Genomic DNA, 144179 nt, shown 5'->3' with positions numbered 1-144179 from the left:
AAGGATGTCAAAAGGATTAGACATTTATATTTATATGGGTAATGAGAACCTCCAGAGCTACATTAGACAATAGAAATGGGTTTTTTTTAAATTGTTTGCATGTTTTGTGTGTGTTTGCTCTTTAAAAAGACAGAACCTCACATGCTTCAAGGCATAAGTGAACCACTAACTGACAGGCTAGAAAGAAACTGCCCTATGGGCAAGTTATTTCATAATTGACTATTTCGTTCTTTGACAATTAGCAGTAAATATGCCCAATGGCCTGTGATGGGATGTTAGATGAGGTGGGATCTAAGTTACTACAGGGAATTCATTCCTGGGTGTCTGGCTGGTGAGTCTTGTCCAAATGCTCAGGTTTTAGTTGATCGCCATATTTGGGGTAGGGAAGGAATTTTCCTCCTGGGCAGATTGGCAGAGGCTCTGGGTTTTTTTTGCCTTCCTTTGCAGCATGGGGCATGGGTCACTTGCTGGAGGATTCTCTGCATCTTGAAGTCTTTAAACCATGATTCGAGGACTTCAATAGCTCAGACATAGGTTAGGGATTTGTTACAGGAGTGGGTGGGTGAGATTCTGTGGCCTGTGTTGTGCAGAAGGCCAGACTAGACGATTGTAATGGTCTCTTCTGACCTTCAAGTCTGTGATTCTATGAGATGAACCACTGGTCTAATCTAGTATGAACATTTTTATGTTCCCACATTTGCATAATTACTCTTCCCAGAGGAACCTAGAGAGTGGTGATGGAAAGCTATTTTTCCTTCTCAAAATTCCTCATCCGTGAAGTCCCACAAGGATCTATCCTCCCTTACTACTTCCCAAACTTTCATTATTTACATAAGACCTTTTGAAGAGGTGGTGAGATGTCACTGGTTCTTCCACCACCACCAGATAGATGACACTTAGCTACATATTTCTGTTTCAGCATGATTTCATCAGAATGTCACAGTGCCTACAAGGGGATCAGCATCTGGATAAAGAGCAGATGACTTAAGCCAAACCCACTCAAGAATAAAATAATACTTGTTGGGAGTGGGAAGCACTCTGAAGGAACTAGGTGGGACACTGCCCTCCACTCCCATTAAAGGCTGTCCCTCATTTCATCACTATGGTATGAAGCCTTGATTCCTACTGGAGTATTACTAACGTCAGATGACTAGGTAGAACCATTGACAAAAAAATGTCCATTTATACCTTCAATTTTCAAGGACCCCTTCTCAGAAAATGTTGATGCATATGACACCTCCACACTGGATTAATGTAATTTACTGTATTTTGAACTGAAGATGTAAGCAATGCAGATGCTTCATCTTCAGCAGCATGTGAGGTCTACTGTCTCAAGAGAATAGTCTATTGTGAGCACATCATCCCTATGCTTTTCATCCTCCACAAGTTCTCAATCTGCTTCTGTTGCTAACTCAAGGCTCTGGTTCTAATATTCAAAACCATCAGAGGGTCAGGACTCATGTACATCAGTGATTGCATATCCAACCATGGTCTCCATACAGTTGCACTCTGCTAGGACAATGAAGGTCACAATACCTAAGATGACATGAGTGAAGACCAGAGACAAAGTGTTTTCTCTGGAAAGGGCTCTGCTATCAGGTGAGCTATCAGAGGAGATTAAACTAGCTCAAAATCTGATTACCTTCAGAACATACTGCAAAACCCATCTTTCTGATAAAGTTCTCTTATCATAACTGGAAGATGAAGAAAATGGCAAAAAATGCAGCACAAAGAGTAAAGGAGTACTTGTGGCACCTTAGAGACTAACCAATTTATTTAGTCTCTAAGGTGCCACAAGTACTCCTTTTCTTTTTGCGAATACAGACTAACACGGCTGCTACTCTGAGCACAAAAAGTGTTCTCCAGGAAAACCTTTTTAGAATGTTGTGAGGAAAAGAAAAAGATACTCTGGAAGTCCACTATGGGCCTTCCATTGCTGATCTAAATTACCCATGCAATGCTTAGTCACTTGTTATAATATACTTATGACTTGTTATAATGTCCATATTTAATAATGAATACTTTCACAGGATTTCCTTTAACATAAAATTGTTGTACAAAAAAACTTAGGGCATGTCTACGCTGGCAGAGTTACAGTGCCAGGAGTTACAACGCCACTCAGAGAATGTTGAAGGGAAACTGCTGTTGTGTGTTCACACTGTCAGCTGCCTGCACAATAGCGTGTTCACACTTGCAGCACTTTTAGTGGTATTTGGAGTGGTGCACTCTGGACAGCTATCCCACAGAGCACTTCTTTCTCTTCTGCTGCTAAGAGTTGTGGGAAGGCATTGGGTCCTGTCCCAATGCTCCATGATGCATTGCTTCACATCTCAGCAATCCCTGTGCTTCCATCCACATTTGGCGCCATCTTTCAACCATTTGTGTACTGACACCCTGCCTCTTCAGGCTGCAGGAATGGATCCCGAACTGTTGATCAGTATGCTGCTCACTCTGACCAACATGTCATGAGTGGCAGTGGAGTTATTCTTTAAACTACAAAGGCAAGAGGAGTGCGACATTGATCTTGCCACGCATAGTAGTTACGACACGAGATTGCTTGTGGCATTCACTGAGGTCCTGACCACAGTGGAATGCTACTTTTGGGCTTGGGAAACAAGCACTGAGTGCTGGGATCACATTATGATGCAAGTCTGGGATGACGAGCACTGGCTGCAGAACTTTCGGATGAGGAAAGCCAGATTCACAGGACTGTGTGATGAGCTTGTCCCAGCCCCATGGTGCAAGGACACAAGAATGAGAGCTGCCTTGTCTCTGGAGAAGCGCGTGGCAATTGCACTGTGGAAGCTGGCCCTTCCAGACTGCTCCCGATCGGGCGCTAACCAGTTCGGAGTGGGAAAGTCTATTGTTGGACTCGTGTTGACGGAAGTCTGCAGGGCCATTAATCGCATCCTGCTCCAAAAGACCATGACTCTGGGAAACATGCATGACATTGTAGATGGCTTTGCACAAATGGGCTTCCCTAACTGTGGAGGGGCGATAGATGGCATGCAAATTCCAATTCTGGCACCAGACCACCTAGCCACCAAGTACATTAATTGCAAGGGGTATTTCTCAATGGTTTTCCAGGCACTTGTGGATCACTGTGAGCATTTCAGACATTAACGCAGGCTGGTCTGGAAAGGTGCATGACGCACACATCTTTCGGAACACTGGCCTGTTCAGGAAGCTGCAAGCAGGCACTTTCTTCCTGGACCAGAAGATCACCGTAGGGGAAGTCGAAATGCCCACTGTGATCCTGGGAGACCCCACCTACCCCTTAATGCCATGGCTTATGAAGCCGTACACAGGGCAACTTGACAGCAGCAAGGGGTGGTTCAACAACAGGCTGAACAAGTGCAGAATGACTGTTGAGTGTGCTTTTGGCCGTTTAAAAGCCCACTGGCACTGCCTCTGTGGGAAGCTGTACCTGGCCAACAACAATATTCCTATACTTATAGCCGCGTGCTGTACGCTCCATAATATTTGTGAAGGGAAGGGTGAAAGCTTCACTCAGGGCTGGACCGCAGAGGCTCAGTGCCTGGAGGATGAGTTTGAACAGCCAGAGACCAGGGCTATTAGAGGGGTGCAGTGCTGGGCCATAAGGATCAGGGATGCCTTGAGGCAGCAATTTGAAGCTGAAAGCCACTAATATTTGTTGCTATGTTCGGGAGTGCAGTGCTTGTAATGCTAGGAGGTGATTTTGATTGATGCAGACAATGGGTTTAACATAATTGTATGTTGCATTGCAGGACTCTTTTTGCTTTCAATTTATAGAATAAAGATTGCTTTCAAACCAACACAATTTTTTTATTAAAAAACAACAACCGGAGGAGAGAGTCAAACCAAAAAAAAACCCATCAGCACGGAGGGAGATGGGGGAACGGAAGGTCCCAGGAGGAGGAGGGGTCCCGGGACGGCTAAAGATTTGTGTACGTCCAGGGATCATATCCATCCTTCTCTTTTGGAGTACAATGCAGTGGGTACTGTACTTCAGCAGGGCCAAACTGCAGCGGGAGGGTATTGAGTGCAGTGGGTGAGGGAATCCACAGTGCTGGACCGTGAGGGGGGAGGAGTGGAATGCCGCAGGTATAGACTGGAGGCAGGAAGTTGATAAGAGTGTGTTGGCAGTGTCTGGGGTTTGCTTGCGAAAGAGTTTTGCGACAGCGGCTGTAGGGGAGGGCGGGCGCAGAACTGCTCGGTTTGAAGAGCTAGTATCTCCTGGAGCATGTTTGCTTGGAGCTTCATAACCTTTAAGAGCCGCTCTGTGGCTTCATTCTGGCATGCCGCATTTTCCTTTTGATTCCTCTTCTCGCTGTCCCACCACTACAATTCCTGTTTCTCGGCGGCAGAGTGCATCATAACATCACACAGAAAGTCCTCCTTAGTTCTTGGCCACTTTCTAGTTCTGCGCAGCCATTCAGCTGCCGATAACAAAGAGGGAGGCTGGGCTCCCAAGGTCATCTCTGTGACATTTAAACACCACATTTTACAGAAGCAGTATTGTTTGCAACACAGAAAACACTGATTCACTGATTTAAAACACAGCCAGTACTCACACACCTGTCACTAACTGGCTGACCGCAGCCAAGCACACTTGAGCCACAAGACCCCCAAAATGGTGAGTAGCCGCAGGGGCAGGGTAAATCACTCTTCCCAGACCCTGCTGTACACTGGGCATGTGGATCTTGGGGAGAGCCAGCACTGTAGGGGAAGCCTGATAATCATTCCTGTCCCCACACTTTCCCCAGGATGTGATCATTATGGAAGATATCTCTCTGCTGAGGGTGAGCAGGGAATCAAGGGAGGCTTCCACCCTAGCCCCTATGTGGCTCACCTGTGTGCAGCAATCAGGGCCGGTGCAACCACTAGATGAACTAGGCGGTCACCTAGGGTGCCAAGTGGTCGGGGGCGGCGGTGGAGCGGAGGTAAGCTGGGGCAGGAGGGCGCAGGGAGGGCCGCCTGCAGCAAGTAATGGGGGGGGGGGCAGGGTGGCACACAGGAGAACCGCTCCCCGCCCCAGCTCACCTCCGCTCTGCCTCCTCCCCTGAGCACCGCCCCGCTCTGCTTCTCTTCCTCCCAGACTTACACGCCAAACAGCTGATTGGTGCCACAAGCCTGGGAGGCGGGAGAAGCGGTGGCGTGCTCGGGGAGGAGGCGGAGCAGAGGTGAGCTGGGGCAGGGAGCTGCTGCACATGGCTCCCCGGGCTGAGGGGAGGGAAGGAGGGAGGGAGGGGCCGGTGAGGAGCTGCTGCATGGTGGGGCTCCCCGGGCTGAGGGGAGGGAAGGAGGGAGGGGGGAGAGGTGGGGAGCTGTCGCAGGGGGGGGCTCCCCGGGCCGAGGGGGGGGCGGCAGCAGGGAGCTGCTGCGGGGGGCCCTCAGGACAGGGGGGGCAGACGGGGAGTTGCCGCGGGGGTGGGGGGCGGCGCAAGGTGGAAGTTTCGCCTAGGGCGTGAAACCTCCTTGCACCAGCCCTGGCAGCAATGGTCCGCTCCAGGCCCTCTCACCCCCCCACCCCCGTGACGGCACAGTGGCTTGGGAAAGTTACCCTTAATGGGGCAAGAAACAAAGCAGCTCTGCTGAAGAACTCCACAAGAGTATCTCCACGAGAGTTTCCTGGAGTTCTCTGAGGGAGATTCCCGTGAAGTGAAGGAGTCAATCAACAGCCTGTTCCGCCACTCAGACTACACATGCAGTGGGAGACAAGCCTGTTTCCTGCAACCCTCCTGCCCAAAACAACTCTCTTCAACAATTCCCCAAATCAAATCCTCTTACCAGGGGCCTCCTCTCCTGTTTGCGCTTCGCCAACATCTGACAGCTGTGACTAGCTAGCCTCCTCCGGGGTAGAAAAGAGCTCCTGGCTGCATGCATCTCTGACCTCCGAGTCATCCTCTGCCTTTGGGTCCCCCTCCACATCCTCATCCAAGATTTCCTCCTCCTGGCTCGGTCCCCTTTCGGCTGGCACACGAGCCACCAAAGTATCCACAGTGGTTTTCGCAGTGGAGGTGGGGTTGCCGCCGAGTATCGTGTCCAGCTCTTTGTAGAACCGGCAGCTCGTGAGCGCAGCGCCGGTGGTAGGCATTCCACAGCTCCTTCACTTTGACCCTACATTGCAGTGTGTCCCGGTCATGGCTCCTTTCTGTCATGCATCATGAAATCTGTCTGTAGGTATCATAATTCCTATGGTTGGAGCGCAGCTGGGACTGGACAGCCTTCTCTCTCCAAATGCTGATGAGGTCCAGCAGCTTGGCATTGCTCCAAGCAGGGGATCGCCTGGTGCGTGAAGCAGGCATGACCACCTGGAAAGATGCGCTGAGACTACTGCATGCATCACCGAGCAAACAGAAAGGGGGCTTTCAAAATTCCAAAGGAATTTACGGGGTGGGGATGACTGTTAGTCACCTGAGGGCAGGGCAGTAGAGTTCAAACCAGTGACCAGAGAGGCGAGAACAGGCATTGTAGGACACTTCCCGGAGGCCAGTTGCAGCACTGTAATCAACCACGGTGTCTACACTGGCACCGCAGCGCTGTAGCCCTGGTGGAGAAAGCTCTAGGCCTCTCGTTGGGATGGGTATTTTTAAGCGCTACAACTGCGTAGTTTCTGAGCACTAAGTGTCTTGGCAGTGTGTACACCTCAGGAGTTACAGTGCAGAAAGCTGCTTTACTGCACAGAAACTTGCCAGTGTAGACAGGGCCTTAGTTTCAAACAATGTAAATTTTCAAGTCAGTAGCTTAGCAGGGTTTACTAGATCCAAAAAAGTTCCTTAAACATCAATCTAATTTAGTTTCTCTTAGTCCTTGCTTTTGTTTTTTCTCCCTTTTTGCAGGTTTTTAAAAATGGAAATAATTACCTAAATAACAGATCATGTGTCTCTAAAGGGCAACGAGAAAAATTGCAAGTAATAAATTAAGTGTATGGAAATCAGAAAACAAGATTTACAATATATGTGTGAGAAGTTATAGTTGATGTTTGTTAATTGCAATCTGAAAAGTTTTGATGCAAATTCTGGAAATAATACAAATCATAGCATATACGGTGTCATGAGGAGAAAAGGTTGAAAATTGAGATAGTATTTAAAAAGGTTTCAGAAACTTCTTAGCACTATCATAGTTATTTCTATAAAATTACTTCAAATATTTCTTCAAGGAGGAAACGATTTAGAGTTCAAGTTGAGCAGCAAAATAATAACTGAAAATGGATATCAGTGCTGTTCTTCCCATCACTAAACTGTAGATTAGGGTCTTTGTCAGTGTTGCCATTATAAATCCCTATTCCCAGGGGTTTGTAACAATCATAAAGATTTGCTCAGGGCAAAGCTTTGAGGTATGTTCTCCAAGTGATGCATAGGGGATTGGTTTACAACTCCCACTTGTGTTAATAGGAGAGATCTGGGTAAATCTCTTATGCACTGATAGGAGAATAAACCCCAGAGCATAAACGTCTCAGTCTGAGGCTTTTTTTTTTATTTAATATACATTTTCACAAAAAATGTTTTTTTAAAAATAGAACATAGAAGAGAAACCTGGAAGCTAATGATCTCAGATATTTGTTGAATTAGCTAATGTTCAGAAGGCTTTATTGAAATTCCAGTGACCAAGTTCACAATATAAACGATTGTCTAAGCATTTATACTGCAGTATTTTCAAGTCATTAAATATTTCTAATTCACTATGTGGAAAATTCTCTAAAGTATCTGATACAGGCTACTGTCAAATTCAGAATACTGGTGTAAACGGACTACTGGTCTGACATTTTCTCTATTCCTGTGGGGGTAGAGACATTGGCAGGGTTTGTGGATCTGCAACTAGGTGGCTCCATTGGTGCACTCCCCACTCTCCCCCTGCTACATACAGGTGTGCAGCATGCAGCAGTTGAGTAGTGGTGGCAAACCAGTTTACCTGCTCTTCATCATCCAGTGAGAATTTCATTCCCCTGACTCCAACATCTCAAATTTCATTTACTCATTCAGTGGATCAGCTCAAGAATTTTAACCTCAGTGCATGTGCTGAATTACCACCTTGACAAACTAGACAATAAAAAATCCGGCTCATTTACACAAGTATGTCATGGCAATCAGGGCCACCAACTTGACTCCTGCCTTCCCTGGGTGGAAAAACAGTAAAGCATAGCTGAGGCCACCACTGCAAAGCAAGTGCTTCTCTGATGATAGGAAACTACCACCCAATCTTTACTATACAACAGTCTGATCTGTTCTAAAGAAACCATTGCTCAGTGGTATCAAGCTCACAAACAAGCATTTTACTTCTGTTTCCTAAACAAACTAATCCAAAAGCTGGGTATGTACTCCACAGGGAGCTTGGCTGAAGATACCTGAGGAAGGCCTGAACTGAGACGGATATTGCAGGAAGTAGCCATGTGGAGCAGGGTATTCTTGGGTTGGTTGCAGATCACTTCCTCATGATCTATGACCCCAGGCTTCCCATAGTAGAGCCAGCTAACAACCTCCTCCTCTCCTCACTTGACACTTTCTGGAGAGATACCTCTGCACTAAGGGATAAAGGACTGTAAGTCCAGGGAGGATAAAGGACAAGTGAGCATTACAATTGGGACTGCAGGAAAAGAGGAACCCATGTGTCAAGGTCTGAAGAAACTGTTTGAGGAAATAAAGCCACAAACCCTGAACAAAACAACCCATACTGGTTTAGCAATGTAGATTACTGTGAATACATCACCTCAGTACTCCATTCTCAACATATTTAAGGCTTCTACAGAACTTTCATACAAGTTAGATTGTGGAACTGACTCCCACAAGACACAAGAATGACCACAGACCTCACAAAACTTACTTATTTAACTTAACTCTTGTTCAGTAAGTTCTTCTTATACAACACACACACAAGCAAACAAAAACCCTATCTATTTCTCAATCAAGCTATTGCTCCTGCTGGCTGGATAAGAAGATAGAGATTTATTTCTAGTTTTAAATACCTGGGAGACACTCAGATAGTCTAATCATGGAGGCTTTAATACTCTTAACTTTATAAAATTTACAAAAAAAATTAGTAGCTTTAAAAATTAACACTTAAACATTTTAAATATTTACACAGCCTAATTGAACCGTATAAACAAAATAAAGTGCAGTAGATAATATCTGGGAAAATTACAATGCCTAGTAATTAAATTGTTAAAGATATGACACAAATCAATAACGTTCAGAATGAAATTTGACAGTGCACGTAAGTTCAATGAGCCTGTTCATGTGCAAAATGTCTGCAGGACTGAGGCCTAGGTGTGTTAAAAAAGTTAGAAATAGAACGTAAGTTTTAACTTTGCATTACCTTGCTTTGCTGGTTTTTACAATGAGTTTTAGGTTTGGGGTTTTTTTACAAATGATACTAAATTTCTATGAGAAAAAGAGTTCTGATATTACATGAAATTAAGACAAAGTTTAAGATTAAATGTTAGTAGTAGTCAGGGGGAAAACTTTTCAATAATCAGGAGAAAATTATAATGTTGCTAGCCTCTGGTTTGCAGTGGATAGCATTTAACAAAATAAATAAATAAAGGAATTGTGAACATTTGTCAGACATATGCTTTGAATATAGTCTATCAAATTTTAATGAGACCATGGATTAAAACTACAATTTAAAAGCTTAAAACTGGAGGGGCTTATTTTTAACCCTAGGACAGCCCACCATTTAAACACAACCAACTGCAAGAGGGAATGAATATGAACGCTTAATTTTATTAATCTCCTGATATTGCTGCTCATTGTTCTGAGTCACCAAAATACGCAGTTTTTGAAGAGCCTGACACTTTGCTTTTCTTTCTCTGCTATATTTTAAGAAATACATATCATGTATTGCTTGCTAATGCTTTCTGTGGGTGGAGATGAGTAATTAAAGGCTTGTGAAATCAGAGCAGCATACATTTTAATAACTGATAACATAAAGCAGTGGATTACTGCAGTTCAGCAAAGGAATTCGCTTGTGCTATTTTGTAAATAAGCACAAGAAACACCCTTAAAATTAAATTGTCAAGGTTTTCAAAAATTATTAGTGATTTTGGATGCCCAGGTTTGAAGGGTTCAGATTTTCACAGCACAGGTGCTTGGCACTTTCTGAAAATCAGGTCCTTGAAAGTGTCACAACTAGGGCATCCAAAAATCACTAATCACTTTTGAAAATCTTGGCCAGTTGTTTTGAATTAGATATATTATATCTTGGAAAGGGAGGGACTTAACTTCTATGTTTTTTAAAAAAGTGGGCTGTAATATTTATTGAAGTAACTTAGTAGTTTTCTTTTTAGTGTTAAAGTGTGTATCTGTAATAGTGTGTACATTTGGAGCTAAAGATGAGAGCCCTCCTTTTTTGTTACTACTCAGTTCCAGCTTGGCTCTGAGCATGTGTTTAAGTATGATTGACTTTCCTAAATGCTTGTGGGACATGAGACAATGTTGTTGAAGGGGAGGAAATGGTCGTGGGGAAGCAGTCTAGGGTTTATAAGTAAGCCAGTAGTGGTGCCCCCCCCCCCCCCCCCCCCCAGGCTTTAGGGACCAAAGCTCTGAATACCATGAGTAGGTAGACTGAAACATCTCTGTCTCCTCAGTGGTGACGGATCAAGGTGGAACCTGTTAGTTTTAGCCAGTTTGTCTCTGAAAACAAGGCGATTGGGAAGTATAGTTCACAATGGCAGCCATGTTAGTTACAGCTTCTGGTAAGCTGTGTAAGGGGGCTGTTGGCCCCTTAAAGTATGTGTATACTGCAATTAAACACCCACGGCTGTCCATGTCAGCTGACGTGGGCTCGCCGGGCTCAGACTAAGAGGCTGTCTAATTGCAATGCAGACATTTGGACTCAGGCTGTAGTTTGGGCTCTGGGAACCTGTGAGGTGGGAGAGCCCCAGGTTCATCTACACTGCAATTAAACAGCTCATTACCTGAGCCACAAGAGCCTGAGTGAGCTGACATGGGCAGCTTACATGGGAACGGATGTTAAATTGCAGTGTAGACATTCCCTTCCTGAAACTTAGTAGGTTTTTAGTTGGAGCTGTGAGGGCAGAACCCAGGAAAGCAGCAGCTCAGAGCAGGGGAGCTGGAGCTGCATGACCAGAGGCAAGCTACAGTGCGGAGCTGCATGACCAGGTCTGGGATAGCAGAAAGTTGGCCCAGTGGCAAGTAAACTGGAGTTGTGGGCAGCTGGGGAGAACGAGGTGAGGATCCTGGGCAGAGAGGGTGAAGCAGAGAAAGACATCACCCGACAAGAGGGCCTTGAAGGCTGGTTTTGGAAGGGGGACACAAACCCGATGGGAGGCCCGATTCCAGGGAGAAAGATCTCACCACCAGAACCTGGGGATGTGTAGACCCCAGCAGAGCAGGTGCCTTACCTGAGATATAACCTGGGCACATCCAGGTCCTGGGAAAGAGGCCTGGGATGTGTAAGGAATAGGCTGTGAATGTTCTTGCATTCCAGAGACTATTGTTTATGGTGTTCCCTGTCCTCATAGTGTGGGATTCCTTGTTCCTTTAACCTTTTCAATTTTTCCCTTATTCTTTTTACAGTTGCTGTTTAATAAATTGTATGTGGCTTAAACTCAATGGACCGATCACTGGGGAAGTGAGCACCCTGGAGTGGGGACACTCTAGCTCCTGTGTGACCCATGACGAGACTGGGGATTAAGTCCCCCTACCCAGGATCCGGGGCCCAGCCTTATCATGGGTAGGTACGAGGACTCTGCCACATAGGAGAGAGGAAGAGGAGACCTCAAGGTCAGGCAGGCATCCAGGTAAAGGGAGTTGGTGCTGACTCAGATCCTTTTGCCATCCAGTTCCACTGGGGTAGTATAGAAGGCAGGAAAATTCCCCATAGTAGCAGGACCATTCCCCTGCTTCCATGTGGAATACAGGGAGCATTGATAACACTACTCCTTTCCATTTATCGAGAGAGCAAGAAAGATCCAATCTGTGCGTATTGTCTAATCTGAAAGATTCATTCACACTTTTATTTTTGGTTTAGTTGAAATCATTTTACTGCATAATGAGTTTGAGGCAGACATCTCTAAAGAGTGTCTGTGAGCCTGTGGATATATTTTGCTAGGTATTTTTTGAAGTAAAGACCCAAGGCACTTTCCCCTTTTTCCAAATTCTGAAGTGCCATTTTTGTTTTTTATGTTTTTTGTTTAACACTATAAAAAGATGTAGGTTTTTTTTATTAGTTTCAAAGATAGAAAAATTTTATAATTGGCAATACCTATGTAGATACCTAGTAAATACCTTGATAAAACTGTAGGAGGCTGTGAAAAGATCAAGCAAATAGAGTTGAATGTAGAACCCATACCTCCTCCTCTTGAAGTTAATTGGATTTTTGCCAATGATTTCAGTTGAGAGCAGAAGCAAGCCCTTAAGTAACTTTTGTGCAGTATTCGGAAACATGTAATAAAATGATGTTTGACTGAAGTTACATGTTTTCAGGGATAAGTATGATGTTACTGGAAAAATGAAGGCATGGTTAAATCATGAAAATGAATGGGAAATTTTAAAGATCACAATTTTAAACCAAGAGTGCTAACAGAAAATCAAATAGGAGATTAGTTGAGACTAAGCCAAATGCTGCTCTTTTTGATCCCTGCTTCACTTCATTGAAAATACCCATCTGAGAGGATTTGGACCACTGAGTGCAAAAACTTTAACAAATATTTGAGCTGACATCAGAAACAGTATGGATAGTCCATTCACTGTTGTGAAGTTGCAGGGAAGTTAGAGGGAGCAGACAAAGACATTTTTATAGATAAGACAAATCTGTAAGATGTCCATAACTTTGATTATATGGAGATCTTGAATTACTTAGATGTTACTTATAGGTCACCAGTTCAAATCTTGTCCCAGGAGACTGGTAGTGGGAAGTTATTATCATTTGGCAGCTGTTCATTTGCCAGTATGAAACCAGTTGAGGCCTGATCTAGCAATCCTTGCTAGATTCCTTGGTTTTTGCACTCCAGTCAGTGCTTAGGAGTCCACATTACAAAGACCATCACCAAAATTTACAGTATTTAAGCATCAGAGAGGCAAAGAATTAAATGGGCATGAAGACTCAACCACCTCTTTCTGCTTTAGTGGCAGTCTCTCGAGAACAGAGGTGTGGTGTGGTGTGCTGAGGAAACTTGCAAGGGCTACTGCTTCTGCAATTCCTTTTCTGTGGAGGAAAGAACAAAAAGGACCTCAGACTTCAGGATTATTGCTTATGCACCTTCCAAGAGGACTAATAACTCACTTATGGTGAAATTCATCCATGGTATAGAGAATCAGTCCTCAGGCTCCATCCCACTTAAACACTGTCTGGGGGTGGAGTGGGAAGAGGAGCATGGCAGTTGAAGTAGCCACACACCAGTGCTCCCAGATCCATATTTACTTAGATTCACTAGCCTCACTGCTCATGGGAAATGAAAGAGCTGCAACTGCTATTCCAGCCATAAGATTAATAGTAGCCAAGTGGGGAGAAGGGGTTGCACAACAATGGATCGAGGCCTCATCAGCTCCTTCGCACCGCAGCCACATAGAAGTGTATATGTTGGTATATAGTAGATTTCAACATTAAAGAGATTGTAAGCTCTTCAAGCAGGGACCATCTTTTTGTTATGTGTTTGTACAGTGCCTAGCACAGTGGGTCCATGATCCTGGATTGGAATAGAAATGATTAAAAAGCATTTGTTATTTTTAATCATTTCAACAAGTTACTAAAATGTTGGTTGTGATAGTTACGCAAACTGTGTTTCTAAAGGGTAGCCTAGGACTGTTTTCTTCCACAGGTTGTTTGTCTACATAGTCAAATTAATTTCTGGGCCTGAGTCCAGAATACAGTCAAGTATTGTATGATAAGGTTGAAATTGAAGAGTATTTTGGCATTTAGTGTTCTTAACTCTGAAATGCATATGAACATATGTAGTAAAGGAAGTGAAACAACAGCTTTTATTTAACAAAGTGTCTAATGGAATTTTACTGTGAATGAGAAATCCATGAGAGAAAAAAAAAATTAAGAACAGTTGGAGACACTACAATTAAAATTCAAGTTAGGACCAGGTTGGTAAAAAGACAGAGGTCGATATCCTGATACCGTCATGTATTGAATGCCCTTAACTCCTATAGCTGAGAGCCATCAGTATCATTGATTTAAATGGGAGGTGAGAGTCCTTAGCACCTCAAGTGCAGGACCCAATATAGGGATATAAGTAAATCTTGACAGAAATAAAAAGAAAATACAGTAAAATTGACAAAATATTTCTGTTTGTGTTCAGTTTTCAATAAATTGAAGATAAATGAGAAGTTTGGTCCACTAAAAAGGAAAGTGAGGAACCTGACACAGGAGATAAAGAAATGGGGAACTTGTTAAAAAGACAGGTACAGATACTGAAAATGTTTACTCACATGAATATTCTTATTGATGTGTAAGCAGTGAATATACATCAATAAAATCTCTTCTGATGGAGGATTCGCATGATCCTATTTAACTATTTATTTTTAGATGAGAGCGATTCAGTGCAAGAACCATATTTCCTGGTATGGTAGAGAAATTAAACATATATACTCAACACTAAAAGCTAGAAATGGGTCCTATGCAGGTAACAATGAGACCAGTGAAATCAAGGTTTATTCTTTTTGAAAAATAGATGAAGTATCATGCACATTTCATATATATCACAGATTTCCTTTATGGAAAAGTCTTATAGAATCTAATAGGCATAAGCATCCAGCACCAGCTACAGTTGAGGGTGCAGGGTACTCCCTGGTATACCCAGGGCATTCCTGCACTGGGCCCAGATCTACCTGTTTTTGGAAATAAGCCCAGTACATCTCCTACACATGAAGAACACCAGTAGCAGCTGGAACCTTTCATCATCTCTTGACATCATTCACCTAACTCTGAAAGTAGTTTGTTTGCACTAAGGTGTTAGCAGGATTGGGGACTTGGACTCTGGATTTTAACCTTGTTTTGCCATTCACTATTGATCCTTCCTCAACTACAACACCCCACTCTCCTTGCCTGTTCTTCTCACAATTCCCCTCTCCTCTTTCACACCGTTTCCCTCTCCTCTTTCTCATTTAAACAATTGTTACCTCTTACTGTCTCCAGCTCTGAATGCCTGCTCTCCAAACCACTCCTCCCGCAATGTAATTAAAACAAATATCTAAAGAAAGAAGAGAGAATGATGGAACTCAGATGCATGCCTGCCATCACCCTGATCACTTTGCTGGCATATTTGATCCCTGTTTCCCACCCTTCACGTTTGTTTTTGTAAATCAGCATTTAAATGCCAATAGATCTTTAAAAATTGTCTTGTCCTCTAATGTATTTAGGTGTCTAACTCCCATGAATCAATGGGAATTAGGCATCTAAATACTTTCTGAGAATCTGGGCCAGTGTGTGTTATATGGTGTGTATCATAATGTTTTCCCAGCAACTATGACTGTCAGTCAATGAGACTATTCATAGAATAAGTTAGTATACATTTAAAGGGGGCAGAATGAGGCCCAATTCATGCATAATATTTTTTTCTATTAGGTGTGGTGAGACTAGTAGGATACATAAAATGTACCTCACATGCTTTATACTGCAGCATATTTATTTAGGCACAAAGAAAGGGGAAGAAGAAATGGGGAGCAGACATAGATTTTGCTTTGAATACTTTGTGTCTTTGCAGGCATGCATTGTGCAAGACGGCGCAACTCATCGAGAAGGGCCAAAAAGTATCCAAAAGTGGGATATGGCCAGAGGTGGATTAGGGGGCCCTGGGCCACAACAAGTGGAGGGCCCCTCCCCACCCCTTCTTAGTGGCCAGTCATTGCATGAGTATCTCATTTCCTGTCTTGTCCAGGTGTCTTTCAGCTTATAAGTAGCAACTTGCTGGAGGCACTAAGCTTCTTGTATTCAATTTTGATGGACAGTCTGTTCACTGGCCCTCTTTTCAAAATGCTGATGTGGACCAATGAGACAATTCCTACTTCACACATAGAGCTGAGATGGTCACCAGGATCTGAGTTGTATTTTATGCATCATCTCTTCATAGCACATGAGAAAATAGGGCAAATGTCTTGTAGTTTCATATTTAGAACTGCACAAAATTCCTGTGTGTTTATGTCCCAAAACTCAAGATCCATAGACTTTCAAATGCAAATCATCTCGCTTGTGCTTTCAGGGCTATATCTTCAATTTGTGTTAATTGTTGTAGCTCAGCTGAAGTCAATAGAGCTATAACAATTTATGCCAGGAGAGCACCTCAAAAATTCCGTAATTTAAGAAACCAGATGACACCTATCTGTAACATTCTATTCTCTGCAGTCTTTGCAAAGCTTCTCTTCAGGGTCATGTGACTGTGTTGCCTATCTTTGCAGTTTTGTGTTTCTTCTCAGATTCTAGTTTCTCTCTCTATTATTTTACAGAAATGCCCTTCTTGCAATGAGCTGGGGTTTAAGAATTGCTCTTGATTACTTCATGCTTTTTAATCACTCCACTGCAAAACAATAACAAAGTTACTTGATCCATCTGTTCATCAACAGTCATAGCTTAGTTAAGAATGAAGAACAAAATATCTGAATGAGTCTTCGGTATCTGAATCACTACTTTTTTATTCTTTCTTTTTAGTCTTATTTGACCTATGTTCTAGAATTACTTCATTTCTTCGTCTCATCTGTGTGTCTGTGAACTTCTACTCACACAGTTAACAAATATGTTTAGAGCTTTACCTTGGTTGGCTTTACCTTGAAGATTTTCAATTTGCATTGGCTTTTCAACATATGAATTATATTTTTCACGTAGACTTCGATAGAACATAGATGCTTTAGATACCTTTACTCATTAATCAATATTTCCTATTTAAAATAAAAATGCATTATTCTGTCACTTGTGATTATGCTCTCCTAGCAACTTTCTTGAACTGGAACTTGTCATTTCAATGGGTGTATGTCCAGAAAGCTTTAGATAGCTAAAACTGGATAGATGATTCTCTGAATAGTTTAATCCTTTCCTCTGTATGGTATAACTTAAATTTCTTACTTAAGGGGTTGATGTCTTTCATTTCAATACCCTAATGATAGAATATAACATTAAGCGTTCATTTCATATGTAAACATAAACTAGATCACAAAAAGGAAAAAGGGAAGTTCTTTTCCCACAAATTCAGGAACTTGTAATTAACAGTCTGGTTGTTTTTCAGTCCGAAAACTCTGGTGAGGCATAGAAAATGCTTCTGTTTGCTGTATCAGGGCTCAGACCTATAATCCACTGACATGTATACCATTGTTTTTATTAATTTTAAAATCCATATTTTATGGGTGTTGTCATCAGTGTCAGCTACGCATTTTCTACATATGGGCCTCATTCTCCTTCCACGTTCAATGGTGTGAATCAGAGTAACTTCAGTGAAGTAAATTGAGTAACACCAGTGTAAAATAAATGGACAAAGAGAATCCGACCTACAAATTGTATAAAGTTCAATATTGACCCTGGTCATATATTTTATTGCCTGTATTATTTCTGGGGTTGCATTAGGGGCAGGAAGTATGTCATTGTAATCCTCAGTGAGCATATTGAGGTTTATAAGTTTGCAATACGGCTAAATTTCCTTTCCATTTTTTTCCAGCTCAAAGGAAGGTAGTGTTTGATAAAAACTGGAGAATTCGTCTCCAGTTCCTTTTAACTTTCCCCTTATGTCTCTGAACACGCATCGTTACGATTCTCTTATTCCTTTGCTACTTTAATTTTATGTTGTTATACTAGCTTTGTTATACTACTAATATTAACATTGCTTAGCATAATATATATGTTTTTTCTGTTTGTCCATTAGTCAAAATTTACAGGGTTAGACATTCTCTGAAAGATCTGACTATGTATTTCATTAAACAGACATTATCCGTTTGTGTTTCTGTACTAGTTTCTTTAATTTCTTCTCTAGATTTTTTCCTGGCTTGAATCCTGAGTTTCCTTTTCACGATTTATATTCAGTTCCTCAGGCTCATCTTCAAGGCATTCAATAAAATTCATTTTCAGCCCACGGAATTTTCATGTACATAAATTATTCTAACTTACTTTTTAAGTGTAAATTAAATGCATGATATTTTATTACTTGAGTATTAATGAGACTTCATGCCTTCTATCATGCTAACCTCCCTTATCCCATCATGCTATACCTGGAAGATTCTCCCTGTCCTCATTTGCCATGTGCCCTTTTTTTCTTCAAATCCCTCCTTAAAACTTCTCTCTTCAATTATTCCCTCCTTCCTTTCATTCCTCTTTAATAATCCACAGAATCTCCTTCTCCTGGACCATAATCTTGTATTTTGTCTTGTATATATTTGGCTCATTTTATCAAAATTATGTAAGCTCTTTTGGTCCAGCAGTATTGTTTATGGTTCGTGTGGTTTTGGGAACTATATCTTTAAGTGGGTTATGTTCCAAGACAGGGCGTTTGGATGAGCGGTGCTGAAGAAGCCCCAGTTCTGTTATGCAGAGGCAGTTGAAACTGCATCACTGAACAAAGAGGATCCTTTCAAGCAGCTTGTGCCCAGAGTGATTACTCAACACTACTGCTCTGATCCTGCAATCTGGTGCACACTGACAGAGTATGACACCTGCACAGAGCCATGTTGATTATAGCTGAGCAACATCCATGTTTATGGTGCTATACCAATGTATTTAAAAATAATAATAGTTCATAACCTTCTCCGTGTATATTGTTAGAGAGTAATGAAATCTCCAGCATAATTGGTCCATCATCCAATAGATGTATACAACCCCTTTGCTTCACTTGTATGTTTAATGATTTAGGCTTAGATCCGCAAAGGTACTTGTGTGCCTAGGTCCCAATTTTAGGCACCATTGTGAGCCATAAAACCCCTGTTCAGCATTTACCTAACCCTGTAGGTGCCTAAACTCACTTGGCACCTAAATTTGGCCCTAGTCACCTAAGTTTCTGCACGTTGGCATGCACACTGTTGCCTCACTCTAGATACCTGTCTCCTATTTAAGCCCCAGTGCAATCCATGAACTGAGGTGCTCCTCCACCTATTTTCCCAATCTCACCCACAGGGCCTGATCTGATAGGCATGCTCAGAGGCTGCCTATCAGATCGGGTCCCATTCAAAATAATAGTGATGCCACTATCTATGTTATAACTTTAAGCCTGGTGGTGAGAGCACTCATTTGGGACTTGGGAAACCCAAATGCAGTTTCCCCCTCTACCTCCTCGGAGGCCTGTCTTGGTTGATGTAGAAGAAAAGGCCACCCCCATTAGACATGCACAGCATTGTCCCCCCTCTCTGCAATCTGGTGGAAGCCCCTTTGCCTAAGCTCCATATAGCTTTGGAATGTAACCACGACAGGAGGGGCCAGCTGTTCTCTGCAGCATTATACCTGCTGAAAACTTAGATTTCTGTGTGAAAATCTGATGAAGAGTCAGTACTGCCTGAAGCAGTATTAACTTCCACTGAACTTTCTCTTTTGCTGCTGCTAATGACTACAGGGGGAATCTATCCAGGAAACAAAGGAGTCAGAGAAGCAGCAATGAAAGCATGCAGTTCTCTTCATACAGAATCTAAAGATGATGGAGATGGGGCTTCACCTATGGGCTAACCACTTCTACTGAAGAGAAGATCTAACAGAAATATTAGATCAATTGAAGTCAATGGCAAACTCCCATTGACTGCAGTAGAGCTGGGATTTAACACCTCATGGCGTTTCCTAGGCCTGTTGTTACCTTCTGCGGGTATTTCCATGGTGGGGTACAACGTAGCCCTTAGAAATTATGGAGTGATCAACACAGGAATGAGTATGGTGAGATTTTGAAAATAACAAAAAAAGGTGTCCCATAGATGCAAGTATTGTTACATGTCATCTAATTTGCTATGCCACCCTGTTGAATCAAACCATTTTACACTCTGTTTAGTTACTCTGTCCATTTCTATTTATTGTTGAGACACAATTGCATTGAAAATCCTGTGGTTATAAATACAATATATGGGAAGATCGGTACCATATTAAATATATCAAAACTGAGGACATAGAAATGAGGACATATATGTTAATAAATATGGATCTGAGATGAGATCTTGGCCCCACTGAAGATCACAAAACTCCTGTTCACTTCAGTGGGGTCAGGATTTCCCCCATTACCTGTGTTGTAATAGTTACGGATCTCCTTCAGAATCTGTATCTGTATTTTCATGAACAAATTGTATATAACTTTTATATTAAATGTTGTTTTACATATGCACCTAACTTTAGCATTATTAAATGAACTCTTCCTTAGATGCAAGGTGAGTCTTGTATAGAAATTTTATTCCATAATTTTTCCCCTCCCCCCAGATACTATACATCTTGCCTTTCAGTGGGGGAATTGAGAATGTGTATATTCCAGGATACTGTTTGCAGAACTTGGGGCCACTGTGATGATGTATGTGAGTTAAGAATACTCAGATGCAGGACTGGATCCTAGATTTTGTTCCACTACTTTGTGCAAGTTTAGGGAGTTGTTCTTCCATGACAATGTATTCAGAGTGGCAGCCATAGTGAAGGCAGAGAGAAAAACAATCAAACAGCTATATATACTTACTTAATTTTGCAGCTTTTTTTTTCAAATTCTTGGAAGTGAGAATTGGACTTACTGGCAGAACCCAATAAGGGTTGATCATTTACAATACGTCTACGCTACCCGCCGGATTGGCGGGTAGTGATCAATCTATCGGGGATCGATTTATTGCGTCTAGTGTAGATGCGATAAATTGATCCCCGATCGCTCTGCCGTCGACTCCTGTACTCCACCGCGGCAAGAGGCGGAAGCGGAGTCGACAGGGGAGCAGTGGCAGTCGACCCCGCACTGTGAGGATGTGAGGTAAGTCGACCTAAGATATGTCAACTTCAGCTACGCTATTCTCGTAGCTGAAGTTGCGTATCTTAGGTCGATCCCACCCCCTAGTGTAGACCAGGCCTAAGTTGAACCTAGTAGACATAATGGATGATGAAACAATGACTTGTATTCTTTTCTTTTGCAAGCCTCTGAAAAAGTCCTGATTTATACAGAACAGAAGAGTATGAATCTATGTAAATCATCCTATGTAAAAAGAAAAGGAGTACTTGTGGCACCTTAGAGACTAACCAATTTATTTGAGCATAAGCTTTCGTGAGCTACAGCTCACTTCATCGGATTCACGAAAGCTTATGCTCAAATAAATTAGTTAGTCTCTAAGGTGCCACAAGTACTCCTTTTCTTTTTGCGGACACAGACTAACACGGCTGCTACTCTGAAGCCCATCCTATGTAAGTTGTTGGGCATTCTGTAACACTCCATAATAGTATCTTAATATCTTAAGCTCATAAGGCACAATATGATTATACATGGCTTGTGACTGAGGCTATATTTAGGCCTGCCATTGCCGTGTTCACTTTGTCAAATAACTTTGAATTTAGACCTGGTATAGCTTTAAAAATTGAATGCGCTAGCTATCTAGTTCCATCTGTCCTCTGAAATCCCTGAGATTCTTAAACATTGGTATCTAAACTTGTTCTCTAGGCCTTTACATATGTTGCAACCTTAACATTTTTAATATAGCATTTTGTATAGAACTTCAAAAATATTGAACAATTTAGTTAAAGAACAAGAAGGTAGGAGCTGAAACAAATGACTCCACTTTCATTACTGGATCCAGTTATTATTATTTATTATTGTAGCACCTAGGAGTTCTAGTCAAGTCATGAACTAGAACCTCATTGTGCGAGATGCTGGATAGCCACTGGATAAGAAGACAGTCCCTACCCCAACGAGCAAACCAGTTAAAAATTACCTACTTGTCTCTCACAATAATAAATAAATAAATAAAATAAAAACAACCTCTGTAGAATTTCTTTTGCTGACTTTATCCATGTATTCCACTACTATTAGCTTCTTCTCTGAGGGAAAAATTTAGCTCTGATGTTTGCAGACCCAAGTCTTGGAGTCATGCCTCCTGCCATCTTGAACAGTTTTCTCATATCTGCCCCAACTCCCCACACCAATTGCACCTGAAATTATCCTTTCCCTTGCCTATCTCCATTAATTTTTCTCTTCGTGTGCTATCAGACTTAACTATGTGACTGCATCACTTGATATAGAGAAGTAGTTTTACGATACATTCTATATAAAAGATACTCCACAAAATACAGTTATGTTGTATAGCTTTTGGGCACTTGACTTTGTCTTTTAGTTCTTTCTTTCTCACTGGGTGAATGTGAAATTTTGTCAGTAGTATTTGTTGTTTAGTATTTGTTTATTAAAATTAATCAGAGAATATCAATCTCTTAAAGAATGACAATGAGTAGGTGATAATTGGAAATTTCTTTATTTTGACACCTTTGTAATACTTTACTAGTGGCATTACAAACTCCCTAACTGTAGGACTGAAGAAGAACTATACAAACATGTTACTTTTTGGGTAGCCAGTGGATAATAGAGGACTTTTTCTTTCCAACTAGTTATTCACTTGCATACTTGCAAGTAAGTTGATAGCCTGCATAAGAAAGTAAAGAATGGCAGACTGATTACTTTATGGTTATTTTGCAAAACTGATGAGACAGCAAATGATATGCAATCCTATTACAAAGACTAAGCACAGCTTCCCCACTGCCTTAAAAAAAATCCTTACATTCCTTGCATTGGAATTGGGTGATATGATTCTACAGTTCAGGGAGACTGGAAATTACAGAACATCTGCAATGAAATTGGTTTTTTGTGGAAAACTGATGAATCACTTACTGCCAATGACTGGAAGGAAAAGTACTTGTTTATGCCCTTATGTAATGAATTTTTATGAGGTGAAGTTTGCTGTTTATAAAAAATACACTTTAAGCTGCCGCTGATGTACAATAATAGAATTCAGAATAATGCATCACTGCAAAGACAGTCACTAGTAGAATAATGTCTGCTTACAAAACACCAAAACAGTGCTATTACTTCTGCAATGGAATTAAAAATTTTCATCCAGCCTCTCATATTCTTATAAGAGAAAAAGTATTAATAGGGACATAGTCCACTTTGTCAGAGCCACTTACATACCTTAAAATATGACAAATTCTTTCATATTGTCTTTTGAACCCCAAAATGTTTTCTTCTGCTCCAAGAAGTAGGGCTGATATATACTGTCGGAGAAAAATTACTCCTTAGCAGTTATTCAAAAACAAACTAAAGGCAATGGCTCCCTGTAATCTCAGGCATCTAAGTACAAGTAACTATTTATATACCACTCACCACTACATATCAGTTGGCTATGTTTGTGTGTAACGTGTATTGAAATTTAAAAGACTCTTGCTTTCTTAGATTAATGTAGCTACATAAAAATTGTTCTATGGATGGTTAAAGAAAATAATTTCATTTCTTTTGAAGGCTATACAATTTCTTTGAATGAGAGCTGACATCAGTTAATGTTTTTGCTTAGTTTAGGGGGCAACGGAAAGAGACATTCCATTAAGTGATCAAATTAACCTTCTAAAACTAACAGTTGGGACTAATTAGTAACCTCAAATATGCTCAAAAGCAGCATTCTTTGCCTTACAAGGTAGGTTGTGAACGTTTTAATATGAACCCTCATTTGGTAACAGTCAGTGGCAGTAGTAGTAGTAGCTGTATTGTGAAAACTCCCACTGGTAATTTTTTGGGGAATTAAGATTGTGAGAATGTTTTGCTAATTTTGAGAAGCTAGGTGAAAATTTTTTTTCACAGTATAATTTTTGAGTTTTGGTTATGGTTGATACCAATTTTAAAAATGTTTTGTAGTAGAACAGCACGCAGCTGGAATGCTTCAATAAAAGATTGCATCTTTTGGAATTACAAAATTGCATTTGCCCAGAGGACCCCACCAAATATTTCCTGGAGAACTTATAGGCAGTAATCAGGAAGAACACTAAGGGTGAGATCCACAAAGGGGGACTTAGGTGCTGTGATAGCATTGAAATGTCTAACTTTTAAGTGCCTAGAAAATCCTGGGAAATTCGTGATCCACAATGCCAAGTTAGGCACCAAGGCTACTTATATAATGAATGGGGAGAGATAAGTACCTTAGAATCTGATCAATAAAATCAGCACACTAGGCACAAAGCCATCTAAGCTAGACTCTGGGAGATACCAATGAGAGAGGTATGCACTAAGCCTTGCCCCTATCATGGAGATAGCCTCTTAAACCCAGGCTGCAGGGAGGCACCTACTTCTCCTTGTGATCCACAAATGGGAACCTGGTGCCTGGAGTGAGGCAGCTTATGCATGTAAACCACTTCTTGCAGGAATTGCTTATGCCCCTGTCTCTTAAACCAAAACAGCCAGAGAAGGAGCTGTTGCTGCCACGACTTATAACTTATAGCTCCATGGTTAGAGAACTTGCCTGGAATGTGAGAGACCCAGTTTCAACTCCTGCCACTTTCTGCCAGAGGGGGAGCAAGGATTTGAAATGGGGTCACCTACTTCTCAGGACAGTGCTCTAACTGCTGAGCTATGGCATATTCTGACTGGGGGGAGCCCTCAATCTTTCCTGCTGAAGCTGTTCTGCTGTGCTCTACCCACTATCCTACAGGATCGTTCTCTTTCTTTCTCTCGCTGGTCTAATAACTGTTTAAATATTTATTCCCAGTGGAACAGTAGGAGGTAGGTAAGGGGAGATAGACCTGGATTTGCGCCCTGCCCCCGCTCCAATCACTCTTTCACTATTTATCTACAATGGAACAACTTCAACAGGAGAGACTGAGGGACCCTCACATCAGAATAAGGCATAGTTCAGTGGGTCCTCGCTTGAGAGACAGAAGATGGGAGACTCCTGTTCAAATCTTTTTCTACTCCTCTGGGAGAAAAGAGGAATTTGAAACAGTGTCTCCTACATACCAGACAAATGCTCTAACCACTGCTTCCTCTTCCAGCTGGATTTTGGATGGAACCCAATCTGGTAGACATGCTCAGACATCTACTGGATCAGGCCCCGCATGCAACATAGGTGACCGAATGGCTATCTTGCCCTGGTTCAAGAGTTGTTTTAGGGATTGAAGCAGGAGATAGGCATCTGGACACCGAGACTGGGGAGCAGTGTGCTTGCCGCAGGGTCTAAAACCTAGCTGCCTAGACAGCAGAATGTTATTTGCTGAGTGAGTTTAGGTGCCTACAGGGTTAGGTGGTAGCTAAGCAGGAGTTTCATGGATGACAGTGGTGTGATGCAAAGGGACTTAGGTGCCTAACTCCAGAGTTTAGCTGCCTAAATTTCCTCATGCATCATACCCTAACAACAACTAATACATTTTGCATTTTTTAAAAAAGAAGCCCTGCAACAACTTACTTATACTCCAAACATTGCTGCCTAGGTTGAAACCTTCAAGAACTGTGTTCTTTACAGCTCTTCCCTCTCTGGCCTGGCATCTCTACTAGTTTGACATTTATTGCTAGTATGTCAGAGTTTCTTAAAAAGGTATTTATAAATAGTTCTATGAATGTCATAATGCTGTCAAAATATGTGGCTTAAAACTTGAATTATGATTAAGGTTTGTAGGGTGGTTTAACACTTAGCATGGCAGTTCCACAGGGAATCAAAATTCTTTTTTCCCCAGGTTAGCAGGGAACAGGAGATGAAGTTATTTCAAAGGAGCAAGGTAAACTGACTGCAAAGGCAGCAGTATCCAGCCCTGTTGTGAGAAAAGAGTGATGCACAAGTGGTTGGGTGGGTGAAGAGGCATGGGTGTCATAGAATCTCAGTCTCTCTCAGAAGTATGGGTAGGAAGAAAGCACCACGTATACAGTGTTCTGTAATTGTGGAATGTTTGTTTCTTTGTACTTTGGATAGTAATTGCTAGAGAGAATCTTTAGCAACCTGAATATGGGAATTTATAAGAACCCAGCGAGCTAAAGGGAAGGTCAGCAGAAGTTAGTGCTACTTGAACGCTTGAGATAAATGTTAAGTTACAATTTCAGATTACTGGCTTGATAGTGTTCCTTTAAAGGAAAACATTCTTTTGGCTTTGTGATGGGATGTATCTACCTGCACTGGCCCCACAGGGGTTAACTGTGTATTGCAGGCTGAGGAAACCACACCCCTCCATCTCTGCTGGGCATTCTCAGTCTGGAGAAAGGGTATAAAGGGAAGCAGCCAACCTGAGGACAGATGCATATTGTGAGCTCCCTCCACAGACCTGCTGGAGCCTCAGTTCACAGAGGACAGTCATGCCAAATCCCAGGTGGATATCAGCCAGCCAGCCAGCGTGACCTGGGAAGGGAGTCACTGTGGACTTAACCGCCAGACTACCCCCGAGGACCCGTGGACTGCTGTACTAGGAGACCAGGTAGGAAGTATCCCAGGGGAAATAGATACCAGTCTGGTCATAGGACCGGGAGACTCGTCAGCAGGTTTTGGTACATTCAGACATGCTGACGTGCAATAAGGAGTAGAAACTAGCTAAATGGTATATAGTAATAAAGGCTGATAACTTCTAACAAAACTCAGAAGAGTTTGGTACAGGGTACTTGTAACTGGTATAAGTTCTAGGCATTGGTTCACTCCACAGCTGCACTGGTTACTCTGGCACTATAACTGTTCTAACTGTAGATGAACAACAGAACTCTACCCAAAGGTTTAGTTTAAAAAAGTTGACTGGAAAAAAAAAAATGTTAAAAATAAGGGATTCAGACTACGTTGTAATACAAAATATCAGCAGACCTTTTGTTTTAATTATATACACCTTTTAGATGAGTTTAATTAGTGATATTTTATCCATACAGTAAGTGAACAAACATAACAAAGATAGTTATCCTTTGGATAGATCACAAATTAGCTGAATTTTTCTTCTGATATCTTTAGGCAAGATATACATTTTAGGAATTTTCTTTTGTCACCTAATACAGCAACAGTTAAGATCCTATTTGAAAACATAACATATATGAAATTTAAGTGTTAAAGGGAAGCTGCCAAATACTGAAGTTTTAGCTCCAGAATTTCCTCCCTTAAAAATATTAACCCAGTGGCAACTCTTCTCAACAGGGGGAGGGTGTGGGAATCTTGGCTCCTCAATGGTTGTTTTGACTCCAATGCAGCAAAGATTTCACCTAACTACAAAGTAAAAAAATAAAAAAAAAAATAAAATCTAGTACTGCTAAGGAAAAAAACCCCACACAAAACATGTTATTTATGAGACCTTCAGAGTTTGGTGCTCTGCTATTGCAGAGCTGCAGTGATAATATCCAGTGAAATTGTGGTACAACAATTGAAATAACGAAACAAAGAGACCCATGTTCATCACTGTGGTATATGAAGGCTATACTAAAATGTTCATAAAGACAACAAAAGTACCCTATGATTTATATAATAGATTAGGGTGGTATCCACTTAGTACCCTGAAAGAATAGATACATTTGGCTGGGACAATCAGGAAACAGATTCACTGCAACGAATTTAAACTGACAATGCTGGATTAATGGTGCACAGTGGCAAAAACTGTTTAAAAAAAAAAAAAGGTACTTTTAAGCTTGTTCTCAGTAGTGAGTGAACATGAATTGTTTTTTGCTGATATATCCTGCTGTGCAGCTCTCCATTTTCTTTAGATGGTCTCACCACTTTATTATAGATGCTAATGAGTTACTTACCTCAAAAGTAGTTCACAGGGAAATGTCTTCTATGGTGATTACATAAAGCAGTTGATGAAATATGCGGATAGCTACCAACAATATAATCGCATGAATCTTTGATTATAATTGGAATAATTGCTAAATTACAATTTTATATTAGTATATGGAAACTAATGTCAATACGGACTTTACTATATCACAGACATAAGACCGAGAAAGATCAAACTGCTGTAAACAAAATGACAATATGATCAACTTAATAGTGGTTCTGAATATTATACAGTTTACTCTAAAGTATGTGCTTCAAGTGCACCACAAAAAACTCTAGAGTGTGTGAACTTCTGTCATTTCAATCTTGTATTTCAATGGCTGAAGATTGTATACCTCTGTACCACACTTAGGACAGGTAAAATACATGTCAAATAAGCAGTTGCTTTTAATACAATAGTAGCAGAAAACATGTGAGCAGCCTATGGTATGAGGCATAGTTGGCCACTCCCCACATACAGAACATTCCTTGCAATGTGCTGCTAAAGTGTTTTCGCTATTGGAAAAAACTGCAATAGGCAAAGACCAAGACGAAATTTTGAGTTTGAGCTTTTGCATGTTAATGAGTGGTAGAAGATAGATTAGAAATTCAGCAAAGCCATGCCATAAAAGTTCCCTGTTCATGTATTCAAATCCTATTTGACGAACATTCTGAGGCCTACAAAAGACAGATCTAATTCCTAAAATACGTTCGGTAAGTGTTGCAAATTTTCCCTTCTGAAGGAAAATCAGAAAGTTCAGTAGTCCACAAAGTTTTAAAAGTCCAGCTACAAAATTAATGAAATGCTTGATTCTGCAGAATGACTCTAGTTGGCGACTGCTGAATAAATCATAGCATCTTTCTTCCAACCACCTTCCACCAACAGTGCAGATAAGATACCATAACTTCTGGTGTTTGCTCAATGGCTGATATTTCTGTGTTTGAGATAAGTCATTCTTGTATTGAATATTCAGAATAGTCTGTCCCACAGTTGCATTCTTAGAATAGATGGTGAATCTCCACAAGAAAAGACATAAAAATGCTTTTACTTCTGGTTCAATGTGAGCCAACAGCCCTGGTTTAAATCCATGAAAACAGCTGGAAAACTGGGACCAAACTAGCTGCTCCAAGGCTTTGTTTAGTTCAAGAGCATCCATCTGACTTATTCTGAGCACAGGGTTCACTCTTTCTGAATTACTGCCATTGGAAGCCATGTCTTCACCACAGCTTTCTAGGAATAAATACAGATAAGCTTATAGTATAAATTTAACATTTTGCATTGTTTATACTTGTCTTTCAGTACAGTTCATATAAAAATTGTGAACAAAACTGAACAAGCAACAAAGCCATCGCTTTAGGAAATATTAACAATATTACACACTGCAACCAGCACCATTCAAGAAGTGTCATATTAATAACATAACTTTAGTCTTAAAATTACTTAAACTGCACTATTATTCCACACAGTAACACAGCTGTATCCTCTGAGCTATTCACAATACTAATCACGCATTTAGTGCTTCACTGTAAGATTTAATGCATTGCCTGATGCTAGCAGAGTGATCAAATACTAAAATGAAGCAACAGTAATTGTAAAACAGTACAGTGGTTTATGGAATTTAATGTGGCAAATAGGTATAGTAAGTAAACTCTTGGGGGAAAGTAGTGAAGACAAACCTTGCCATATCAACACATCATAAGCTGCTGATAAACTATATAATACAGAAGATATTAGGAGATCTGAGAAATAGGCATAGAAGAAATATGAAATGTAAACAAGTTGGGGATGATAAAGCCTTTAAAACAAAGACAGTGATATATTTAAAAAATGCTAAAAAGGATCAAATAAATATTCAGCACTCACACATAAATTATCTTACAATATATCAGTGATGCCTGCATGTATTTTCTAATCTCTTTTGACAGGTGCAGGGTTTTGCTACCAGTTGTATAACAATTTTTCTGGCAAGATGATTAATGTATGCTGGTAACATCAACTAATGTGTACTCTTTTCCTGCCTGAGTATTAGAATGAAAAATAAAGTTATCCTAAAAAAAAAAAAAAATAGCTTGGTGTATATGTGATCATATTAACAATTCTGTACAATGGGAAAACAGTAGTATACAGTGCAACGGCAAAGTAATCTTGTATAAAAGTCATGGCATAACGTGTCTCATATATGCAGGATTTCGCTGTGGGGTGCCTGATGTAGTGGTCCTTTACACTGAGCTACAACAAATAAAAATGAGTTGCTAGGAGGCCTAGTGATCTAATAAGTGCACAGGTTGCTCCCACAGATTTGGGGTTTTAAACTGGGTTCCTTGCAAAACAGACCAATAGGACTTAATAGCACTGTGGAGGTAGCATGTTCAGTTGCTTTAGAAAAGTGGGATAGGAACAGAATGAGTCTCTCCAGAGAGCAAAAGCCTGAAATGGAATTTACCAACTTCAGAAGGAGCTGCTTCCAGTCCTTATTTGTTAGACAGAAAGTTGCCATAACAGAGGTTTAAGAGGTGAATGAATTCTCCTTGAGTTCAAACACACACACACACCCACCCACCCCCGGGCAGGTAGGGAGAAAAATACTGGCAAAACTGTAACAGCTCCAAAAGTTTAAAAAAAAAAAAAAGTGATCTGCAATTCAAAGCCCAAATTACAAAAACTTTAGAGCAGTATTCCTTTCTGTACCTATTAGGAGACTTAGTAATATCGCAAGAAACACACTGTTGAAACAAATCTTGCAGTAGATGTGATTAGTTTTTCCATGTGTGCTCGATTAAAATAAAGGAGGAGATGGGGGGGGGGGGGAACAAAACAAAAAACACATCAAGATGTTGGCATGCAAAGCTTTTCTTGTTGCCTATGGGTATATCTAATCCTCAAGCTTGGGGTGTAATTCCTAGCTCAAGAAGACATACTTTGTATTAGCTCTGATGAAACTAGCACACTAAAAATAGATTAGTTGTGGTGGCATGAGCAACAGGAGAGGCTAGTCAGCCTGAGTATGTACTTGTCCGAGATGATGGGCACATATTTGAGGAGACTAGCCATTCCCGCTGCTTGCGCTGCCATGAAGTGTAGTCAGACTCTATGGCAGTAGCTAAGAATTCTTCCGTTAAGTCCTGGAAAAAATTATATATATAGTACTTCTAGATAATGTAAGCCATGACAGACCACATCTATTAATATGGGCTCTTATCCAGCAAACCACTTAAGCACATGCATAACTTTGACTTTAATGGGACTATTCACATGCTTAAAGTTATGCACACACTTAAGTGCTTTGTTGGATTGGGGCCATATATCACACTCATTACCATCCATCACTACAACCGTGTTGAAGAAGCCTGCACTTAACCAGGGTTATTTGGACATTTAGAATGTATATAAAAGGCAAGATTCTGAAGTTGCTGCCATTGATTTCAATGTTATCCATACGTGAACATCAAAAGGGTAGAATTTGAAATGCCTACTCCCATGTGAATGCTAAATATGTATGAGAATCACAATGGTCTTGTGGCTAACTTTTGTTGAAATAATAAGCCTCCACTCTGCATATTTCCTGTTTTGCAGCAATGGTCGTTTCTTATTTTACTGTTTTTAATACACTTATTTTTAAACAGTGCTAACATAAAAGGTCTCCTTTGATTACTTTCCCTTGCCCAACAACGAAGTTATTTCAATGCTTTGTTACACTTGTACTTCATATTGTTTTCACAGATACTGGCCCTACCATTGGAACAAATATGCAGCCTGGTGTCTGTACCAATCAATCAGTAAATAAATAAAATTATACAGCCCACAAGTACCATCTTTCAGCTTGTATTTTTTTCCCCATTGCAATTCTTCACTTCATATTCTTCTGTTTTATACAGATCTCACCAAGAAACTTGTTTTCCTCCATGGTGCCTAATTAACTTCCATTTCTCCTTGTCCCTACTGCTTGTTATTCTCTTCTCATCATCTTGCTTTAGATCATTTTAAACTAGTGAAGGGACCAGAACTGTATGCCCAATAATAATAAATAAAGACAAACACCAGTGTTTCATTTAAGTATATCACTAGGCTAGGAGTATGTGAAGGGAACACTTAAGGCAAAACAAAACAAAAACCAAGAACAGTATAGTGCGTTCTACTAAAATCAGTGTGATTAAGTTGTTACATAAATATGTTTAAGGCAAAATGATTTAAAACTAAATATTAAGGTCTCCTGCTGACATTTTATCACCACAGCCAATTGCGTTTGTTTCACAGAAAAAAACCCTTGAAAAGTCAGTTTTCCAATAATATAAAGTCTTTTCTTTCCTTAAATAAGCCCATGCTTTGCTTTCTTTAGCGTGTATATATATATATATAAAATGAATCTCTCTTGTACAGTGCATTCCAAATACAAATTGTATATCACAAAGAAAATAGGAATTTCTCCAAGTAGATTTTAATGCTGTTATTGAGTATTGTACAAATTATGAATGAATATATTTTATTTAGAAACATGTTATTGACAGAAATCTATCAATAGTAATGTGAGTATTGTCAAGGGCCTGTCAATATTAATGTAATTATGATTAAGGGGATAACATGGATTTTAGCTATAATACCAAGTAACATCTCCTACATTGCTGCTATCAATATAAGCATTATTATTGACCTGTTCTGAGACACTCAGTACTAGATGTATTACCATTAGGCATATTTGTCAATGCATGCTGCCTACAAAAATTCTACGTTTAAATTTACAGGCCTATAAACTTTGTCAGCAGAAACTCACAAATCCAAGTAATCTCTAGGGTGTCATTCCCCCTCCCAGCTATTCCATTGTAATAAACTAATTTCCACTGTTCTAAGATAAGAAAATATAAAAAGTACCCAGTGTCCAAACATTTACATTTTAATATCTTAATCATTAAATTGCAAAGGAATGCAGTCCACACCATGGTCTGTCAACTAGAACTATCAGCCCCAGATAGTACCCAATAAAACCAGAAGTGAATCACACCCCTTGCATGGAAGAAGGACCTCAAACTCACTTCAAACACTACCCATCCTGAGATTGGTGCTGGTGGAGAGGGTTGGCAGGGCTAGCAGACTCACTACTGGGCTCCAAGCAGCTTCCAGAAAGCAGCTGGCATGTCCCTGCTGCTCCAAGACCCACAGCATTTGTGCAGGTAGTGGGCCAGATTCTGCTATAAATCCAAAATATGTTCACTGTTCATCTTCTGGTCTAGCCAATGAAGCACATTGCTTTTAAAAGTACAGTACTTTCTTTTAATGTAAGTAATGCATGTCTGTCCATTTCATCTTTTTTGTTATTGAATGCATCATATTTATTTGGATAGGATATCAAAACTGCATGTGTGCCTAATTTGTGCCTGGCATCACTAGTCAGACTTAGCTGGCTACTTGTTGATATACGGAATTTGCTCACCTCACTCAATGCACACACAATTGTGCTTTTTTTTTTTAAAAAAAAAGTTTAGTCTGTTGTAGTCACTGCCAAGAGATCCTGAAATGGTCTCTGATTGAATAGTCATAATATGATATACTTATTTTGACCCAAAACTATCTACTGGTGATCTTTTGTTTCATGTTAATTAATTTCAAGTGGAAGCTTAAATTATCAATTTTTTTCTCTTAAGAGGCAGAAAGAAGGTAGAATTTAATAAAGGTAAGATCTATTTCCTCCCCTATTTTGAATATATTTTGTTGCAATACAGCATGGGTGAAAATGAGGTCCAGGCCTTGTATTTTTTCCTTGGTAAACTCATTTTAAAATAGGTAGGTACTTTGTTCATGTTTCCTTAGGTTTCTTAGCATTGATGGAGTACAGTACATAACCTTCTTGAACTTCTTCTTCCCCCCAGAATTCTCTTTCAAGATGCCAGTGGCAAAAAACAGTAGCATTTAGTAATTTTCTGAACCCCTATTTTAATCTTAGACACACTTGACCTTCCCCTGTCTTTAAAAGGCCATCTCTTGACTTGCCACCGCCATAGTTAGTGTTACTGTATAGAAGGAGGTCCAGGGATTAAAAATGGTAGTATCAACATCAGAATGCAGGAAAGTGCGTCTCCCATCCTATGCTAACAAGTCTCTGGAGGAGGCAGAATGGTGTATAGTACAAGTTTTAATTTAGGTTATCCATAGGTCCACATTTGTTTCATATGAATCTTGAATTGCAATAAATGTCATTGACCCAGTTCTCTGCACGCGACTCACTGACTCCTTTATGAAATAAAGTTACATCTGAAAAGATTATGTCCAAAGAACATTAACAGTCTCAAGAACATTCTGATTCAAGGTGAAAGCTTCCTCTTTAAACACCTTGTTGTTTTTAAGCTGCATTATCAAACTGATTGTTGACCTTATAACACTTAGCTTTTGTTCACATTAAATTCTGCCTCTTCCCTTGTCAAATAGTTTTTTGTAAATGCACCAGAAGAGAGGTTTTTTTTACTTTTAGGGTGTGACCATACAGAATTTAGAGAGTCTATTAAACAGTCAGTTCTGAATTAGAATTACCTGTACATGAAAGTGAAAATATCTGTATTTAACCCTAAATTTTAAGCCCTTTGTTTTCATGGGTTAATCATACTTTTAATATTATTCATTTTTTCTAGTTTGTATCTAAAGAGTGTACCTGAAAAATAACTCTTAAGGAATGAATATGATTATATGATAAAAAAAAGTACCAAATTAATTTAAGTTTTTGAACTCCAAAATCATGTAGGGCAAACCCATTTCTAATGCTCAATGATCGACCACTGTGAACCGTTCTGTGACATCGCATCTACCAGAAACCCCATTAATCCTTGCATAGTTTTAAAATGCATCCCAAGGTCCAGTACTTGAGAAGTGAAGCATAGCCTCTATGATCTTTAGTTTGAGCAATCTGGACATACTTTGCCATATCAAAAAAGAGTATAAAGCTTCTCAAAGTGATCTTTATTAACTACGTTGTGTTGTTCAGCTGTCTGATGCCATTTTACCATCATTAATGTAGGTGTTTGCATCCCCTGGAAAGAATAAAGGCAGCAAGTCTAAGTCCTGATTCATCCAGATGCTTACGCATATGCTTGACTTTAAGCAGGTGTGTAGTCACACCAACTTTAATTTTTGTAGATAGTCATGGTGTACACCTTATATTGGAGAATACATATTTTTCATTTGTAGTTGCTGCTCTTACACATGATCATGTGGAATTTTTTTTTTTTTTAAAAACCCTACCAGTGACAGTTTTGGGTCTTTTAAATGCCTATTTTTTTCCAAATCCCGACTAACTGGTGGACTTTATGTAGAATAAGGATTTCAAAGAACAAACCACATGCCAGAATCAGGAACTTAGGAGCTCATGCAACTCTCATGAATCTGTGAAGAGACTCATATTGACTTTAAATTTTCCAGTCTAACTTGCACTAAACAAAGTAAGGGCTGAGAGACAAAATACATATTAAACTGATAATAGATATCGAATAGGGCTGTCGATTAAGTGCAGTTAACTCACGCCATTAATTTTTCAAGTTAATCACAGTTTTAATTGCATTGTTAAACAATAGAATACCAATTGAAATTTATTAGAATATTTTTGGATGTTTTCTATCTTTTATAATATATGATTTCAATTACAACACAGAATACAAAGTGTGCACTGTACACTTTGTATTATTATAACCATATTTGCACTGTAAAAATTAACAGAATAGTATCCCTCAATTCACCTCATAAAAGTACTATAATGCAATCTCAGTTGTAAAAGTGCAACTTACAAATGTAGACTTCTGTTACATAACTGCACTCCAAAAAAAAAGTAAAATTTTAGTGCCGACAAGTCCACTCAGTCCTACTTCTTTTTCAGCCAATTGCTTAAGAAAAATAAGTTTGTTTATATTTACGGGAGATATGCTGCCTGCTTCTTATTTACAATGACCTGAAAGTGAGAACAGGTATTCGCATGGCATTTCTGTAGCCAGCATTGCAAGGTATTTACATGCCAGATATACTAAACATTTGCATGCCCCTTTTTCTTCGGCCACCACTTCAGAGGACGTGGTTCCATGCTGATGACACTCATAAAAAACACATTAAATAATTTGTGACTGAACTCCTTGTGGGATAATTGTATGTCTCCTTCTCTGTTTTACCTGCATGCTGCCATATATTTCATGTTATAGAAGTCTTGGATGATGACCCAGCACATATTGTTCATTAAGAACATTTTCCCTGCAGATTTCACAAAATGCAAAGAAGGTACCAATCTGAGATTTCTAAAGACAGCTATAGTACTCAACCCAAGGTTTAAGAATCTGAAGTGCCTTCCAAATTCTGAGAGAGACAAGGGGTAGAACATGCTTTCAGAAGTCTTAAAGCAATACTTCGATGCGGCAGCTACAGAATCCGAACCACCGAAAAAGAAAAATCAACTTTCTGCTGGTGGCATCTGACTCAGATGATGAAAATGAACATGTGGCAGGCTGCACTGCTTTGGATCATTATCAAGCAGAACTCGTCATGAGCATGGACACATGTCCTCTGGAAAGGTGGCTGAATCATGAAGGGACATATGAATCTTTAGTGCATCTGACATGTAAATATCTTGTGACACTGGCTACAAAACTACCATGCAAACATGTTCTCACTTTCAGGTGACACTGTAAACAAGAAGTGAGCAGCATTCTCCTGAAAATGTAAACAAACTTGTTTGTCTTAGCGATTGGCTGAAAAAGAAGTAGGACTAAGTGGACTTGTAGGCTCTAAAGTTTTACACTGTTTCATTTTTGAATGCAGTTATTTTTTGTATATAATTCTACATTTGTAATTCAACTTTCATTACAGAGATAGCACTACAGTTCTTGTATTAGGTGAATTGAAAAATACTATTTTTTTTTCAGTGTAAATATTTGTAATCAAAAATAAATCTAAAGTGAGCACAGTATACTTCGTATTCTGTGTTGTAATTGACATCAATATATTTGAACATGTAGAAAACATCCAAAAACATTTAAATAAATGTTATTCCATTGTTTAACAGCACGATTAATTGTGATTAATTTTTTTAAATTGCTTGACAGCCCTAATATAGAACCATCACACCTTTTAAACTTTTATTAGTGTTCCTCTCCTCTTTGATTAGTCAAAAAGTTCTCCATTAATATTTGTTCCATTTACCTTATAGCTGTTTAATAGTCACATGGACAATAAATCATCATCTATTGGAATCATAAGCTAGACAAGCAATATAATGGCTGCTTCAGCAGATCTAAATTGTGCACACAAATATAGTTAGCAAGAGCCAAACAGTGTGCACCGAGTGACATAAGCAGAATTGTTTCTAGCCAGTGCTGTTAACATTTCTGTTACCATTTTCTACACTAGCTTGAGGCAACAGAATTGTGTGGGTAAAAGAGTCTCAGTGTGCAGGATCAGAAACTATTCTAGCGGCCTCTAAAATTTGCCTCTTAATTGTAAAGGCCTTCCTTCCAAGTATTTTACCAATGCTTTTGGCACTACATCTTTTTACATGAGTAGTTCCAATTTAGTTTCATTTTAGTAATATTCAATTGATCGTTTTTACTGTTTCTTTTGTGGGGCACATAGAATGGCAGAAACGTCAGAATACTGCCTAAATTGGTAGGCAAAATGGAGGACATAAATAAGATGTTTGCAAAATACACACATTTATACAGGCAGTCCTCGACTTTATGATGTTTGACTTACGATGAATGGCACTTACGTTTCTGAATTGACCCCCTGATTTGACTTCGACAATTGGTTTAGACTTTGACGCTCGGTCCCACAATGGAGTGTATTGTGGTTCTGAGTTATGACGTTTCGACTTATGACGCAATGTTCAAGAACCAACTGTGTCGTAAGTCCAAGCACTGCCTGTATAGCTAAGAAAATACTTTAAGGGAGGTGCCATGGGCTTAGTAGAGGAAGAACATTCCTGTACACCTAGCCCTAACTCATTTTCTTATAAAAATTCCACTTGGATTAAGATGGAATATTGTGCGCTGGACAACACGCTTCAAATAGGTTGGTTCAAACTGATGTACGTGAAAGGAAATATCACTACATTTAAGTGGTCTGAAAACAAGGCTATTGTGGAGAAACTAAATGAATTCTTTGCTTTGGTCTTCATGGTTGAGGATGTGAGGGAGATTCCCAAAATTGAACCATTCTTTTTAGGTAACAAATCTGAGGAACTGTCCCAGATTGGGGTGTCAATAGAGGAGGTTTTGGAACAAAGTGATGTATTTAATAGTAATAAATCACCAGGAGGTCAAATATGAAACTGAAGAACAATTAACTGTGGTACATAACTTATTGCTTAAAATCAGCTTCTGTACTAGATAACTGCAGGATAGCTGTTGTAACACCAATTTTTTTTTTTTTTAAAAAAAGGCTGCAGAGGCTATCCTGGCAATTATAGAGCACAAAACCTAACTTGAATACCAGGAAAATTGCTTGAAACTATAGAAAAGAATTCGCAAAAAGAAAAGGAGTACTAGTGGCACCTTAGAGACTAACCAATTTATTTGAGCATAAGCTTTCGTGAGCTACAGCTCACTTCATCGGATGCATAGATTGGTGAGGCATAATCTATTGGAATTCTTTAAGGGAGTCAATAAGCATGTGAACAAGGATGATCCAATAGAAATAGTGTGTTTGGACTTTCAGAAAGCCTTTGTCAAGGTCCTTCACCAAAGCTCTTAAGTAAAGTTGGCAGTCATGGAATATAAGTGGGAAGGTCCTCATGGATCAGTAACTGGTTAAAAGATGGGAAACAAAGGGTAGGAATAAATGGTCAGTTTTCACAGCAGAGAGAAGTAAACAGCAGGGCCCCCAAAGGATCTGTTCAAGGGCCAGTGCTGTTCAACATATTCATAAATGATGTGGAAAAAGGGATAAACAGTGAGGTGGCAAAGATTGCAGACAATACAAAATTACTCAAAGCTAAGTCCAAAACTGATTGTGAAGAGTAACAAAGGGATCTCACAAAATCGGGTTACTGGGCAACAAAATGGCAGATGAAATTCAGTGATGATAAAGGCTTATTGAAAAACAATCCCAACCCCATATACAAAGTGATGGGGTCTAAATTAGCTATTATGGCTCAAGAAGGTGATCTTGGAGTTATTGTGGATAGCTCTCTGAAAACATCCACTCAACATGCAGTGGTGGTCAAAAAAACTAACAATGTTAGGAACCATTATGAAAGGGATAGATAAGAAGACAAATTTCATAATGCCACTATATAAATCCATGGTTCACCCACATCTTGAATATTGCATGCAGATCTAGTCACCCCATCTCAAAAAAACAAAAACAAAAAAACCTGGAAAAAGTACAGAGAAGGATAACAAAAATGATTAGGAGTATGGAACAACTTCAGTAGGAGAAGAGATTAAATGACTGGGATTAGTTCAGCTTGGACAATAGACAACTAAGTGGGGATATGATAGAGGTCTATAAAATCATGAACGGCGCAGAAAAAGTGAATATGGAAGGGTTATTTACTCCTTCATGTAACACAAGAACCAGGGGTCACCCAATCACATTAACAGGCAGCAGGTTTAAAACAAACAAAAGGAAGTACTTCTTCACACAATGCACAGTCAATCTGTGAAACTCGTTGCCAGGGAATTTTGTTAAGGCCAAAACTATAACAATGCTCAAAAAATAATTAGACAAGTTCACAGTGGGTAGGTCCATCAATGGCTGTTCACGAAGATGATCAGGGATACAACCCCATTCTCTGGGTGTCCCTCAGCCTCCGACTGCCAGTAGCTGGATGAAAGGGGATGATCCTTCGATAAATTTCCCTGTTCTGTTCATTCCCTCTGAAACATCAGCACCAACCACTGTCGGAAGACAGCATACTGTGCTAGATGGACTATTGGTCTGATCCAATATGGCTATTCTCATGTTCTTATTCTTTCTGAAGAAATAAGAGAAATTTAATTTTTTTGTTCCAAGATGATGCCTTTAAGATGCATATTAATAACTGTAGCGGATATTCCAATATGGATACTATTGCCTATTTCCATAAGGAGTGCTGGAGTTAAGTCATAGGTGTCGAACACTTGGTCTGCATATTGGATCTAGTGCTCCTGAAGGATCTATGTGGCCTGCATGATCTATTTAGAGTCTCCTGAAACATAATTAAAAAAAAAAATTCTAGACATCATAGTTATAAAGTTAACCCTCTAACTGCAAAGAGAGTCTGCGGACAGCCTGAAACAATAGATTTCATGTATTAATTCCTTCACCCCAATTAATCTAATTGGATTATTAATTCCAGAGACCAATGTGACACTTAAATATAAACAATTTTATTGATGATCACTTAATCAGATGAGCTGGTGAGGATGAATACTCAAATGAATGGAAACTGGGAGCTACTGCACAGGAAGGAAAATAGAAGGTAGGAAGAGGGATATAAATAGAGAAAATAGGATGGGGAAAGAAGAAAAAAAATATAGAAATTGACCTTATAAAGGGTAGAAATAATGGTGTTCCTAAATGTGAACATTTACCTACTGTGAGATGTGAGTTAATAACTAAAAGTTTAGTTTACTACAATCAGGCCATTTTCCCTGCACAAACAGTGCACCTCAACCTTTGTGCAAGTTTACCACTGGTATAAAGGGCAGAAGTGGATGGAAAGAGCAATAGGATGGCGATTGCTACAGACTGAAGGGAATGTACAGTCCTAAATTTTTTAACCCTAGACTATAAATTTAAAACAGAATTCAGCTGACTCCAAAAATAAGTTTAAACACTAGCAGGTTAAGGGATACCCAGTGAATACGGTTTTAACACTCATACCCTACTCAACTGGTCATCAAGAGCCCAAGTGCTGTCCAAGCATCAAGTGAAACCAGAAGGCAGCCATCCTCAGCAGAGAACAGCCCTAAAGCGTAAGGAGCATAGCAAAGCCTACAACCCCAGCATGTAACAACACCCCACCTTAATCCTAAAGGTCTAGTGGTCAAAGACTACAGGACCTGGCTTGCAGGGTTCCCAGAGCTGCCACTTTGGACATGGCACATTCCTGTAGTCTCTCCATAGGCCTCCATCAAAGAGGAGTGGGCGGGAGACCAAAGGCCGCAGGGAAGAGCTAGACTAAGCTTTCCTGTCACCACTAGATTGTGACCTTTGCTGCCAGCCAGTCCCCAACTGGCATAGTGGGAAGCCTATAAAAACTGATGCCAGGCCCAAGTCTTTGACTAGGCCGGGGCAGTTCTGGGGCCATTGGGGTGAACTTTTAGGGAAGTGGGGTTTCCTTCCTAGGTCTGAGAAAGAGAAACTTAAAATTCACTAAACAGCCCCCCGCAAGACACTCCCGCTCCGGTCGCCCCTTGTCCCGCCACAGCTTCCCCTCCCCCACTGCCCCGCCGCGTCCTCCGTCTCCCCCGAACGGCTGCCCCCGCTGTGCCCCAGACTGACCTCCGCTGCCGTCCTGGCTGCTGCTGCCTGGCGCTGGGGAGAGGAGAACCTGAGCGTCCCTCTCGCCGCCTGCTGCTCCCGCTCACCCGGCCGTGAGGTGCCAGGGCTGGGGCACGGTGGCCCGCCTCGCGACCAGGCCAGGCGCAGCTATTAACAGCAAGTTGCAACCCGGATCATGGAGCCCGCGCCCACTGCCTAGAACGGCCGTCACACAACGCAACAGATACCATAGATGTAGCGTCAGCCGCCTAGAGTGTCGCCAACTAAACGGGAAATGCCGTCGAGTTAGAGCAAAGCTTCTCCTCTCCTAACTTAAGGGACCCGGGATAGTAGCGGGGCTCGCGCTTCCGGGCTTGACAACGCTCGCGACTATATAACTGACAAGCCATTCAACCAATCAGAGGAAGGAGAGCGACTGGTCAATGGGGGTGAGTCTGATAGTGAGCGACTCGAGGAGGCGGAGGTGTGTGTGTTGCTTAAATGTGGGGTCTGTGTTACGTTCCTTCTCCTGCCATCTTTTTAAAACTTTGTGTTTTGTAGCAACGGCCCGCCGCCCCCCCAATCACCCCCAGTCCCCAACCCACCCCCGCCAAATCTCCCCCGGCATCAGCCCCCCCTTCCACCCCCTCGCCCCGTCCCAACTCTGTCTCCGCCCCTGGCAAAGTCCCCCTCTGGCCCGGCCCGGCCCCTTCCAACCCAAACCACCATCCTGACATTTGGGGTCTCTTACCCCTCGCTCCCCCGGTCCATCCCACATCCTGTTACCGGCAGGATAAGCAAACACGTGCATTTCGTTGCAGAAACTCTCTGTGAAGCCTAATCTGCCCCCGCCCTACCTGAGGTTAACCTGCAGCAAGAGCTGCTCTCCCACCATAAAACTCACCTGTCTCTGGATTGTATAGGTGGAAAAACCTTGGTGGGTGTGTGTGTGAAATGGCTAATCAAGGTGATGAGAATCTGTGTGGACTAAATGATCTAGGAGGGGATGGAGATAAAGTAACATGGGGAAGATATAGCACAGCAGGGGATGCAGCAGCAGATTCTTGTCCAGGACTCATCACATGAGCCGTTTACTGAAAAAGTGCATGCCGCTTCATGAGAAGCTGAGCAGACTAGAGAGGAGACATGGCAACAACCACTAAAGAGGTGCTGAAGGCAAGTATTTCAACACCAGCACCACCCCACCTACCTAACCTGTTGATAGGTTTGTTAATGGTATTACTTTACCATTCCGTGACCCAAGGCACTTGACATGCCACTGAAATGCAGCCATCACTGGGGTGAATTTTTAGTTACGGCATACAATGAATCTTATTATTATTTATATATGGTAGCACCTTTGAATTGCACTAGATTTTTGCTAGGCACTGTACAGACATGTTGCAAAGAAGGCAGTTGCCATATAAAATACTTAAAAGAGCCCACTTCCTCCCCATCAACAAACAAAACCCAAACCAGCTGTTGTGTGACAAATCAGATTTAGAATCATAGAACTGGAAGGGACCTCTAGAGGTCAACTAGTCCAGTCCCCTGCATTCATGGCAGAACTAAGTATTATCTAGACCATTCCTGACAGGTGTTTGTCTAAACTGCTCTTAAAAATTTCCAGTGATGGAGATTCTACAACCTCCCTAGGCAATTTATTCTAGTGCTTAACAACCCTGACAGTTACTAAATTTTTCCTAATCTCCAACCTAAACCTCCCTTGCTGCAATTTAAGCCCATTGCTTCTTGTTCTATCCTCAGAGGTTAAGAAAAACAATTTTTCTTCCTCCTCCTTATAACAATCTTTTAATATTTGAAAACTGTTATCATGTCCAGACTAAACAAACTCAATTTTTTTCAATCTTCCCTCATAGGTCATGTTTTCAAGACCTATAATCCTTTTTGTTACTCTTCTCTGGAATCTCTACAATTTGTACACATCCTTCCTGAAATGTGGCGCCCAGAATTGGACACAATACTCCAGCTGAGGCCTAATCAGTGGAAGAATTACTTCTTGCTGACAACACTCCTGCTAATACATCCCAGAAGGATGTTTGCTTTTTTTTTGCAACAGTGTTATACTGTTGACTCCTATTTAGCTTGTGGGCCATTATGACCCCCAGATCCCTTTCCGCAATAATCCTTCCTAGGCAGTCATTTCCCATTTTGTATGTGTGCAACTGATCGTTCCTTCCTAAATGGAGAACTTTGCATTTGTCCTTATTGAATTTTATCCTATTTACTTCAGACCATTTCTCCAGTTTGTCCAGATCATTTTGAATTGTAATCCTATCCTCCAAAGCACTTGCAACCCCTCCCAGCTTGGTATCCTTTGCAAACTTTATGAGTGTACTCTGTATGCCATTATCTAAATCACTGATGAACATATTGAACAGAACCGGACCAAGAATTGATCTCTGCAGGACCCAGTTTGTTATGCCTTCCAGCATGACTTTGAAGCACTGATAACTATTCTCTGGGAACAGTTTTCCAACCAGTTTTGCACTCATCTTATAGTAGCTAGGTTGCATTTCCCTAGTTTGTTTATGCAGTCTCACTTCAATTTTCTCCTGACACACCTAATTGCTCTTGCTATCCTTCCTGGTATGTTGGTATGTAAATCAACCTTGTAGCATGAGAAAATGTAGATCCACTGTCTAGTAATATAACTCCACTTCAGGACATAGCACGTATGAAGATGTGAACCTAACAACTCCATTCCTGAACAGACCAGTTTTACAGATTAAGTGGCTGGAACTGATTTGTACAGTTATATACAATTTAAGGGAGAGGAAGCTGTAAATTGCATTGCTGGAAACTGAAGAGTAAAGGCTTACTTCAGTTACAATACTATTCTCATCAAGAAGTAGATGGCTAATACAGTGAGATATTTTCTATTTCCAGTTTGAAAAACTTTCCACTCTGTCTTTCTTCAACCATAGTTCTTGAACTGTGGTCATCTGCTGCATTTTTGAGTGTCTTTACAGAATATGAAAATAATTAAACTCTTGACCTGTGAGATGTCCACGTAGCATATTTCCGAGATCAGTAGTGCAGTCACTTTGCTGTTAATACTCTACAAAGAAGCACAACTAAGGAACTGGAATTTGAGGGGGGATGGAGGAAAAAATTAAAGTAAGATGCATACCTTTCATGCATGCCTAGTATTCCTTGTCACATTTCCCCTTCCCACCCCCTAACGCTTGAAGGACATGATAGAAAAATGCCCCCACTCCCCATAAAAAACACCCTACAATTTTTCTACTGCTTTGAGTGCTTGGTGTTGGTTTAAAAAGCAAAGATTTTCTATAGATTTAATAGCCTGTAGATCTGTCCCAATGCTGAAGAGGCCTCTGTGCTTGCCTAGGAAGTACTCTTCATAAACACTTGTAGAATATTTGACCTTAAGCATGACCTGAAGATTAATAGGTATATATTGTATTACTTTAAGTGGGCCCATTTCCCCCCTCAGTGCACATGTGACTTCCATTAAGGCTAATGGGAGTAAGGTGTGCCTAGAGGTTAGCAGAAACTTCGAAAGGTGCTGTTAGGCTCTGTTGTATTAATGATCTCATAATTGCTGAGGTGCTGCTTCTTCATATGGAAGCAAACTAATTAAATCATCCTTTTGTATCTTGGGATAGCAACATACCTGGAATATATTATGTGTCTGTTTTTTTTGAGTTCTTTAATACTTAGATGCAGTAGGCCAAATTAAAGGTGGAGTTTGAGCCCTCACTCTGAACTTCCTTGCTTTTAAGTGTCTTTTGCAACTTTAAAGTTATGTTAAGTTTTACTTTTTCAGTGTTTATCAATTGCCTCTAGTCAAGGGGTTAGAGTTTGTTCTTTTAAAATATAAAATATATATATTGTAAAGAACATGAGATGTAAAATAAATCAATTTCAGTTTACACAAAATCAAGAGGATTTAGTGGATTTGAGCCCCAAGGAAGAGCAGTTGTTGTTTGTACATTTATACAAAACTTAAGAGAGAAGAAGCAGTAAATTGCATGCAGTGAACGTGATTTCTCCTTTCTTTTTAATGAGTTTATATAGAATACAAACTGAATACCGGTAGTAAACATATTTGGCCCTCTCAGTAGGACATTTGAGCCTTATGCGTGGCATATGACAAAACACATGTACTTTGAAAAAAAGCAATGACATGACCCTTGGGGTAAATTTGTTGTTTGTAGTGTGTGTGTTTGTGTTTGTGGAGTGCTTGCTGCTTGACTGAAATATATCGTGTGGTCTGTTTGGGGGACTGTGTGCTGAGCCTAGTGGCCTGCTAGGCAAGCCTGAGAGCTTCTTAATGAGGCTTTGATCCCTAAGCCCTTTAGCACCCATCAACCCTTAACCAGGGGCAGGGCTACTGAGGAAGACCAGGGCTTTTGGAAGGGAGTTTAGTGGGAGAGTGGGGACTAGATACACTTAACATTCTTTAAACTTAAGGCCAAATACACCCCCTAATAAAAACACAACAACAACAACAAAGGAAGGATCTGCAGGAGTAAAAAGAGAATGCAGGCAGAAGTCCAGCAACAGAGTGGGGGCTATCCACTTTATTGTACTCAATGAAGCATGTATGATTACTTGTTGTATGGGCAGGTTGCGTATGTGTGCATTAGGAGCAAGAAGCTCTTGGCTCTCACAGACCATGTACGGGCTTTGGAGATCAGTGTGTCTGAACTGGAGAAGCTAAAGGAGACAGGTACATACATGAGACTTTCTGGGACACAGTAGAATGGTCCCAGCCCCGATCTGACAGGCTAGGTGCTGTTGAGGAGGATGAAAGTCTCGGGGAAGGAGAACATCCAACTGGAGTAGAAGGAAACGATCCCATAGTTGGGATCCTCCTTCTAGATGATGATGTGGTATCCTCTCACACTGGGGATACCTCTCCAGGGGAGGGAACTCCAGTTATTGGTAAGAGACAGGTAATAGTTATGAGGGATTTGATCATTAGAAACATAGATAGCTGGGTTTGGGATGACGGGGAGAATTGCATGGTGACTTGCCTGCCTGGTACAAAGGTTGCGGATCTCTCGAGATATCTAGATAGACTTATGCGTAGTGCTGGGGAGGAGCCGGTGGTCGTGGAACACGGAGGTATCAATTGTGAGCCTACACCCCATGTTCTTCATAGAGATATGCTTCTGATATGACATAACTAAGATATGTGTTTATGCAAGATGGGTCACGTAAGGTATAATTGGAAAGGTTCTGATTTACTGAATATGATTATCCTATTTGTATGCATGTATCATTTCTGTATCCAAAGTTAAGAATATCGACCATGTAACAATTACAACTATGTTTACATTTGGGGTACGCCCCCCAGACAGTATGCAATCAGCCTGGATGGGCCATTTGGGAGAACAATAGGACTCTGAAGATGCTAATCTCCCACCTTCCTGAGGAGTTTCCTGGGATGCTGTGATCATGTCACCTGGTACTGGATTACATCTTGGATTTCTGGTATTTTTCCACTGTGTGTGTGTGTGTGAGAGGGAACCACACTGAGAGACAAAAGATTCCCACCATATGTAAATTCTGTTTAAGGCGGGGAAGTGAGGTAATCCGGGTTCTTCTCCACTTCCCTCCCACCCAAGAAGGAAGACTGCTGAAAACACGTGAAGAAACAAAGGAACTAAGCTTGAAGAGGAGGCAGGGGCTGAGCCCAGGTGAGAAAGGTCTAGCCTGTGAAAGGAATATCTGGAGATCTAAGCTGCAAGCAGTTACCTTCAAGAAACTCTACAACCTGTATGAACACTTAGGGTGAGAATTTGCTACTATTAACCAGTTAATTTAGTGTATTAAATTTAGTTTGTGTGTTTTGTTTTATTTACTCAGTAATGTGCTTTGATCTGTTTGCTATCCCTTATAATCACTTACAATTTATCCTTTGTAGTTAATAAACTCGTTTTGTTTTCTAAAACCTAGTTTGTGCAATTTATAACAGGGGTGTGGGGTAGGGGGAAAGCTGTGCATATCTTCCTTCACATTGAGGGAGGGAGCGAATTTCATGGCTTACGCTATTCAGTTTTCTGTGCAGTGCAAGACAATACAACTTTTGCTTTACGCTCCAGGGCGAATGTGCACTTGAGTGCTGGTGAACTTGAGTGCTAGCAGTGGTGATTGTAGTGTCTGTATGATTATACATCTGGGTGTGTTCCTGCCTGTGTGTGTACTGGAGGAGGCCGGAGAGCCTAGTTCAGCAAAACAGTGTAAGGGATCCCAGGCTGGTGGAAGAGGTGGGCTCTGAAACCCCAGTACATCAGGTGGCATCCCGGAAGGGGGGTCCAACCCATCACACCAGTGACATAGGGAAGGGTAGGAGAGAGGTCTTGGAGGCCAGATTTATGCTTTTAGGCAAGATATTGAAGTCCCGGACCTCCATGGTAGCTTTCTCTGAAATGGTTTCAGTTCCACATGCAGGGCCAGTTAGACAGGCAGAACTGCAGGGTCTCAATGCATGGATGAGATGATGGTGTAGGGAGGAGGGGTTTAGATTTATTAGGAACTGGGGAAACTTTTGGGAAAGGGGGAGCCTATACAGGAAAGATGGCTCTACCTAAACGAAAATGGAACCAGATTACTGGCACTTAAAATTAAAAAGTTTATAGAGCAGTTTTTAAACTAAGGGCTGGGGGAAAGTTGACAGGTGCGAAGGAGCATATGATTCAGAGAGACACATCCCTTAGGGGAGGATCTACTAATGGAGATTCCCTCCTATTTAGGAAGAGAGGATAGAAGATGATAAAATATGGGTAGGATCTGATGAGAAAGTCAAATGAAAGAGTCCCATTCAATTACCTCATGCAATGGCAGACAGGTAAAAAGTGACAAGTTCTTAAAGTGCTTATATACAAATGCTAGATGCCTAAATAATAAGGTGGGTGAACTAGAGTGCCTGGTATTAAATGAGGATATTGATATAATAGGTATCACAGAAGCTTGGTGGAATGAGGATAATCAAAGGGACACAGTAATACCAGGGTAAAAAATTATATCAGTAGGCCAGAACAGGTCGTGCTGGTGCGGGAGTGACAGTATATGTGAAAGAAAGCATAGAATCAAATGAAGTAAAAAAAATCTTCAATGAACCAAACCGTGACAGAGAATCTCTATGGATAGTGTTTCCATGCTTGAATAATAAGAATACAGCAGTCTGTATACAGCAATACTGACCATCTGTCAAGGATGGTGATTGTGACTGTGAAATGCTCGGGGAGATTAGAGAGGCTATACAAATAAAAAGCTCAATAATAATGAGGGATGTCAACTGTCCACATATTGACTGGCTACATGACACCTCAGGATGGGATGCAAAGATAAAATTTCTTGACACCTTAACTGACTACTTCTTGGAGCAGCTAGTCCTGGAATCCACAAGAATAGAGGTAATTCTTGATTTAGTCCTAAATGGAGCACAGGATCTGTTCCAAGAGGTGAATATACCTGGAGTGCTTGGTAATAGTGACCATAATATACTTAAATTTAACATCACTGTGGCGGGGAAAACACCACAGCAGCCCAACATGGTACCATTTAATTTCAGAAAGGGGAACTACACAAAAATGAGGAAGTTAGTTAAACAGAAATTAAAAGGTACAGTGACAAAAGTGAAATCTCTGCGAGCGGCGTGGAAACTTTTAAAAGACCCCATAATAGAGGCTCAACTTAAATGTATACCCCAAATTAAAAAAAACAGAACCCCAAAAGTGTTATTGTGGCTAAACAACAAAGTAAAAGAAGTAGTGAGGCAAAAAGGCATCCTTTAAAAAGTGGAAGTTAAATCTTACTGAGGAAAATAGAAAGGAGCATAAACTCTGGCAAGCAAAGTATAAAAATATAATTAGGGAGGCCAAAAAAGAATTTGAAGAACAGTTAGCCAAAGACTCAACAAGTAATAGATTTTTTTAAAATACATCAGAAGTAGGAAGCCTGCTAAACAACCAGTGGGGCCGTTGGATGATCAAGATGCTAATGGAGCACGCAAGGACGATAAGGCCATTGTGGAGAAATTAAATGAATTATTTGCTTTGATCTTCATGGCTGAGGGTGTGAGAGAGATTCCCGAACTTGAGCCATTCTTTTTAGGTGACAAATCTGAGGAACTGTCCCAGATTGAGGTGTCATTATCAATTTGTTCCAAAACCTCCTCTAAACAGCAATAAGTCACTAAGACCATATGGTATTCACCCAAGAGTGCTGAAGGAACTCAAATGTGAAATTGTAGAACTATTAACTGTGGTTTGTAACCTATCATTTAAATCAGGTTCTGTATCAAATGGCATCACATTAGCTATCCTCCAGTCAATTTTTAAAAAGGGTTCCCGGTGGTGATCCTGGCAAGTACAGGCCAATAAGCCTGACTTCAGTACCAGGGAAGTTGATTGAAACTATAGTAAAGGACAGAATTGTCAGACACATAGATAAACATAATTTGTTGGGGAGGAGTCAACATGGTTTTTGTAAAGGAAAATCATGCCTCACCAGTCTACTAGAATTCTTTGGGGGAGTTAACAAGCATATGGATTAGAGTGATCCAGTTGATATAGTGTATTTTCAGAAAGCCTTTGGCAAGGTCCCTCACTACAGGCTCTTAAGCAAATTAAGGTGTCTTGGGATAAGAAGAAAAGTCCTCTTATGGATTGGCAACTGGTTAAAAGATAGGAAACAAAGGGTAGGTATAAATGGTCAGTTTTCAGAATGGAGAGATGTAAATAGTGGTGTCCCCTAGGGGTCTGTAATGGGACCAGTGGTATTCAACATATTCATGAATGATCTGGAAAAGAGGGTAAACAGTGAGGTGGCAAAATTTGCAGATGATACAAAACTACTCAAGATAGTTAAGTCCAAAGCACACTGTGAGATACAAAGGTTTCTCACAAAACTGGATGACTGGACAACAAAATGGCTGATGAAATTCAATATTGATAAATGCAAAGTAATGCACATTGGAAAACATAATCCCAACTATATATATAAAAATGATGGGATCTAAATTAGCTGTTACCACTCAAGAGAGAGATCCTGCCATCCTTGTGGATAGTTGTCTGAAAACATCCACTCAATGTGCAGTGGCAGTCAAAAAAGCTAGCAGAATGTTGGGAATCATTAAGAAAGGGATAGTTAATAAGAGAGAAAATATCATATTGCCTCTATATAAATCCATGGTACGCCCACGTCTTGAATACTGCATGCAGATGTGGTCGCCCCATCTCAAAAAAGATTCAGAAAAGGGCAACAAAAATGATTATGGGTATGGATACCTTCCATATGAGGAGGGATTAATAAGATTGGGATTTTTCATCTTGGAAAAGAGACGACTAAAGGAGGATATGATAGAGGTTTATAAAATCATGACTGGTGTGGAAAAAGTAAATAAGGAAGTCACTTTTCTTATTTACACAAAAACTAGGGGTCATCAAGTGAAACTACTAGGCAGCAGGTTTAAAACAAAAAAAAGAAGTATTTCTTCACACCACGCACAGTCAACTGGTGGATCCCTTTGCCAGAGTATGTTGTGAAGGCCAAGACTGTAACAGGGTTCAAAAAAAGAACTAGATAAATTCATGGACGACAGGTCCATCAATGGCTATTAGCTAGGATGGGCAGGGATGTTGTCCCTAGCCTCTGTTTGCCAGAAGCTGGGAATGGGTGACGGGATGGATCACGTGATGATTACCTGTTCTGTTCATCCACTCTGGGGCACCTGGCATTGGCCACAGTCAGAAGACAGGCTATTGGGATAGATGGACCTTTGTTCTTACCCAGTATGGCCGTTCTTATGTTATCTTCTTATGTTGTCCAAAATGAAAAGCTTGCAGTTTTGTGAGCGTATCACAAGAATGTAACAACTGAATCCCTATGCTGTTAAAAACTGTGTCATTTGTATCTGACCTAAGATACCAATATGTTTTTTAACAACTCACTTGCTTTTTATCATTTAGCCTATCACAACATTTTGACTAGACCAAACCAAGCCAGTCTGAAAGTACTAAACACACTTGACTGATGATGAGTTATCTGGACAGATGTTTAAATCTTCTAAAAATGACAACAGTCTGAACAATATTTTGGATAAAAATTTCAAAAGCTCCTAAGTGACTTAACCTAAAAGCTTTTCTTCACTGACAAAAAAAAAAAAAAGTGTTTTTTTTACTGTGGGATAATTGATGTGCTGTAAAAACATAGTGGAGACAAGGCTCTCTAGTTTTACTGGGAGGTCAACTAGGTGAAGTCAATCCTAGGTGGTGGCATAGTGCTGACCTTATCTAGCCACTTCTGGTAAATACTACAAGTGCCCTGGTTCCACTTAGTTATCTCACTGTAAAATCCTCTCACATGTTTGCTATCTTGCTATAAAAGAGCACCTTTTTAAAACATGAAGAGAAATCCACAGTCCATTTTTAAAAATGATTTAGGTAGCTAGGAGCCTTCATTTCATTGACTTTTAGTGTGACCTAGGTAGCTCCTAAGTCTCTTAGGCACATTCTGAAAATTTTACCGCATAGTTTTACTTCCACAGTTTTCCACCATTTGGAAATAAACTCAGATGTAACCTTCTTCATAGAATCATAGAATATCAGGGTTGGAAGGGACCTCAGGAGGTCATCTAGTCCAACCCCCTGCTCAAAGCAGGACCAATCCCCAATTAAATCATCCCAGCCAGGGCTTTGTCAAGCCTGACCTTAAAAACTTCTAAGGAAGGAGATCCTCCCTAGGTAACGCATTCCAGTGTTTCACCACCCTCCAAATATCCAACCTAAACCTCCCCCACTGCAACTTGAGACCATTACTCCTTGTCCTGTCCTCTTCTACCACTGAGAATAGTCTAGAACCATCCTCTTTGGAACCATCTCTCAGGTAGTTGAAAGCAGCTATCAAATCCCCCCTCATTCTTCTCTTCTGCAGACTAAACAATCCCAGTTCCCTCAGCCTCTCCTCATAAGTCATGTGTTCCAGACTCCTCATCATTTTTGTTGCCCTTTGCTGGACTCTCTCCAATTTATCCACATCCTTCTTGTAGTGCGGGCCCCAAAACTGGACACAGTACTCCAGATGAGGCCTCACCAATGTCGAATAGAGGGGAATGATCACGTCCTTCGATCTGCTGGCTATGCCCTACTTATACATCCCAAAATGCCATTGGCCTTCTTGGCAACAAGGGCACACTGTTGACTCATATCCAGCTTCTCGTCCACTGTCACCCCTAGGTCCTTTTCCGCAGAACTGCTGCCTCGCCATTCAGTCCCTAGTCTGTAGCAGTGCATTGGGTTCTTCCGTCCTAAGTGCAGGACCCTGCACTTGTCCTTGTTGAATCTCATCAGATTTCTTTTGGCCCAATCCTCCAATTTGTCTAGGTCCCTCTGTATCCTATCCCTGCCCTCCAGCGTACCTACCACTCCTCCTAGTTTAGTATCATCCGCAAATTTGCTGAGAATGCAATCCATACCATCCTCCAGATCATTTATGAAGATATTGAACAAAACCGGCCCCAGGACCGACCCTTGGGGCACTCCACTTGACACCGGCTGCCAACTAGACATGGAGCCATTGATCACTACCCGTTGAGCCCAACAATCTAGCCAACTTTCTACCCACCTTATAGTGCATTCATCCAGCCCATACTTCTTTAACTTGCTGACAAGAATACTGTGGGAGACCGTGTCAAAAGCTTTGCTAAAGTCAAGAAACAATACATCCACTGCTTTCCCTTCATCCACAGAACCAGTAATCTCATCATAGAAGGCGATTAGATTAGTCAGGCATGACCTTCCCTTGGTGAATCCATGCTGACTGTTCCTGATCACTTTCCTCTTGTGTAAGTGCTTCAGGATTGATTCCTTGAGGACCTGCTCCATGATTTTCCCGGGGACTGAGGTGAGGCTGTCCGGCCTGTAGTTGCCAGGATCCTCCTCCTTCCCTTTTTTAAAGATTGGCACTACATTAGCCTTTTCCCAGTCATCCGGGACTTCCCCCGTTCGCCACGAGTTTTCAAAGATAATGGCCAATGGCTCTGCAATCACAGCCGCCAATTCCTTTAGCACTCTCGGATGCAACATGTCCGGCCCCATGGACTTGTGCACGTCCAGCTTTTCTAAATAGTCCCTAACCACCTCTTTCTCCACAGAGGGCTGGCCACCTACTCCCCGTGCTGTGATGCCCAGTGCAGCAATCTGGGAGCTGACCTTGTTCGTGAAGACAGAGGCAAAAAAAGCATTGAGTACATTAGCTTTTTCCACATCCTCTGTCACTAGGTTGCCTCCCTCATTCAGTAAGGGGCCCACACTTTCCTTGGCTTTCTTCTTGTTGCCAACATACTTGAAGAAACCCTTCTTGTTACTCTTAACATCTCTTGCTATCTGCAGCTCCAGGTGTGATTTGGCCCTCCTGATTTCATTCCTACATGCCCGAGCAATATTTTTATACTCTTCCGTGGTCATTTGTCCAATCTTCCACTTCTTGTAAGCTTCTTTTTTATGTTTAAGATCCGCAAGGATTTCGCCGTTAAGCCAAGCTGGTCGCCTGCCATATTTACTATTCTTTCGACACATCGGGATGGTTTGTCCCTGTAACCTCAATAGGGATTCCTTGAAATACAGCGAGCTCTCCTGGACTCCTTTCCCCTTCATGTTATTCCCCCAGGGGATCCTACCCATCAGTTCCCTGAGGGAGTCGAAGTCTGCTTTCCTGAAGTCCAGGATCCGTATTCTGCTGCTTACCTTTCTTCCCTGTGTCAGGATCCTGAACTCAACCAACTCATGGTCACTGCCTCCCAGATTCCCATCCACTTTTGCTTCCCCCACTAATTCTTCCCGGTTTCACAGAAATAGATTTGGAGTAGAAATCAAATTCTTAATATTTAAATTCTAGAAGTAAAGGAATAGATTTAGGACTAGATTGTGTTCCCCATATTTCAAATTTTTTTCCTGTCCTGGTTTCAGCCTCAGTATTTAGGATAAGCCATATTAACTAAGTAATGGAAAGAATCCATAGTATCTCCAAATTGTCTTTTTTATTTTGTCTTTGTGTGGTTCTAGTTCTTTGTTAACTAGATCAAACCAGATTTCCATTGAGACTGTAACAATAGTGTCATCAGCCTATAATCTGTCAAATCCCTAGGAAATCTCCTTCAATTGTTTATGTAAATGTATTCAGGGTTGGCAGTTTCCCAGGAAAAACTACATTAGGACAGGATGTTGGTAAATACGGATTTGAAGTGTGCAAGTTGGAAAATATTTTTTTATTAAAATATACTAATGAAAATCACTGACAAATATTTAGCAATTTGATAATAATTTTGCAGTAAGATGGTATGTTAATTTTAATGAAAGGAAATAAAATCAAACACTCCCCGCCCCCCAACCCCTGTATGCTGTTGCCTTGGCTATCTCAAACAGAAATGGAAACTTCTGAATCCAGGAACTCCCCTTTCCCAGATGGGGAATTCCCGGATTCAGAAGTTTCAGTTTCTGTTTGAGGTAAACTGCCAAACTAACTGTCCAGTCCAGTAGTCTGTCTCTTCATCTGGCTGGCTGCAGTGCAACTGCTGTGATTGAACTCAGTGAGTACAGTGATTCAAGACAAAATATTTCATCATTAGCTAAGATGAAAGACCACTTGACCCAATTCATGGCTATTTTGACAAGTTTCATGAAGATGGCAGAGAGCCTTAGATGCAGAAATTGTAAAGAAAAAGTAAGTGGGAAGGCAGACTGTATGAGCGAATATTTTGCAAAGTACAGTGGAAAAAACAGAGAGACTCTGGAATGGCTGACTTTGGCTAAACATACATGAGTATTAGAATCAAACTCTGAGGATGAAGGTACTGATAATACTGCATTGTCATTGCCAAATACATCAAAAGGAAACCATATACAGCTCAGCCAAAGACAAGGAGGAGGAACCACAAATGGCTATGTTTATAACAAAAACATCTCCAGAATTGAAACAAAACGTAGACTTGAAAATTGCAGATTTTTTATGAGTGTAATATTCCCTCTTCTGTTATTTAGCATCCAATTTTTCAATCAATTATCTGCTGCCTAAGGCCAAGCTACGAAGCTCCCTGTCAAAAGAAGGTACTAGATGAACTGTTAGATACAGTTACTAATGGCTTAAAGGTGGAAGCACACAACAAATTATGTGGAAAAGCAGTTACATTAATACAAGATGGCTGGAGAAATGTGCACAATGACTCAGTGATAGCTAACTTTGGCTTCTGTGTTGGTGGTTGATACTGGAAGCAATAAGAAGACTGGAAAGTATTCTGCTACATTGGCAAGAGAAGCCAAGGCATTAGCAAATGAACTGTACCATTGTGTACAGAGCTACCTGAGAGACGATGAGAAAAAGATGTAAAATATGAGAAGTGATTTGGAACAAGAGGATGACACTTTGGTTATGTATGGATTCACATCACATTGGCTAAATCTACTTGGACAAGACCTTTGATGAAACATGTTGTAGATTTACAAAAGCATTTTCGTAATTGTCATCAGCCTGAAGTCTGGTTAAAAGAATGCCAAGTTCTGTAAAACCCCAAATCCCTGGTGTTACACAATGGAACAGTCAAATAACATGCCTGGAAACATATGTTTAAAAATTGTCCTCATTATCTCAGGATTCTGACTAACCATGAGGCAGAACTGAAGATAGAGTTATCAGTATAATTAATAATTAGGGCCATGCCAAATTCCTCTACCATTTTGGTCAATTTCATGATCATAAGATTTTAAAAATAGTAAATTTCATGATTTCAGATATTTTAATATGAAATTTCACAGTGTTGTGACTGTAGGGGTCCTGACCCAAACAGAGGCTTGGGGGGAGGGGGAGGGATCACAAGACTATTGTAGGGGGGTTGTGGGATTGTCTCCTGTGCTACTGCTGGCGGTGGTGCTGCCTTCAGAGATGGGCAGCTGGAGAGCGGCAGCTGCTGGCCCTGAGCCCAGCACTGAAGGCAGCGCCACCCCCAGCAGCAGCACAGAAGTAAAGATGGCCTGGTGTGGTATTGCCACCCTCACTTCTGTGCTGCCGCCTTCAGAGCTGGGCGCCCGATGAGAAGCTGCTTCTCTCCAGTCACCCAGCTCTGAAGGCAGCACAGAAGTAAGGATAGCAATACCACGACCCCACCTACAATAACGTTGCAAACCCCCCACTGCCTCTTTTTGAGTCAGGACCCCAGTTTGAGAAATGCTAGTCTCCCCCGTGAAATCTGGTCTTTTGTGTACTTTTACCCTATACTACACAGATTTCACGGGGGGGATCAGATTTCAGTCTGTGATGCATTTTTCACGGCCATGAATTTGGTTGGGCCCTATTAATAATCAAGGGATTTACCAAGAAGCAAATAACTTGATCAGACAATTAAAATTAGTTGCTGTGAAATGGCATGCACACCAAAGGGACACATTAACAATTGTTGTAGAATGAAAAGAATGGTTGCATTTGCTGATAAATAAAGATCTTGCACCACACAAAGGAAAAGTACACAAGAGATTTTATGAGGCAATTACTCCTGTACAAATGTTGGCCAACCTTCTTCATCCAAAATACCCAGGAAAGAAATTTGTCATCTGAACAAAAAGAAATTGCAAGACCGTGGTTGCTGAGTAAAATCCTGACTTTCTCTCATACTTAGCTTGATTTAAAGTAGAAGAATTGCTGTATCCAAAATCATTGTTTTCATCTGCTATCAAGGAAAAGTTTCCCCTTCAACATGGTGGAAAGATTTGTAGAATGATGATATTCTGTCTGACTTGAGGTACAATTGCATCAGTGTCCAGCAAGTTCAGCAAGCATAGAACTAATCTTTTCAAACTTTGGATAATCCACCCGGAACTGATGAATAAATAGGCTTGGTCTATCCATTACATCAAAGTTGATCTTCTGTTACACAATTTTGAATGGCCAAGTGGACCTAGACTGGCAGTGTGCAATTCTGCATGCTTCTGATTGCTTAATGCTTCAAGCCTCAAAGTCTGGATTGTTGTTGTTTACATATAACCAAATGTTTTGACTCTTATTTGTAAAATATTGAAAACTGAAATAAGTCCTGACATATATAACTTCCTTGAAAAAATAATGAACCAAAATGTATACAGATATTTAGACAGTCAGTATTATTATAACATATATCATTGTTATGCTCACTGCAATTTTACTTTTTATTTGTAAATTAATCTTCTAGTGCTTTATGTAATCACAATTTAAATACGTAACTAAAACTATGTGTAATGTGGTAGCAATATAGTGCATCAATGACACAATTTTTAAAATAGAAAATGTCTTAAACTGGGACTAACTAGTTTTTCCTGAGTTAGTAAAAACCATGATCTAACCTGCTAAAAAACATCTCTGGTAAATACCATGCTGTCCCTGCGTTTAGTGCCTCTCTGTACAATCCCTTGTGTAAAGTGTGTGCTATGTTTTGATCAAAGTTTTCCTTGTATAAATCTTACCCATTAATTTGATTTAATTTCTGCTGTTTCCGTTTTAGCAATCTAGAACTGTCCCCTCCCCATTTAAGGAAAAAAAGTTATTTCTCTTCTGTATTATACCATAGTGGTAAGTAATTCTATTATAATCCCCTTTTTTTCTTTTTAAAATGAAAAGTGAAGGTAGCCTACTTGAGTCTAGTTAATTCCCTAATTTTATAGTTTATTTCAGTGACACTTGCTTACGTAGTCTTTTGCATAGATAAATGTGTCACCATATTCATAACAGCCTTCCAAAATTGTCATGAAAGTTGGACATAATCAGGCACAAAATTTGCTTTTTGTGGGAAATGGTCTTATGGTCAAAGTACTGGACTTGGACTCAGAAGATCTGAGTTCAAATTTCACTTTTGCCACAGATTTCCAGTGTAATCTTGGGCAGCTTACTTTATCTATCTGTGGTTTAGTTCTCCCTCTCTAAAATGGGAATAACAGTATTTCCTTTGTCTTGTTGATAGATATTATAAACTCTTTGGGGCAGGGACTGTCTCTTACTATGTGTTTATACAGGGCCAGGTGCTACTGTAATACAAATAATAACAATCCCACTCCCTTAAAATGATAAATGAAAAGGCTATATTTTAATGCCTGTCTTAAAAACAAAACAAAGAATTCCAACAAATAAAATCTGTTAACCCAAGGTGATTGGGTAAGTAGAATTTTAATGAGCTAAATTACAGAATATATATACAATGTTCTAAATCTCAAATTAGAGTGCTTTTTTGGAAATAGAAAAATAGTATATTAATACTTGTACATAAGCCTCTGTGCATAACCTATTTGTATTTTAGCCTCACATGACAGATTACTTTGCTAAATTCCATAAGATTAAAGTTGTTCAATATCATATATATTTCATCATTATGAATTGGATCCTAAATGCTCATAGTTTTTTAACATGTTAATAATGCCTGATAAGGGTTCTGTGGAGTACAGCAGGTCCATTTTACAGAGGGCTTAACTGAGTCAGAGAAGGCATAACCTAAAGGGAAATTGGTGGAGCAGGGAGTAAATCCCAGACATTGTGACTCCCATGTCTCTAATTAATAGCCTGATTTTGCAACCCTTATTTTAGTGGTGCTCTGCATGAGCTAAGGTTATAGAATCATGCCCTTAACTCAGAGGTCGTCAAACTGCGGCCCGCAGGCCACATCCAGCCAGTCAGACCATTTAATCTGGTCCTCAGCTCCCGCCAGGGAGCGGGGTTGGGGGGTAGCCCCACTCCGGCGCTCCAGCCGGGGAGTGGGGTCAGGGGCTTACCTCACTCCGCATGGCTCCCAGGAAGCAGCTGGCATGACCCTTCTCTGGCTCCTATGTAGTACACGGAGACATGGACAGGCAGCTCTGCACACTGCCCTGTCCGCAGGCACTCGGCAATAGGAGCTGCAGGGGTGGCACCTGAAGACAGGGCAGCGCGTAGAGCCACCTGGCTGTGCCTCGGAGCTGGAGGGCGCACATGCTTCCGGGAGCTGCTTGCAGTAAGCACGGCCTGAGCCCCCCCGCCCCACACACACAGTGCCCCAACCCCCTGCCACAGCCCTGATCCCCCCCCGCCCTCCAAACCCCTCGATCCCAGCCCAGAGCCCCCTCTTGTACTCCAAGCCCCTCATCCCCAGCCCCACCCCAGAGTCTGCACTCTCCCCATTCCCCAACAGCTTGCCCCATCCCTGATCCCCCTCATGCCCTCTGAACCCATTGGTTTGAGCCAAGAGCATCCTTCTGCACCCTAAACCCCTCATCCCTGGCCCCACCCCAGAGCCTGCACCCCCAGCCGGAGCCCTCTCACCCCTCCCCCATACCCCAACCTCCTGACCCAGTCCTGATTCCGCTCCTGCCCACCGAACCCCTCGGTCCCAGCCTGGAGCCCCCCTCCACGCCCCAAACCCCTCATCCCCAGCCCCACCCCAGAGCCTCACTTCCCCCCCCCGCACCCCAACCCGGAGCCCCCCTCCACACCCCAAACCCCTCACCCCCCAGCCAGAGTCCTCATCCCTTCCCACACCCCATTCCCAATTTCGTGAGCATTCATGGCCCAGCATAAAATTTCCATACCCTGATGTGGTCCTCAGGCCAAAAAGTTTGTCCACCCCTGCCTTAACTATTATTAAGTCACCCATGTGTGTAAGTATATGTAGGGTGATTATGCACCATAGATTAATGGTTTCTTTATACATTTTAATTTTTTTTTGCAAAAAACAAATTAATTGATAGAAAAATATGTGTTATGCTCAGGATTCTAATCTGTTTTGTTCTGGTTTTTTTGGTAATACCTTATTTCATGATTCTTTACTGTACTTCATTTCTTGACACCTCACAGGGGAAACAAAATTACAAGTAATGTGTTAAGTTGAATGGGCTAGAAAATAATTAATTTTGGTAGTGCTTTTCTATGAGTTAGTGATCCAAAAATCCTCAGAACTAAAAGCAGAAATATCAAAATATCTATGGGGGAGAGGAGAAGAACATTGTTTGGCACTACTCTTGCTCCTTTCTTTCTTGGTCAGTTTTGAAGCTGGCGGAGAAGTTGAGTGCAACTTTGTACTCCTGTGGGTGGATTACTTTTCCCACTCTGCTGCTAATGCCATTGGAAAATGTTCTTGTATAGGAAAATAGTACTTTTGAACTTGTTTTTATAAACCAGTGTTGATCTCAACAAAGATAAAAGGGCTAATCTCATTTTAAATCAACATTTATGATGGATAAACAAGAATAAAGGTTGTTCCGAGCTGCTAATGTATTCATAATGAAGTTACCCATTGGATGAATTAGTATATTAAAAATACTCAAATTATCATGATTTTAGTGTCATAGGATGAACGTGGCATGTTAGTTAAGGAAACTAGTTAAGGAAATCTTTGCATTTGACTGTTTGTGGGTGGGGAATGACATTCTGTTGTATTCTGACACACAGTAACTTAGATCACATTGACATCACATCAGAACAATGTTTTATAGCCTCTGCCAATTTAAAAATCAAATTGATGTTAGATCTGTATAGAACAACATATTTGACTGACAGGAAAGGTAGTTATATATGGATGTGATGTTCAATCCATGTATAATAAGGTTTTTGACTGACAGTTTAACAGTGGGACAATTTCTATCCCTTAGATTCCAAATGATTATTATTGTCATACAAAAAACACTTTCCCACTAGCTCTGTATAGAGAACATGTATACTTTTTTGTGCAATAACATTGAGTCTTTTGAAGTCTCAGGTGGTGACAATTAATGAAGGCACTATCAGATAATTGTAATCAATGTCAAGGATTGCTATTGTGGTGTGTCGTGATGTGGAAGCCATTGGGTACATAACTCCCAGTGGCCGATCGGCACAAGTCTTTGACATATTCTGCACACTGGGTGAAATGTCTTTGGAGAAGTGATGGAAATATTTTTTAACTTGAAGGCTTTTTATAATCTCTTTTCAGTTTTGCAGTTCTCTACATCACTATCAAATGCAGTTTTAATCTGAAGAATAACTATCTACAAATGGTACCTCTTAATCCAACAGATGCACTCTCTGTATGTTAGGTCCAACAATTCTGATTTCCACATTCTGAAGCCTAAGGTTGTTCAAGGAAAGGATAGTTGGGGATGTGAAAGGTATTTAGTTCTTTGGTTTACCTTTCTCTTTTTTTTCCTTTCCTTAGTAAACTTCTCATCCCTAGGCCTTTCACTCTTAAGTTCTTACTGCTTGTATCCTGACTGGTTCCTTACAGGATGGGGACTTTATCCTGTGAAGCGCTGACTCTGAAAAAAACTTGGGAGTAATGGTGGATAATCAGATGAACATGAGTTCCCAGTGTAATGTTGTGGTCAAAAGGGTGAATGCAATCCTGGATGTGTAAACATGTGACTCTTGGGTAGGAGCAGGTAGGTTATATGATCTCTGTATTTGGCCCTGGTGCAACTGCTACTGGAATATTGTTTCAACTTCTGGTGTGCACAGTTCAAGAAGGGTATGAATAAATTGGAGAGGGTTCAAAGAAGAGCCAGGAGAATAATTAAAGGATTGGAAACGATGCTTTATAGCGGTAGACTGCAAGACCACAATCTGTATAGCTTAACCTGGGGGTTAAGGGGTGACTTATTCATAGTCCATAAGTACTTATATGGAGAACAAAACTTTGATAATAAAAGGCTCCTCAGTCTAGCTGGCAAAGGTAAAACAAGACCCAATGGCTGGAAGTTGAAGCTAGACAAATTCCTACTAGAAATAAGGAGCAAATTTTTAACAATGAGGGGAATCATTGGTACAATTTACCAAGAACTGTGATAGATTCTATATCACAGAGAACTTTTAAATCAAGATTGGATCTTTTTCTAAAAGATATGCTCTTGCTGAAACAGGAGTTAATTCATGGCAGGTTTCTATGGCCTGCGTTATACAGGAGGTCAGACTAGCTGATCACAATTTTTCTGTTTATTCTTAGTAAATAAGAGCTCTGTGTTTGACTGAAGAGGTTGTTGGAGGAGTTGGAACTGTCATTTTTCCTCAGTAGAATCATTGTGATGTAGAATCCCAGAGAAAAAAGGGTCTAATCATGATATTGTTGATCGTTTAGTAGTGAAGAAGGTGTAGAAAGAAGATCAATTTTCCCAGGTAGGGGAGAAGCTGTTAGTCACTAATTGTCTTTAGATTTTTTTGTGTAGCTGTACAAACTGGAGACGATTAGGACTAGAGCCTGTTTTAACACTATTGTTTTGAAAGAATACATTTTTACTGGCTTTTATGAAAAATACAGTTCCTTGTTGAATTACAGGTTGATAAGGAAATTCAATCAACTAATCTGTCTGTTTGTGAGCCTCACACTTCTAGGTAGGTGATGTTTTAGAAGCATCTGAAGGCATGAAGTGAAGTGAACTACTCAGAAAATATTTTAGTTCAACAGAAAATAATAATTTAAACCCATATTATATAGATTTTTATGTAATTTCTTAGCTTTTAAAAAAAGCAAACTGAAAAAAACAAATTCCGTCATGTGGAACAATATTAGCTCCCACGTGATTCATCAGCAAGGTTTGAAACTTTAGATTCACAGCACAAACCTCTGCCACTTCAGTTACTCCTATTAACACCTGTCCTTTCTGCAGCGATTGGGACACATCTACATAGAATGTACCAGGTTGCAACCCCTTTTTTGACTCCTTCAGAACCTCTTACTGGCTGCACTTCTCCTCACACCTGCTGATTTTCGCGCACACCCCATCCTTGGCTCTACAAAGTTGTGAGACCTCCTCATCAGCCTCCTCCTGGCATTGGCCAAGATGGCCAACCATCACACAAAGAGGAGGAAGCTGGATAGGGAGGTGGTACTCTGGGGCTGTGGGACCTATTTCAATTGCCTTGTTCAATCAAGTCTCCTTGCAGAGTTTGCCTTGGCAGTGTCCACTGACTCCTTAGATGCCTTTAAGGAGCAGTGGGTGCTGTGGGGGGTTCTGTGCACGGTTTCTGCTTCCAGTTTCCTAATTTTCACTTTATGACCTTCGTTCCTATCCCAGGTTTTTATTTTTGTCTTCAGTATCCACTTGGGGAAAACCACGTACTGGGTCCACCTCTCCCCTGCAGTTAAGGGGGAGGGCTTTTAGCTATGGGCAGGCTTACGCCTGCCATGTCCCGGCAACCACAATACATTCTCTATTAACGTATAGAAGCACTAGATTGTCATCTTGTATGTGAGCCAGCCACTAGACACTCCAGTCTATCTTGCCATCCAGACAAGCTGGTTTATGTGATAAATGGTCACTTACACCAAAAACGACAAAATAATCAGAGCCAGGAGACCAGTCACTCCCCCAGGTCAATTTGCATCCTAGATCTCACACCAAAGACAATGCTGGTAGCCAATAGTATAGTAAACTAATTAAAGGTTTATTAGCTAAGAAAAAGAAATGAGAGCTATTGAGAGGTTAAAGCAGGTAAAAATATATGTACAAGTGAGTCACACTATGTTATTTCAAAAGGTACCAGAGATGTAGTAATCTGCCAGTTTCCCAAAAGTCTTTTAGGGCTACCCAGTGTAACTCTGGGGATCTCTATCTTCTCATGCAGTTATTCTGCCCTGTTAGAATCCAAACAGTCCAAACAGGATTTTTCCTTGTGTCCATATGTATAGCTTTTTCTCACAGAAACCAAGCTGACAGGATGGCCCCCAAGTGGGTACCTTCTCTCCTGATGAGGAGAGAGGAATGCATTTAGAGAATTTGATCTTTGCTCTCACACACAGTGACCATTTGGCTTTCCATGCACAGGAATTAGCACTTTCCTGTTATAAGCCTTGTGTAACGCAAATTAAGAACTTTCTCATTTGATGGTTTACTTAGTTACAGGGGTAAATACAATGCTAATGTTTGCTATTTCATTATAACAGGGTACAGATAAGAGAAAACAGTGAATGCAACATCCCATCAGTTTTTCCTGAAATTTAAACACTAAACACATTTTAATATATTTTTAATATCTACTTTGAATTATACTAACACAAAAGTGAGCTGGGTCTGGCGTCCAGCTGTGAGTTAGCCAGTTCTTAGTTGATGCCTGCAACCTTTGTCAGAGATGGCACTTGGCTTACCTGCTTCTCACCTAGTAACACAGTAGTCCCTCAGCTGCCAGGAGGAGCAATAGCAGGAAAAGTCATATTCAGCCCCTGCAGCCCTGGGCTGGAGCATGCCCAGTAGAGATGGAATTTTCAGAGAATTTTGCTGCCTAACTCTAACAAGTGTGTACTGAACATATGCAAACTGAGATTTGCAGAGGTTCATAACTTGGCAAAAGGTACACTCCTGACTCCAGGAGTGAAATGCCATACCCCTGCTCCAAAGCATGGGGGCTATAGAGCTTCTCTACGGTGAAATGATTGTACAATTTTTTTTAACATGGGCAAAACAACACATTTTTCTTTACCATCTCTCTCAAAAACAGCTGAATCATTTTTGCTGAAATTAAAAATTAATAAATAACCTGAAGCAGACACATGGCATGGAAAATTTTAGCTCAAATAGTTAAAGCTTAGCAAAGTTTTATAAGCAACTGAAAATAGGGTCTTATAATGGGAAATACTGGGCAACCTCAACTATAGGTGATGGTACCTCCATCACTTATAAAGGTTTGTGAGGAAAATACGAACATATATACTTTATGTTGTGTATGCTCCCTGACTTTTTTCCTTCCCTTTCTGGAGAGGAGAGGTCTTTAGGGGAGAGGTTTCCTATGTCAGAATAAAAAGGGAGCTGATTCCAGTGTTTCTTAGAAAATAAGATTTAATTTTGCAGGGAGGAGTAATGAAAATAGGTTAACAGGTTTCAGTATTTATATTAATTAATTTCTTTAACTGTTTCTGTTGGTAAAACTGTAAGTCTTACCTTTTAACTCTATACTCTGATTGTCAGTGAAACCTCTCTTCCATCACCACTTGAGAGACAGAAAAGGAAAATCACTTTACAGTGACACTTGGGGAGGAATGGAGATGTGTCGGTCCTAATGTGTAAAGCATTAGACTCCAATTTGGCCATAAAATAAGCAAAAAAAAGTTAATTTAAAACAAAACTACATACCTACCAAATCTTGGCTCTTATCTAAGACAGTCAAAATTAGACTGATTTTTTTTTCCTTTGAACTAAAAGTGAAAGAATTTTTTTCCATCACAGTTTTTATTCTCAGGCAAGACAAGTGTCTGTAGGAAGTAAGTTGACAAACATCCATTGCCATGGAAATATTAGAAAATAGTATATTTAAATCAAATATTTGTAAGGTATAATTTGTTTTAATTTAATAATTATTTTCACAATCTTTTTATAGTTAGGCACAGGTTCTCAACCTAGAGGCTTACAAACAGGTTTTAGGAGGTTGAATCACCCTCCTTTCTTTATGGCTAGATGGAAGGAGTGTCTTAAACCTTTTTTCTGTTCTTACTTGAGGTCTTGTTACATAGAAGGTAGAGAACCATTGCACTAGAGAAGTGGCTCCAAAATGGAACATCAAGCTAATCTACCACAGTCGACCTCCTGCAGTAGAGTTTTCTTCGAAGGAAATTGAAGGTTGAAGAAACTATTAATGGTGTATTCTAGAATCTTAAGTAAAGAGCAGCTGAATGTTACTCATCTGTGCTGCATTTGTTGCTGTTATTTATTTAGGTATTATTTGTTACCATAGTGCATGGGAAGGAATGGACAAGGACCCCATTGTGCTAGCTGCTGTACATACATAGAATAAAAAGAATAAAAAATATGGTCCCTTCCCTGAAGAGCTTACAATCTAAATTTAAGACAAGAGACAGCAGATGGCTACAGACCAAAAAAAGTGGAATATAAGGAAACAGTGAGACAACATACATTAGCATGATAGGTCGTGGTGTCAGCACACCAGTAGTCTAACCATTGTTAAGTTTTTTTTGTATGTATCATGGCAAAGGAGAGATTTGAAGGAGGATAATGAGGTAGTTTTGCAGATGTTTACAGAGAGCTCCTCCCATGACAGGGAGCATGGGAGAAAGCACCAAGGTATTAGGTTGAAAATTTAATAAGTGGGCGATGGAGGCTATATTGGCTAGTCAGAGGCAAGGGTTGACATTTTGATAGTGAATGATAGGCTGTGAAAGGCCTTGAAGGTGAAGACAGATGGCTTATGTTTGATGTGATAGAGAAGAGGGGAGTCAGTGGAGGAATTCAAAGAGAGCAGTGATGTGGTCAAAGAGACAAGCTAGAGAGTGATCTTTGCATTCCAAATAGATATGATCTGGGCACAGTTGTAGTTGTCAAGACCAGTGAAAAGGACATTGAGATGTGAGATGATGAGAGCCTGGATGCGAGTTTGAACTGTGTGGATGGATAGGAAAGGCTGTATTTTAGAGATTTTATGCTGAAAAAGTTGGCAAGATTTAGACATAGCCTGCATGTGAGCACTAAGAGAAAGGTGCAAGTCAAAGACGACTTCCAGGTAACTGGCCTAAGTGACAGATAGGATCGTGGTGTTGTCCACAGTGATTGAGAAAGGAGGTGAGGGGAGAGCTGGGCGTGGGAGGAAAATTAACATATCTAAAGCAGAGGTCTTAAGCTTTAGCTGACGGTTAGACATCAATGAGAAGATGTCTGGGGGGGAGGGAGGGGCAAGATTTTAGTTTGGACAGAAGCAGATAGGTCTGGACATGAGAAATAGGTCTGTGAGTCACCAGTACAGAGGTGGTAGTTGAATTTGTGTTTGTGGATGAGATTGTCTGAAGATAAGGTGTTAGAGAGAGGAGAGAAGGGGACCAAGGACAGAGTCCTCTGAACTGATCACAGAATTAAAAATTAATGATAGCTTAGGTACAAGTGATTATGATTTGATTACATTTGTATGTGCAAACAGAGTAAAGTACAGACCAGTAATACACCTACTAGGTGCTTTAAAAGGGCCAGTTTCACAAAAATCAAAAGAATTATAAGCCAAATCAACTAGGAGGACGAATTTAATCAGAAAAATGTGAATGATAATTGGGAATTGTTTAAGAACATTTTACCCAAAAAGCCACCATCGAGGAAGAAGGCAATATTGGTTAAAAAACAGGCCAGGTTTAGAGGGGAAGTGAAGGCAGATGTAAAACACACATATGTATGATAATTGAAAGAATGGGGAAGCTGATAGTAATGTATATAAATCAAAAGCTAGGAATTGTAGAAAATTGATAAGGGAAGCAAAGGGATGCAAAGAGAAATCTATGGCCAGCAGAGTTAAGGACAATAAGAAGGATTTTTTAAAATATATTAGGAACAAAAATAATCCTAACAATGGTATTGGTCCATTAGTAGATGGAGATGGTAGAATTGATGACAATAATAAAGAAAAGGCAGAAATGTTTAATAAATATTTCTGATCTGTATTTGGGGAAAAAAACAGATGATGTAGTCATTTCATACCATAACTTTCTTTCCATTCCACTAGTATCTCAAAAGGATGTTTAAGATCAGCCACTAATGTTAGGTTTCAGAGTAACAGCCGTGTTAGTCTGTATTCGCAAAAAGAAAAGGAGTACTTATGCTCAAATAAATTGGTTAGTCTCTAAGGTGCCACAAGTACTCCTTTTCTTTTTACTAATGTTAGATATTTTTAAATCAGCAAGTCTGGATAACATACATCCAAGTGCTGGCTGAGTAGCCTATTGAAACATTAATGTTTACTTTTAAGAAGTCTTGGAACACTAGGAAAGTTCCAGAATATTGGAAGAAAGCTAATGTTGTGCCAATATTTAAAAAGGGTAAGTGGGAAGCCCTGGGTAATTATAGGCCTTTCAGTCTGAGATCAATCTGGGCAAGATTACGGTGCAGCTGATATGGTACTCGATTTATAAAAAATTAAAGGAGGGTAGTATAATTAATACCAATCAACATGGGTTTATGAAAAATAAATTCGATCATACTAACTAACATACATACATAATACCTTTTTTTGATGAGACTACAAGTTTGGTTGATAAAGGCAATAATGTTGATGTAATAAGCTTAGACTAAGGCATTTGATTTGGTACCACACAACATTTTGATTAAAAAAACTAGAACAATATAAAACGAACATAGCATCTATTAAATGTCTTAAAAGATGTCTAACTTATAGGTCTCAAAATGTAATTGTAAATGGGGAATTATCATTGAGCAGGTGTGTTTCCAGTGGGGTCCCTCCAGGATCGGTTCTTGGTCCTATGCTATTTAGCATTTTTGTCAATGACTTGGGAGATAACATAAAATCATCACTGATAAAGTATTCAGATGACACAGTAATTGGGGGTGAGTAATAAATAATGAAGAAGATTACTGATTCAGAATGATCTGGTTCACTTGGAAAACTGCGTGCAAACAAACAATATATGTTAAGATGGTTCAGTGTAAATGCATACATCTAGGAACAAAGAATATACACCATACTTACAGGATGGGGGACTTTATCCTGGGAAACAGTGACTGAAAAAGATTTGGTGGTTGTGGTGGATAATCAGCTGAACCAGAACTTCTAGAGCGACACTGTGGCCAGAAGGGCTAATGCAATCTTTGAATGCATAAATGGGAGTGTCAAGCAGGAGTAGAGAGGTTATTTTACCTCTGTATTTGGCACTGGTTTGACCACTGCTGGAATTCTGTGTCCTGTCTTGGTGTGCCCAGTTCAAGAAGGATATTCCTAAATTGGAGAAGTTTCAAAGAAGAGCCAGGAAAATGTATAAAGGATTAGAAAACATGCCTTAAAGTGATAGACTCATAGAGCTCCAACTATTTAGCTTAATAAAGAGCAGTTTAAGGGGTGACTTGATTACAATCTATAAGTACCTTCCCAAAGAACAAATATTTAATAATGGACTCTGTAGTCTTGTCTAGCAGAGAAAGTTATAACATGATCCAAAGGCTGGAAGTTGAAGCTAGACAAATGTAGACTAGTAAGAGAGTGTTAATTTTTATCTGTGAGGGTAATTAACCATTGGAACAGTTTACCAAGGGTCATGTTTTAGGAATTATTTTGGGGAAGATCTGTTTTAGGAATTATTTTGGGGAAGTTCGATGGCTTGTGTTATTCAGGAGAAAAGAAGCCTAACACCCTCACCATAGTCTGATCCAGTGCAGGGAGCATGAGAGAAGAAGAGGTTTCTGTAAAAGAGGGCAACTGAAGAGGCAAAGTCAGACGAAGGTATCCAGGTCTCCCTCAGAGCCAGGACCTGTTGGGAATGAGATGAATAGGTTATAAATGGCTGTGATCTTTTTTTGAAATGGAGACAGCAAGAGAAGGGGAGCAGGGAGGAATAAAGAAGGGGAATGAGTGTAAGGTTAGGAATGGTGGCTTGAGAGTAGCAGTAGTGATGGCAGGGTTGGGTGTAGGAGGTGAGACCTGAAGGAGGGCCAGGGTTGGGGCAAATGTTATCAGAGGTGAGGATGAGCCTGCGGATGTGGGACCTTGATTTGTGCTGGTTGGAGGAGGGAGGAGATCAGGGTGGACAGGGGATAAGGAGCAAGTAGAGGCAGTGTGAACTGTAGACGAGTATGTGTAACCATTAATGGGAGATGAATCCAATGGGGAAAGAGAGGCAGTAGGAGAAGGACAGATGTTATGGTGCAGAAGAGTGGTATCATGAGAGCCGTGCATGAGTGGCAAGTGAACAAGATTATAAAAAAACCCCCTACAAACTAAACACACTCAAGGTCTGATGCATGGTTTCAGCCTGATGCTGAGTCCCTGCTTTCTGAGACTGGTCCCCTGCTATTGGCAGGACTCCCCGGTTGTAGACACTGCTGGTGGTGAGGTCTCTGGGCCAGGCTGTAATGCAGTTGCAATGATGGCTTGTGGCCCGGTGCTGAGTCTCTGTTATCTGGGAAGGATCCTCCGGCTATATGCAGTACTCCCCAATTAGAAACAACGAGGAGTCCTTGTGGCACCTTAGAGACTAACAAATTTATTTGGGCATAAGCTTTCGTGGGCTAGAACCCACTTCATCAGATGCATGGAGTGGAAAATACAGTAGCAGGTATAAATACACAGCACATGAAAAGATGGGAGTTGCCTTACCAAGTGGGAGGTCAGTCTAATGAGACAATTCAATTAACAGTAGGATACCAAGGGAGGAAAAATCACTTTTGTAGTGGTAATGAGAGTGGCCCATTTCAAACAGTTGACAAGAAGGTGTGAGTAATAGTAGGGGAAAATTAGTATGGGGAAAGGTTTTGTAATGACCCAACCACTCCCAGTCTTTATTCAGGCCTAATTTGATGATGTCCAGTTTGCAAATTAATTCCAGTTCTGCAGTTTCAAGTTGGAGTCTGTTTTTTGAAGTTTTTTTGTTGAAGAATTGCCACTTTTAGGTCTGGTATTGAGTGACCAGGGAGATTGAAGTGTTCTCCTACTGGTTTTTGAACATTATAATTCCTGATGTCAGATTGCTGTCCATTTATTCTTCTGCGTAGAGACTGTCTGGTTTGGCCAATGTACATGGCAGAGGGTCATTGCTGGCACATGATGGCATATATCCCATTGGTAGATATGCAGGTGAACGAGCCCCTGATGGTGTGGCTGATGTGGTTAGATCCAATGATGGTGTCCCTTGAATAGATATGTGGACAGAGTTGGCGCCGGGGTTTGTTGCAGGGTTTGGTTCCTGGGTTGGTGTTTTTGTTGTGTGGTGTGTCGTTGCTGGTGGTTATTTGCTTCAGGTTGGGGGGCTGTCTGTAAGTGAGGACTGGCCTGTCTCCCAAGGTCTGTGAGAGTGAGGGATCGTCCTTCAGGATAGGTTATACAGTCGCCGTTATTAATTATTCTGCAACCTAAAGATCAAATGAATGTTACTCATCTATGCTGCAGTCTGTTATATGCTGGGACACTAATCCAGTCATTAATCACACACTTATTGCAGGGCATGCAACTTTTTTTATGGCTTTCCATGCAATTACCAGCCAGATCCAAATACGATGATTTCTTGGCATATGTCTTGGTCTGGGTATGTTTATGCTGCAGCTGAGACTGAGCCTCTCAGCTTGGGTAGACAGAGTTATGCTAGAGGAACTCAAGTAAGTGAGCTAAAAATAGCAGTGTGAATGTTGTGGGACTGGTAGAGGCTCAGAACAGCCACCCAAGCTCAGGCCTACCCTAGCCCCTTGAACTTGGATCAATGGGCTAGCCTGAGCCTCTGCAGGTGCCACAATGTCAGCAGAGCTATATTTAGTGTGCTGACATGAGCCCCCACTAGCATGTATGTCTACCTGAGCTGAGAGGTTTGTCTGAGCTGCAGTGTAGACATACCCTCTGAGGTTATGTGGCAAGAGAGAAACATTGCAAATGGTTGTTTTGGGTGGTGGGCAGTGGTGAAGTTCTCCATTAACAAAATGGAAGGTGAGAAAACCTGATTTATCTTTATAAAATTATCTTTATTATTAATAAAATTATATTTGGATGGATGGTCATTTACTTTACGTGGAGCACAACGAGCAGAGAAAAGCAGAACCTGGCTCTCTCTGAGGGAAGTCTCCTTTGGTGAATCTACACAAAGGAGCATAGTTAGAATTTGTGTTATGTATGAGGTACTAAGCTTGACTTCAATCCCTATTTTAAATAAACAGTTTACACCCTAATTTATGATTTGACAATATATATATTTTGGATCACGTAGTGATGTACCAAAAAGTATATGTTGTTACAACATAAAACAAATTATTGCTAAAGCAAAGGCTGTGTGGACTAAGGATTGATGCATGAACCTTTTTTAGAAGTCTCTTGTACAGAAGTTCTTGATATTGCTTAAGAGTCCCATGAATAGTTTTTGTAATCTACATTAATTGATCACACGAACCAATACACTTTTTTAGTTCAGACATGGATTAGTTTTGAGAATGAGTGGATGCTGGTCCCAAAGTGTTCAGTAGAAAGGGAATTAAAAAGACACTTGAGGTCTAGTTTATTTTCTTACACAAGATTTTTTTGTATTTAGCAACTTATTAAAGGTGTGTTAATATATCATTCTTCTTAAAATAGATCTGTATTTGTTGCTTACTATTGTTACCTCAAGGGGAATAAAGCAACGCTTCAGAAAGGAAAACTTAGAAATGGTAGAGGGGAGATAAAAGGAAAGACCCTTTTCTCAGAAGGACAGACTCGACTCCCTTCCATAACTGTCGCCGGTGGATTTAGCTTACAATAAGGGTGTCCCTCCCTCCCTGTATGATGTAATAAAAATGAAGAAAAGACAAGGTAATATGGTGCAAACAAAGGTAAGTGATTAAGAGTAAAGGTAACTGGGAAAACGGCGGTGGGGGATGAAACACAAACTTAACTGTACAGTGATTCCGTGACTGGCTCTAGCAGCTTGAAGCTCAGACCCACAAAACCTCCCTTGGCAGTCAGAAAAACAATAAATGAAGCCTCAATACAGAAACCTTTCTTACGATTTAGACGCAGTGGACACTATGCACAGACGCGAGGCCCAGGACCTTCTACTCTCCAGCTAATTGGAAGCCTTTGAGGAGGACAGCTGTGGAGTCCCGACGACTGCTGGATTTCGTCGCAGGCAGGGAGACCCTCTGGGATTATGGACACCAGGAAAGCAGGACCCTCCACAGGTAAAATGGATTCAGTTTGCTGTGGCGGGGACAGTGATGACAGGCCGTTCCTTTCTCAACCTTGCTGCGGGATAAATGGTACTCTTCTCTCTAGCTTTGGAGAGTTGGGCAGACCTGACCATGCATGCGCTGCCACTGGAATGGGCAGCACCGCGCAGGCGCTGAGCAAGATCTTATATATTCTCTAAGGCGGGAAAAGTTTTGAGGGAATAGAATGTTGGGGGTTGGCTCTGGCGGGAAAAGCTGGTTCAGTCCGGTTTGAGCCAGAGAACTCCATTGTCTAAGTTGTAAAGAAGTTTGCTTACAAAGGTGGAGTCCAGGGGTCATAGTTCATATACTCCATATTAAATTCTATTGAAGCCAGTGATTTACTTACAATTACTTCAGAAATACATTATTAAAATACCTAATTAAACATATTAAACAACACCAACATTTTTTTACTTTTTATACCTAACACTATGTGTTGGTAGTAATTAAATTTTTAAGGTTACATTCAGGTTTTTAGTTAAAAAGGACTTAAAGCTCCACTTTGTTAGGCATAAAAACAACCAATGATCATAGCCAAGTTACCCCACTGTTAGGGAGAAATTTAATATTTTGGAAATTTGCAACCTTAATATAAATATAATCAGCAATTTAAGAACACCAGAAAGCTAAAATAGTTACTTTTAAAACATTTATGGCTGGTGTCTAACATTTTTTCACAACCCTCTAATGCCTTCTTTTTAAGTATTGAAATTTATGGGAGAAGATTTAGTTTGACAAACTTTTTAAAATAATTTTTATTACCATTTTTCTTCAAAACTGATTTTAATAGCATCATAAAAGCCAAAGAATACTAACTTGTTTTTCAGATACTTTCATCTAACATTTTAGATGTTCAAACTCTGGCATCTAAAATTTCAAATGTCTTTTCTTCTGAGAGAGGAATAAAAAGTGGAGCTGCTAACTACACTGCTAATTATCTCATTAGGTTGGAAACATAAGCTCATGTGTACACTTCCAAAGGAATGAAGTAGGGAACCTTCACACTCTTGCAAACCTGAGTAAGAGCCAGGAGGAGAGCCATAGTCCTCCTTAAGGCTGGAAGGAGAGGAGCTCTGTTGTGCACACTAGGAGGTGAGTAACAGTGGAATGCCCTTCCTGCACACCTAGCTTGACACTGGGGAAAACACAGGTATATTATAACGTATATACCAGGTACACAAGGTTTTCTATGTGAACTTCTAGGCCTGTAGATGTAGATGATGTGTAATGTGCTTACAAACTCTCTATACCCTTCTAATTACATAATTAAGACTTATTTGTGTTGAAGTATTCTTAAATATGGCTTGTGAGTCAAAGTCAAGACACTTTCTTTGTGAATGTCTAAGGTGATTTTTCACATCAACACTGAAGTTAACTGAATATATGCACTGTAAGGATGACAGAAATTAGGTAACAGTGTAAACAGGTCATTCTGGTCTTTTTAATGTTAGTTATACATTTTGCATTAGGGCTGTGTGAATTACTTTAGTAACCTTAACTCTAATTTGGTGAGAGTTTTTGTTTAGATTTATGGATCTATAAGTGTTATGTATTAAAGGAAAAAATAATTAAAGAACATTTTCCTCAGTTATGGATTATGAACTCTGTCCTTGTTAGAGCACAGAGAGCTTTTTAAATCATGAGGGCCATCACAACTTCTGTTTAAGAAATTGTCCTAACACAAACTTATCTAGTAGGAATAGTTAGTGATCTACCCTTCATTAGGTCTGATAAAGATCAGATGGTATGTGTACTTAGAGGTTGGCTTTTTTTTAAGGTTGTGTCTGAGTGTCGCATCAGTCAATCATTTCATCAGTGGACTTTCCTATCTTTCCTTCTAGTATTGGAGAGGCCATGCTTCACAAAGTGGATTTAACAAAATGTCTTGATTTCTACTTTGAATAGATATAAACCCTTGAAAAGGCCCTACATTTCTTTTTCCTTTTGATACCAACATATTAGGTCTGTTAGAGTTCTGAAGAATTATTTTAAAATACTCTAGTTGTCTTTGTGTGTTTCTTGGGATTGTCACTTGAGGATTAAATTAAAGCTCATTTTACCAGAATTGTGGCAGCAATGATAACCAGTCTCAGGTCAGTTTCACCCCTTGAGGGGAGCAACTTGGAGTCATTACATGCTTTTACAAAGCACTAATGCCTGGGTTGATCACATGGGACTCTCACATCAACTTGGCTGTAGTATAAAAGATTGTTTCCTGTTCGCTGTCCATATCTTTACTTTCTTCTCTTTGTCTTTGAGTCTGTGTTTCATATATCTAACTATCTTGTTGTGTTACCATATTGCCACTTGTGCTTTTCTGCTTTAGACAGGATTTTCTATAGCAATGCCCACATTTCAGCACTGTCATTAATAAGTTTATAGCTTGACCATTAAAAGTTCAACTTGGATTGAAACCAGTATTTTAAAAAAAGAAATAATTATGTAAAAAGAATGTTGTTTGATTTTTGTTTTTACAACTGACATTCTTGGGAACCACTTTCAATTTGTTGAAATGGAGAAAACAGAAGTGAAAATGAAAATAATAAATGATGGGCTTTATTTCTCTTTCCAATCTAGTTCTTTAATATAGTACTGTTTTAAAAGGAATAAACTTAATAGAAAAAATGCTTCAAAATAACATTTAAGGTTGTGACAAAATAACAATGGAAATTCCACATTTCTCCTGCCTTCCTCTGTTCACTTTTCTTAGTTGAGGCTTCTGAGAAGTGCATCATTTTAGTCAGTGTCCGTATACTAGAGACTTTACAGTGATGCTTCAGATGAGGAAAAGGCACTGAGACTATTCTGTTACATGGATGCCCTCCTTGTGGCAATGGATAGAGGGAAAATTTCAGTCCTGATAGTATGTTGGGTATATCTGCAGTTCATTATATAATCAAATGATGAGTGCCATAGACTTGCATTCAGTTCCCGAGCTATTAAAGATAAACTACATTATCTGTTTTTCTTATATAGATGTCAGAGAGTTGTGACGGGCAACTCCTCTTCCTCCCAAGAGTCTTCACTTTTAGAATTGCACAAGAATCGATCCTGACTTCATCCCTTTTCAACATTTATATGAGACTTCTTGGACAATTAGTTAAGTGCTACAGGCTCCAGGGCCATCAATACACTGCCAACACCTAGCTTTAAGTCTTAGTTCCAATGGATCTAGTCACAGATGAAGATATGATTCTTGTCTTGACCCAGCATACTCTAAAACTGAATGAGCAAGGTAGAAAGGTTTTGTTTTTGTTTCGCTTTAAGTTTAATTGAAAAACTGTTTGATGCAAAAAATCCCAACCAACCAACCAAAGAAAACAACCCACCACCCAAAGTCCAGACAAACACATAAAACCCTACAACATTTTGAGTATTTTGTACTCACATACCCTTTCCATTTTTACTGGATCCTAGGTGGGCCTGCTCAGATATAGGTTCTTCACCACAAACCTCCCCAAATAATTTCCTTCCTCTGAAAGTTGTCTTTGATTATTTGTTGCATCCTATCTAGCCATTTTAGCTGCCATGGTGATAGACTTCAATAGCAACTGATTTTACTTAAATATATGTGGAATCTTTACAATAGGATAAATTAATCTTTTCATTTTAATCTTTATAGTTCTTCTTTGAGTGATTGCACATGTGCATTCCACTCTAAGTGTGTGCAGACCCTGAGCACAGTCATCAGAAAATTCTCCCTCAGTGGTATCCACCACAGCAGCTCAAATGCCTTCTGGTGCCGCGCCCTTATAGCGCTGGCATAAAGCACCCAGCTGATCCTGCACCCCATCAGTTCCTTCTTATCGCCTGTGACAGTTGCTAGAACTGTTATCCTTGCTTTGGCAAGCTCTCTGTGGTCTTGTCTTTTGTGTATTTGTACACAGTCAGTTATTTCTAAATAGTTTTAGTCAGTTTTAGTATAAGTTTGTAACTTACTGAGTTAATGGAGTTTTTGTTCATTACCCGGTGCCAAGGCATGCCTTGGTCATCAGGCTTCAAGCCCGCTCTTTCTGCAACAAGGCTGAGTGATCTGCACTCAATCTGCCTGAAGTGCCAGGGAGAATCTCACAAGGAGGACTGCTGCCAGATCTGCAGAGACTTCAAGCCTTGCACAAAGAAGGACCGGGAAACCAGGCTGAGTTTTTTGCTCATGGAGGCGGCACTGAGACCTCCATCTGAGCCAGGCCAATCTGGCTGCACAGAATGCCTCGTCATTGGTAAGGAACGCTGTTCCTACTGTATTAGAGTCCCAGCACCATTCACCCTCCACAGTGCCTAGGAAAAGGCACAAAAAATAGCTAGTCAAGAGGGGACGATCTCCAGCACTGAAGACGGCCAGGCATGAGGATCAGAGTAGAGTGCAACCTAAGTCAGGGCACTCCTCTGTCTCAGTATTGTAGAAGTCCGCATCGTTGACTCAGGCATCCATGCAGGCACCATCGAGTCTGGTATCAGATGAGTCTACATTTGCGATATAGTGTGGTACCTACACTATCTCAGTGCCAACCATGCCAGAGGCATTTGCTGCTGCCAGAGACCTTCTATCACTGTTGGTTCCGGTATGACTGGCAGTACAAAAGTCAGCTGTATCAGTGCCGGTGATCAGGAAGGAACCCATTGGTTCTGGTCATTGTTCAGTACCAGGCCCTTCAGTACTGTCTTCACCACGGCACCCAGTCTCTGGCACTGGTGGAATCTGTACCTCCATGGTCACTGGATAGAGTCGTTGTCTTCTGAGTCGGAGGTCTAGTCTTACTCCTCTTGTTCGAGGAGTCATCCCTGCTTCTCCCCCAGACACTCCTACCCTGCCATGTACCTGGCACAGGGATACCATTGAGTGCATGGTCAGGTCATCATTGGGGACCTATGGTGGTCCAGTGGCTGTTTTTGAACCCATGGGGTTTCGCCCCAGTTTCCGGAGCTTACTCTAGGTGCTCCTATTCGGTGGCCTCAGAACGAAGGGCATCACCATCCCATCCAACTGCAACCGGGCCGGACTCATGTACTGAGCCTTGCACAGAATTACAGGAGACAGCTCAATGGGATCCTGCCAGGTCGAAAGCAAGGAAGTGTGTCCACAACCGGTGCTGTCCACCTCCTCCTCCCCTGATGAGTCTGTTTCAGAAGCAGCTGTCACACACCCCCAGATGACTATAAGGCTCACCAAGAGTTGTTGAAAAGGGTGGCCTTAAATCTGGGCATCCAGGTGGCGGTAATGAAAGAATCCTCCCACAGCTTAGTTGACATTTTAGCTGTTGCGGGCACTTCAAGGGTGACCCTGCCTCTCAATGAGGCCGTTATGGACCCTGTTAAAGCCTTGGGGCAGACTCCTGCATCCCTCCCATTTCAAAAAGGGGTGAGCAAAAGTACTTTTTTCCTGCCTAGAGTTATGAGTTCTTGTACACCCAGGAGCCCTGGTAGTATCCGCTGCCAGTGAAAGAGAACTACAGGTCATCAGAGTGAAACCCCAAAAGCAGAGGACTCCAAAAAATTGGATTTATTTAGTAGAAAAGTTTATTCTACTAGGGGGTTACAACTCAGGATTACAAACCAGCAGGTGCTGCTGGGCAGATATGATTTCAACATGTGGGACTCCATGCAGAAGTTCAAGGACTTGCTCCCACAAGAGGCCAGGCAAGAGTTCTCTTCATTGGTGGATGAGGGAAAATCAGTAGCGAGGGCATTCTTGCAAGCTGCTTTGGATGCATCTGACTCGGTGGCCAGGACCTTGGCTGTGGCAGTGGCTATGTGCAGGCTTCAGGGCTTCAGTCCTCAGGTCTCCCGCAGGAGGTCCAGCAAACCTTTCAGCACCTACCTTTTGAGGGAGTTTTTCAGACCAGACTGATGTAAAACTTCATGGGTTAAAAGACTCCAGGGAGACCCTTAAGTCCCCTTGGTTAGTACACTTGGTTTGTACACCAGCAACTTCAAGGAAGCACAACAGGCCCCAACAGCTTGTTTGATATTCTGTCCAGCAGGATCCACAGAGAAAAGAAGCAGGGATTTTAGATATAGGCCAGCACCCCTTCTACCTCAATATCAAAGCCTGCCCCACCCAGACATCCAGGGGGTTCTAAACAGATGTTTTGATGGGACACGCGAGGACTCTGTACCAGTTCCCATGATGCCAGGCTCTGTTTCTCCTTTGTTTACAAACCCTTAGTGCAGGGCCTTGTATCACCATGGACCTTTGGGTATTGAGCATGGTGGAAGTGGGATATACCCTCCAGCTTATTTCCACTCCTCCTTCCTCCCCTTTGTCCCCGTCCTTCTCCAGGGACCCCTCTCATGAAGAACTTCTGGTCCAAGAGGTTCAATCTCTCCTTTGGGTGGGAGTTGTGGAAGAGGTTCCTTAGAATGCCATAAGGCTCTACTCCCATTATTTCCAATCCCAAAAGCCAAGGGAGGTCTCACTAATTCTAGACCTGCGCAAACTTAACAGCTATCTCAAGAAAATAAAGTTCCACATGGTCACCCTGGCATCCATTATTCCCTCCCTGGATCCCGAGGACTGGTACACTACCCTCGATTTAAGACACAGTTTTTCATATTTAGATGTACCAAGATCACAGAAGGTTCCTCAGATCTGTAGTGAACCACTCGCATTACCAATTCATCATCCTCCTGTTTGGCCCGTCTGCAGCTCCACTGGTGTTTACAAAATGTGTGGCAGTAGTGGCAGTCTTCCTGAGGATGTTAGGGGTACAGGTCTACCCTTATCTAGATGACTGGGTAATCAAGGGCTGGTCCAGGGCTCAGATAGCATCCAGCATTCAACTCATCCAGTCATCGTTCAAGGCCCTAGTCCTTCTTATAAATGGGGAGAAATCTACCCTCACTCTGGTGCAGAGGATAGAATTTATTGGAGTTATGTTCGACTCTACTCAGGCCAGTACCTACCTCCCAGAAGGACGTTTCCAGTGAATCACATTCCTGATAACACACCTCAAAAGTCATCCCATCACAACAGCCCAAAATTGAATGAGGCTTTTAGGGCACATGGCTTCATGCACTTACGTGGTACAACATACCAGGTTATACCTCAGGCCCCTCCAGACATGGCTGGCCTCAGTGTACTCCCCAAACCGCCATCATCTGGACACTACGCTCACAGTATCTCCATAGGGTCCTTGTCTCCCTCAAGGTGGTTGAATCCTCTCACTGTTTGTGCAGGCGTTCCTTTTATATGCCCTCACTCGACGATGGCTCTAGTCGCAGGTGCAAAATGAGCTGGCAGATCACCTCAGCAGGACTTCCTCCAGTCACCATGTGTGGTCCCTTTGCCCAGATGTGGTGAGGGGTGTTTTCAAGCAGTGGCGGATTCCCCAGATAGACCAATTTGCAATTCAGTACAATGGAAAATGTCATCAATTCTGCTCCCTACATGGCCACAGTCTGGGGTCTATCATGGATGCCTTTCTCCTACCATGGACAAAACACCTTTACTACGCTTTCCCTCCCATCCCGCTTTTGCACGGAGTACTGTTAAAGATCAAGCGGGACTGAGACTGGGTCATTCTGATAGCCCTAGCATGGCCCTGTCAACACTGGTTCTCCACTCTGTTAGGCTTCTCAGTAGTGACCCCACTCCCACTTCCATTACACCCAGACCTGATGTCTAAGGGTCACGGTTGGCTGCTCCATGTGAACCTGAGCTCCCTTCCCTAACAGTGTGGAAGCTCCATGATTAAATCCCAGAGAGCAGGCTTGCTTGGAGCAGGTTCATCAGGTCCTACTCGGTAATAGGAAGCCTCCACCAGGGCTACTTACCTTTCAAAATGGAAGTGGTGTTCTGTCTGGGCATCCCAACGTGGGGTCTCGCCCATGCAGTCATCCTTACAAGAAATTCTCAAGTATCTATTACACCTGAAGCTGCAAGGCTCAGCTATCTCTTCTATCAAGGTTCGCCTTGCAGCAATGTTAGCCTTCTGAGCCTGGTTGGATAACCAGTCCTTGTTTCCACATAACATGTCTATCCGATTCCTGAAGGACCTAGAAAGGCTTTACCCTCAAGTAAGAGAGCCTGTTCCTCCCTGGCACCTGAACTTGGTCTTATTAAGGCTCATGGGTCCTCCATTTAAACCATGGGCAATGTGCTTCTTAAGGTACCTCTCCTGAAAAGCTGTTTTCTTAGGCCATGTCTACACTACACAGTTTTGTCGGCAAAAGGCAGCTTTTCTCAACAAAACAGTAGACTGTACACACTACGATGCTCCTTCCATCGACAAAACTCTCCTGCTTTGCTGACTTGATGAGAGGCATAGAGCTTTTTATGGCAAAGTTAGATTGACAAAGCATCAGTGTAAACGCTGCATTTGTTACGTCACCGTAACTGGCCTGCAGGAAGTATCCCACAATGCCCACCATGACCGCTCTGCTCACTGTTTTGAACTCTGCTGCTTTGCATCCAGCTACACAGGCATGCACCCCTCTCCTCTGAAAGCTCCCCTTTCAAATTTTGAAACTGTTCAGCATGGAGAACTCACATAGCTACTAACCAGCTGAGCATGCTGGCTCTTGGCAGCAAACGCACTCCTGCCTGGACTACAGGGGAGGGTGGATCTCTTGGTCTGTGGGGAAAAAGAGGCTGTGGGAGAACTCGGAGGGAATCACGGAATCAAAACATTAATGTGGAATCCTGCTCTCCCCAGCACTAGGACTGCAGCAGCAGGCAGGCAGGACGAAGTGCTGCCTGGGCGGAGAGTGACTGCTTTTCTGTGCAGAGCCAGGGAGTGAGGCAGGGGCTGATGTCGGGGTGTCCCCATTCCTCTGCTGGTGTACTGGTCTCCACTGAGCTGGGGTGGGGAAACAGGGGGACACCAGCTGTCTGTACACCAGCTTCTGCCTCAGGATTGGTTGCTTCCAGCTGCTGTCTGAACTTAAAGAGACAGCGTGCCAACACACTCACTCTCCCCCAACACACACACTTCCCCAACACTCTCTCTCTCACTCACACACACACACATGCTCCCTCTCACGCACTCGTCCCTCTCCCCCCTCCCACCCCCCCCAGATACACGTACACAGTTCTGTGGGCTTCTCGTGTTAGTGTTCAGCCATGTCAGTTTGGACATATTATCGAGTGCTACTTTTAAAAGTGGTTTCAAATTTGTTACTTTTTGGCGCACACAGCAATCATTACAAGGTTCATAGCACAGTGCAAACAAACAATTCCAGGGTCAGCACACTACAGCAACACACATTATTGTGGCTCATTGTTAATATGCTCCATCAAGGCATCCCCCAGCCGAATAACCCCCCATTGGGCTCCTTTTGTAGCCTTGTGTTCATAATGCACAGCACAATACTGAACAGCAGTGCAGGAACCATGCTTTCTGACAGGGATGGTTGGTTTGCAGGTTACCAGGGCACTTGAAAAGCAGCTGGCAATCTAGTAGGATGCCCATGGAATGATGGGATTGAGAAACCCTCATCATGTGACACTGTACCTGCCCCATGAGGCATTGCAAACACTTCCAAAAGCACCCTGCGTCCAGTTGCACAGTAAGATAGCTATCCACAGTGCACTGCTCTCTGTCAATGCAAGAGCTGCTGTTGTGGATGCGCTCCACCGACACAAGGAGCATAGTGTGGACATGCAACAGCTGTTTAATTATCATGGTGGCTGTATGTCAACATAACTTGTGTTGACAAAACTCTATAGTGTAGCCATAGCCAAGGCCTGTGTGGCCATCACTTTGGCCAGAAGAGTCTCGGAGCTCCATGCCATCACATCTAGAGCCTCTCTACAGACCTTTAAAAATAATGTGCAGTTACATCCTCACCCCAGTTTCCTCCCGAAAGTGGTTTTGCAATTTCATAGCAATCAAGCAATCTATCTTCCTGTCTTTTACCCGAAGCCGCATGCAAATAGGAAGAAACAGTGCCTTCACTCACTGGGCATTAGATGAGCCCTAGCTTTCTACACAGAAAGGACTAAACCATTCAGAAAGTCCATCCAGCTTGTTCATAGTGGTAGCAGGCAGGATGAATAGTCTCCCAGTCTCTTCACAGACAATTCTGTTCTGGATCGCTTCATGCATTTGTACTTGTTACAGTCAAGTGGGTGTTCTGCCTCTGACTACCCTGACTGCTCATTCCACAAACTTGAAAAATTCTTCAGCAGCATACCTAGCGCAAATCCTAGCGCAGATTCAGGATATTTGTAAAGCAGTGACCTGGTCATCGGTGCACACATTCTCCTCCCACTATGCCATCACTCAGCAGTCCAGAGATGATTGGAAATTTGGTTGAGCTGTCCTGCAGTCAGTGTGACCATGAACTCCAATCCCTCCACCTATTCAACTGCTTGGGAGTTACTTTGAGTGGAATGCATATGTGCAATCACTCGAAGAAGAAAATGGTGACTAACATTCCATAACTGTTTTTCTTCATGATGTGTTGCATCATGACCCACCCTCCTGCCCTTGACATTGGAGTTTCCAGAAAGGAGGTGTGAGGTCAGCTGGGAGCTTTATATCGGTGCTATGAGCGTGGCGTACCAGAGAGCACTTGAGCTGCCCCAACTGGTACCACTGAGGGAAAAATTTTCAGCAACTGTATTCAGGGCACACCCACACACACACACACACACCCACACACACCCACACCTAGAGTGGAATGGACATGTGCAACACATCTTGAAGAACAACACTTATGGAAGGTTAGTAACCATTTTTTAGATTTTTGACCAAATGCTAGGCAGCATGGACAGCTTAATATAAGAGACACTAACTGCTACCCAGGGCCTTCTGTTATAATTTAATATTAATGTTATAATATAAGCTTTTATACCCTAGAGACTGTTTTTATAGACCGAGTTGACTTGACACATATTTTATTTGCATACCTTGGAGATCACTTGCCACTCTCCAGACAATTACAAATGGGATTTGAGATCACAGAAACCATTAATTTACAAAGCAGTGTGGGTAGTCAGGAAGGATGTATGAGTTTAAAGCGTTGAACATTGACCAGTTGGCAAACAAAAGATAGGGCTGAGCTGTCCACAGATGTATCATGAGGGACAGGGTTAGCAAATATGGATTCTGAAGAGAAAGGACATGGACTGAGAAAGCTGTGTGTTTCAGAAGATGATAGAATGGGTCTGATTTAGGGAGACTAGAGTCAATTTTTTATTAATAGCTAGTGGCAAGGTCAAAAGATGAGGAGAAACATAAAATAGTATAAGATATTTATGTTGAGAGTTCCCAGAGATTAAATGAGATTATAAATGGGTAGGTCAGCAGCTGCTATAATTTATCCGTTCTTTATTTTCTGCAAGAAACGTTATCCTCCTGTCCTGGACCCTACCTGATCACATTCAACCCTGGACTAAGCAGATGTAATTCCTATTAAAGTAAATAGTAACTGCAAGCTTATTCCATGGCTGAATTTAATCTATGGTTTTTAGAGACTTTAACCCCAACATACTGACCAAAGTGTTCCTATTTTGGGTGAGTAATAAAATGTACTTACAGTAGACCCTGAGAGTTATGAACAATTCAGGAATGGAAATGATTGCAACTCTGAACAAAACGTTATGGCTGTTCTTTCAAAAGTTTACAGATGAACATTGATTTATACAGCTTTGAAACTTTATTCTGCAGAAGGAAAATGCTGCCTTTAACTATCGTAATTTAAATGAAAGAAGCACAGAAACAGTTTCCTTACCTTGTCAAATCTTTTTTAAACTTTCTTTTCATTTTTTTTAGTAGTTTACATTTAACACAGTACTGTACTGTACTGTATTTCCTTTTCATTGGGGTTTTTTTTTGGTCTCTGCTGCAGCTTGATTGCGTACTTCCAGTTCCAGATGAGGTGTGTGGTTGACCAGTCAGTTCGTAACTCTTGGGCTCATAACTCTGAGGATCTACTGTACTGTGAATATGAAAATTTGACTAAGTTTCACAATTATTGTCCCGCTTGCTACTAGTAAGTAAATACGAAGCCAGCATTAGCTAAGTAGAAATGATGTGACCTTTGTTTAATTTTTCTGCCCCTTCTGTGGAAGGGAAGCACCAGAGTTAAATTTACCTGTATAATGACAGTTCACTGCAGTTGCTGCTGAGGATCTGCTGTGGAGCAACAGAAGAAATCAGTTCTGTCTTTGTCTGTTCTAGGGTGGGAGGAACAAATAGAAGAATGATTTTTTGTTTGTTTTTTAGTTGGGGCATAGTCTTAGGTATCAGAGTGTGTGTTTTAGTTTTGACACAACCACCTTCCTCTTAATGACTTTGATTTTTAGATATCAGAATCTCTACACAAAAAAAGTTGTATAGCTGAGTCAGTTCACAATAACATAAATGGAGCTATTATATACTTTCTTTTCTCAAGTTTTCTATTCAAATTATCACACTGCATTAATTTGAATGTTGTAATCAATCAGACTTCATATTTCTTGGAATCCATGTCTTTGTATTTTCTGATGTGCGTTTAAGTAAATGCAACATTATGGTTGAGAATATATCTTTTTTTTTTCTTTTCATATAGCATTACATTTATACATTTAGCTGTTTCTATATGAAATTGGCTAAAGAAAAACATTCTCTCTTTACACTGTGTTCTCACTTAATTTGTATTGAAACAAACAAAACATTGCTAATTCTAGTTGGTATTATGCAGTTTTATTACATATAATTGATATAATACGTGCTCACATATTACTTTTTCATTTCTGACTGCCAGACGGGCTCTCAAAATAAAACTTATTGACTAAACCCTGGTTTTGACCTGACTTCAGCAACTAATCTCATTCCTTGTTTTTCTATCCTTATGGTACTCCCCCCCTCCCCCAAATAATTATTAACATTTGAATTCAATGATTAGTCAGGTTCTTGGAGGGAAGTTTGTTTTTTATCTAGTTAATTAATTTGGGTAACATTCAGAACCTAGAACTTGCCTTTACTATTCTCTTTATTATACAAGCTTTTGTTGATTATTACAGTACTTGGGAAATAACATTAGCTTCTGTACTATAGGAATAGTTCTTCACTTGGGAAAAAAGAGAGATGTTCCAACTGATCCTGCAAAAACCAAGTACCAAATGATGCCTTTATATGAGTTGGATTTCCTTGCACCTCTTCTCTGTAGAGGATGACTTAACTGTACAAATATTAAACATCTCTTTCATTTCCATTATGGTAGCCATTAGGGGCCTAATTAATTATGTAGTCCTTTATATCTGTACTCGGTGAATACAAAACTCTACCAGATCAGAATGATTGCTTTTTACGAGGTGTAAATGAATAAACAAATGCAAATTAGTGGTAGGCTCCAAGTTTGTTGCAAACTGCTTATCTTCTGTAGAAATTTAACTGGTTGTTGGTAAACTTTAAGGCTTCAGTATCTTTGATATCCTTCAGTTTCTTTCTATACTGAGGGTGTATATCAGGAATAGACAATAGGCAGACTGCAGGCCAAATCTGGACCGCTAGATGCTTTTGAACGAATGATATAATATAATTATATGACAGCTAATTAAAGGTGTGGGAACCTTGCAAAAGGGACAAGAATCCTACCCTAAAGTACTTGGGGGGCGGAGGGATAGCTCAGAGGTTTGAGCATTGGCCTGCTAAACCCAGGGTTGTGAGTTCAATCCTTGAGGGGGCCATTTAAGGATCTGGGGCAAAAATTGGGGATTGGTCCTGCTTTGAGCAGGGGGTTGGACTAGATGACCTCCTGAGGTCCTTTCCAACCCTGATAGTCTATGATTCTAAAGAGTTTTCAATCCAGAGTTTGAATGAAAGATAGTGAGAGCAAACTAAAGGGGGAAATAGGATAGATTTGGACTGGGTAATATAAATTATACGATGTGGTGACACAATGAGTTATGATTCATTAGTAAACAAATGTATTAATTTTATTCACTTCTTCTAGGCTTTGAGGCAGAAATTAGTTTAAGAAAGGATTTTGTATGGGGAAAAGATGGTTGCTTGGCAAACTGTCTTTGAATTGAATAGGAGTTAAAATTTGTCTTGATCAGTTTCCAAAAGCTATATCCTGAAGGAAACTGCATTACTAATACACTGTAAACCTTCAGCCTCTAGTTCAGTCTAAAATTCTAATAAAAGTAAGAAATCTTCTTTCTGTTTTTTAGTAGTTGCTTGGGGCTACTCTTTCAAAAGTTTGATTTCTATTTTATTTTGATAAATATTGTGTTGAGTGCTTAGAAAAATTAGAAGTGTAAAAATACGTAGAAAACTGGCCCATAAAGCTTGATGGAGTAAGGAAAATGAGGATTATGACCTGTGGTAAACATTGATATTTTGGAATGGATCTCAAGATAACTTTTAAAGCCCTGATTTTATATGTATTATTTTCATTGCAGGTAAAACTAAGGATTCTACAATCCTGCGTAAATGGTCTAAGTGATCAGAAGCTAATGAAAAAATTGCTTATTTGGATGCTAAACTGCTGAAAGCTGACCAGATAATTAATGTAAGAGCCTTGTAGTGAGTTGCTATATATTAACTTTTTTGTCATTTTTTAAATTATAGCTAAGCTTATTGAGTCTTTAGTTGCTTACTAAATTATTTTTATACTTTTGTGACAAATGTGTGTATATATATATATATATATATATATATATATATATATATATATATATATATATATAGCTTATTTAGTTATGTTTTCATTTTAAAATATACTAATATTGTTGACTCTCAAAACAGTCCCTAAATTAGATTAATCAACATTCTTATTTCCTTCCCCCTAAACTATTTTCAGAAGAGTGGTTGCACTATATGTGAAAATTCAAATACAGTAAGAGCTACAAGAATGACTGAAGGTTTGAAAACCTACCTTATACTGAGACACTAACGAAACTCAATATATTTAGCTTGACAACGAGGAGGTTAAGAGGTGACTTGATCATAGTCTGTAGGTACCTACATTGGGAGAAGATTTCTGACAGTAGAGGGTTCTTTAATCTAGCAAAAGCATAACAAGATCAAATGACTGGAAGTGAAGCTAGACAAATTCAAACTTGAAATAAGGTGCTAATATTTTACAGAGAGCATATAACCATTGGAACAAATTATGTAGCGATCGGGGGTGGGAGGGGTTCTCTATCACTTGAATTCTCTCAAAGGTGTGCACTAGCTCAGCCAGGAGTTATGGATTTGATGCCGGTCTCATGTAGGAAGTCAGACTAGATTATCACAATACTCCCTTAAGTCTTAAAATCTATGAATCACTATATGATTTAAGTGGACCACAAAATGGCAGATCTGGAGAGAAGAAAGGTGAGTAATAAGGGGAAAAGTATCCCCAATATCAGATAGTCTACAAAGCCATTTTGCAGACTCTGTGCACGCTGCACTGAAGAATGAGGGAATGGCTGTAGCACCAGAGACTTTCTCTCTCTATACTAAGAATCCCCTCCTCAAAAGCAGGGCCTTTTCCAAGAAGACCTCTTCCTCCCTTCAAAGTTATCCTGCTAAGGAGTTTATAAAGCACATCTCCTTTCAAATATCACTGAAAATGCTTGGAATCTATAGGTTCACAAAAGCCTCCTCACTAAAATCTAGGTTAATATATAACTGAAATGGTTGTTGGGTGGAAGAGTTTTCAGGAAAGAACTGCATTAAATATTTCCTGTTACAGACCAGGAGGGTAAACACAAAATTCCACACACAGGAACATCTTCCTCTTTCTCTGATGATTCTTCCCAAAGATATTAAAAAAAAAAAAACCAAAAAACCCAAAAAACAAAAACCTACAGTGAAATCTTCAGAAGAGGGAGAGTTAAAGCTCAGATTTATGTTATGAGGACTGATTCTAATTTATTATCATCTAAGAGATTTCTTCCTCTTTTCCTGAAGACTGATTTGTGTTCTCTACACTGTAGATTGTACAATGGGGCTGATTGAGATGACCGTATGATAGTTTGTTGACACAATCTTGGACATACTCATCTTCTGCTAAATGAGATTTCTCTATGTTAAAGTCATCACAGATAATGATTCTTGTGTCCCTTGAAAACATAGTGGTCTTGGAATGGCTACCTTGGAGAACAACGGGTCAGTTAATTGAGCTTCAGTAAATTATATTAGGTTTCAACTACAAATTAGAAAATTTATCCTCAGCACTCATTAATACCAACTTCCTGACATTCTGTCACAGCCATCATCTTAAAAACCAACAACAATAACAAACCCGCACCATCACCACCATCTAGATATAGAGCTGGACCTCTTTAGAACTTGTGACAAAAGTAGAAAATTCCTTTTGAAAGATAGGCCTAAATCAGCAGCCATTGGCATGAGGGCCATATCCTGTACCGTATAGTTACTGCAGGTACCTCCTTAACTGGACCTTATGGTAGTGTCATTCTCAGAATGAAGCTAGAAAAGGAGACTATAAAGTAATTGAAATCTCTCAAATCTGCTTGTTCTCCTTCATGTGAAGAAACTCTCACGATGTTCCCAAAGTGTTTTGGGATTCTTGTATAGAGATTCTTGTATAGGGATTCTTGTATGCTAGGTAAGTGCTAACATATATTTATAATAATTGTTGCTTTCTTTGCCTCCGAGTATCTCTATTATGTAAAGCCAGGCCCAGTGAATGTGTAGTTTAGAGCTCTAGATAGTGATCAAGCTCTTAAGGAAATTCCTGGAAAAAGTGTGGAAAGATTTTTCTTTTTGTGATTCCTTCAGAGATTCAAGTTACATTTGAAAATTCCAAACTATCACCCGCTGACAATCCTTAGGCCATTTTCTGCTACAGACTTCAGGAAATACTTCTCTAACTATTCTAGCTACAGGTCTTTCTTGGCTGTTCAGGGGAAATAGTCAAAATAATGCTTAACCCACTATACAGCATATTCTAACTTCAAAGTGATTTACAAATATTAATCTTCACTTAAAAGTAAATTGTTCTATTCCTTTTTTACAGATGAAAGTACTAAAGCAGAAGGATTAAGGTGTATATTAAAAAGTGCATACACAAAAGTATGCTTGCATTTCTGTATGTGTAAAACCTTACTCTTGGGGGAATTCTGTGCCAGCGTGCAATGCAGAATTTGCACAAAATCAATGTTCTGGGCAGAATTTCATTTTCCCCCCACAGAATTGGTGTGAACGAACTTCTGGTCTCTATTAGGGTGAGGGCGGGCTGCAGTTCCCAGGTTTGTTGGTCCTGCTCGGACATGGTGCAGCTGGGATCCCGTGGGGAGAGGCAAGAGCAAGACACTGCTGCTTTCTGGGAAGAGAGAGACTGAGAGTAAGGGGTCTTCAGAGTTGGGGACGTGACTCGAGATGTACCAGGGGCAGCGGAACCCTTAAATTGTGCCCCCTCCCCACTATCAGCAGATACAGGTCTTCGTTGCCTGGCAGGACAGTAATAAAGTTGTGCAGAGCAAAGCCTGCGGCTGGGTTTTGGTGGGGAGAGGCGATGCAAGTCCCGTGGCTGCGCTGTCGGGGGGAGGGAGGGCGGTGCGGGTGTCTGGCCCTGCAGCTGGACTCTGGGGGGAAGTTGGTGTGGGTGATTGGGCTGGGGGGGGCATGCAGTCCCCTCCAGCACTCCCCAAATGTGTGTATGTATTGATACATACACACTCCTCCAGCATCCCCCAATATCCTCTCCTAGTACTAGATCACTAAAAACTTGTGAATATTTCATTGTTGCATAAGTTTTTACTTGGTTCCATGTTATGCAGACTGGCGGCAGCATGCATGTGACCCTAAGAGGCCCTACTAGAACTGCCTCCTGGAAAAGGGTTCACTGTCATATAACAGTGTGACCCAGAGCACCCAAGTATTCACACCCTACATGATATTGTTGTAATCTTTGTATAAAATATGCCTTGTGATTTAAACCAGGCATGTAAGGGGGAGTTTGTGAACAGGTCTTTCCTAAAGAAAGGAATGTGGGTTTACCTCAATTTACATATAAGCAGGAAACAGGACCATCAAGACAGCAGGGAAAGGAACAATTTGCCTTTTAGCAAACATCAGCGGAGGGGTGGGAAACAGCATGGAGCTTACTTTACCATGAGACTCCATGTCACCTTCCTTACAGCTTGTATAAACTTTACTTTGAGGTGTAACCTTCAGAAGAATGAATTTCAAAGGATCATGAGAGTTTAAAAAGAAATGCTGAAACCCCCAAGTTATCTCTTCCACCTAAGAAGACAAATGGTACAGCACTTCTGGGCATCTGAAAGAGAACCTCACCAAGGTGGGGATCAGCCACCATCTTGCTGGAAGACTGTGCGTGAGAAAAGCCATCTTGAACAAAGCCTGTACCTTAGAAAATTAAGATGTAGACTTTTAGGTGTGTGTTTTCACTTTTATTTGCTTGTAACCATTTCTAACTTCATCTCTCATACCTGAACTCACTTAAGAGCCTATCTTCTTTTTGTTAATAAACTTGATTTACTATTAAACTAAGCCAGTTAAAATATATTTGAATGAAAGTGAATGTTAACCCCAGCTAATAAGGCAAGCTGGTGGGGTTTGTCCCTTTAAAGGAGAAAACGGATCTTATTACTCCTCTGAATGTGGCAGAAGTGGGCTGGACACTACAGAGCACAGTGGTTTGGAAATATCGGGACTGGGGGCGCGTTGGGGTCATCTGCTTACGTTAACAGGTCTGGTAAAGATAACAGTATGTCTCTAATAACTGCTGGCACGTTGTTGGATTCAAAGTGGTTGAATCAGAACAGGGAGCCACAAGTAGCAGAAGTATCTTGGAGAACTCAGGGTTATAAAACAGTGACACAATCTCTCACTGGTCTGAATTGCACCTCAGAATATGACAAACAGTGGCTTCTATCTGGCCTGAGAAACTGACTACACCTAATCCGTTGCTCTCATGGTATGTATCTGTAAAGAATATTGTGTAAGGTATCAGTTGAAAGCTTATATCATACTGGTCATCATAATCATTGTGTGATGTATGTATGGGTAACAATTGAAAAGTCATATGGGTATACTGAAAATATGTTTAAACCAAACATACCAGGCAGGGTCAATAGACAAGGTTTTCCTAGACAAAGGAATGTTGATTTACCTGTCTGTCTATGTCTCTGGTGTAAATTGAGCATGATAAAAGCCAACACAAAGTAAGCTTTGTTTGCATGCTAAGTCAACAGGAAAAGTCAGCAGGGGAGAAGAACTTTGTCTAGGGATAAACTTCAAAAGAATACACATTAAAGATTTTCTGGATTATAAGAAGAAGGGGACCGAACTTCTGGGTTATATATCACTGAGTGAACAAAGTAGTCAGAGCCTTCCGTATCAATGATTGGTGGATCCCCAGCCATGTGGGCTAGTGACTCTGAGATGTGGCTTTAGGTGGGAAACTGCCTTAGAAAAGACTGTAGCTGCTTAAGTTTTAGTCACTAGAAAGCAAGTTATACTTTTGTTTTATTTGTAGCAATTTGCTGTTTCTGTTTGATTTGGTTAGTATCACTTAAATCTTTATTCACTTTTAATAAACGTATTCTTGGTTTTACTATATATTTATCTCAGTTCTGTAATATTAAAGTGTGAATCCTCAGCTAAGCTAACAGGCTGCTGTGTGTATTGTCTCTTTGGAGACAGCAGATTTGGTAATTTCTGAGAGTGTCCAGTGACAGGGGCTGAATACTGCAGAGGAAGGCACTTCCACAAGGTTCAGGAACTGGGGTGCACCAAGTGTTACCTGTAAGGCAAAGTAAAGGCTGTTATGGTCCCAAAAGTTTTTTAGGCAAGCTAACCAACTGGGATGGCAGGGCGTTATTACTCAGTTTAGAACCAGCAAATCTCTCTTTTGCTAAGGCAGAGGGCTAACAAGGTCACAGTTCTGGATGCCCTGAAAAAAGTCACATTGGTCTTGTAGTTAAGGCAGATATGAGGTCAAATTTCTCTTCCTGACTCTGCAAATGACTTGCTGCTATGATCTTGACAAATCACTTAACCCCTCCATGCCTAAATTCTCCAATATGAAAATAGGAATAATATATTTAATATTCTTTTTATAATGGTTTGAGATCCTTGGATGAAAGTTGCTATGTAAGTGCAGGATAGTAGTAATAGTAATTATGTCTGTACAGTCATCCTCTTGGAAATACATTTTTGTGGCTTTGTTACTTCCGCTTCCTATCTTTAAGGGAAGTATTGGTGTCAACATCATCATCAGCCTATACCCTAGCAGATTGTTCCTGATTTTAAGAACATATTTAAAGCTTTCTCATAATGGAGAAAAAATTACATATAAATAACATTTCTATTTTTATGTATGAAATTAATATTTCACTCACAAACATGAATCACTTGATGTAATTGGCCTTGTTATTTACATCATTCTGTATTGTAATTTAGTGGCTGTTTTTGTAAACAGTACTTCTATGTATGACATCACTGGCATTTAACTGGCTACTAATAAAAACATAAACATTCCTTTTTGTAAGCCTATATTACAGGTTTCTGTGCATTATATTTCATCATATGGCCTATCACAACTTTTTATAGTTCAGTACATTGCAGAAACATTGCATTGCATTACCTTGAAAAAAACAGTGTGTTAGCAGTACTTTAGGAACACTGTAACATAATACATTTTAAGATTGCTAGGATTTAAGAAAAAAAATTAAGCAGGGGACCTGAAAGTAGGGTTTAATAATTTATCAGATACCAACCAGCTAAAGGATTCTAGGTAGAGGTTGATAATTAAAATGAGGCTGATATGGAGATTCCTATGGTAAGATTCAGGGATAATACCCTTGTGAAAAACACAAAATGGGGAGGACCCTGCTATTTCTACCATATCCTGTTCCTGGTTGTGGATTCTGTCTTTCATATCAGCCTCTGGCTATTACGTGTCTTACAAATGTGAAGCTCTCTACTTCTTCTAACTGCTGAGAAGGAGAAGCTTTTTGTATCTCGCCTTCCCCACCCTTCAGAGCCTCTTGGCTGCTGAGGGAAATAAGTCTCTGCTACTCTACCTGTCCCTTAGTATCTGCTTATTGGGTTCTTCTCCTCACTGAGTAACTCAAGTATTTGCCTCTGCTGCTGCCCATATGTTTGCCAAGCTGTGGCTACATTAATTTTTTTTTAATATGTTGCTGCTTGGTAAAGCTGTGAATTATAGTAGAAGCACTGGACCTGTCTGACTGCAGTCCAGAAGTTAAAACAGTATATCAGTTTACACGTGGTTCACTGCAACCATAAAGCCTAGATTTTTTTTTTTTTTGGCATATAAAACTGATATTGTAAGTCCCCTCACTCATCAGGCCAAGTGAATGAGTGAATTTTTTCAAGCCTAAAATAAATTTTCTGTTTAGCTTTTTTGGTTTTTAAATTTGTCATAGTTTAAATAGTTTGTTTGTTTGTTTTTAAATACTGTTACCTGTGGCAACCTGGATTGATGTAGTCAAACATGAAGGGATGAAGATTTTGAAGCGGAGTCCATTCCTATGGAATAAAACCAAAGATGGAAAGTGAAGTTGTAGCCGTATACTCTGGCTCTTTAGTACTAATTACAAATATGACTAATATATCTGTCATAGTTTCCATGTTTAAGTTGCTCATTTTGGTAAACTGGTTTAGCTACACTTTGAGAAAAAGGTAAATAAGTACTTGTAGCTTAGTATTTATTGTTACATGGCTAAAGTATGTAGAATCCCTGCTGTACAGCAGTCTCTTGTCAATCAGTTATATTTAAATATTTATTCTTGTTCAGACTCATCTTTCCTAAGCCATCATTGCTCCTTTGCAGGGTACTTACTGATTTTCAGAATAACTCCTTGAGCACATATAGCAATGTGCAGTCATTTGGAATAAGTAATTTTAAAAAGCAATATAAAATCCCAGTTCTTTTGTTCTTCTACTCTTCACAAGTGGTAATATAGAAAAGGTATATTAAGTCAAATCTTTTGGGATTTATGTTGTATTCAATGGATAGTTTATTTGATGTTTGAATAAATGTTTGCCTCTGCGTGCCTTGGTTGATTATGATTTTCTTGCATATTATGAAAGCTTTTCTATAACTGCTGTTTTGCATTTGGTTTAGGTAGGCACTGATTTGTTAGCAGATCAGTATCTCTGTGTTGTTGCTTTTTTCATTTTGCATTTAAAAAGAAATAGTAGTGATCATCTAGAGAGATGTGATCTCTTACTTACCTTTTGGGCTGCCAGTCTGTTAATATTAACTAGCTTAAATGTTGGCATGTTTTCTCTAAAATTACTTCTTAGTGCACAGTTCTCTTCCCTTCCTCTCCACATTTTTGAGGAGGAAAATCAGTTTTTTCATATAATTGTTTAAGGTTCAAATGAAAATATAAGAAATCTCTTTTAATCCCTCTGATTTCTCAAATAAAGAATTACTATAGACGGAAAAAGTTAATGTTTTTCAATACAGATGTGATAAATCCACATTTTTGATATTTTCTGAAACACCAAATACCAAGCTTATATCTTGTTAGAAAACAGAATATTTAATGAATTTATTCAGAGGCTTCCCCTCCCCCACACTCTTCACTGTTGTATCTGAGTATGACACAGAGGTCCTCTGGGGCCAACTGCCTAAAGGATCACAGTTCTTCACAAGCAACTGCTGTCTCAGACCTGACAAACTCACTACATCTAATACACTTCCATAGTATTTATCCGAAAAGGTAGTATGTGAAGTCTCTACTGAAAGCTTGTGACTTATCAATACTCATAATCAGTGTGAGATGTATGTATGGGTAATATGTAAGGAATAATGTAAGTATATTGAAAATTATGCCCTGATGATCTTGTAATGAAAGCAAGTCATCAGGGAATAATATGTGTTGGTGATGGCCCATTCAAGCAGGAGAAGTCACCCTTCCCTGGCTAGCTGATTATGTAGTGTATTGCTCAATTGTCTTTGCACCAACCCATAAAAGCCAATGGAAAACCATCAAAGATAAAGTAAACACTTTGAAACCACTTGGAAGTGAAAAGGAACAATGTGACAGTGAGGGGATTGCCCTATCTATGAATAAAGACAAAATGCGGGATTGAGTATATCAAAGGCTGGAGAGAGAGACTCTGGATCCATTCATTGAGGAGTTACTGTGCTGAGTGGTGATGCTTCTTGAAAGACTGGAACCTAGCTCCTTGGTGCTAGCAAGTGCTGCAAAAGCCTGAACTTTGGGGTGAGAATCTACTTTATTAAATAGTAAAGATAACTATTAATAAATTTAGACCCCCTGTTTGCATTTTAATGTTTTGTATCATTTGTAATAATTTATTTCCATCATTCATATTTATTTCTATTTGAATCTCCATCTTGCTCCCCGTGTCTATTTATATAATACATTGCAGTGGAAAGGTCCATCAACAAACTATGAAAAGGAATCCGTTGACACATGTTGTGCAGGTTAAACCACCACTGGAAGAATTGTAAAGTTCATTGAGGGATCTGAACTTTTTTTTCCATAGAGTGAACACATGGTCTGTACACCAATTTGATCCAAGACTAACGAGGTCTCAATCTGAGCCTGTAGAAGGGGGTTACATAAGCACAAGAGGCCATCTGACCTAGCAATTTTAGGAAGCTTCTTATCAAATTTGAAGGATGAACCTTCAAGTTGGAAATTAATTTGGTAAATGTTGAGAAACTGTTCTTTAGAAAGAAAGGCTCTTGCTGCTTTGGGGTCCAGAACCTCACCAGTGAATTCAATAGTCTGCGTCGGAACCAGATTTACTTTATTTAAATTGATAATTAGTCCAAAATTTTTTTTCTGCTGAAGTTCCCCTTATTAACCAGTCATCTAGATAAGGATTACATGTATTTCTTGATGGTGAAGGTGGGCAACAAAAACTGATAGACACTTTGTGAAGACTTAAGGTGCCATCAAGAGTCTGAACAGGAGAACCAGTAATGTTTGCCTACCACTGCAAAACAGAGAATCTGTACATGAAAGTAAGTGTCTTGCAAGTTCAGGGTACTGAACCAGTCCAAATGATCTAGAGAGGGGTATGACAGAAATGAGTGTTATGAAAAATCTAATGTAATTAACAAATGTACACATTTAGTTACCTTAGGTTGAAAATCTGTCTCCAATCCTCCTCCTTTTTTGGAATCAGTGTGTATGGAGAACAAAATACCCACTTCACAAAGTGGGGAGGAACTACCTCTATCATACTCCATTGTAAGATTGAGTCTTTCTTCTTTGCATGACAACCTTGTAAGAGTGGTCCCTGAAGAGGGGTGGTGAGGAGGAATGGACTGGAATGGACTATATGGTGTAACCATCTTGAATGACTTGAAGAACCCATTGGTTTGTAGTTATTCCAGACCAAGCCTTTTTGAAGAAGGAGAGTCAGAAACTAAAAAGGTGTGTGTATGCGGGGAGGGGGGGGGCAGTATAGATGTATGTAGACTGGTTCTACAAACTCAACTGTATCCTCAAAATGATTTCTTTTGAGAGTGACCAAAAGAAAGGAGGAATTTAATAGATTTTCTATTCTAGAATCTTTGTCTACTGTGTTTAAAGGAAGATTTCTGGTGGAAGAAGTAGCCAGCAGTGGAGGGTTGAGTTTCCTGTTTATTAGAAAATTGGGATTGTGATGCTGAGCCAGAAAGGGTTAAGCAATTTGCAGGCTAAATGACCCAAATTCAACCTTTAAAGACATATTAGGAAAGTATGTAAATTAGGGCTATTCTTTATAAATAGCTAACAAAGCTATGTTAGATAGTCTGGAGCTTTGAAATGTACACTTGTATTGTTAAAGAATTGGAAGATGAACGTGTCTGTGTTTACCTATATATTGTTAGAGGCTAACAATGTAACCAGATGGTTCCTGTCTGTCTGTTACTATATTCTATAGATTCAGAGATCAAAAGGGGATATTAACATTAAGATGTAAGATAGGTGTAATAATATAATTGTGTACATTCCTCTTTGAAGTTTATAGTAAACTGTCTATGAAGTGCCTAATGAATAATTACCTTATGATGATGAATGCAACTGTGTATACATAGGAGATAGGAGGTTTTACTTCAAAGCCATAATTCTTCATCCAAGGAATACTTGCTTTCAGAAGGCTATCGATAGCTTGCTAGACATCTATAAAAGAACTCTAGGACCCTGATCCTATATCTCAGATTGCTTAAGCTTCATCGGGGAAGTTCGAGTTGCAAGACTGAGGTCTCCAGCTCCAGTCTGGATTTCCCTGATATTAGACATAAACTGCCTATTTTGGACTATAATCTGATGAACTGATTCTGGAAAGAACTTTTTGCAACTCTAAAGCTCACCATTTCTCCCATGAAACTGACCTATGAACTTTTATTCATGTCTGTATGTACAATGATCTTTTAACCAGTACTGTCTCTTTTCTTTTTTTAATAAATCTTAGTTTAGTTAATAAGAATTGGCTGTAAGCATGTATTTGGGTAAGATCTGAAATATTCATTGGCCTGGTGGGTAATGTGTCTGATCTTTGGGACTGGTAGAACTTTATATATGATGAACAAGATTTTCAGTAATCCTCATCATATTTGACGTGACTGTCTGGGTGGGAGCCCAAGGCTGGATTGTTTTAAGGGAGCTGTGTTTTTGGCTTCTGGGTAACCAGTAAGGTATTATAGAAGCTGTTTGGTTGCAGGATTGGTGAATCTAATTAGTAGAAATAACCACCAGTTTTGGGGATAGTTTTCCCTGATTGAGCAATCTCCGTGTGACCCTCCTAGAACCTCAGTCATGTGGGGTCTATATTGTTCTTCTTAAAATATGGGGTGTAAAGGCCCAAAGATATTAACATAGCTCTTGACTCCTTTATTAATGTAATGTATCATCCATCTTGGAGCTAAACAGATCCTGACCCTCAAAGGGTATGTCCTGTAGTGTATCCTGAACCTCTTTAGGTAGACCTGAGCCTGAAACTCAAGAATCTCACCTCATAATAATACCCACTGCCATTGTTCATACTCCTGTCTCTCCTGGAACCAATGCAGTTTGTAATGAGCTTTTAGCAATTAACAATCCTTCAGAACATAAGGCAGTAAACTTTCTTCTCTCATTTCAGAAGGATCATTGTTTGATAGCTGGGAATTCTGACCTGAAGAGAGCCAAAGGAGTAAATCTTCCCATACAGATTTTTTAATTATTATTATTCCTTTTCTTTTGGTGCAAATCTGGAATTCTGTTTGGATTTCTCATTAACAGGAATAATTACTATTGATGAAGGATTCTGGTAAGTATAAAAAAGAAAATAACTTGATCCTTCCAATTCGCTCATTTGGAAGTTGGCAGTTCAGAAAATGGTGTTGGCCATAATTCTTTTGTCAGCTCAAGGATATCTTCATGAATAAGTAAGGCTACATTGTTTTGAGTAGAAGCATGTAGGATATCAAATAATTTATATAATTTATCTTACACAAATTCTAAAAGAATTTCTAATGTCTCCCTCATCCTCTTTAACAGCTTTTGAAAAGCTTTGAAGTCATCTACTGTCGTCAGAGTAGAAGACACAATAGTCTCATCAGGACAAGGAGATGGCAACTGCACTACTGAAGAAGGATCATTTTGAATTTGCTCTTCATATTTGTCAGCTAGAGGCTGAATTGTGGAATTCTGAGGAGAATTTGTAGTCAATGAAACTTGTCTTCATGGGGATCTGTGACCTGAATTAGAGGGAGGAAGGAATTAATGATTTGGATTTTGCCAAGGAATGCATATGGCCAGGAATGATATCCATACGGATAAGGAATAGCATTCCAAGATAGTTAGTGATCCTGCAAGGTGGGAGGGGCCTGGGACGGGGCAGGGGTTGAGCACCCTTAAGAAAAGGAAGAAACCAGTGCCTGTGCTCTGGCACCAGGATCCTCCAGCTCAGAATCCACCATCAGGCCCCAGGACTCCCCAAACAGAGGTATGAGGAAGGCAAGGATAAACACCCTCACAAGAAGGGGATAAATCCTATAAGAGGAGGGCTATTTCTCTCTTCTCTTCAGCACTGACTGAATTTTCGTCACCGAATGAGTGAGTCTGAGGTTCATGAGGAGAAGTGGGTGGGAACTACTAGCACTCCAAAATGGTCCACTGAAGGGGCAGGACCAGCCCTGGCTGGCACCACACAGACAAAACGGACTGTTCACGTGGCAGGGGTACTGGACCAGCAGAAGATGACTGCATTGAAGATGGCACTGGTGGAACTAACCAAGATGCCTGCCAAAATTCCTCCTGTGAGAACTCAGTATGCTCTTCTCAAGGATCTAGCAATTTACACAGACCTTTGATCCTCTTGGACCCATTACTGCTCAGCGCTATTCTGACACCATTGACATGATACTCACTGGTTCTGAGCTCCAGCCATGGGATGGAGGTTCCGATACTGTCAGCATATTATTCACCAGTTCCTGTCCCCAGTTGGACAGTGACAGGGCACACAGTACCATTGGCTCTGCCAGAAGAGTTGAACAACTCCTATTCTTCATTTGAAGAAGAGCAGCTCCCAGCAGATTCGCTGATGGTTCAGCAAAGAGCTGTCAACCCTGCCAGGGCTTCCAGAGCCACCCGGATGCCTCTGCATCCCCGTGAACTGCATTGTTGGTCAAGAAAGCTATTGGGTACCCCCAATGGGGACCACATCCCTAATCTTATTATCCTGCTTGCGAGACTTATTGGCACTCATGGGATCCATACTTTCAGGGGCCACAATTTGAGGACCCTAGACGTTCTAACAGTGATCCCCTTCCAGAGAGTGAAATTTCCCAGGAACACTTGGTCAAAGAAGAACAGCCAGTACTACCAGATCTGTCTCAGTGGTCATGAGTTGGGCTTCAGAGTTACAGTTCTTGGGGCTCTACAAGGAGGTTCAGCCAATGGTCAAGGACTTCCCTTTGAGGGTAACAGCCTTTTGAACAAAAAGACTAAGAAGCTAAGTCACTTCACTCCCTCAAGGACTTTTGCACTACCTTCATTCTTCGGGGGTATATACCTTGAAACCCCATAGGAAATATTCCAGGCTATCTCCTCATACATCTGGCACCTTAGCCTTTCTTTCATGAAAAGGAGTATGAGGCTTCCAGGAAGTGACAGAAGGTCCAGTGTGGCAGGCACACATCTCATCACCTCCCTTCCCTTTCCAGTTCCATCTGCTTACTAAGAAGGCATTTTGATGGGACGCCCAAGAACATTTCAATGAGATGCTCCATACCACCTGTTACTCCCACCTACATTGACAAGATGTTTGTACATTAATGTGAGGAGCCTAGGTAATAAAATGGAGGAACTAGAGCTACTGGTGCAGGAAGTGAAACCAGATATTATAGGGATAACAGAAACATGGTGGAATAGTAGTCATGACTGGAGTACCAGTATTGAAGGGTATGTGCTGTTTAGGAAAGACAGAAATAAAGGCAAAGGTGGTGGAGTAGCATTGTATAACAATGATGAGGTAGACTGTAAAGAAATAAGAGGTGATGGAATGGATAAGACAGAGTCTGTCTGGGCAAAAATCACATTGGGGAAGAAAGCTACTAGAGCCTGCCCTGGGATAGTGCTTGGGGTGTGTTATAGACAGCCAGGATCTGATGTGGATATGCCTCTTTAATGTTTTTGAAGAAGTAAATACTAATGGGAATTGTGTGATCATGGAAGACTTTAACTTCCCAGATATAGACTGGAGGACAAGTGCTAGTAATAATAATAGGGCTCAGATTTTCCTGGATACAGTAGCTGATGGATTCCTTCACCAAGTAGTTGCTGAACCGACACGAGAGGATGCCATTTTAAATTTGGTTTTGGTGAGCAGTGAGGACCTCATAGAAGAAATGATTGTAGGGGACAACCTTGGTTCGAGCAATCATGAACTAATTCAGTTCAAACTAAATGGAAGGATAAACAAAAATAGATCTGGGACTGGAGTTTTTGATTTAAAAAAGGCTAACTTTAAAAAATTTAAGGAAATTAGTTAGGGAAGTGGATTGGATTGAAAAACTTGTGAATCTAAAGGTGGAGCAGGCCTGGAATTACTTCAAGTCAAAGAAACTACCTGCATCCCAAAAAAGAGGAAAAAATTCATAGGCAGGAGTTGTAGACCAAGCTGGATGAGCAAGCATCCCAGAGAGGTGATTAAGAAAAAGCAGAAAGCCAACAAGGAGTGGAAGATAGGAGGGATTAGCAAGGAAAGCTACCTTACTGAGGTCAGAACATGTAGGGGTAAAGTGAAAAAGGCCAAAAGCCATGTAGAGTTGGACCTTGGAAAAGGAATTAAAAGCAATAATAAAAGGTTCTATAGCCATATAAATAAGAAGAAAACAAAGAAAGAAGTGGAACCGCTTAACACTGAGCATGGAGTGGAGGTTAAGGATAATCTAGGCATGGCCCAATATCTAAACAAATACTTTGCCTCAGTCTTTAACGAGGCTAATAGGGAGCTTAGGGATAATGGTAGGACAACAAATGGGAATGAGGATATGGAGGTAGATATTACCACATCCGAGGTAGAAGCCGAACTCGAACAGCTTAATGGGACTAAATCGGGGACCCTGGATAATCTTCATCCAAGAATATTAAAGGAACTGGCACATGAAATTGCAAGTCCATTAGCAAGAATTTTTAATGAATCTGTAAACTCAGGGGTTGTACCATATGACTGGAGAATTGCTAACATAGTTCCTATTTTTAAGAAAGGAAAAAAAAGCAATCCAGGTAACTACAGGCCTGTTAGTTTGACATCTGTAGTATGCAAGGTCTTGGAAAAATTTTGAAGGAGAAAATAGTTAAGGACATTGAGGTCAATGGTAATTGGGACAAAATACAACATGGCTTTACAAAAGGTAGATCATGTCAAACTAACCTGATCTCCTTCTTTGAGAAGGTAACAGATTTTTTAGACAGAGGTAACGCAGTAGCTCTAATTTACCTCGATTTCAGTAAGGCATTTGACAAGGTTCCACATGGAGAATTATTAGTCAAATTGGAAAAGATGGGGGTCAATATGAAAATTGAAAGGTGGATAAGGAACTAGTTAAAGGGGAGACTACAGTGGGTCACACTGAAAGGTGAACTGTCAGACTGGAAGGAGGTTAATAGAGGAGTTCCTCAGGGATTAGTTTTGGGACCAATTTTATATAATCTTTTTATTACTGACCTTGGCACAAAAAGCAGGAATGTGCTAATAAAGTTTGTGGATGACACAAAGCTGGGAGGTTTCAGAGTAACAGCCATGTTAGTCTGTATTCGCAAAAAGAAAAGGAGTACTTGTGGCAGCTTAGAGACTAACCAATTTATTTGAGCATAAGCTTTCGTGAGCTACAGCTCACTCTAAGGCGCTACAAAGCTGGGAGGTATTGCCAATACAGAGAAGGACTGGGATATCATACAGGAAGATCTGGATGACCTTGTAAACTGGAGTAATAATAATAGGATGAAATTTAATAGTGAAAAGTGCAAGGTCATGCATTTAGGGATTAATAACAAGAATTTCTGTTATAAACTGGGGATGCATTTGACTTGGAAGTAACAGAGGAGGAGAAGGACCTCAGAGTATTGGTTGATCACAGGATGACTATGAGCCGCCAATGTGATATCGCCGTGAAAAAAGCTAATGCGGTCTTGGGATGCATCAGGAGAGGTATTTCCAGTTGAGATAAGGAGGGTTAGTACCATTATGCAAGGCACTAGTGAGACCTCATCTGGAATATTGTGTGCAGTTCCGGTCTCCCATGTTTAAGGAGGATGAATTCAAACTGGAACAGGTAAGGAGAAGGGCTACTAGGATGATCCAAGGAATGGAAAACCTGTCTTATGAAAGGAGACTCAATGAGCTTGGCTTGTTTAGCCTAACTAAAAGAAGACTGAGAGGAGATATGATTGCTATCTATAAATATATCAGAGGGATAAATACCATGGAGGGAGAAGAATTATTTAAGCTCAGTACCAATGTGGACACAAGAACAAATATATATGGTATAAATTGGCCATCAGGAAGTTTAGATTTGAAATTAGACAAAGGTTTCTAACCATCAGGGGAGTCAAGTTCTGGAACAGCCTTCCAAGGGAAGCAGCGAGGGCAAAAGACATATCTGGCTTCAAGACAAAGCTTGATAAGTTTATGGAGCAGATGATATGATGGGGTAGCCTAATTTTGGCAATTAATTCGTCTTCAACTACTAGTGGTAGATATGCCCAGTGGCCTGTGATGGATGTTAGATGGGGTGGGATCTGAGTTACGATAGAGAATTCTTTCCTGGGTGTCTGGCTGGTGAGTCTTGCCCATATGCTCAAGGTTTAGCTGATCTCCATATTTGGGGTTGGGAAGGAATTTTCCCCCAGAGCAGATTGGCAGAGGCCGTGGGGTTTTTTTGCCTTCCTCTGCAGCGTGGGGCACAGGTCACTTGCTGGAGGATTCTCTGCACCTTGAAGTCTTTAAATCAAAATTTGAGGACTTCAGTAGCTCAGACATAAGTTAGGGATTTGTTACAGGAGTTGGTGGGTAAGATTCCATGGCCTGCATTGTGCAGGAGGTCAGACTAGATGATCATAATGGTCTCTTCTGACCTTAAAGTCTATGATTCTGTGGTTGCTGCATGGCCCGTTTCCTTCCGATGTGCCAGCTCACCACTTTGGACAAAGGATCTTAGGCATCATATTGCCTGGCTACATGATAGAGTTCCTGTCAGCCCCTTCTCCAACTCCCATGCCCTGTCCTTCTTCAGGGACCACTGTCATGAGAGGATTCTGAAACAGGAGGTGGACTCCCTACTCTAGCTAGGGACTATAGAGCCTTTGTGCCCTCTGCACAGGGAGAAGGGATTTTACTTCAGATACTTCCTCATCCATAATAAGAAGGTATCCAGAGACTCTTCCTGGACCTCAGACCACTAAACATCTTTATATGTTGCTCAAGGTTTAGGATGACCACCCTAGCCGCAATAATTTCCTTCCTGAATGAAGGCAACTGGTTTGCGTACCTCAATTTGAAGGATGCTTATTTTCATTTAGTTATTCACCAAGCTCATAGGAGATTTCTGCGCTTCACAGCACTTTCAATACAGACTGCTCTCCTTCAGCCTCTTGATGACCCTGAGGGTTTTACAAAGGTACTGTTCATGGTTCACTGCATAACTCCAGACAGGGCAGCCCAATTTTTCCCTACCTGGACAACTGGCTTCACACAGGATGGCTATCTCAGGAAGTACAAGCTTCAGTCACCTCTTCACTCAACCACTTTCAAGTGTTGTGACTTCAGGTAAATTCAGAAAAATCTACTTTACCCCCCCACCACCACCAATTATAGAATTTACTGGCGTGGAGCTGAACTTGATCAGGGCTTACTTACCTCAAGAGAGATCTCTCATGATGAGTGACTTCATTGCTATGCTTTGGCTCAAACCTCAGATGACAGTCCAGTCCTGCCTGCACCTGCTTAGCCATATGGCTGCATACACCTCTTCACAAGGCTGCACATACAGTACCTTCAAATCTGGTTGTGGATGGTCTATGCTCCAAGCAGGACTCCCGAGATAAACATGTTTCACTTCCCCACAATGTCCTGATGTTGCTCATCTGGTGGGAGACCAGAGAGTCGGCGTCAGGGTTCCCTTTATTCCCACTCCTCCTACAAAGACTCTTATTACAGATACTTCCCTAGTGGTATGGGTGCATGTAGACAGCCAGGCAGCTCGGGGTTCTGAGACTCACAGGAATCCAAGCTACATATCAGTCTTCTCGAGCTTCATGCAGTACGTGAAGTGTGCAAGATATTCCTTCTGCTTATTTGGTCCACATGACCACTTTCTATTATATAAACAAATGGGGGAGCCAGATCTATGCCACTCTTCAGCGAGGTGATCCAGCTCTGGAATGGTGCATCTAGCATCAGATTACCCTCTTGGCAGTATGTATTCCATTGGAGCGAACTCCCTGGTGAACAGCCTCAGAAAGCATTTCCCCTGGGAACATGTGTGGGAGCTCCACCCTTTGGTAGTGCAATACATCTTCTGTCAGTGGGACATCCCAGCCTCTTTGCAACCTAGTAAAAAAAGAAGTGCTCTTGAGCCACCAACAGCCTTAACTCCGGAGGGGATGCCTTACAGGTGCAGTGGTTGGACCTGCTGATGTATGCCTTCCCTTCCATCCCCCTGCTACCTTATGTCCTCGGGAGAATCAAACTGGATAGGGCAACAGTGATTCTGCTAGCTCCCTGGTGACTGAGACAGTTCTGGTTCACCACAATCCTGCAGTTGTCCTCTCACCCATGCATTTATCTTCAACTGTTCTCAGGCCTGCTGTGTCAAAATGAAGTCAGGACCAGCCACCCCAACCTGGCTTCCCTCCATCTGGTGGTGTGGTTTGTGGATGGACAGCGAACTTAGAGAAATCATGCTCAGAGGATGTCCAAACCATCCTTAACAACAGCAGGAAACCCTCTACAAAGAAGTGCTATATGCTGTCAAGTGAAAGCGATACTCTAGTGTTAACAGCACCACTTACCTCCTGAGGAGTTGGCAGTCCCTTTTGTCCTGGAATATTTTCTCTCCTTGAGGTTGGGCTTTTCCATCAGTTCTTTACAAGTACATTTGGCAGCTATCAATGCCTTTCCTTCCCTGGTGAAGAACTGTTCGTTGTTCACCTACCCTGCCACTGTGAAGTTCCCAAAAAGCATTATATGGATATTCCCTCTGGTATCTGCTCCTACCTGGGACATGAACCTCGTCCTTATGAACCCGTCATTTGAACTGTTGGCCTGCTCCCTCCTACACCTGTGTATAAAGGTTGTCTTCCCTCTACCAGAGCCCTTTCCTGCTGTGGGGGAAAGGTCCAGCAGTGAGGAGCTGGCAGAGCCTTTCCCTGTGGTGGAGAAGGGCACTCCAATGGGAGCTGCAGGGGGGTGCCTGTAGATGGGGCAGCGTACAGAGCCATCTGGCCACACCTCCATGTAGGAGCCGGAGAAGGGACATGCCACTGCTTCCAGGAGCTGCTTGAGGTAAGTGCCGCCTGGAGCCTGCCCCCCTGAGCCTCTCCCCATGCCCCGACCTCCTACCCTAGCTCTGATTCCCCTCCCACCTTCCAAAGCCCTCGATCCCATCACCCTTCCTACACCCCAACCCCCTGCCCCAGCCCTGACCCCCTCCTGCCCTCTGAACCCCTTGGTCCCAGCCCAGAGCACGCTCTGACCCCAAACTCCTCATTCCCAGAGCCCACAGCCCCAGCCGGAGCCCTCACCCCCCACCCCTGCCCCAGCCCGGAGCCCCCTCCCGCACCCTGAACTCCTCATTTTTGGCCTCAACCCGGAGCCAGCACCCCCAAACAGAGCCCTCACCCCTTCCTGCACCCCAACCCCAATTTCTATTCCCAGATGTGGCCCTCAGGCCAAAAAGTTTGCCCACCCCTGTATTAGACAAACACTTTTTGGTGAAAAACTTTGTATCTATAGATCTCTTCCATACTTGTGCTTAATTATTGATTATTAAAACTACTTCTTTGCATTTTCTGGTAAATATCTGCAACAAAGTTATAGAATCATAAAAATATAGGACTGGAAGGGGGCCTTAAGAAGTCATCAAGTCCAGCCCCCTGACAGGAGCAGGAAGAGGTAAACCGAGACCATCCCTGACCATTTAAAAACTTCCAATGATGGGGATTCCACAACCTCCCTTGGAAGCCTATTCCAGAGCTTAAATACCCATTATTTAGAAAGTTTAACCTAATATTTAACATAAATTTCCCTTGTTGCAAATTAAACCCATTATATCTTAGTTCTGCTTTGATATCTCCAGAATCAGCCACTTTGTTTCATAAAACAATGTTTTGGTTGCTGAAAGATTTAGCAGCCTGGTTGTTTTCTGCTTCCATCATTTGTACAGTGCTATCTTGAACAAGTGCAGCACTTTTGTAGATGCAGTGGCATCTCTGTATCTAATGTTCTGAGGAAACTCTGGGCTGAGATCCCATTATAGAGTTTTCCTAGTAATTCCAGAGATTTGCACGGTCTAGGAGTGTGTGCTCAGATGGGGCCTCAAAAGCTTTTATTTTTCTTTGGTTTTTATTTTGCCATGAAAGGCATTTTCATTCTTTAGCAAAATTTGTTGTGTTTGTTTTAAATGAGGAGCAAAAAAGAGTGGATGCTTTGGATCCAAACAATTTGACACTGGAGATGAAGTGAGGACTGTTTATGTGTGGATTGAGGACACAAGACAGTTATAGAAATTTCAGATGGAAAAGACATTAGGTCATCCAGTCCAGCTCCTTGCAAATTCAGAACTGTTCCTTGCAATACATTTTCTAATGTTTTGTTCTGTCTAGTTTTAAATATCCAAGCAATAGAGATTCCACTTCTTCCCTTGAGAGGCTTTTATATTACTTCATTTATCTTATTGTCCAGGACTTTTCCATGATACTAAACCTAAACTTTATTTTTCTTAATGTTCATCTTATTACCCCATGTTACTCATCTTTCCACTCTGCTGAACAATTCTCTTTTATTCCTTGGTTAGTAAATATGTCTATCTATGAACTTAATTCAGCGGTTATCAAACTGTGGGTTGGGACCCCAAAGTGGTTTGCAACCCCATTTTAATGGGGATGCCAGGGCTGGTGTTAGACTTGTTGGGGACCAGGGGACCAGCTTTTCCTGCCCCCACTGCCTGGGGCGGCAAGGCTCAGACTTCAGCTTTGGACCCCCACCTGGGGCAGTGGGTCTTGGGCTGGCTCAGGCTTCTGTCCCTCCGTCCTGGGGTCGTGTAGTAATTTTTGTTCTCAGAAGGCGGTCACGATGCAATCAAGTTTTAGAACCCCTGAAAATCTATCTACTATTGCAATATCTTTGCCACCTCTCATTCATCACCTTAGCCAAATTACATTTTTCAGTTCCATAAATTGTTACTAACTCTACAAGTTACTGTCTCCAGCTCTCTGATCGTTTTCATTCCTCTTCTCTGAGCTCCATAATATGTAACCTTATTACCATGAACCGTGAAGAACAGCATTCAGTGCTTTGTATGTCATGGCTTTATTACTTTGATTGGGAGTTCCATGCTAATTTCAAAGTGCACAATGCTGGTAGAACAATAAAAATGCAGGATTGTTCAGTTTAATTCTTCAAAGGGCTCAAGAATGTGTACATGTTTAGCGGTATCTCATTGTGAGGGACACAGCAAGGTGTGTATTTAACTCCTCCGTAAAAAAAAAAAAAAACAATAGGAGCCCAGATATGTGCTTGTCAGGACCTGTACATGGGCAGTCTGATCTAATGATTGAAGCCCAGAATAGCATCATGATCATGATCTGGAGCCATGCCAAGGGTCACAGCCAGAGTTGGAAGCAAACCAGGGGTCAAAATCGGAGTCAATAACTGAGGTCAGGACGAGGGTGCAGGAACAAGGAGTGAGAAACAAGGCAAGGTAACAGGAACAAGAAGTAGGAACCAGGCAAGGAGGCGGAACTTGGTTTAAAGGGGTCTAGTCAGCAGCAGACCAAGTGACTAGTTGCTCAGACAAGGGGTATGACAGGAAATAAGAAACTTTGAACTAGGACAGGGCTTCTCAAACTTCATTGCATTGCGACCCCCTTTTGAGAACAAAAATTACGAAATGACCGCAGGATGGGGGACCGAAGCCTGAGCCAGCCCAAGACTCACTGCCCAAGGTGGGGGTCCAAAGCTGAAGCCCGAGCATCGCTGCTCCAGGCGGGGTGTCTGTGTGGCAAAGCTAAAGCCCAGGGGAAGTGGGGCTTGGGCTTGGGCTTCATTGCTGGCAACCCCATTAAAACAGGGTCATGACCCACTTTGCGGTCCAAACCCACAGTTTGAGAACCACTGAGCTAGGAGGTGATCAGTCAGCAACTGTCTGTTAGTCAGCTGATCCTACTTAGTCAACAGCTGTAGCCTCTGTTTCTGGGGTATCACCTGCAGTTTCCACATCTGGCCTTCCAACGTGGTGACAAAAAGACAAAGTCTCCTTCTTGGAAACCACCTGGGCCTGGGTTTGAGACCCACGGTGCTCGACACTATCTTCCTCTGAGGGCAGTCCCCAGGTGCCTTGGAGCCAGGTTTTTCAGGTTGATCCTTGTGGAAACCCAGTAGTTTTTCAGGGGCATGACCATGATGAGCTGGCTCCCAAGAACATTCTTCTGGCCCATAATTTTCCCAATAAATCAAACAATACAATGCTCTTCTCAGTATTTGAGAATCCATGATGTTCTGAGTTACATACTCCTCATGGTCCTGTACTTGAACTAGGGGTGGGGGTGATGGATGCTGGCCAAGAAGTGGATCATTGAGAAATGGCTTCAGGAGAGGTACATGAAACACTGGATGGATCTTCCAGGATCAAGGGAGCTGCAATTCAAATGTTATCAGATTGATTTGTCAAAGAATGGTGTAAGGTCCTGCATATTGATGGTCCAATTTGTGCATAGGTTGGCCAGCCTGTAGATATTTAGTGCACAGCCATACTTTTTTACTAACATTCAGAAATGGGGCCTTTTGGCAATATTTGTTGGTGTGACATTTATAGGCTATTTTGGTGGCCACTAGGTGCTCCTTTAGGTTCAACGGCTAGCATCTGATTCACCAGGTTCTGGCCTTTTTGGGTTTTGTAACGATTCTGTTCTTCAGAGCTGCATGTTACTCTGTTTACTAGAATGTTTGAACTGATATTGTAAATGGAGCATGTCCCTTGTTAACCCTTTCACTGCCTTTTCAGTGCCCCTTGGCATGTTTGACTCATATATTTCTTCATGGTTGTTCTGTTTTAGCCTTTCCATAAGATACGGTTTACAGTTTGCACTTGGCTTTAGTCAGATTTGAATGTCATACGGTGAAGAATTCCAAGACAAATCTCCTTTTCCTTCATATCTTTTTTCTAGGGAATGGAAGCCTGTCACAAAATACCACATAATTTGTTTATTAGTATGCTGAGAATCAAGTACCTACACATGCTGATAATCTCAAATTATGTACCAAATTAACAATATGATGCTATAGTGCTCACTAGTGATCTGTGCAAACACCATGTCACTGATGTCTATTTGAATTTCTTTCATTTACATAGTTTGTTTTTGGTTTGCATTCAAATATCTTTCAAAAGCTTTGTTTCTAAACATAGACTATGAACTGAAGATTTGTTGTATTCTTTTAACAAAATATTTTTCCTAGCTAAAGAGTCTCTTTGCTATTGGTATTATGTCATCTTTGTTTCCGTTCATTCCATCTGGGAGACCTTTCCTCAAGCCAAGCTCATACCTGTACTTTATCAGATGATTCATGGGTGACTCCTTTAACAGCACGAAACTGTGCAGCTGGTACTTTTTTTGTAGATTAAGTGTAGTAGGCCTGGTTTTCAGTGAGAGAGGGAATGAGAATCCTTTCTTGGCTACAGAATCCACTGAAATTTCACTGTTGGGATGGCTTATGTAGTTGAATGACTTTTATAAAAAATATGCAATGTTTTCACTAGGTTTTTTTTTAACCGTTACTAAGTGGTTAATAGAATGTAGCTGCTGAAAAGGTTAAAAAATAGCCATTTAAATATTGTCTGGTTTAGTAGTCTATAAATTATACAAGTTTTAGTTCCTATAATAAAGGTTTTTTTTAATAAAGAACCATTTAAAAAAGATGTGCTTAATATTAAAGGTGAAAAGGAAAAATAATAGTTTACCCTCTCACTACTGAAATGATAAATATTTATAATCTTTCTCCCATACAGAGTGTCAGGTGCCACCCACACAGGAGCTGCTGCTGCAGCTGTGGGGAGCCTACTGTCACTCCTTCTTGTGCAGGTTGGGGATCCCCTTGTCCCTAGAGAGATAGGGCAGCATCAAGGGGCTTCCCTCCCAGAGAGAAGGAGGTAGAGGTGGTGGACTCCACCTCTTTTCATAGCATCATAGAATCGTAAAATTATAGGATTAGAAGGGACTGTAAGGGTCATCTAGTCTAACCCCCTGCCAAGATGCAGGATTTCTCATGAGTGTTAGCAAGGGACCCCTCTTCCTTCAGGAATGGAAGGGCAAAATCCAGTAAAGTTTTATTATTTATTATTTAAATTACAGTAGCCTTAGGCACCTCATTCATAAATTGGGGCACTACTGCACTAGGCACTGTATAAACATATTACAAAAAGACAGTCCCTGAACCAAAGATCTTACAATGTAGGTATAAGTCAAGAGACAAAAGATGGAAGCAGACAGAGAGAGAAAGAGAGAGAGAGGACCAAACGGGGACAATGAGGTGATAATGGCCAGTAGATAGGCAGTGATCTCAGCATTTCAGGTGTTTAACTGTTCAAGAACCCAGCGGTAGTCTGGACTGGCTTCATGAAACAGGAAGTGTAAATGACCATCAACAAACATTGCCACTTACTGTAAAGGAAATGTGAAATGCACAAAGTGAATAAAATATGAAAAAGAGAAAAGTATGTGTTCCAGTCACTTCTTTAAATTATAGTAATCTTAGGTGTTTCAATAGTGGGTATAAACCAGAAGCTGTCCTCAGGAAAAAAATGTTTTAAATCTGTATAGCCAGCTTTACTGCTTGTAAAATGGGTCTACTCATGGTTATCCAACTTTATCAAGTATTTTTATACCTACAGGTAAAAAAGCACCAGTTAAGTGCAAAACAGTAGTATTCAGAGTATTTTACAGGTGGAAACACTGAGACATAAAAAAGCTGAGTAACTTGCTTGGGCTATGCTTTGAACACTAAACCAAGCTACTTTGGTTCTTGTCTAGGTTTCTTACCCTTTTCCCCTTCATCAGGTGACAGGGATATTAATACTTATCTACCTCACCACAGTGCTGTGAGGATTAATTATAAATGTTTGTATAGCTTTTTAAAAACATGCAACTTTTGTATAAGTAATTGTTTGCCAAGGAAGCATGAAGGAGAAAAGAGCACCGCAGAGGGAAAGAACAAAAATTCTTCCTTTTGTGCTAGGTCTGCTACCTACCAAATAGTCTAGAGTGGGTAGGAGAATTTTATTATATATAAGAAGAGAAGAAATTGGTCTGGGGAAATGTTTTTCTGAAGACATTTTCTTCAGAGAGAAAAGATGATTCAAAAGAAATAAGAGCAGAGGTATTTTAGTAGCAATAGAAATTACAAGCTCCACTTAGTGGTCTGTATATTATATTTGAAATATTTTCATGCACTCTCTTTTTCTGGAAAAAGAAAAGGACTCTGAAACCTGTCTTTTTCTGGAGCCAGTGTTTGAAATCTATGCAAGATTGATTCTCATCTTCATCTTTATGGCAAGAACACTGAGTTCCATGCAGTTTACTGTGAGGATTTTTCAGACCAAGCCTTGAAAACGGAAGCTTTTTTGACTGCGTGGCTGTTAAATGTTACCCCTTTTAACCAGAGTTATTAACCAATATTCAGGTTCTTGCAGGTTGTTTCTTTTAGAATGAGAAATTGATGAGTGAGTCAGGTATTGATGAGTGAGTCAGGTATTTCTTTGATGCTACCTTTTATATTTACAAGGAATGTACCTAAAGTCCTGTTTCTCTGATCACTGTAGCAATCAAACAACCGGAGACAGTTTATTTTCTCACAGATCCAAGCCTCTTTCCAGACAGCACTCTACCCAAAAGCACGCACTCTTAATTTTTTCTCAGGATCATGCTACAAGTGCTTCCCTGTCTGTCTCTGGTGTTTCCTTGCTGCCTTCTCTGTCTGCTTGTGTGGTGTTTCTTCTGCTTCTCTCTCTCTCTCACACGCAGTTCCATCAAACAGCCCCTAAGGGAGACCCTTCTGTCAACATATATGAAGATTCCTAACCATCAGAGGAGTGAAGTTCTGGAACTGTCTTCGAAGGGAAGCAGTGCGAGCAAAAATCCTAACTGGCTTCAAGACTGAGCTTGATGAGTTTATGGAGGAGATGGTATGACGAAACTGCCTACGATGGCACGTAGCTGATCTGTGACTGCTAGTTGCAAATATCTCCCATGGCTGCTGGTGGGACACTAGATGGGGAAGGCTCTCAGTCACTACAGTGAATTCTTTTCCAGGTGTCTGGCTGGTGGGTCTTGCCAAAATGCGCAGGGACCAACTGACTGCCATATTTGGGGTTGGTAAGGAATTTTCCCCCCAGATAACGTTGGCAGGAATCCTGGATTTTTTTTTTTTTTTTGCTGTTCTCTGCGGCGTGGGGCACAGGTCACTTGCAAGTTTAAACTCGTGTAAATGGTGGATTCCCTGTAACTTGAAGTCTTTAAATCATGATTTGAGGACTTCAGGAACTCAGCCAGAGGTTAAGGGTCTGTTACAAGAATGGGTTGGTGAGGTTTTGTGGCCTGCAATGTGCAGGATGATCATGCTGGTCCCTTCTGGCCTTAATGTCTTTGAGATTCCCGACCGAGGTATGGCCTGTGTTTTGGGTGCTGTTCCCTATTGTTTCAGTTATCCTATTACATAAAGTCTTCATGGCTTCTTGCATTTATCCTGAATGAATGGCAGCTATTGCCCACAGCTTCAATGAAATTTCACCCCACCTCAAGCATAACAATAACTTTTATAGAAGTTGATGGGTTTTCATTAGTGTCTCCACCCCTGAGTCTGCTGCAGTTTCATTGTGCTCTGTGTATATACATGTAGAACTTTAACTCTTTCAGTGCCTGTAGCTGTAATAGTGGTGTTTCATTAATACGTTTTACTATATATATTTTGTTGGTACAAAATAAATACTTTGCGTGTAGAAAAACAATTATATTTTTCTATTACTTTATGGACTAATGGGTTTTCCAATTTATTTATATTTGTCCAATTAGAAATATTTTAATGACTTCCAAACCAATAGTACATATGTACACACATAAACACACACACATACACACACACTCTCTCTATGACAGTTTTTACTTATCAGAATGAACAGTTGAACAAAATTTTAAGAACTTATTACTTGGAGAAAGGCAAATATGTGAGCTTTGTTTGTCACATGAAGCAAACAAAGTAATTACACTTACAGATTAGGTACGTAGTTAAAATATTAAAAATATGCACAGTTAATGTGATGCTGAATGTGTATTTCTCTGACAAATTGAGACCGTGAAGTGAGGGTCCAATTCTGTAGTGCTTCCTAATGCCAAGTATCCTTTAGAAACTTCAGTTGGAAGCACAGAATAAGAATTGATTTAAAAATAGAATAGTATTTTTTTCCAGTAGTCCCTGTGACAGATTGGTTAATCGCTCCATAAATCCACATGCATAAAAGCAGACAGTGATTGTCTGCTAGATCAGGGCACTCAACATTAGAAAGGGGATTTAATTAGTATTTCTAAAGACTTCTTTCCAATAGCGGTCGTGGAGGATGGCTTCCAAAGTTAGATATTTGCAGCTGGGCCCCATCTGCAAAAGAATATTTTGGAGTAATAAAAGATGTACCAAAGAAGGACTGAATGTGATCCTGAAGTAATATGTGACACCACACCTTTATGGGTGAATATCTGGTATGATGACACACTAGTACATTTGTATAAATTTTTTGTGAGAGATGCTAGTTATTATAGTGGGCAGGTTAATATTTGTAAAATTAATAGATTCCAAGGCCAGAAGGGACCACTGTGTTCATCTAGACTGACCTTTTGTATAATATAGGCCACAGAACTTCCCCAAAATAATTCCTAGAGCAGATCTTTTAGAAAAACATCCACTCTTGATTTTAAAATATCAAAAGGGCATAGTCTATAACTGAAGAATGAACCTGAGATGCTGCATGGAGGGGACAGAGTGTAGTCTGTATGTATCTGAGATACTGCCTGACAGTGGTAAAGAGAGGGCTGATAAGTTGGAAAGGGGTCAGAGAAGAGCCAGGAGAATAATTGATTTCAGAGTAACAGCCGTGTTAGTCTGTATTCGCAAAAAGAAAAGGAGTACTTGTGGCACCTTAGAGACTAACCAATTTATTTGAGCATAAGCTTTCGTGAGCTACAGCTCACTTCTTCATATCCAATTTGCAAATGAATTCCAATTCAACAGTTTCTCGCTGGAGTCTGGATTTGAAGTTTTTTTGTTGTAATATCACAACTTTCATGTCTGTAATCGCGTGACCAGAGAGATTGAAGTGTTCTCCGACTGGTTTATGAATGTTATAATTCTTGACATCTGATTTGTGTCCATTTATTCTTTTACATAGAGACTGTCCAGTTTGACCAATGTACATGGCAGAGGGGCATTGCTGGCACATGATGTCATATATCACATTGGTGGATGTGCAGGTGAACGAGCAAATTTGATACAATTAACTTAGGCTTGAATAGAGACTGGGAGTGGCTAAGTCATTATGCAAGGTAACCTATTTCCCCTTGTTTTTTTCCTACCCCCCCCCCCCCAGACGTTCTTGTTAAACCCTGGATTTGTGCTGGAAATGGCCCACCTTGATTATCATACACATTGTAAGGAGAGTGGTCACTTTAGATAAGCTATTACCAGCAGGAGAGTGGGTTTGTGTGTGTGTGTGTGGGGGGGGGGGGGCTGAGAAAACCTGGATTTGTGCTGGAAATGGCCCAACTTGATTATCATACACATTGTAAGGAGAGTGATCACTTTAGATAAGTTATTACCAGCAGGAGAGTGGGGTGGGAGGAGGTATTTTTTCATGCTTTGTGTGTATATAAAAAGATCTTCTATGAATGAAGTGAGCTGTAGCTCACGAAAGCTTATGCTCAAATAAATTGGTTAGTCTCTAAGGTGCCACAAGTACTCCTTTTCTTTTCGAGAATAATTGAATAATTAAAGAATTAGCAAACATGTCTTAGACTCAAAGAGCTCTATCTGTTTAGCTTAACAAAGAGAAGGTTAAGAGAGAACTTGATTACAGTGTATGAAGTATCTTCATGGGGGCCAAATATTTAATAATGGGCTCTTCAACCTAGCAGAGAAGTGCATAACATGATCCAATGGCTGGAAATTGAAGCGAGACAAATTCAGACTGGAAATGAGGCATACATCTTTAACCGTGAGGGTAATTACCATTGGAATAATTTTCCAAAAGTCATGTGGGGGATTCTCCATCACTAACCATTTTAAAATCAAGATTGTGTGTTTTTTCTAAATGCTCTGCTCGAGGAATTATTTTGGGGAAGTTCTATGGCCTGTGTTATACAGGAGGTCAGACTAGATGAGCACAGTGGTCTCTTCTGGCCTTGGAATCTATGAAAGAGGAGTGTGGCTGTTTGGCTGGGAGCTCTAAAGTTCCATATCTCGTCAGCTGGAAGATCCAGGGTGTCAAGGGTGAAATATTATCTTGTTTTAAAATGTTATTTGGTTCACTTTAGCTAAAGCTAAGCTGTGTTTATTTAGCTGGCTTTTTGCCAAGTATCAGACTAGTGATGCACATGTTTTTTTTTAATTTGATTCTCTATTCCTAATAAATTCTGCTTTTAGTTCACCTATTTGAGTCTTAGATTAGGAGTTTCATGCAGAGAGAGGAAACATAGTACCCTTCTATCTAGAAGAAGAGGTAGTGAAGTTACAGCATTGGATTTATACCCTGCTCTGTGTTCTCAGCTGAAAGGAGTCTCCCCTCCCGCACCCCCAGCATGTCTCTTCCAAGGTTGTGTTACAACTGACACATGTAAAATTACATAGGGCCATGAACAGAATTTGAGAACGTGAAGATTACTCCCTTTATTATTTAGGACTACTTGCATGAAAAAATGCTAATAAAAATGAGTAAGAATTGCAGAATTGAGTCCATAACTTATTCTTCAGAGGTATAAGTGTCTGCAAAAAGAACACTTCCTCGAATGTATAGTAAATGATAGTGATAAATTTTCATTATGGTCTGTGTTTTAATAATATTATCATCTTAAAAGAATAAGAGCCAGATCCTGAGGATGGGAGTGGACAACGGAGGATGGATCACTTAAAATTCTCCTGTTCTGTTCATTTCCTCTGAAGCATCTAGGACTGACCACTGTCAGAGACAGGATATTGGGCTAGATGGACCACTGGTCTGACCCAGAAAGACTGTTCTTATTCTCCAAACCTCTGGCTCTTGTTGAAGTCAATAGGAATTGCAAGTATTCAGTCGTTCTAGGAATTTGGCTTTAAGTCAATAAAGATATAGTGAACCATCATGGTAATAAAATTAGTGCAAATGTGCAAGGATTAATAAAATATTACAAAGTTCTGAAAAGATTATAAATGTGTTTTTAGAAAAACTGTATAAAACATATTCAATTATTTGAAAAATCATTTGTGATCATGTAATTAAAGATGGTATTGTAATATATACGCCTCAGGGGCATAATTGAGGTTTGGGGTTGCAACTTTGACTTTGTCATTTCCTGATTTTTGCTCCTACATATTGACTTTAATGTTCCTTTAATGCACTGTTTTGTATGGAATCAATTGTAAAATGTTACAGCATTATCAGCTGTTGCAATTTCTGTGCATTGTGAGATTTTTGCATGAATTGTGCATTTATAAAAAGCTATTGTGTTATTGCACTCTCAGTACTTTACACCACGCTAGGATGGAAAGTTCTTGCTGCTTGTCAGTAATTGCCACTGCCAAATTCTGGCACACACCAACTAAAATAAAAAAAAGTTCTATCTATGAGAAATGGTAGTACTTGATAAAGTCCTCAGGAGCTGCAACAGACACGATTAATCCTTCCAGTCTTGGATCTGGAGAAGCAATGACTACAGAAATGATAAATGGCAGGTAGGCAGCCTCCCTTTCTTTATATTTCTTCCATTGTTCTGGTCTGGACAATTACCATGTCAAAGGACTTCACCAACTACTTTAAAATGTCATTAATTTTCTTAAATGAAATGTATCACAGAAAATAGCTCTAGTGCTTAATTTCAAATGCCGGGATAATATACTGTGGGCCTGTCTTGGGACAAGCAGTCCTCTCACTTTTATTTGCCCTTGAGATTTAGAAGAAATCATATCTATAGTATTCATAATAAGTAGCAATTTAACCAAGTTTAAATTAGATGTGAATAAATGGATTAACAAGCACCTCATTAAAATTTTAATTTCCATTTCATTTATCACATTTAATAGAATCAACTTTGTTTCAATCTGGGGGAGGATTAATTTTCAAGTGTAACATTAATTTCACTTGTTTCTGTTGATAGGTTGAAATTTTACTACAATAATGTATTTTGTATAGTTTAGAAATATCTCAGATACAATTTTTACATAACACAAACTATTAAATAGCTAACAAATTAGGAGAAAGTTGTGTTTGCTGAAGAGTTCACTTGGAGATTTTTTTTAAAGTGCTTGATATCAAAGTACTGTAATCCTGAGGAACAGTAAGTATATTCATCTTACTGTAATATAGTATTTGTGTGATGTTTTGTTAAGAAAAATAAAGAATTCAAAATCAGTTGTATACTAGAGGAATGAAAAATATATTTCACTAAAAGAGGACTAGCAAGGATTTGACATCCAAAGTTGACTTCTACATTATAAATTGAGTCCTTCCCAAAGAGATGTTGTAAAATATTTTGAATTCCTTGAATGGAAACTAAAATAGAAAAGTGACAAACTTTAATACTTTATGTGATTTAAATAGTCTAAATTTTTTTTAAAAATCCAGCTCTATAATTTAGAAATTAATATTCAGAAGTATACTCCTCAAACAAAAACATTGTAACTGAATTGTTGTATCTGTCCAGTTGTACACATACTTCAGTATTCTCTCTCCAATAGCGACTAGTACCAGTTGCATCAGAGAGTGGAAGAAGCCCTGCAGTAGGTAGTTGAGGGGTAGGAAGAAACTTTGGCCAAATTATTCCATAAATTCCTGTTGCACCTTCTAAGACATCCAGTATCAGTCGTTCGCAGAAACAGAATACTTGACTATATAGACGATTGGTTTATCTGATTTGGTAATTTCAGTATTTCTGCAAGATAGTTTAGATATTGAGGGCAGAGGGCAAATCATTTTATGGCTTTTCAGAAGTATTTTTATGAGCATGAGTATTTCTCATATTGTGATAATTTTTTTTTTTTTTGGAACATCCTGCAGGCACTTATGAGACTTCTGTAACATACCTCTCTGGAGAAAAAAACAAGAGAAAAGAGGTGAAAGAAAGGAGTTTATTTATTTTAATGTGGGGAAATTTGTGCGTTAGACTTTTTGGAATCCAATTAACAGTTGTAATTAATTGGATTAGTAGCTAAAAGACATTCAGAAATAAAACTTCTTTTCAGTCAATTTGAAAACAAATTTAAAATATTGAAATCTAACTGCACCATGATGTTATACCAAATCTTAGAGCAATCTTTTCTGAAATTACAAACCAAAGTATTTTGCTTGAAGTGGAAGGGCTGCCAGTCCTTGCTGTTTTGCAATATTCGTTGTCTTTTATACAATTGAACATCAACTGCAGTTAGCCAATATTGAGACATTAAGTGCATCTTAGCACTTGTGAAAACTGTCAGATTGCCACCCCTGAAGTATACATACAGGTGTTCTGTATAACAGCAGCCGTGAGAGCTTTCTCCCTATTCTGTAAGGACTACCAGTAGGTGAAGAGAGAATAATTTGGTCTATGTTCCCATTCAGTAGCTGGCCTTTGTGCTGTGGCCACCAATTGCAATGTAAATAATTGCCTTTTAGAAGTAGTTCTAATTTCACAATCTCATTTTACATGCCTTTCTGAACAACCATCAGAAAATTACCATTTTCTGTCATTATCAACCTGGGCCAGGGCAGATTTGATCAAGTGATTTAGAAGAGAGAGACTCCATATTGCCTCTTAAGCCACCCGGTTCCATAAATCCAGTGCCTTTTAATGATGTAAATGTTTAAGTGAAAGAGGCTTTATTTTTTCATATTATATTATCCAAAATTGTAAAAATAAAATAGCGATAAATGGAGAAAAGGGTTCAAATTAGGGCTATTGTTAATATCAGGCACATAGGTAGATCTTATAAATAGTAATTACAGAAAATTAATTTCTTCCTTAATAACTTTGTCTTCAGTAAAAGAACTAAAATCAATAAGAGAGGGCACAAAAACATTTTATTAGATTTTTTTTTTATTTTAAAGGAAATCAAATAGTTTTCAAAAGTTGTAATGAGAGTATAAAAAGAATTATTAAAATATAACACCCATTTCAGGACTGGCCTTCCCACCCCAACAAAAAAACAAACAGAGCATTTACAGTACTATACCACCCTTAAAACATGTCTATGTAGAATAGTAGCATGAAGAGAAAAAAAAAAAAGGAAACTTGTTTAATGACATTGGACACAACACCAGCTGGAGCTGAAATATGTATGGTATACTGGGGACTATTAACTATTTAGGATTTGATTTGCAATCAGTAAAGACTGATGAGATACATTTACCAGGATTGGTTATTTAGGGAAATTAACTTAATGTCTGTGGAACATTTTCATATCAGGTGCACTTCTAATTATTGGAAAATCAGATCTCCACTGTTGTCTCTACCTGCCTCTCTTGGCATGCAGTTGCTTGAATGTAGTTCTGCAACCTAAAATGGAATGTAAACATAAGTATGAGACAGTGCCCAGAATATAAAAGTAAAAAGGGGCATAAAGGTCAATGTCTAGTGTAATTTTAAAGCCCTTTACTTAAAGCTAATTTCCATGCAAAGTATGTGGATGGAGTGTCTTATGTGGACTAGCCCTTGTCTCCAGTATCCAGTCATGGACTGAAGTGTCGAGTTTTTTGCTTCTCTGGATACATTTTAAGTGAAACCCTCTCCAATAAAATGTAGGGTTTGAATGCCTTAGGATGAACAAAACACCTGAAGAGGATAGATTCACATAATTTAATTCACACCTGATTAATCTCTCAAATAGAATCTTCACTGAATTGTATAATAGCCATTGTAGGAAGCCTGAATTTTGCTGATGAGAGTTCTAAGCCTGCCTCAGAAAATAGAATTTATTCATTTTAGTCTTTATTTTGGACCCTCTTATTTGAGGTGGCATAGTGGCAGCAAAATTTTTTCTTCTTACTTTCTTTCAAGATGGCAATTCTCTTGTTGAAATAATCCTCCTTTGTGGAAGATGAATTACAGACCTTTCAATACTGCAGTAAAGATAATTGCAATTATTATAAATACACATTTCCGAAGTGCTTATGCCCTCCAGTTAGGAGTTAGAATCTAGTTCAAAAGCCATTGTCTGTACTTTGGTGAAGGCTAAATTGGTCAAATTGACCCTTTCTGTTCATCTGTAAATATGGATGGATGTGTACATTTTGGTATTCTTTGTATGTGCAACTTGCAGGGTTATGTTGACAACTATTGCCCTGCTCTAAGTAGTGGTGGGAAAGTGGTGACTATTTGAAAAAGTTTATTAAAGAGGCTGAAGGATGGAAAGATCTCAAGTGAAAACTTTTGAAGTAGGGAATAGTTGATTGATTTTTTTTTTTTTGGTCCTGTTTGGATCTCTGTGGTAGGCTAAGAAGGTCAGAGAGGCTCTGATGTTGCAACATTGCTGCTTGCAATGTTAATTTAAAAAGAGAGAGAGAGAACGATGTGTTGAAAGAGGAAAAGTATAATAGAAGCAATAATAAATGCCCTTGTTGTAAACACAATAAGCAACTTCTGTTCATACTTTCCAGTTACCAAACACTGAGCTTGATTTGATGGGGAAGATGCCAGTAAAAAAATCTGACTTTATTTTTTAAACTTTTTTTGCTTACATTTTAGGTTTCAAGCCATCAAACAAACTGGAAGTTGTAATTTTCCTTTCAAACACACGTGAACAAAATATTTGTAACATTCCTAGTCCAAGCTAAGTTTTTCCTCAGGTCCCTGTATCCAAAGTTGATCTATGTATAGAACACAAGAAAATTACTTCAGCCGGTGATGACATCAGTATGGAGCAAAACTTGATGGATCTAAATCTCCCAAAGGAAGCTGGTGATTGTACATTGATGGTGTGAAACACCTGCAAAGACCATCTGGCCATTTCAGCTCATGGAGACCTTGAGGTGCAGGTTAAGGAGAACAAAATATTGTCTGGAGTAAAAGAGAAGTGGTAGGTCAGCCCTAACATGTTCATAGGCCTGTTCAGTCCAGCTCCTGCTGACCTTGTCCACTGTTGGCTTCCTCTATGCTGTTTGGGAGGTGACTTGGAAAAGAGAAGAAACAGGATTGTATCTTAATACTCTTTCACTTGGCCCTGTTGTTGTGTTCCAGGATTTGATGCATCCTTTCAGAAACCTCCGTACTCTCTAATTCTGCCTCTGATGTCAGAAGATCTATTTTCAGTGTGCATTTGGTTCTGTCAGCTGCCATGGTGTCCCCCAAGGTCCATAACTCCATTTATATTACATTTGTGGAACTGATATGATACATGCTATTTGGGAAGCATGACATGCTGTTCTAGTTTCCTAAGTAGTGCTTTGACAGCTTCTAATCAATCTTCTTTCTCTACTTTGGTGGAGTCAGTGGTATATGTCAAGACATTAAAAGATGCTTTTGAGTGTTAAGACAAATCCACGTTAGTAATTAACTTGCAGGTAGGAGGTGAAGAGTGGGATGAGGCCACTAAAAACAATTGAAATTTTTATTATGTATACCTCACTTGCCTTCTACATCTAGCAATGTAGGCCATACTTACAGTATGGGGGATTCTATCCTGAGAAGCAGTGACTGAAAAAGACCTACCAGTCAGGGTGGATAATGAGGTAAACTTGAGATCCCAGTGTGATGCTGTGGCCAAAAGGGTGACTACGATCCTTGGATGTCACTATTTAACATTTTTACCTGACCTGGAAGAAAACATTCTTCTTTGAGCAATTGCACATGTCCATTCTACTGTAGAAGCGCATGAGCCCCGTGCACTGATGTTGGACATTTTTTCATCAGCGGTACCTGTCAGGGTGGCTCAAGCGCCCTCTGTCACCACGTGCCACTGGATGCTTGTGTAAGAGAGTATAGCCATCCCTGACCCACCTCATTTCCTTCTTACTGCCAGTCAGAGCAGTTGTCAGAGCAATCCAGGCTTGTTAACTCAAGGGCTTCCAGAGTAGCAGCCTTGTTAGTCTGTATCTGCAAAAAGAACAGGAGTACTTGTGGCATCTTAGAGACTAACAAATTTATTAGAGCATAAGCTTTCGTGGGCTACAGCCCACTTCACTGGATGCATAGAATGGCACATACGGTAAGAAGATATATACACACACATACAGAGAAGGTGGAAGTTGCCATACAAACTGTAAGAGGCTAATTAATTAAGATGAGCTATTATCAGCAGGAGAAAAAAACTTTTGTAGTGATAATCAAGATGGCCCATTTAGACAGTTGACAAGAAGGTGTGAGGATACTTAACATGGGGAAATAGATTCAATATGTGTAATGACCCAGCCACTTCCAGTCTCTATTCAAACCCAAGTTAATGGTATCTAGTTTGCATATTAAGTCAAGCTCAGCAGTTTCTTTTTGGAGTCTGTTTTTGAAGCTTTTCTGTTGCAGAATTGCCACCCTTAAGTCTTTTACTGAGTGGCCAGAGAGGCTGAAGTGTTCTCCTGCCGGTTTTTGAATGTTATGATTCCTGATGTCAGATTTGTGTCCATTTATTCTTTTGCGTAGAGACTGTCCGGTTTGGCCAATGTACATGGCAGAGGGGCATTGCTGGCACATGATGGCATATATCACATTGGTAGATGTGCAGGTAAACGAGCCCCTGATGGCATGGCTAATGTGATTAGGTCCTATGGTGATGTCACTTGAATAAATATGTGGACAGAGTTGGCATCGGACTTTGTTGCAAGGATAGGTTCCTGGATTAGTGTTTTTGTTGTGTGGTGTGTGGTTGCTGGAGAGTATTTGCTTCAGGTTGGGGGGCTGTCTGTAAGCGAGGACTGGTCTGTCTCCCAAGATCTGTGAGAGTGAGGGATCATTTTTCAGGATAGATTGTAGATCTTTGATGATGTGCTGGAGAGGTTTTAGTTGGGGCCTGAAGGTGACAGCTAGTGGCGTTCTGTTATTTTATTTGTTGGGCCTATCCTGTAGTAGATGACTTCTGGGTACTCTTCTGGCTCTGTCAATCTGTTTTTTCACTTCAGCAGGTGGGTACTGTAGTTTTAAGAATGCTAGATAGAGATTTTGTAGATGTTTGTCTCTGTCTGAGAGATTGGAGCAAATGCGGTTGTATCTTAGAGCTTGGCTGTAGACAATGGATTGTGTGGTGTGTCCTAGATGGAAGCTGGAGGCATGTAGGTAAGTATAGTGGTCAGTAGGTTTCCGGTATAGGGTGGTGTTTATGTGACCATCACTTATTAGCACAGTGGTGTCCAGGAAATGAACTGCTTGTGTGGATTGGTCCAGGCTGAGGTTGATGGTGGGATGGAAATTGTTGAAATCATGGTGGAATTCCTCAAGGGCTCCTTTTCCATGGGTCCAGATGATGAAGATGTCATCAATGTAGTGCAAGTAAAGTAGGGGAATTAGGGGACGAGAGCTAAGGAAGCGTTGTTCTAAGTCAGCCATAAAATGTTGACATACTGTGGGGCTATGCGGGTACCCATAGTAGCGCCACTGACTTGAAGGTATATATTGTCCCCAAATGTTAAATAGTTGTGGGTGAGGACAAAGTCACAAAGGTCAGCCACAAGGTTTGCCGTGACGTTATCGGAGATAGTGTTCCTGATAGCTTGTAGTCCATCTTTGTGTGGAATGTTGGTGTAGAAGTCTTCCACATCCATAGTGGCCAGGATGGTGTTTTCCGGAAGATCACCACTAGCTGTCACCTTCAGCCCCCAACTAAAACCCTCCAGCACATCATCAAGGATCTCCAATCTATCCTGAAAAATGATCCCTCACTCTCACAGATCTTGGGAGACAGACCAGTCCTCGCTTACAGACAGCCCCCCAACCTGAAGCAAATACTCTCCAGCAACCACACACCACACAACAAAAACACTAATCCAGGAACCTATCCTTGCAACAAAGCCCAATGCCAACTCTGTCCACATATTTATTCAAGTGACACCATCATAGGACCTAATCACATTAGCCATGACATCAGGGGCTCGTTTACCTGCACATCTACCAATGTGATATATGCCATCATGTGCCAGCAATGCCCCTCTGCCATGTACATTGGCCAAACCCGACAGTCTCTACGCAAAAGAATAAATGGACACAAATCTGACATCAGAAATCATAACATTCAAAAACCGGCAGGAGAACACTTCAGCCTCTCTGGCCACTCAGTAAAAGACTTAAGGGTGGCAATTCTGCAATAGAAAAGCTTCAAAAACAGACTCCAGCAAGAAACTGCTGAGCTTGACTTAATATGCAAACTAGATTACCATTAACTTGGGTTTGAATAGAGACTGGGAGTGGCTGGGTCATTACACATATTGAATCCATTTCCCCATGTTAAGTATCCTCACACCTTCTTGTCAACTGTCTAAATGGGCCATCTTGACTGCAAAAGTTTTTTTTCTCCTGCTGATAATAGCTCATCTTAATTAATTAGCCTCTTACAGTTCGTATGGCAACTTCCACCTTCTTTCTATCTCTCTATCTATCTATCTAATGTTCCATTTTATGCATCCAATGAAGTGGGCTGTAGCCCACGAAAGTTTGTGCTCTAATAAATTTGTTAGTCTCTAAGGTGCCACAAGTACTCCTGTTCTTTTTTTAAGAGCTTCCCTCACTCCTTTCTGTATATAGATTCTGTCTATCTCTTTCTCTCTTTTTTTTTCTTCTTCTAGTTTTAGTTATAGTTAGTGTTAGACAACTTTTAGTGCTAGGTTTCTGATTTTTGTCTCTCTTGACCACTTTTTATTTCTCAGGACTGAGACTGGTGCTGGAATGATTGTCATATTTGCCAGAGTTTAAGTCTTCCCGTATGAGTGCAAAACCCATGTCTGTCAGCAACCGACACCTAGCCTGCTTGAAACGTTTGGAGAAATCCCATGTTAGTAGGTGTCACATTTGCAAAGGATTCGAGTCCCTGCTCCAAAAAAAAAAGAAAAAAAAGAAAAAAAAGAAGAAAGGGTGGCAAGGCTTAAGTGCTTGCTTATGGAGGCAGCACTTTGACCCTCATCAGAGTCATCACGTGGGAAGTTCACCCCAAGTACACCAACTTCGGCATGGAGTGCTCCGTCAGAGACTCTGCGGCTCCTCATGACCGTTCCTGAGGTTCAGTTGCTCACTTGACTGCATCAGTACTGAAGCCAGACAGAGGCAGAGACCCAAAGAAGCATTTGGGAGAGAGACCCCTCTCCTCTGTATGCTCATCCCATCCCAAGAGGGGATCGCTGCCTTCAGAGCCTGTGCCAGGTCTGTCGAGGCCATCCCCTTGAAAGACATTTGTGGAATTAACAGATGGTGCTGATCCCAACAACCCCAGACACATATGCTGCCACAAGAGACATCTTTAGCCTCTTGTACAAGTATTGTGGGAGGAGAAGGTCTGCAGTCAGTCTGCTGACCGTGGTTCAAACCTCGCTGCATTGAGATCCTATGGTGCTGCTATCCAAGCCTCAACAAAAGCCCATGCTGTCTAAAGGAAAGTTTCCCAAGATTTCCCCAGTATCCCCAGGCTTGTCACCAGTCCTACTTAGATTTGCACTTCCACTGTCAGAAGCATCTGACTCTTTGTTCTTGGACTTCAAGGTGAGGTCTTCTGTATCCCACCCAGATGACCGAAGGTGGGTAACATACCCCCCCATCAGAATCATTGGGACCATGGCCATCCAGCTGCTCCAGCATTGAGGTCTATCTAAGGATCTATGACCCGGGCCATAGGATGGATCTGAGGCCCATATCAGAGGCCACTCTGGATATCATGAAGTGTCCCCCACATCCAGCTAGGACCTCTCCTCAGCCATCTCATTTGCTGTCACGGAGAGTGTACTGGAGACATTGATATTGAGAATATCATTACCCACTACCAAGACTGATACTGAGCAGCCAGAAGCCCCTCAGACACCTTCCCCACTTGAAGTCACAAGCCAGTCACCACCTCAGATGCCTGTCACATCCTTGCCCTTATCAGCAGATAAGGCTGTGAAGCCGTCAAGTGACTCACCACTATCAAGGGACCATAGAGCTCATCAAGATCTTTTAAAAAGAGTGGTCTCTGTACTTCACATTCAGGCAGAAGAGGTGCATGAAAACTCTCACAAGTTGATGGACATCCTGGAACCACTGGCTCTATCAATTAATGGAGCCAGTTAAGGCCCTTTGGTAGATACTCTCCTCCTTGTCCCCGATTTGTTGCACATATCCATTCCATAACCTGCCCTCTTTCCCGATGTGAAGCTGTGGCCAAAATGGCTTGTTGACAGGTTATTTTACCTGTTTTTGGCATTGGTGTGACCACTGCTGGATACTGGATCCAGTTCTGTTGTCCACAATTCAAGAAGCATGTTGATAAATTGGAGAGAGTTCAGAGAAGAGCCAGGATGATGATTAAAAGATTAGAAAACATGCCTTTAGTGACAGGCTATGTCTGCACAACCCCTTATGTTGGCAAAACTTATGTTGCTCAGGGGTGTGAATATTCCAGCCCCCTTCCCACTCCGAGCGACACAAATTATGCTGACATAGGTGGTAGTGTGCACAGCGGTATGTTGGTGGGAGAGCTTCTTTTGCCGATATAGCTATTGCTGCTCATTGGGGGGTGGATTAATTATGTCAACCAGAGAGCTCTTTCCCATCAGCATGGAGCAGCTACACAAGAGATCTTACAGTGGCGCAGTTGCATCGGTACAGCTGTGCTGCTGTAAGCTCTCTAGTGTAGACAGCCATATATTGAGCTCCTTGAGTCTATTTAATTTAACAAAGAGAAGGTTAAGGGGGGACTTGATTGCTGTCTATAAATTCCTACATAGGAAACAAATGTTTGATAATTGGCTCTTCTGTCTAGCAGAGAAAGGTATAACATGATCCAATGGCTGGAAGCTGAACCTAGACAAATTCAAATGGGCAATAAGTCATAAATTTTTTACACTGAGAGAAAATAACCACTGGAAAAATCTACCATAGGTCATGGGGGATTTTCCAAAACTAACAATTTTTACATCAAGAATAGATATTTTTCTAAAAACTGTGCTCTCGGAATTATTTTGGGGACGTTCTATGGCCTGTGTTATATGGGAGGCCATGATCAAAATGATTGATTGCGGCTTTGGAATCTATGAATCCAGAGGTGTTCGTGATACGTCTTAAAAAGAAACCAATCCATTCTCTCTGCCTGGATAAAGAGATTCTCCTGAAGCAGGACTGTTTTCAGGCCTGCAAGCTTGTCTCTTCTGCAGTCAAAACACCCTTAAGAGTGAGCCCTTAAAAGAACTTAGCCTAGCCTCCCCCTGTTTGGATAGCTATCATTTCTGGTAGGTAGGGCTAGGGAAGAAAGGCATGAATTTAAGGTGTGTATTGATGTTGGATTTATATGTAGACAATCAGGTAGAGTTTTGGAGACACAGGTACTGGCAAAGGGTGGGGAGATTGAAGAAACTGTGGGTGAAGTTTGTGGGAGCTGGGCGTATGTGAATGGAAATTGAAGATGGATAGAATTTGTATTAAATGACAGTGAAAAATTGCTTTTCTAGGGACTTCAATCTTGACTGTTCAGGATCCTGATACATTAGTCTAGACACACTGGAATGGGACTGCATTGTATGCAGAAATCTACTCAGCCCAAAGAGGTGAGAGTTCCTGGCACTTATAGGGTAGGAGGTTAATACCTTTTTTAAGTTTCAGGGGGTCTGTTTAAGAAGGCTGAGTGGAGTTTAGAGTTGTTCTTCTTTTGCCATTTTTGGAAGAGAATTGGGATTTGTTGTCTATATATATGACTCTTTCCCATATCTGCAAAAGTTTTCCATCCTTTTCCAGTCCATTAATTGTTTCATACTCTCGCTTCCTTCGGTCCATTATTTTTTCTCTGCCTCTGCCAGTCCCTCAGTTCTCACATCCACAGTTCTCCTCTTATTTGTTTACTATCCTCTTGACTGGGAATGGGCTTGTTACTCAGCAGTTGCAGTAACTCTTGCTCCTAGTTAGATAGTGGCCTCTTTAGCAACTGTCCTTTTCCCTGCTAGGCACCCCTGCTAGGCACTCTTCTCACCCTGTTCTGAGTTTTACCCAGTGCATACTGGGTGTCTCATTGGAGGAGTAAAGTGTGGTGACAGAGCAGATGAAATGGTTGGGAAAGGAGCATCTAGAGTGTTTTAGCCACTGGCCTCACCTATCATGATAGCCAGGCAAAAACTGTAGACGCCACAGGAGAGATGGAGGAGACAGAAAACAGACTGAAAAGCTGGGGGTTGACATATCTGTATAAAACTTTCTTTTCAGTGTGGGACCACAGTAGATTTGGGAATAGAACTCAGACGTTCTGAGTCCCAGAACGCTGTTTGTTTTATGCACTGTACGTTGATCAGCAGCCTAGTTACTATTCTGTGTGTGTTTTATGCTGAATTAAAAAGTTAGCATGCACTATTCCCTTTTGCATTAATGTTAGGGTTCCCCTGAGACCTCTTCAACTTGGTTTCCCAAGAACTCAGTTTGACTCCAGGGTTCCTTTATTTGTCATACAGCAGAGCTATGCTGGGTTGATCAGACTCAAGCCTAGGGGTGGATGTGGGGCATACCACTCATCTAAAGTTACACAGCAAACCTCTTCCTTTATATACATTTACTGTACATTGCATAACATTTTGGGTTTGGGTTGGTCACTTTATAGGAACCAGTCCTTTGACAGCATGGTCTATCCATGCACTGTCCCTGCTTGACTTACTCTTTACTTCATTTTACATTCCAGGCTTTTGTTATCCGTTGTTTTATTGTCCATTGTAAATGGTTTCCTAGGTGTTTCTCCTTATTTTAAGGTAATACATACATTCTGTTTCCAGTCTGCTGATCCATTTACCTCCCCAATCTTGTCTCCCAAAAAATGAGGACTCACCCATGTCCAATTATTCATCTCAAGCCAGGCCTACAATTAACACTTTTAATAATGGTGCATTTGAAAAGTCAGTAAAACAAACTGCATGATATTGCTGGCATTTGTATACTTTTGTTATAGTTTTATAAATAATATAATCAATCACTTAATCATATGTATGTTAGATGTAGATAACATGAGAAATATTATTTATCACCTATTCTGTAATTTATCTTTGCATAATTTATAATCCAAAACATACAGTATGACATTATCTAGTGTAAAATCAGAATATTTTTCCTGTGGATTTGGTTTTTTACCTGTTAATTTTAAAAATTATGGGGTATTCATAATGATGATTAATTAGAAATAAAGAAGTTAAATCACAGAATCTGCTGAGCCATTTATTTTCAATAAGTTCCTTTTTAATAAAATTAAATAAGGGTAATATATTACATTATGTAATTATTTGGATCCATATAAAAAAGATTGGCCTTGTAAGAGAGGTCTAAAACTGCTCACTTGCTATTACAGATATTTCAGTTTAACTGAAGAGTTCATTATAATTAAAATTAGTATTTGAAATTTTATATTTTATCTTTTGCCATTATCATTTGTTATAAAATATCAGTAATTTGCTCGTCCTCATATTTTACAGGTACAGAGCTAGATATATCCAAACTATGATCTGTTTCTCCTGAGATTAATCTTAATATGTTGTTTTTTTAATTTCCTGTAAGACGTACTCTTCTAGTGTCTAGTCTAGCAGCCCATGACTTAATCATTAGATTTATACTTCCTGTCCACGGAGCATTTGAGAGGTCAGAGGAATCAGAAACGATTGCCTTTGGCCATCCGTTATGAGTCATGGACCCTGACCTACTTTGTTGAAAGCAAGTATCAGACCATCTAAAAGGTATTTCTTTAAAAGCTGGAATTCTTACTTTGTTTCCTTCATAGGCAATAGAATAAAATCTCCCAAGAATTTGAAGCTTCTTAGCAATTTGCTGAAACAGCAAGTGATCGGACTGACCTTCGCCTTCTATTTTGCCAACTCTTTGAAGAAAAGCTGTTTTTGTTCAGGCAGACAATGTCAGGATAACATACCGTGTCCTAGTTTTTTTTTTTTTTTACAATATCACTGTAAAGAAAGAACATTAGCATTTGAAATTCCATGTAATTTCAGGCAATAGACATATTAATTGGAAGTTCAGTCTACTAATAGAAATGTAGTTCACTGATTGGTTACTTTCTATATTTGAAATTAGTGTCCCAAAGAAATTTGTCAGACGTTGGTATAGCTCTGGCCGAGTTCCTCCTGGTGAACAGTCACCAGTCTTCTCTGTTGGATCTGTTCTTTGGATCCTGCATGTTTCAAAGCCTTCTGGGTATGAGCAGAGTCTAGACAGTGTCTCTAGAGACTTGTCTACATGATGCCACAGGGTGGACTATGTGGGTATGAGTTACAGCATGCACTTTAGTATTGTGGTGCAACTGCCCTGTGTAGACAATGCTAGCGTGAACTAAAAGGTACTTAGTTTGTGTTAACATAGTCCTGTGGACTACATTAATGTGAACTAGGTACCTTTTAGTTTGCACTAACAGGGTCTAAATGGCGCAATTACAGCGCAACACTTCAGTGCATGCTGCAACTCTCACCTCCATAGTCTCACTGCGGGGCCTATAGACAAACCCTAAGTCTGACCTTGCAGGCACATTGTGAGGATGCAGATGCGCTGTCTGGTACCTTTTCTTGGGATGTGGACCCTCCTGGTCCATCTGCCTTAGCCCCCAAACCAGTGCTGAACCCCCAAGTTTCCCAAGTGGCTTACGCATGCTGACTCCCTGAGCTCCACCCTCTTGGGAACTCTGGCTTACAGTTTGACTCTTTGGGAGCCACTTGACAGTTAAGAAACACACAGGCTTTGCAATGGAACCTCTTCAACACAATCACTTTACTGATAAAAAGCACTCGAGAGTTAAAGAGAGCCACCAGTCCTGAGAGCCTTCTGGGCCTTGGGTAGTGTCCTTAAGGGGGTCCACGCCCCTTCCGCCACCTCTTTTCCTGCTCTTCTCAATCTGAGGATGGTGACTCTTCCTTGGTTATAAAGCATGCCCCTTTTAAAAGCAGGTTTGGACACCTTATCTTGTTTCCCTTAGGCCAGATTTATGATACAAGCGTACATTGACATAACTACCCCTGAACAGTACAATTATACTGACCTACCCTCTGGTGTAGACAGTGCTACGTCAAGGGGAGAACTTCTCCTGTCTCCATAGCTACCACCTCTCGCAGAGGTGGATTAACTACCCTGGAAGGAGAAGCTCTCTAATCAGTGTAGTAGTATGTCCACTGAAGGGCTGCAGCTGTGCTGCTGCAGCGTTTTAAGTGTTGACCTGCCCTTATACTGAGATTTTCCATGCTCTAGCCTAGAGGTGGAATTGTGCCCTCAAATGGGATTGATCATAGAGGGTCTTTTAAAAGCTAATGATCCTGCTGGTAACTCTCATTATCTCAGCAGGGTAAGGCATTAGAATTGTTGCTAACCCCTTAACCCCCTTGTCATTCAGGGACCGACACCCAAGCACCAGACTCTCCCGCTCCCCAACACAAGCGGGATGATGCAATCTACCATCACAGTTACAGTGTACAGTGAAGCACATAATCAAGGTCACTCTCAAAATGGACGCAGAAATACAACATGGGTTTCACAAAGTTGGACTATGGACACAGACACACACTCTCCCTCTAAACTGGCAAAGATGTAGATGGGACTTGTGAAAATAATCTGTCCACTATTCAACTGATTTGAAAATAAATGTAATGCTGTAATTAGGTAATCCTAGATTTCTTTTCTTAGAAAAAATGCATACTTAAGTAATGATTTATTCTTTTTTTAGTCATCTAATTCTCCTGGAAGATTCCCTACACCCATTTTGTGTAATCTCCTATAGTTTTCATTTAAGTGAATTTTAGTGCTCATGAAAGGTTGCAGGCTGACAATACTAGAAATGGAAACCTCTATTTAGCCACAGAACATATTCAGCTGGGTAATAGTGGAGCAAATTTTGTCTGCCCCTGACACTGTGACCATTAATTGACAAGAAGAAACCAGGTTTAGGGGTGAGAGTTATCATTTTCCACATTGATTGAGTCCTTTGCCAACAAGGCAGCTAACTAGAGCCAAATCCAATGGTGTATTTTTAATGTGTTGACACTAGTTTGTTAATTGAATCAGCAATTTATAGTTCTTTATTCTTTTGGATTTTAAGAACGTAAGTTTTACAAACATAAATCCTCTGCAGTTCTTCAGTTCTGTAGTTCATCCAAACTCTCATCTAAATCTAGTTTGTTTCATATCACCATTTAAAAAAAGGTCACTCATATTTCCTAAACTTTCCCCAGTTCCAGACTTTTTAGAGGCAGAGCTCTGAGTTTTAAAAGTGAGGGCAAAGCACTGGAAGTTGATGCAAGCAATGCAAATCTTATTAAGGTTTTAAACAGGGAGGGGATGGCCTGGTCAGAGCAGAGTGAGGAGGATGAATTTGACATCTCTTTATTAAAAAGATTCTTAGGGGCTGCTGTTCCTTGTCTAACCTCCTGTGTGGGAGACTTCTCCCTTCTGGTACTTGAATTTGATGCTGATAATAGTTTGTGGACTGTCCTTAGCATTGACAGAGTATTTGCTTTATCAGCTTTATCTAAAAATGGTATTCCTAGTGGTTGTTTTATCAACGATACAAATGACTAAGATACAGGTACTTACCCTTTCACAGTATTTACAGTATTTTATGGGGGTAAAATAGTCACACCCTATATCCTTTCTGAAAACAGTATTTAAATTTTAACTGAATGAGTTAATCAATCTATTGGCCTTTTCCCAAGACCTCATAATTTACCAGAGGAGGCTAGGCTATATAATTTTGGTGTTGACAGTGCACTGCATTAAAGCACAATAAGGTCCTGATCCATGCCTAGGGCTCCTAAGTGCTACAGTAATGCAAATAATAATCATTGGGTTAAAAAAAAAAAAAACCTTTTTGCATGTCTCCAAGATGGTGTTAGTGTGTCTCTGTCCAGAGACTGTCCAAGTGGATCAGACAGTCTCAAATTCTATTAAGTTCCTGCAAGGAGCTAGTACCAGATGTCTAAGGGCCTGTTCTGGTTGGTCTAAGGGAACATTAATAGCATGGTTGAGAGAACCTCCCTATCAATGAGCTCACTAACAGTGCCATATGGATGGAGTTTCATTCATACTTTTCATAGATAAAGCTAGAAGGGACTACTATGATCACAGTTCAGTTCTCACATATCACTTTCACACTGCTCTCTTGATGTGGGAGTCAGTTTAGATGCCTGGTTTGTGAAAACAATGCTGAAATCTTTATTATGGAGGCACCCTAACAGCCCCATAGTTTTGGGCTCTGTTAGCTTTTACACTTAAGGCAGGGTTTAAATCCATGGAATCTACGTTAAATTTAGTTCATCTCATAGGTCTTTAGGTTTAATTCTGAATAATTCAGTACTAGTATTTATTAACTTGATGCAGCATGTCCTTGGTAAACATGAATTTTCTCCTTGATTTGAGGAATTAAGAATGAAATCAGAAGCAGAAAAACTAGAAGAAAATAATTGCTGAAAAAGGGAGCTGACAATGAGACTTTACTGTAAGTTTACCCTTTTTTGGTATATAAATGGAATTTAAATATCAATGTTAATATTTACATTTTAAAATATAAATCTGTTTTAGGACCTCATATTAAAAGCAGAAACAGCAAACAGAGCTTTGCGATGTCTGGAAGAAGAGCATATACATTTTAAGCTATGCATATCAAGTCCCTTTTCAAGCACAATATGGACAAGAAGTTGATTTAAGTGTGCAATTGTATATTTGCAATATTCAATAATTTTGTTTAGAAGATAACCAGGGGCACTGAATGCTGCAGGGTATTGGTAATGTAATACTAAGGTCACGGCTGAGGATGGCAGATTCAGGACAAATTGCTGGGAAATAGGACAGACACATTCCAACCTGGTTATTCTATCATTAGATATGCCAAATCAGTAACAAAAGTAAACTTCTGTCTCACCACACTGATTAACGCAGTCCCTTTAGGCATTCCCGAACTTATTTCACCAGCCAGACACTAGACTTTATGATAAGTGGTTACTGAAAACCGATTTCATCAAACAAAGGGTTCTTCTGATTCCAAGAGATCAGCCATATAGCCAGGTCAATATATAACGCAGATCTTACCCAATAATCACACTGCTGCCAATTCTTTAGTAACCAAAATCTAAAGGTTTCATATAAGAGAAAAGAGTTAAAATGGTTAAGAAATCATATACATATAATGTGATTGCAAAGTCCTTATATCAGAAGCAGTGATGGAATAAACTGGTAGTTTGAAAATGTTTCTCTGGAAATTACCCAAGCAGCTCAGGTATCATTAGGGTTGCCAACTTTCTAATTGCAGAAAACCAAACACCATTGCCCCGCCCCTTCCCCGCCTCGTCCCTGAGGCCCTGCCCCTTCTCCAAGGCCCTGCTCCCTGCTCTATCCTTCCCTCCGTCACTTGCTCTCCCCCACCCTCGCTTACTTACTCATTTTCACTGGGATGGGGCAGGAGGTTGGGGTGCAGGTGGGGGTGAGGGCTCCAGCTGGGGGTGCAGGCTGTGGGGTGGGGCCAGGGATGAAGGGTTTGGGGTGAAAGAGAGGGCTCCAGGCTGGGGGTGGGGCCGAGGGGTTCAGAGTGTGGGACAGGGCTCTGGGGTGGGCAGGGGGTTGGGCTGTGGGTACGGGCTCTGAGCTGGGGGTGCAGGCTCTGGAGTGGGGCCAGAAATGAGGAGTTCAGGGTGTGGGACAGGGCTCCAGGCTGGGGCAGGGGTTGGGGTGCGGGAGGGGGTGAAGGCTCCGGCTGGGGGTGCGGGCTCTGGGGTGGGGCTGGGAATGAGATGTTTGGGGCAGAGGAGGGGGCTCCAGGGCAGGGCAGGGTGTTGAGGTGCAGGCTCTGAGAGGGAGTTTGGGTGTGGGAGGGGGGTTCTGATTTAGGCACGGGGTTGGGGCATGGGAGGAAGTTTGGTGTGTGAGCTCTGGGAGGCGCTGACCTCAGGTGGCTCCTGGGAAGCGCTGACCCTCCAGCTCCTAGGTGGAGGGGCAGCCAAGGGGCTCTGTGTGCTGCCCCTGCTGACAAGCACCATCCTCGCAGCTCCAATTGGTCACAGTTTCCACCAATGGGAGCTGCAGAGCCAGTGGTCTGGGTGGCACCTGCCAGCAAGGAGAACACACAGAACCCCCCCTGGCCGCTCCTCTGCCTAGGAGCTGGAGAGACATCGCGGCCACTTCCCGGGAGCCAGGCATGGAGCCTGCACTGCTGGCACTGCAGCCAACCAGACTTTTAGTGGTCCGGTTGAAAACCTTGTGTGTCATCAGTCCTTGTTTAGAGCTTCCTTGTTAGAAATCTTATCTCAAGTGCTTATATACAAATGCACAAAGCCTTGGAAACAAGCAGGGAGAACTGGAGGTCCTGGTGATGTCAAGGAACTATGACGTGATTGGAATAACAGAGACTTGGTGGGATAACTCACATGACTGGAGTACAGTCATGGATGGTTATAAACTGTTTAGGAAGGACAGGCAGGGCAGAAAAGGTGGGGGAGTAGCACTGTATGTAAGGGAGCAGTATGACTGCTCAGAGCTCCGGTACGAAACTGTGGAAAAACCTGAGTGTCTCTGGATTAAGTTTAGAAGTGTGTGCAACAAGAGTGATGTAGTGGTGGGAGTCTGCTATAGACCACCGGACCAGGGGGATGAGGTGGATGAGGCTTTCTTCCGGCAACTCACGGAAGCTACTAGATCGCATGCCCTGATTCTCATGGGTGACTTTAATTTTCCTGATATCTGCTGGGAGAGCAATACAGCGGTGCATAGACAATCCAGGAAGTTTTTGGAAAGCGTAGGGGACAATTTCCTGGTGCAAGTGCTAGGGGAGCCAACTAGGGGGGGCGCTTTTCTTGACCTGCTGCTCACAAACCAGGTAGAATTAGTGGGGGAAGCAAAAGTGGATGGGAATCTGGGAGGCAGTGACCATGAGTTGGTTGAGTTCAGGATCCTGACGCAGGGAAGAAAGGTAAGCAGCAGGATACGGACCCTGGACTTCAGGAAAGCAGACTTTGACTCCCTCAGGGAACAGATGGCCAGGATCCCCTGGGGGACTAACATGAAGGGGAAGGGAGTCCAGGAGAGCTGGCTGTATTTCAAGGAATCCCTGTTGAGGTTACAGGGACAAACCATCCCGATGAGTCGAAAGAATAGTAAATATGGCAGGCGACCAGCTTGGCTTAATGGTGAAATCCTAGCGGATCTTAAACATAAAAAAGAAGCTTACAAGAAGTGGAAGGTTGGACATATGACCAGGGAAGAGTATAAAAATATTGCTCGGGCATGTAGGAAAGATATCAGGAGGGCCAAATCGCACCTGGAGCTGCAGCTAGCAAGAGATGTCAAGAGTAACAAGAAGGGTTTCTTCAGGTATGTTGGCAACAAGAAGAAAGCCAAGGAAAGTGTGGGCCCCTTACTGAATGAGGGAGGCAACCTAGTGACAGAGGATGTGGAAAAAGCTAATGTACTCAATGCTTTTTTTGCCTCTGTTTTCACTAACAAGGTCAGCTCCCAGACTGCTGCGCTGGGCATCACAAAATGGGGAAGAGATGGCCAGCCCTCTGCGGAGATAGAGGTGGTTAGGGACTATTTAGAAAAGCTGGACGTGCACAAGTCCATGGGGCCGGACGAGTTGCATCCGAGAGTGCTGAAGGAATTGGCGGCTGTGATTGCAGAGCCCTTGGCCATTATCTTTGAAAACTCGTGGCGAACGGGGGAAGTCCCGGATGACTGGAAAAAGGCTAATGTAGTGCCCATCTTTAAAAAAGGGAAGAAGGAGGATCCTGGGAACTACAGGCCAGTCAGCCTCACCTCAGTCCCTGGAAAAATCATGGAGCAGGTCCTCAAAGAATCAATCCTGAAGCACTTAGAGGAGAGGAAAGTGATCAGGAACAGTCAGCATGGATTCACCAAGGGAAGGTCATGCCTGACTAATCTAATCACCTTTTATGATGAGATTACTGGTTCTGTGGATGAAGGGAAAGCAGTGGATGTATTGTTTCTTGACTTTAGCAAAGCTTTTGACACGGTCTCCCACAGCATTCTTGTCAGCAAGTTAAGGAAGTATGGGCTGGATGAATGCACTATAAGGTGGGTAGAAAGCTGGCTAGATTGTCGGGCTCAACGGGTAGTGATCAATGGCTCCATGTCTAGTTGGCAGCCGGTGTCAAGTGGAGTGCCCCAGGGGTCGGTCCTGGGGCCGGTTTTGTTCAATATCTTCATAAATGATCTGGAGGATGGTGTGGATTGCACTCTCAGCAAATTTGCGGATGATACTAAACTGGGAGGAGTGGTAGATACGCTGGAGGGGAGGGATAGGATACAGAAGGACCTAGACAAATTGGAGGATTGGGCCAAAAGAAATCTGATGAGGTTCAATAAGGATAAGTGCAGGGTCCTGCACTTAGGATGGAAGAATCCAATGCACCGCTACAGACTAGGGACCGAATGGCTAGGCAGCAGTTCTGCGGAAAAGGACCTAGGGGTGACAGTAGATGAGAAGCTGGATATGAGTCAGCAGTGTGCCCTTGTTGCCAAGAAGGCCAATGGCATTTTGGGATGTATAAGTAGGGGCATAGCGAGCAGATCGAGGGACGTGATCGTTCCCCTCTATTCGACACTGGTGAGGCCTCATCTGGAGTACTGTGTCCAGTTTTGGGCCCCACGCTACAAGAAGGATGTGGATAAATTGGAAAGAGTCCAGCGAAGGGCAACAAAAATGATTAGGGGTCTAGAGCACATGACTTATGAGGAGAGGCTGAGGGAGCTGGGATTGTTTAGTCTGCAGAAGAGAAGAATGAGGGGGGATTTGATAGCTGCTTTCAACTACCTGAAAGGGGGTTCCAAAGAGGATGGCTCTAGACTATTCTCAATGGTAGCAGATGACAGAACGAGGAGTAATGGTCTCAAGTTGCAATGGGGGAGGTTTAGGTTGGATATTAGGAAAAACTTTTTCACTAAGAGGGTGGTGAAACACTGGAATGCGTTACCTAGGGAGGTGGTAGAATCTCCTTCCTTAGAGGTTTTTAAGGTCAGGCTTGACAAAGCCCTGGCTGGGATGATTTAACTGGGACTTGGTCCTGCTTTGAGCAGGGGGTTGGACTAGATGACCTTCTGGGGTCCCTTCCAACCCTGATATTCTATGATTCTATGATTCTATGAAATCCAATGCAGAGAAATGAAGTAGGTAATGACGATAAAATGGAAGTGTTTCCAGGGTCTTTCATACCCTCTGCCATGTGGATGGACTTTTACTGTCCCAAGCAAAGCTCACAGTCTCAGTTTGTGGAAAATTACAGGTACAAGATGGAGCCCAGGGTCACATGAACAAGTCACATGCCCATACAGGGCTTGCTGACTCACAGGAGCAAGTCATTGGACACTTTGAGGCTAAGGGTATATCTACACTGGCAAGTTTCTGCACAACAAGTTATACCACTTTTATTAAAGCACTCAAATTAAACCGCTGTTGCGTGTCCACACTGTGCTCCTTGTGATGATGGAGTGCATCCACATTAGCAGCTCTTGCAACGGCAAAGAGAGCAGTGCATTGTGGTAGCTATCCCACAGTGCAACTGGCTGCAGGATGCTTTGGGAAGGGTTTGCAATGCCTCATGGGGCAGGCACAGCATCACATGATGCAGGTTTCCCAGCCCATAGTTCCATGGGAATCCTACTACATTGCCAGCTGCTTTTCAACTGCGGTGTGTGCGTGTCTGTGGGGGGCGGGGGGGGAGGGTCGGCAGAGTGTGTGACAGGGAGTGTGTGTGTGTGTGTGTGTGTGTGTATATGGAAGGGGAGGAGAGAGACGTGTTCTGGGGACAGTGTGTGTCAGCATGCTGTCTTATAAGTTCAGACAGTGGCAGAAAGCAACCAGTCCTGAGGAACGGGGAGGGGGAAACCCCGACATCAGCCCCCACCTCCCTCTCTTCCCTCCAAGAAGTCCTACAGAGATACAGGATGTGTTCTAGGTTCCCTAGGAACTATGAATCCAGTCCCTGTTGACACAAAACCAAAGGATGCTGCTGGCTGGTAGCCTTTTATCATAACAGTAATTTACTCCCCCCTCCCGCAGCTCATTGCACAGCACTCTCTCTCTCTCTCCCCCCCCCCCCCCCACACACACAGAGTCTCTAAGGTGCCACAAGTACTCCTTTTCTGTCTGCCTCTGTGTTCAACAGCATGCGCATTCCACATTAACGGTTTGCTTTGTGTCCCAGAGCAGATCAGCACAGCACACAACAGCTGTCAGAAACAGAGCTTTCAAAGGGGAGGGGCGCATGTCTCCAGGGCAGCTGAGTTCAAAACAATGAGCAGAGCAGCCACGTGAGGGATTATGGGACACTTTCGGAGGCCAATTGATTGCTTTCTGCATTGTAATGTGTTTACACTGCCAGTACAGTGCTGGACCCTCTGTGCTGTAAGGCTTACGACTCTCATTGAGGTGGTTTTTTTTGCAATGCTACAACTGAGGTGTTTCTGCGCACTAAGGGGCTTGGCAGTGTGTACACCTTGGGAGTTACACCACAGAAAGCTTCTTTACTGTGCAGTAACTTGCCAGAGTGAATAAGGCCTAAGGTATCTGCAGGAAGAGCCATCTGGGTGGAATGAGTTTCTTCTATGGCCCATTGTGAAAGTTAATTGCCCTTGATAGGCTATCAACACAAAGCTGAATGGCTTCAATGTGGATTTTACCTGGTGGGTGTTACCCCAGGAACAAACACATTTGGGAAACAGATCTATAGCCAATATTCATAACTTCAGATACAGTGATGATACATGGATTTAAATAGGATAATTATTTTTAGAAAATCATAACTTTTCCAATGACATCTTACATGATATACTTTGTACAAATGTTGTTGCAATTGTCTAACAGTAGCAATATGCAGAATATAAATGGTCATATTTCAATCATATAGCATCACACCTGTCTAGGGTAAAAATGATGTTGTTTGATGGGTGTTCAGTGTCTGTGTGACTTGAACTGGTGGTCTCATTTTGCTTCCTTGTGGATAGATTATAATTCTAAGAGTCTGTGAAAAATCACTGGAGTCTGTGGGGAAAAATACCAAGTTGTTGATACACATATTTTTGTACTTCAAACACTGGTAAATGTTCACAAATTAACATGACTTCTTTAGGTGTGAATTTCATCCTCTTCCCTGAACCGCTGCAAGTGAGGGTAATGATGATCACTTGGTGAGTGAGAAGAAGGAAAGATTGAGGGGAAACTTCAGAAAAGAAATGTAAAGGGAGGAATGATGGGTTAAAGAGGCTTGGGGAGAAGGGAGAGATTGTTGGGATGAGAAGATATGTGAGAGAGATGGGGAAAAAGAGATAGCATGAGGAGAGAGAACACAAGGCAGAGAGAGGAAGTAGAAAGGAGACGTAAGTGAGAGAGTAGGAAAAGAAGGAAGAACAATTAAAATGAGGAAAGATGCACAAGATATATGAGAAGAAAAAGTGGCATTAAGGAAGCAAAAGAAGTGAGAATAAAACCAAGGGAGACTTAGTAAACTAAATATTTAATATGAAACTGGACGTAAGGGGTGGCACTCATGCTGTTCAGATCCATAACATTTTCATGTACTAGAAAAAAACCAGCTTAAAGCTAAGCCAGTTAAGTACTTAAGTGCACAAAACTTCAAGTACTGAGGCATGTAAGCACATAAAACTTAAAGTGCTGAAGCACTTAACTGACTTAGTTATATACCAGTTAGCTTTCTACTGACCTAAAACTTAATGGAGCTAAATAGTGTCAGGGGCAACCCTAGGCTCCCAGTGCCCAGGGGAGCTGTTCAGGTCCCAAAGGTCCTTACAGTACATTGCTGCCCCCCCCCCCCCCCCCCACCCCCTTAGCTCTTGCTGCTTTGGAGATTTTTAAACCCTGTGGTGCTCGGGAACCTGGTGAACTAGGAATTCTTCAGGGAAGTGAGAGCTGAAGGAGGGGTAGCTGGGTTGCCTGTGGAAGCATAGCTGCTCCACTGTGTATTAGAGGTACTCAGTGACTCAAATAGCTCCTTAAACTTTTGTGCTTTTAGAAAGAAACTGACTTATAGTCAAGTTTCTATGTTGTCTGCTTTAGTTCTGTTGAAAGGCCATTCGTTTCTGTGCTACTTGGGTACAACACAGTAAGAATATTCACCACAGATTCCAATCAATTAAATATTAAAAAGAGTAATAACATCAGTAGAATTTGCGTTGTATAACTTAATTTGATCTTAAGTCCAGTTTATTTTACTCAGCTCCTCAGTTTAAATTTGCTTTGAAATTTCAATCAGAAGAACATGCAACTGCACTGTTGAAGTTGTTTAGGAGGTTGTGGGAAGATACTGCAGATTTGTGCACTTGAGGTTCAGTCCTGCTGAGTACTCTTGGGAGGCTCTACTGTGTGCTCTCAATTGCTGTTGAAGATGGGAGCCTTTGGAAATAGGAAATAGATCAGATAATTTTGCACCTGGGAAGGCATGAGTGACAATTGTGGGTTATGGAATAAGCACATTATTTGTGGAAGTTACCATGATTTATGGAACTACTTAATGTTTAAATTGTCATCATTAGGTTTCTGGATAAACATACAGTTGAGATGAATAGGGGCAGTACATGGTTTTCTTGGAGTTATCGTTTTAGGCAATCTTTAGACTTGGGAAGACAGGAAGCACTCGAACTAGAATTCTTTTTTTTTTTTAAATGAAAGCTTTGGACCCACTTTAGTTCGCTGGAAAGCTCATTTCCTCCACCCAGAATTCCATAATATCTTCAGAGATGGTCAATAGATATTGTCTGGGCTACTTGAAGCTTCCAGTCTACCCTTGATATCTCTAATTGCCTGTAGAATTTAAGGAATATGTCAGTGTTTCCCAAAGTTGGGACGCCGCTTGTTCAGGGAAAGCCCCTGGCGGATCGGGCCGGTTTGTTTGTCTGCCACGTCCGCAGGTTCAGCCGATCGCGGCTCCCACTGGCCGCGGTTCGCCGCTCCAGGCCAATGGGGGCTGCGGGAAGCGGCTGAACAAGCGGCGTCCCAAGTTTGGGAAACACTGGAATATGTAATGAACAACTGGGTTACAGACAATCTTACTGGAGTTAGACCTAAGAATCAACAGCCTCATGGCAAAAGAGAGCTTTATAAAAAGGAGTCTGAATATTAAATAGACGGTAGATCATGAAATAAAATAAGTATGCTTATGCAAATGACCTCGCTATGACTTCATAATTTGTAATGGTATTCAGCTTGACAGTGTTTACACTTGTTAATGACTTCCTTTATGAGTGATAATTGATCTGCCTCATTATCATATTAAATCCTTGATCATATGCCATTAATTTGGAATGTAATAAATGGTCTGTTTGATTTCTAGTGTAATGAACTAATTAGACTAATTAAAATCAATATGTGTGCCAATATTAGACTTTGAATCCAAATGCTGCTGCTGTCTTTGTTGGCTGAAAATCAGCAACTCAGTAAAAAGTGGTCTAATGCTGATTTATGAGAACTTGATGAATGTGAGGTAGAATGAATTGTCTGTAGTGGTAGAGACAGCATTAGTGAAGTACAAGATACTAAGTGCATTGTAAGGTCAGTGATAAGGGCATACTTACATATGTAGTTACGTGGCACTTTAAAC

At 41.0% G+C, this 144179-nt stretch overlaps 1 protein-coding gene and 1 long non-coding RNA gene across 5 annotated transcripts; one reads left to right on the top strand and one right to left on the bottom strand.

The window, feature by feature from the left end:
• Positions 1–27469: 27469 nt before the first annotated feature.
• PEX2 (peroxisomal biogenesis factor 2) lies at positions 27470–41179 on the bottom strand. 3 transcript variants are annotated; one of them, XM_043539442.1, is made up of 3 exons: positions 41041–41174; positions 32622–32777; positions 27470–28824 (listed from the first exon to the last, which is right to left on the bottom strand). In XM_043539442.1, the coding sequence occupies exon 3, from the start codon at positions 28805–28807 to the stop codon at positions 27890–27892; it is 918 nt and encodes a 305-aa protein (XP_043395377.1). In that variant the 5' UTR covers positions 28808–28824; positions 32622–32777; positions 41041–41174; the 3' UTR covers positions 27470–27889. The 3 variants fall into 3 exon arrangements, with proteins under 3 accessions (XP_043395377.1, XP_043395378.1, XP_007053003.2); XM_043539443.1 differs by having other exon boundaries at positions 32622–39529; positions 41041–41172; XM_007052941.4 differs by lacking the exon at positions 32622–32777 and having other exon boundaries at positions 41041–41179.
• Positions 41180–41452: 273 nt separating this feature from the next.
• LOC119565576 lies at positions 41453–94556 on the top strand. Of its 2 annotated transcripts, XR_006288479.1 has the most exons (8): positions 46001–46803; positions 57539–57606; positions 60968–61142; positions 61259–61412; positions 72050–72599; positions 73576–73721; positions 84423–84566; positions 86962–94556. It is a non-coding gene; the product is annotated as an uncharacterized LOC119565576 (long non-coding RNA). The 2 variants fall into 2 exon arrangements; XR_006288478.1 differs by lacking the exons at positions 46001–46803; positions 60968–61142; positions 61259–61412; positions 84423–84566 and adding an exon at positions 41453–41468.
• Positions 94557–144179: the final 49623 nt, after the last annotated feature.

Source organism: Chelonia mydas, chromosome 2 (assembly GCF_015237465.2).
Source record: "Chelonia mydas isolate rCheMyd1 chromosome 2, rCheMyd1.pri.v2, whole genome shotgun sequence".
NCBI classification, from domain to species: domain Eukaryota; kingdom Metazoa; phylum Chordata; order Testudines; family Cheloniidae; genus Chelonia; species Chelonia mydas.
This window is presented reverse-complemented; position numbering and strand designations above follow the sequence as displayed.

Coding starts and splice junctions, on each gene's coding strand:
- PEX2 (XM_007052941.4), bottom strand. CDS start 28,807: ATGGCTTCCAATGGCAGTAATTCAGAAAGAGTGAACCCTGTGCTCAGA.